We start from the raw sequence: 103,736 nt of genomic DNA, 5'->3' as shown, positions 1-103,736 counted from the left end.
GCTTCAGTCTTCTGTACCTTCAAAGGCTGCTTAATGAACTTCACTTTATTCTTTGTGGAATTGAAAAAAACTGCCAAAGATAACAAGAAGAAGACCTTTTGTGAAATTGAAACAACTATAAAAGATTAAGTTTCTTTTTTTCATCACTATGACGATTATATAAGAAAAGTGCAGAAGAGGAGTAAGCTGTAATCCTCTGGGCAAAATGGTCGCGTCTAGAAAACAAACACACGTTTTTTTTTTCTTCTTCCATGAAGCACTGATGTAACCTAGTGGTAAAATGCATGTTTTGGTGGTTAAGGGTATGAATTCAAGCCTGATCCTTCTTCAAAAGTGATATGTAGATTTCTTTTTCTGTTACTTTCAATACACTTTGTGTCGCTTTCTGAAAATACTAAAATAGAGCTCCAAACAAAAAAAAATCTAAGATGGTAATACATAAAGCATTTTCAGAACCACATTGCTGTAGCTTAACCTACAAATTAATGCCATTATCGAGTACCATTACTTCATAATTATCGGCCACTCAAGAGATAAAGTCCATGGCATATTGGATTTAGAAGGAAAGGTACAAGCAATTAACACACTAGTACATCATGTTGTTTGGTTCATGTCACATTACTAAAAGCTGAGTACGTGTCCCTGAGCCATATTAAGGACAGCATGAGCACTAATGCAGCTTGACCTACAAATTAACCTTCCAGTGGGTTATCACTTTTTAATCTCTACAATAAAATTAATGCACATAGGTTCAAAGGAATGAAAGGGAAACGCACTGAGACACTCCGAACATCAATACATCATGCGGGGTTAGGTCTGCGTCCCAGTTCAGAAAAATCATGTTCATGATCCAAATTATTGACTCTAGACAAGCATGATTAGTGGGTTAATCTTGATCTGACTATTAACAACTAGCACTGACGTTGTGATATCCTGAGTCCTGACCTCCATATGTTTCCAACAACCAATTCATGCATCATCATTAGCTCAATAGGTGCTAATAATTCAAGTATTCCTGGCTAGTTCTATCAGCTTCATCTGCGTTGAAGTGAAGTAACCAGTTTTATTTTAACTGAGCATCAACATTACGGTACACCTACTGGAGATCGAGCTAAAGGAGTCCTTGTAGGGGTTAGCACCGCGAACCTAGTGCTGCTTTTTAGCTACAAGTAAGAAGGTCATGGTGGAACAAGATTCTTTCTCCTTTTTATCCTTGCAAAAGAGAGGTGTGTGGGTTATAAACTTATAAAGGAAGAGTACTTTTGTGCTAGCGCCACAAATATCTCCTCAAGAAATGAGGGAAAAGGCTATCATGAGTTATATTTTCTCAGTCTGACCTGACAAATCATTTAGCACCAAGCTTGCAAATATGATAATGCTTACAGCTATGGTTTTTTTAGGGAAATAATTGCTTACAGCTATGTTGATCAGACTAGTCAAGAGACTCCAGTTTCTAACTTCTTTACTAATACTGGTTGCTGGAGAAGTCCAAAACCACAAGGAAATATCCACAGTTCCACACGTTTTTATTTGCATACATCTTATCCAGAGGTTTCATAGTTGTTCAACTAATTAGTAAAGCCGGTATTACCGTAATAGTTGGAAAATGTTATAACAATGAAATATGCACATAATTTACTAACTGCGGGGTTAACTCAAAAGCCATGGTCCCATGGGAGATATAAATAAGTTATTGGAAAAGGGCAGAGACCACAAGAACAGGTCCACGCGTTCTGAACACCAACAATAGTTGATTTGCCTAGATTTCACCTACAGTTCCAAACTATTTTGACTTCCCTGCATAAGGTAGTTACTAACTTTATCTTGGAAAATATCTGCGGAGGAGATGTACTCATGAACTCTCTTAATAAAAAAAGATATTTCATGACTTTGAAATCACCGATAGTTACAATCCTTATCTCGGAAAATGATTTTAACTGCAAAATATGCACACGGACTACCCCCCCCCCCCCCTCCTCAAAATAAAATATGTGCATGGCCTACTGACTGATAGGTTTATAGATTAAGAGTAATCACAAGAGGGGTAGGTTAGCACTTTGTTGGCAAGATCCACCTTGCTAAGAGTTTTTTTAGTGTCCTGAAAGTGCCAAAAAATTTTATAAGAGAAGCAAAGCCTCCTCTTCTTACCTTAAAAGTCTCTATGCCCTCAAATCCGCAATGCTTCTCCCCTCTGCCATTTGGAACCTTGGAGTTTATCCAATGAGTAATTCTGTGGCGACACAGACGACAAAGGGAAGGCTCCTTCCCTAGTCAACATCAGCAATGGGGCATTACACGCTTCAGTGTGCATCAATATATCTGTGGTTCCTCAGTGACGGTTACGATGCACAGCTGCTTTTGGTTTCTGACGGGGTGCAGTGCATTGTACCTTAAAAGCGATCCTTTTGTGCTCAGCTAATTATTAACAATATCCATTGCTCAATCAACGTTGCATTTAACACATTGTCCTGTCACGCTGTGTTCACAGAGAAGATTGATCCTCTTTCGATTAATCATATTCAGTTTTTAACAGCTCGAGACCTTTTTGAAATATCTAACCACTGCCACGTTACTGCCGTACTCATGTGAATTCTAGCAGTAAAAGATGAATATTGAAAGTATGGAAATTGCATAAATTGGTATATATACCAAACCAGCGTATAAAAATGTCCCATTTCAGCAGCTCATCATCTGCTGATTATGCTTGCTTGGATCAGATGTTTGTTTTGCAGTGTAACTCGGTTCCAAGAAAAGGTCACCAAAATCGGCGTCACTCTCATGCCAGCTCTGTGCTACACGGGTGACTTTGGGACACGGCTCCATTTGTCACCGCGGCCCGGCCGCCGTGCCTTCTCTTCAAGCGCACTCATCCGGCCTCCACTCCTCAGGTCAATTTCCCCGCGTAAGCTGAATGGCGACAATGGGGTGCTCCTGAAGAAACCTGCAGCGCATATAATCCCAACCACACCGACTCGTTTGGATGTGCAGCTCTTCTTCCCATCATTAGGTGAGAACAGCAGAAACTGCTAGCGCTATAGCAGCCAGAGCTATAGCTAGCTTGTGGCCAAGCCTTCCTTATTAGCATTGTGGGGGGAGAAAGAGATGGGTAGCTTGGGAGAGGTTGATCATGGCAAGGAGATGTTCCATGGCCATTGCCACTCTGATCCCGTAGTCGACGAGCTCAATCGGCTGGAGAATCTCCTCAGAGGTTTGTTTTTCTACGTAGCACATATGCATGCATATGATCGTAGTAGTTAGATACTTAGATTGATAAGTGCACCATCATCGTCTTTTGTTATGCTACACTTTGCTTCCATAACTCCACAGTGACGGTGCATTGTGCAACATGAATCATGGATAAATTTATCATGATCGTGCTATTATGTAGTATATATGAATCATGAATGAACTTTGAGGAATTTGCATACTTCGTCTTCCTGGTTCCAGTATCAATTCCCTATGAGCTCCAAATTGATGCCCCAGTTTGTGACCAGGAGAGAGGGCCTAGAAGCCCCAGAGGAACCTGTACCATGCTGCTATGCACGTTTCTAGATCCCTTTTCTTTTGAAGTAATTTACATTTGCACGGTTATGACTAAGTCTGACAGTAAGGTTGGAATCTGAGAAGGAGGTTTTCATATAGTTAAAAACTGCAGAGTCTAATTAAATAAGTGCACCATTTTACCCGAGTGCATGACTGTCTTGGAAAGATATGTCAGTAGAAACTTCTGACAACCTTGCTGCTGCAACCTGCAAGGTTGATTAAACTGCCTGATCAATCAGTATGAGTGAATTCACCTTATTTAATTCCATGAAAAAAGTAATAGTGAGTCAGTAAAAAATCATAAGTCGTTTCAGTTCCCTCCATATTTAAAATTTACTGGAATTTACTTGGCAGACTTGTGACGCAGTAAGCAGCATGCTGAAAATAACTGCAGAAGGACGATGCATGAATATTGGCTATTATGTAAAGCAAACAAATTTACTTTAGAAATACCATTTTATTCAATTAAAAAAGTTAAGCATGCTCGCTTTGGATGGCTGCGATTCTAGACTCTAAATAAAAAGCTTTAGTCAGATAAAACAACCTTTTCTACTGTACAAAAGGAAACACAGTGGTACAAGTAACCCTATTCCTTTAGTTGGTGGAGAGAATTGCTCAAATTCTAAGTTACAGGTGTGACAAAACCTTGGAAAATTTCAGTGTATGCGTGGTTGGTAGGATGTCAAGGAATTGAATGGAGAATAAGCATGCATAGTTGGTAGGATGTCTATCGGCACCCATTCTAATTGATTCATGATTTTCAATTAAATGTAACCCAAACAATAGTTGTAGCCTAGTTATCATCAAGAATTAAGGACAGTTATTTGTGTCTGTTGACAGTGCAGGGCCCTTGTGGTGTTGTGACCTATGAGTTACACAGTTGATTCGTATGCAAATACTCCCTCTGTTTTAAATATATGACGTTTAGGACAAGCTAATTAGTTCATAAAACAGAGGTCGTAGTTTTACATGTTTTTTAATTGCTATCGACTTTTAACCCTTTTGCAATTGTGGATTCACCCAATCTGTTTTATTAATTATTGTACTGCAAGGTAGAATAATCATATCTAACTTTAATGTTTTATAATATCCGTACTCTGAGCTTTTCAGTGCAGAAACTTCTGCCAAATCGTTTGTTGTCACATGTCTTATTCAACCACTCCACACCTATCAAATTACTTCTCAGTGACTCAGAAGGGTAGGTGAAATAAAATTTGTAAAACTTAATAATCTAACCAGAGCCAGTTATTTATTTATTTGGCTATGCTTTCCAAAAGGTAAGCGTCAAGTAGAACCACGTCAGTTTTCAAAGAATATATTTTTAAAAAAAGTTATTTCTATAAATATAAAAAAGGTTTATCATGTCTATTTGAAACTAATTTTTGGAGTTCCATGCAGAAAAGGAGCGAGAGCTGGGACATGCATACAGTGAAATCAAAGGCTTGAAGGTGACCGAAGCTCTGAAGGACAAGGCTATTGCTGAAGTAATTTGCTGAACGAGTTAAATTCCAGCTTGAGTTTATTTTCCTTTTTCTTAAAGGGTTGCAGGAACTCTTATCATTCATTAAAAGAGAGCTATATTGTTTAAAAATTACATCACCCCACAAGGTTGACACTCCAGGAGGAGAAATACCAGACACCTATGCACCAACACATCAAACAAATCTTGGGCCTCACCGAGGAGGCATGGACCAAGAAATCACCTAGCTACTCAATTACTTGCAATCCCTTTTGCTTGACTTGCTTTGCATTGCCCATTGCAAGCAAACTTCCACTTTCCACAGCAAAGTTATTGATGACTAGTCCTTTACTGTATTGACATTCCTTCGTATTTTGTAGCTGAGCAAGGAACTAAAGAAACAGGACGAGAAGATGAGAAGTTTGGAAAAACAGCTTGAGCAAAAGGTTGATCAATTAGTTTGGTTTTTGCTGCTTATTATTTTGCATAGAAACCGAAGTCTGCTTTACTATTTCTCGTTGTTGTAACAAGTTTACTTGATCTGGCAGAATTTGGATGTGAAACGACTAAGCAATGAGCGTAAAGAAGCACTTTCTGCACAGTTCGCTGCAGAGGCAACACTAAGAAGGATCCACTCTTCCCAAAAAGACGAGGAATCAGTTCCCTTCGACGCCATCATCGCACCCTTGGAGTCAGACATAAGAAAGTACAGACATGAGGTAATCTGAAACTCTGGATACATACTTTCACCATCAAAACCACTTACAAATGTCCATAGTTACTTAAATTCTTGTGCATGGACGCTTTTCTGGTCGCTAGATTGCAGTTCTCCAGGACGACAAGAAGGCGCTAGAACGGCATGTAAAGTTGAAGGAGGTGGCGCTTGTCGAAGCAGGGAATATTTTGCGTAGCGCACTTGAGAGGGCACTGATTGTAGAGGATGTTCAGAACCAGAACATCGAACTGAAGAAACAGATGGAGATATACCATGTACCTACATTAGCCCTCGTTTAATTGCATAGGAATTAACTTGTGGTACTAATCCTTCTTTCTTGTATGCACCTGTAGGAAGAGAACAAATTGTTAGAAAAGGCTAACAGACAGAAGGTATTGGAGGTTGAGAAGCTCACGCATACCATTAGTGAGCTTGAGGAGTCAATTCTTGAGACTGGTGAGGTTGCCAATGCAGTGCACTTCTATCAGAATCAGGCTGCCAAGTTGAATGTAAGTGCGGAACTAGAGAGCAAGTAATTTAGATGTTGGGTTCCATCAGTTCCTTGATTATTCAGATGATATTATAATTGTAGGAGGAAAAGAAAACTCTTGAGAGGGAGCTAGCACGAGCCAAGGTTTATGTCAATCGTGTTGCATCGACAGCGGCGAACGAATGGAAAGACGACTCTGATAAGTTGATGCCTGTCAAGAGATGGCTTGAAGAACGAAGGCTCTTGCAGGTACCCTATGCTGTGTCATATTTTGAAGCGATGTCATGATACAAAAAGATGCTGTTGAAACTGTACATGGAGAACTAACCATTTAACAATCATGCAGGGAGAGATACAACGACTGCGTGACAAGATAACAATAGCAGAGAAATCTGCAAAGATTGAAGCCCAACTTAATGTAAGCAATCCTAAATAGCTAGTATTTTTTGTACTAGATGACTATTTCAATCAATTTAAACCATCCAATCCTTAAAGCAATTTCTTTAATTTCGGTTTGTTTATAGGACAAACTCAAAAGGAGGCTGAAGTCACTCGAACAAGACATGAGAAATGAAATATCCAACTCATCTACAAAGGATATTAACAAAAAAGTCACTACCAAGAGATCAACATCTCAACCAAGACAACCCAACACAGCCAGAGTGTCACCTCAACCATCCTCACCTGAAGCCATTGATAGGAGAAGGCCAATATCTCAACCAAGGCCGTCAATAGCAGGGAAAGTGTTGAAGCAACCTAATTCAGAAGCAGAATCTGCAGAGAAGACTAGGGTTGCTAAGAGATTCGATAGCCCCAGAGCAAGAACGGTCATTGCCAAGGGTGAACGTCCCACGAAAAATCATCTGTGGGCACCAAGAATCAAAATGCCCTCTGATGCTGGGAAAGAGAACAAAGAACAAAACCCAAATCCTAAGGCACATCTGAATGTTTCACATTCACAAGGGCAGAGCGACACAAAAGTATTTGATGGAAATGATGAATGTGGAGTTCAATGTAGCGAACATCAAGAAGCTATGGAAAATGAGAGGAACGCAAACAGCTCCAGTGCTGAACGTAGCCCTTAGGACAACAGCGCAAGCTCCGTCCTTGGGGACTTCCTTTTGCAACAGGCTGCGTAATAGAAGTGCAAATAACATATTGTCATGTACAGGTATGCGTTCTCAATTCACCACCATGTGATTAATAACCTGAATATTTATTTTTCTCTTTTGAGACAATGGAAGGTGAACAGTTGCTTCCAAACATTTTGCACTAAACCTAATTACACCTACATTATTTTCAGCTGACATCGTTCGTTTTTCTTTGTTTCTTACAGATGCAACATGTGACTTATTTTAAAAAGCGTGTGCCAGCTGTGGTGTAATTTATTCCATTTGGGAGGTTGTTTGAACAACAAAGCCAGCAGTTGTGTCGCCACCTTATCTTGTTTCTTTGTAATCCTCTGTACACATAAGCTATACCTCAAAGTTTACAAATGTAATTTTGTGTGACTGCTGAAAAGAAAGAAATCAATTTGTGCCCTTTTTTGAGGAATTGTTTATTTTGTCGAATAAGAGTTGTTACTAATGTAATGGAACCGTAAAAAAGAAGTGAAGAGTGTGACAATGAATCTTGGTTTTTCGTTAGCTCCTCTCGTTTGCTATTTCCATATGTTATGAAACACATATTCAAATATATTAATATATTAAAATTTTCGTCTAATAAATTGAGATAAATAGAATTACAAACGATAGAAAGTATATTACCATCCAAAATCTCACTATTTTTTTGGTAAAAAAATTATTTCCATGTTTTAAGAAGAGCATGTGTTCATTTTTTTTTGTTGGTTGACGAAAATGATACTTTTTTTTAAGAAAACAGGAGGGGCTTTGCCTAATTATATAAAGCGTTACTTTTATATAGTAAGAAAAGAGGTTAAATTTTTATTCCTAGGCAGCCGACAGTGCATCCATCATTGGGTCCGCTGATTTTACCACAACTTCCATATTTGGATTTGCTTTCAAGTTGTGTTTTACCTGTTAGAGCATCTCCAAAAGTGTCTAAAAAATAAAATCCTAAAAACAATTGGTTTTGGATCTTGCCAAAAACTTTTGGGAAGAAAAAGAAACTCATCACCCAACAGTTCCCAAAAACTAGATAAAAAAATCAACAATATGTGGACAAAAAAAAACTGACGGCACTTTTCCCATGGGCGTTGCACGGATTGGGAGTGAGCGGGAGGGGTGCAAAAATAGCTCATGTTGATGCTCGGATTGGATGTGCGAAAAAATTGGACAGTGGTTTAGACAACTGTTGGAGTAATGTTTTTCCTTCCCAAAATCGAGTTTTAGTAATATATTTTGAATATTCTTGGAGATGCTCTTAGAAGATAAAAGAAAATGGTTATGAGTTCATTATCATTCCTAAAAGTAGAATCCCCCCATCCTAAAGACACTCCCTTGTCCGATCCCTTCCACCTAACACAGATGCTCCACTTCAGTACTTCACTTCCTATAATCCTATGTTACTGGTCCCACAAAAAATAATTCCCTGTTGCTCGATCTCAGGCTTAAAAAATTTCTAGCGAAAGGTTTTTTTAGAGGACGATTGAAATAACTGAACCAACCGTCATAGCGCGATGGGCCTCATCGCTCTTGGGCTCATGGCCCCATCTCTCGCATGAATAATACGAACCGAGTCCGTTGTTCCCCCTCTGGCCCATTATACCGCAGCTCTCAAGACGCCCGTTCTCTTCTCTCGCTTGCTCGCTCGCTCGCCATGGCGGCGGCGACGGCGGCCGGAGCAGCCGCCGCGGCCGCCGCCGTATCCCTGATAGCCTGCTATATCCTCTTCCGCAGTAGCACCCCCAAGGTCCCGTGGGCTCGAACAGCTAGGCCCTCTCGCACGAGCGGCCGGCGGACGCGACGGAGGGGTCTCGTGGAGGCCATCGGCAACACGCCCCTCATCCGCATCAACAGCCTCTCTGATGCCACAGGGTGCGAGGTAGGCATGTAGATGTTTTATATGTTTTTTTCTGCGCTCTGCTGCCCGAGCAAGTTTTGGAGGTGGCGAATTGCAACTGTTCTTCCTTGGGCTGCAGATTCTGGGGAAGGCCGAGTTCCTGAACCCGGGAGGCAGCGTGAAGGACCGCGTTGCGGTGAAGATCATCGAGGAGGTAATTTCCGCAATTCTATTTCGATCGAAAAAATGATTTGGTAGGAGAGGAATAATTGCAGAGTTCCTAGCGAGAAGTCGTAGAATTGGTACTTAGCATGCATAGATTCGTTGGTAGATTGAGGACGTCTTTTAATTCTGGAGAAAGCATGAAGCTTTTAATTTCGACCTCATGTATCCAATTGAAATTGTTCTCTAAGCACAGTCATGTTCTACTTCACCTTTTTAGTTGATGGGTCATAGGATCCTAGTTATATCCACTCATTGTTCTGCTACTTGTTCCTTTAACTTAACGACACTAGAGCTTTTATCATTCTCAGGCTTTAGAATCTGGAGATCTCAGCTACGGTGGTACTGTAACAGAGGGGAGTGCTGGAAGCACAGCTATTAGCCTGGCTACTGTTGCTCCTGCTTATGGCTGTAGGTGTCATGTTGTTATTCCTGATGATGCTGCCATTGAGAAGGTAGGGAAGTTATACAATTTCTGAGATTTTTTTGTTTTGCTTCTTACAACATTCTACCTTGTAGCATCTGTTACTGCTACTTGATTTGTCTTTCAATATGACCAGTTCAAGTGCTGAACTGTGTTAGATGCTTCATTGAGCATTTATGCTAAGACTGTCATAGGCTAGTCGCTGTAATTCTGCACGAGGTTATACATCTTGGCAGTCAGCAGTTCTCTGTTTGAGTGTTCGTTGCTTTGCTCCTGTTCATGTAATTTACTTATGCTACTGTTTTCCAGTCTCAAATAATTGAGGCGCTTGGAGCTACAGTTGAACGAGTGCGCCCTGTTTCAATCACTCACAGAGACCATTTTGTCAATATTGCCAGAAGAAGGGCATTAGAAGCAAACAAATTAGCAGCAGCGCAGAGAGAATCAAACGAGACACAAACTAATGGTTTAGCACATGTCAATTCGCGTGACAAGTTAGAAACTATGCAGAGAGAGTCAAAAAAGACACAAAATAATGATCCAGCACATGGCAGTACGGGAATGCCGCACAGAGGGAAATATGATCCAAGCTCTGATTCAAAAGGAGGTTTCTTCGCTGACCAGTTTGAGAATATGGCAAATTACCGAGCACATTATGAATGGACTGGTCCTGAGATATGGGAACAGACTAAGGGATCCCTGCATGCCTTCGTTGCTGCAGCTGGTACTGGTGGCACCATTGCTGGAGTCTCACGCTATCTTAAGGTTATATGCTTATTGATTTATTTATTATGTATTTTCCTCTCTGGTAAACATCTTTCTATAACTATGATACCCCTTGCTTAGGAAAAGAACAGGAACATTAAATGCTTTTTAATGGACCCGCCCGGATCTGGTCTGTTCAACAAGGTTACTAGAGGGGTAATGTACACAAAAGAGGAGGCCGAGGGAAAAAGGCTGAAGAACCCTTTTGATACTATTACTGAAGGAATAGGAATCAACAGGGTCACTAGAAATTTCATGATGGCAGAACTGGATGGAGCTTATCGAGGAACAGATAGGGAAGCTGTTGAGATGTCAAGGTAACACAGTTGCAGGGTTGAAACTTTTTGTCAATGGTTAGAAGTTCTGGGCATGCATAAAGTTAAGCATTGCAATTTTTGCTTAGTATAACCTGTTAATATATTCAACTAGAGTGTTTTTTTATTCTTTTATGCCATTCCACGTATCTTCACCTGTTGCATTCTGCCTTTATTTTACCACAACAATGCCTTTTGATATCTGTTTTGGACCTACGAGTTCTCATCATGCCTTATGTGGGACACCCCAACTTCAATGGAAGCAATGTCAACTGTTGGATTAAGCATTTTTTAGAAGTATTAATCAGTGTATCCACATCTCACTTGGTGCAATAAATGGAAGTCTTGTGTTTTTGTTAGACGGTTTAGTATTTAATCTTACAGAATTGGATGAAAAAAATACAGATTATCTGACCTCAGTTACTTGGAAACTTAGGTTCCTGCTGAAAAATGATGGACTATTTGTTGGGAGTTCTTCAGCCATGAATTGCGTTGGAGCTGTAAGAGTTGCTCGAGATTTGGGTCCAGGGCATACAATTGTGACAATTCTCTGTGACAGTGGGATGAGGCATCTAAGCAAGTTCTTCAATGACCAATATTTGGCTGATCATGGATTGACACCGACAGCCACTGGTCTGGAATTTCTCGATAAATGAGCAAATTTCACGGGGAATTATCAAATTCAGCAATGTTGCCATGCTCCGTGCAACTGGGATGATGCCTTGACAGAGGGTGAACTCTGAATGGCTCACAGCATGAGGATGCATAAGCGAACCCTAATGGATGAAGGATTGATGTATGTTAAGGGCTAATAGTAGACTAATAGGCACTGCCATTTGATAGTGCCATTTGATAGACCTCTGATAGCTAGTTTTCTTTTATTCTTGTTGTTTTGATATATTTATTGAGGCTGTATTCAGTAAAGAATGCTGCATTGGGCATCTTTACTGCAAACAACTGCAATATAATATTCACGTTTCCTTTCTTAAATGGTTTCATCAAGGAGCTATTCACCAATTTTACACTTACATGATATCACTCCGCTTCAACACTCTACTTTTCATTTTTACTCGCTTGGTGTTGATCAAGTTTTGCTTCCCAATACCTAAGTGGCTAAGCATTTGTGTTCTGAAAACACCGTAGGTCTCGTTTGCATGCAGATATGTATAACATGCTAATGTTAAAAGAACAGTTGTTAATATCTCAATTGAATGATGAGCTGAAGCTGGTATTCCTTGGTCTGTGACCATCTGGATGAAAGCAGTAGAAATGGACCTTTAGAAGCTACAATGAAGCAATCGAGCATCTACCTGCAGAAATCTGTCGAGGTCGAGGAGGTATCGGATGGGAGAACACCTGCAGATTACACAGACAAATCCTATGTATCCCTAAATTAACCAGTTTACACAGCTACTAATTCAGACGCCTTCTTGATCTCCAGCCAGTGCTTGGCAGCAACGCTCGTCGTCAAGAACCAGCCGGCCTTGTCGGGTGCCTCGTGGAACGGCGCGTCGAGCTCCTTGAGATGCGCCTCGAACATGGCGGCCAGCCCTCTGTCCGAGTACGTGTTCTTCCCCTGCCCCGTATGGATGCCCAACAACGGCGGCAGGCCCTCGCCGCCGCTCTGCAGCGCCGTGTACAGGTCGTTCATCCAGACGTGCAGCGTGGTCAGTGCCGCGCCGACGGAGAGGCCCCTGAGGTGCAGCGACCACTGCGTCTGGGTCCGCGTCTGGATGTTGGCGTAGATGCCGAGCTGCTGCGCGGCGTCGAGGAGCGCGCAGGCCTTCTCCATCTGGTTCAGGTTCACGCACAGATCCATCAGGCTGTTGCAGTAAGGCATCTTCACCAGGCCCCGGGCGCTGCCCAGCAGCTCACTGGCAGCTTCCCTGAAAGATCCAGAGGAGGCGCTCCTATCCACCAGGAGCTTTACCACGGCGCCAAGCTGAGCATTGCTCCTCTCGATGCAGTCGATCACCTTGCCCAGTTCTTCATCCGGCGTGTTCCCCGCCACGCTGAGAAGGCAGCCGCAGAATCTGTCGTCGGGGCTGATACCGAGCTCCTCGAGCATGCCAAAGGATCTGACGACATCGTCGGTGCGTCCAGCTTTGCCGTAGCACCGGATGAGTGAGGTGAGGACGAAGATGTTCGGCTTGAAGCCAGCCTCCACCATCTCGTTCAGTACGCCCTCCGCGCCTAGGACGTTGGCAGTGGAAGAATACAGAGTCACCATTGATGAGTAGCTCCAGCTATCAGGCTTGGACCGGGCATCCATGGACGCTTTCATGTCCCTGAAGATCTCCTCAGCCTCGTCGACGTAGCCAATGTCTGCGCACATAGATAGGAGCATGTTGTACAGCACCACGTCGATGTCCATCACCTCGTCCTTCATCAGCCGGTACACGGCCATGGCGTCCTCACCATAACGCGCCCTGGTGTAAGCGTGCAGGAGACAGCAGTATGTTGCCTTGCTGGGCTGCACCTGCTGGTCAACCATCTCCCTGTGGATGGTCTTCACCACCCATGGCCGCATTGCGCGGCCCATGGCGTCCAACATTGTGTTGTACACAACCTGGTTTGGCTTCACCCCGGCCGCCTTCGTTTCCTCGAACACGTTGAGTGCACCGTCGAAGTTGCCGGTGGTCGAGTGTATCTTGATCACCGTCGAGCAGATCACAGGGTCGAGCTGCCATTTCTCCGCGCGAGCGCGGTCGTACAAGCGGAGGGCCGCCTCGGCTTTCCCGGCGCGGCCGTACGCATCGATCACCGCGGAGTAGGTGAGCATGTCCGGCGAGCACCCGAACTCCGGCATCTTCTCGAACCACACCACGGCCTTGCTGGGCAGGCCGCAGGCGCGCGCGCAGCTGATGACGGTCGAGAAGGTGGCGTTGTCGGGCTGCACGCCGTCCCGCAGCATCTCGCCCCAGAGCTCCTCGGTCTCGCTCCAGCGCCGCTTCTTGCGCAGCAGCTTGAGCACCACGTTGTAGAGGATGACCTTCTTCCGGATCTCGGCGTTCCTCAGGAACCAGCGGAGAGCGAGCACGGCGGTCTCCGGCCTGGCGGCGGCGGCCGTGTTGAGCACGATAACGGCGTCCTGCTCGGAGGGCGGCTCGGGGAAGGCGGCCTCAAGCGCGGCCGCCACGGCCGCCTCGGCGGGCTCGCACGCGCCGAGCGCCGCGGCGGCGGAGGCGAGACGCGAGCGGCGGCCGGACCCAGCGCGCGCGCGGACGACGTCGGCGGCGCGCGGGCTGTTGGGGTTGACCCAGAGGTACCTCGTGTTGCTGCTGGGCCTGCTGCCATTCGGGCTGGAATCAGAGGGAGGCCCCGGGTCTTGTTGGGGAGGCGGGTCCTGGACGGAGACGTGAGCGGCGACAGGGGAGGAGGGGTTCTTGGGGTGGAAGGAGGCGGAGATTGGCCGGTGAGGCCATGAGGGGAGGAGGGAGGACGGCGAGCGGCACAGAGGCAGGGAAGCCATGGGTTGCTGCCTGCAGGCGCCCCCTGCCCTGCGGAGTGGATTGGGGTGGGGATGGGGAGGGGCCGGGAGCGTGACGAGTGATGACGCAGCTGGGCCTTTCTGTTTGTCAGTTCTTGGGACCCACGTGTCAGTGGGCGTGGGGGATGGGAGAGGTTTGTAACAGAGGACGGCGTGCGAGAGAGGCGGTGGCTCTTCCTTCCCGCCGCTCCCCTGAGACTCTGAAACTGCAAGTCGCGCCGCCCGCCTGAATTCGCAAGCCAATCCACGGGACTGCGCTGCCGCCGATCCCACCTCCGTCCTCCTCCCGCCCGCTTAGTCCCCCCGCCGTGCGTTTGCCTGTCCGCACCTAACCAGGCGACGCTTAGTCTCCACCGCCGCGGCGGCGAGATCAGCGCCCGCTTTGCGCAATCGCGCATGCCCTACCGCCGCTTGCCGTGCGATTCGTCCGCGTGCCTCCCTCTTCTGCGCGCGTGCGCCGATGCAGGGAGGTGGTGGAGGGTGCATTGTGCGATCTAGATTATGGAGGATGGGGTTTGAATTTGGTGGCGCGTGTGCAATTGATCGCTAGATAGAAGAGGCACATCTCTTTGTCCAAGGAGAGATACAGTAGGAGGGAGTGCGGCATGGGATATTCTTCGGGCAAGGGGGAGCGGGGAGCCGGAAGAGGCGCGCGGGCGCGTTCGTGAAGACGAGGCGGCCGTCGCCGGAGCCGGACGGGAAGGGCTGAGTTTAAGAACAGTTTTCCTTCTAGGGGGTTTTATGAAAATAATTGGATCGCGATTATTAATCGCGATCCGATTTAGGGGCTTTTGTGCAAACATTTTGATCGCGATTAATAATCGCGATCCAATTTAGGGGTTTTATGAAAATTGTCGGATCGCGATTAATAATCGCGATTCGATTTGGGGGGCTTTCTGAAAAAATGTATCGCCGCCGCTGCCGCCGCTACGGCCGGCTCGGAGCCGCCCGAATCAGCGTCAGTGCTCAGGCCGCCTCCACTACATGACGCGACGGCTATCTCACTGGTTTCTCCATCCCCCGAACCCTAGTCCGCATCCTGCTGAGAAGGGGGGAGGCCGCATCGTCGGCGGCCTGCGGCTGCGGCCATGGAGTTACGCGCCACAAGCTGCAGGCCAGAGGCAAAGCATCCGTGCCAGCGCAGCCAACTACGCCGTAGCTGAGGCCCTCCAGCTCCTCCGATGGCTCACCTCGGTGGAGGTCTGGTGATTGATGGGTGTTCTGGATTGTGATCGAGTTCGGAAGCCTCATCCCTTCGCCGTAGCGTAATCATTCGTGGCAGAGGATCCCAACACCTGCAAGGGAAGTATGGCCAATCACCATAAGGAGAAATTTTCCTGTGTCCTCGGTAAATTCGCTGCTGAAATTTTCCATGCCTTACAAAATTATGCAACGTTCTGAAAATGCTTCCTTAATCTGCCGGCCAAGGTCCCAGCATCTGAACATCTTTGATTTGCACGTTTCTATGATGAGTTGTGTGGTTCTTCGTTAGTCACAACTCACAAATCACACGACCCGTGGGACATTGTAGTAAACCATGACAGAAATTTAGCATTCACATCGAGTTGTTTAAGGACTGAGATGGGCTGATTGGACAAAGAGATGGTGCCTCTTCGATCTAGTGATCAATTGCTGTGAGATCGCACAATTGCACACGATTGCGATTATTACCATCAGCTCCCTCGAGGGTGCGCGCCAGGTATTCGATGAAATAGGCCCGCCCCGGAATGGCTCATCGGTGTTTCGCGAGTTCTGTTGATACTATGATCAAATTCAGCGTAAGGTGATGATTTTCTAGCACACCATCGCCCATTTTCCTGCCACAGGTAATTTAATAGACTCCATCTTCTAATTTTTGTTGTGGGTACAATGCAGTCACGTACTCATGTAGGAAGATTAACCACCTTTTCCTTTTTCGATAATATAAACTGCAATCGTCTAAATAAAATCCTGATATAGTACGCTTCCTTTGGAATACAATAGATGATCTGTTTTAAGTTCACAATCAACTTTCTTCGTTTATTGTCGTGCACCTTTTACTTTCCTGAAATTTGGGCACACAGCAATCAGGCAAACTGTGCCTACATGTAGAATTACCTACAGTCAGCACCCAAGGACGGTTATTTGACATTGTAATTTCCAAATAGTTGAAGTTCCACTTGTTGCGCTGATTGCTGAGGTTCTGTCAAATTGATTTACCTACAAGTTATGACTTCTGAATTCTGATCTTTTTTTGTAGGTTCATAGAATCATTGAGGTTAATCTATTGGTTAATGGAAAGCGGAAACATGTAGTTAAATTCCCAATGCACTCCATCTAGAATATCCATTTTCTCTTTTAGATTTAAGCACAGCATATACCCACATGCTGTGATATTGCAATGGCAAATAATGATAGAAATATACTGCACTTACTGCTCCATCTTGCTCTTGAGCATTGCTAGAAAGCAACCTTAGTGGATTATTGGTTACAGAAATTCTTTTTGCTGGGTCAGCCATGAAGTTAGAGTATATCACCTACCTTGGTATCTGTTTTTTTTACGAAACATTGTACTTGTACACACAGAACCTGTGTTGAGTCAAAGACTCAACAAGGGTAACCTTGGTATCTTAGAGGTTACTGTTGCAGGATGCCCTAATCATACACACACCTTCCAGCATCAAAGTTTCATTCGACTGTGAGCCTCTTATGATTGATCTTCTCACATCCATATAAAATAAAAACAAAGCAAAGAGAAAAAAAAATCAGAATGTGTACACAAACTTCTTGCATTGTATCTATAGATTTTCTGGCAAATATCGCATCTGGTGATTTATCTTGCATTTTGGTTACTTTTTTTGTTCATTCTAATAGGCTCAATATACCTAAAGGAACAGAATGCAATAGGAAAAAAATGCTTGTAAACCATGTCAATGAAGACATAAAAGTATTGAGGCAGAAATTCCTGATTTTATTTTGAAGTACTTGCAATGTGCAGTATTGTGTAAGAACACTAACCTATCATAGAGGCAGTCCGTTAACAGCTTCATTGCTCAAGCATTATCTGATTTTCGCTGCTGCTAGAGAACCAAAAGCAAGATTCATGGAAGGGTAATTCATAAGAGATCATGAGCTTGGCAACTTCAATAACAAGCAGACAAGCAAAATTCGCATGGAGATCTAGTGATCGGTCAGACTTATGAAGTGACTTGCTTCCAGGCATGGTACTTGGAAGGTGTTTACTATCTATTGTTGCTTGCTAGGCAGCAGACCACTAATGAGTAGAAGCACCTAAATTAGTAAGTGGATATTGTCTGTACAGTTTCAAATACTGATTTGGAGTTTGAATAACATAATATCACGACAAGGATCAGTACTGTGAGTACGAACAGGTAAGATGGGAAAAGGAAAGCTATGGGCCTTGTGGAACATGTAACTCATGGTTATGGGCCATAGTCTAGGTCCATTCTTCAACGAGGCTTCTAGTGATTTCCTTCAATGATGATTGGCATCCCAAGGAGGTAGAGTTTCGGAACTTCTGGTTCAATTGCATATTTCAGTTTCCAAGTGGTTAATAGTTTTTCTTGTATTGGTAGTGGAGGAATGCAGCTAAATGATGAAAAAGCACACCTGCTTGAAACTGGAAGCCTGTATAAGTATGTGGTAAGCATCCTACTAATGGAGTTGCATAGGAAATAAAGCATGGATCATGGCAAGAAGGTGTGCTCCGTATTCCTTCTCTAATGATGCAGACCCATTTTTTTTAAACTGCTCAGTTTCTTTTTTGGAAAATCACATCTGCCTCTTGTATTTTGCATACCAAATAGCTTCCGTTCCAATTCTTCCTGCTGCTATGTAGTACTGAGAGCTGAAATAACACAAAGCCAGTAGCACTATTCTCTATGCAATCTTGCATATAATCATTTCAGTCACATCCAAGAATGAACTCATGTTTATCATGAATATTGATTGTTGCAAAGAGTGGGAAACATCATCACAAGTTCCGTACGTCTTTAACTGCTCTGCTGAGAACAGAATGTCAACTCATTCAATCAGTGAAGTTCCCTTTTTCTTTGTTACATCAGTGATAATAACTGCATAGCAGTATGATACAATGAAGCATTCAATCATGTTGCTGAATAGTGTGTTCCATTCATATCATTCTTAATCTTGGTGCTGGTGAACTCATTATTCATTAGCATCTAAAAAATATTCCATCAAGTTGATATATTTTTTAGTCCATTTATAGTAGTATCAAACACTGAAATCTGGTTTAGTTTGGCTCCCGTATTCAGAACATATTTATCACCATAATGCTCTGTGATTGATATTAATCAGCTTTGCTCAAATGTGTCTGTCTGCTTAATAAATCACAAAAATTAGAACTAGGTACTTTGTAAGGATCGATGGCCCAAGAAGGGGGGTTGAATTGGAACTTTTTTTAATTTCTAGAAGAGAAAAACAAACCTTAACCTAGATAACTAGTGATGCCCAAACTACAAGGTTCAAACCTATAAACTAAGCACACTATCAAGGATAAAACCTAGCAATGAGCACACTAACATATATATTGCAACCTAGGCAAGATATGAGCAAAACAAACACAACAAGAACAAGAGCAAAACAACAAGTAAATTGCAGGAAGTAAATGCTCAAAAGAAGTGCTGAAACATAAAGAGAGAGGACACGAGACAACCAGATTTTTTTCCCGTGGTATCGAGGAGTTGACACTCCCCCCTAATCCATGTTGGAGCACCCACTAAGGGCTTTGCTCCCCCTCAAGCCACCAACACTTGAGTGCTCACTAAGAATGTCCCTTCTCCATCTCCGGAACGGTGGACTTCAAACCGTGTACAAGATCTTCCTCTTGGAGCTCCCACAATCTCCAAGAGCTCACCAAGAACCTCCGAATCACCAAGACGACGTCAACAACCAAGAGTAATAAGCCTCAATGCTTCACTTGACCAGCACTAAGCTCAGCAAGGAACTAGATGAACACTTATCACTCTCAAGCACTAAGAGAAGTCCTTAATTTTGCAAATCACAAATCACTTTTGGCTCTAGCACACTCTCACTTGATCATGGGCTGCTTGAAGTCTTCAGGGTGTCAAGAGCAGCTTAAATAACCCACGAGAGGGGTATAAATCGGCTAGAGAACACCAGCTAGCCGTTAGAAAAGTGCTACAAAAAAACACACCATCGGATGTTCCGATGGTTTCCATCCCTGGGGCGTCGGAACATCCGGTCACTCACAAGTTCAAATTCTAGCCGTTAGAAAAGTAACAGTGAAAAGTTCATCCGATGGTTGCTCCGACAATCTTGAGTTGGGCATCGAATCATCCGATGGTGAAGAGGGTTTGGCCAAAAACCTTCTGTAAATTTCAATTGAAAATATACTTGCTCCGACGCATTCATCTGATGGTTATACGCAGGGCGTCGAATCAACCGGTGCTGAAGGCCCAAAACCCAGAAACCTTATGTAAGTTTCAATTGAAAATATGCTTTGTCCGATGGTCTGTAGCAATTTGTCCCATGGTAGCATCGGAACAAGTGATGCCTCCCTCCAGAGATTCCAGCCTTGGATAATTCATCCGATGCAACTAAAAAATAGGGCGTCGGAACATCCGACGGTCCCCTTATCTTTATAACTCATCCAATTCAATCTCCTTTGAGTTTTTCATCGATTTCTTCGCTTATTAAGTTCTTCCATGAGTTATTTGAGCTACCAAGTATCAGAGAGTACTGAGTGTGCATCATTTTCATGGCTAGCTTCACATGATCAAGCTACTACCATCGAAACCCCTCTTAATAGTATGGTCCATGAGCTACAAACTAGTAAAACCTATATTCACAAGTGTCCTTCATCTCCTTGTGACACTTAGTTCTAGAAAGGTCCTTAGCCTTGTCGCATTAGCTCCATGTCCATTTTTTCCATTCAAATTAAGGGCCACATTCCAATATACTCATGACGAGATAACCAAGATATATCCGCTTCAAAGCACACGGGTTAGTCACAAGCATAAGGTTGTCATTTATCATCGAAACACACCCTTACCAAAGGTGCGAAAGGGCCTAGATGACATTTAGGTGCTCCATACTTTCTCGCACAACTGGAGGTACCATGGCCATCTTCAATCTTGTGTATGCAAGCACTAAGCTATGCTAGTACAGTTGTACTAATTTCCTTGCTCTATATTACCTGTGAACAATATTGTCTAACTTTTTGCAACCATTGAGCAAATACTCTCTACTATCTATTGCAATGGAGACATTTAAAATACTTTTCATTATTTATCCTTTGCAAGCTTCCATCTTTAGTGTTGCAAGAGGTCCTAGGACCGAGGGCGAGCTTAAAAAAAGTGTGAATTACCTATGTTTTTGCAAACTTCATTTTCAACTCCACCATCTGCAAGCAGGGTTTATCATCGAAATAAAAGTTGTAAAAGGTTTATTTAGTTTAAAAATTTTACAGAAACTTAAAATGCTTGAAGACTTAGCATAATGGTGATTGCAGATATATGCGTGGCTTGCACATTGGATTCCTGTCAGTTGAGGGAATAAGGAACAAGGGTCCAAGGTTTTTGGCGTCTTGCTATGAGGATACATGATGCCTTCACCTTCACTGTACCATTGGTGTATATCCACACACTCCATATATGTATGCCTGACTGAGCAAAAACATTTGTCTGCGGCTGCTTTAGCATGCCTGTGAAGTCACGGTCGTTGACCTCTACTCAATTTGGACTGTCTCTACTTCTGTAATTCAAAATATATGCAGTCAACTTAGGAGGATGCTTGCTATGGTGATATGACCTTAAGCAGTCATATGAGCCCACAAGCTTAGCCCCAGAAGCTTTTTAAGCTCAACATGACTGCAGCACTAGAAACTTGATTCAAAGATGTGTAGCTACTAAGAATTGCATACCATGAAATCTGAAGCTTAAAGTACTCATTGTCTCAGGGAAGTTATTAGTGTAGTGGGTTACCGTGACTTTGAATTGACAGAAACATTTCTTGTCACTGTACTCTCTTACACGGGACATGTTGCTTCAGTTTCCCTTTACTGATGTTGGTTGGAACTTAACTAGCCAGTTACTATTTGGTTTTCTCGTGTGTATCCAGAACAGAACACCAGTCGCTGTAGGAGAGCTGCACTCGCATCACATCGGTCATACTGGACAGCACAGCTGCACAGGGCCCCTGCCCTGACAGGGGATGGTGACCAGTATAGATTTGTGTTTCTACTATGGTAAGCACCTGTTAACTCTGACCTTAAAACACATACTTCATCTGCTTTGTTGCGAGATGGAGCTAGAACATGAGTTTTGGTGCCAGGAATTCGTATGGGTTACTTCTCTGCTGCTACCTGCTGTTTACATGTCCAGCTTTTTGTGCGTGTGCCCGATCAGAAGAACCAGGATTTAACCGGTGCACCCTGTGCCAAAGTCTTCCATCTAGTATACAAGCGATGTACAATCTGTACTGCCATCTTCTACTGCATTAAATTTGTGAAACCCTTTTTGATGCTGGCGTGATGCATGGCTCTTGCCTTCAAATTTCAATGTCCCAGGCCTACATATACTCACTTTCAAATAATTAACTAGGTTGAACATGACTTTTCAACTCTCATTGCAACTAAGATTAAAGTTTGGACTTATCTGTCCATAGGCAGGGATAGGTGGTTGCAATATTGAGCTATACATGCAGCATGATACAAATCTTTGTGGTTGCAATATTGGAGAAAATAAAGGTGCGCTGTCCAGGCAAGGACCTATCTATGGTATAGGAGTAAAAGTCTAGCTGTAGTATAACATGGAGGTAGTACAGTTGCAGCATAGGTAGAAGCAATATATTGGGCTAGCTAGGGCTGCAATTTCGATCTTGTCTTAGCAAAATGCTGGTGATGTCCTGATGGGAGGTCTGTGCCTTAGGTATTTCTTTTTTTTTTCTTGGCTTTGTTATCAACCTTCACAATTGTACCTGCTTTGGATTTTTCATCTCATGGCATTGGTTGCATGTTTAACCGAAGTAGCGACTCTTGGCATTTGGCAGTGGAATATTCAAGGTGTTCATTGCGTTGATGATTTACTTTACTTAATTAATAACATGCTGCATGTCCAAGCTCCAAAGGATAGTACAAAGGTTTCCCTGCATGAAAGATAGAAGTGCTGGATTCTGTCTCCAGCATTTTTGAATATTGTAGGCAGTTCGTATTTGCATGCAGGAGGGAGAAAACGACACATCCTGAAGTTGCTTTGGATCTATCACCAACAATAGTGACAGGAACGACAGTAGGGGTCTCCCCTTAGCCCCCTACTGTTTTCGCTCAAAAACAATATATATGACAGGAACGGCAGTGCAGCAGAAACAGGAGCAGCAACATCAAAAACGATAGCATTGGACATTAAAAGCTCCAAAGCAGGATATTCATATGATACCCTACTCTGAGACCACTTGCTTAAGGCAGGCAGGGTGCCAGCCACCTGTTGCATAGTTGGTAAACATTCATTTACTCCATAGCCATTTTCGTCATACATGTACATGTACAGTTAAATAACCAACTGCTTCATGGGTTCAAGTACCAGGTTATTAGTTATACTAGTCCAGCTGATAAGTAACAGTCATTCTATGTGTTTGCTGGTTGAAAATCTGTTTTATTTTCTGTGGAGCGTTATTTATGTTCCTGGCATTCAGTGTGTTTTTCAGGTTTTACCCTTATTTTTCCTGGATGTGAATGTGTTGTAGTTGTACTGTTGCTTTCCTTCTTTATGGTTTATGCAATATAATGGCATGTACTTCTCCTGCATGTTCAAGAATAAAACAACAGTTGTTTGGCCAGAACTGCTAGCGGATCAAGCAGTGCTCTCAGTACAGAAACGAGATCAGTGGCAATGATTCTTTTCTGACCACAACTCAACAATTCTAAACATCGAGGTAAACACTTCAATGTATCTACTTCTTCTACTCTAATGTTGAAGTTATTAAGGTGAATTAATCTTCTGTGCTGTATCTCTAGCTTCCATCTTAACTAAAGAAAACTCACACCAAACAGGAACTCTCTAGTCTTATATCATCACTAGACATGGGTTATCCTTTCATCCCGATGGTCTAGAGCTTCATCAAGGGTGAAACTACTCTAGCTCTAGGACATCGTCAGGCTTCAGGTGCTAAGAGGCCGTGATCCTAGTTATATGGCACCATTTTCATATACCAACAGTACAAACCCAATCTTTGATGGAATTAGTGTGTGGGAGTAACCAGGGGGCTGCCTTTTCAGATCAGGTCATTTTTTATGACCAGCTTGATCTGTCATTTCTCATGTGCCCTAGTCTTTCTGCACTCCTTATCCCTTCTGCTCCCTCTTCTCATACTTGTACTTTCCTTTGCCTTTCCTGGTTGCAAGTGTGTAGGTACTTTACTCCTTTTGTATATAATATGAATTGATCCTTTTGTAGGACTGATGAATTTAAAATTCTATAGTTGAACTTTTTAGATATAGTCAACACTGCATATCTTCAACTTTTCATAAGTCGCCATCTTAAGAAACCTTTCCAGTAGTCAACTGATAAGAGTATATATCTTTTTTTATGATCTCTCTCTGTTCAGTTCTCTTTAATATCTGTGTATATATTAGCTGCGGAAATTCTTACCATATATTATTATAAAGCACAGCCTTATATATTGCCCATCCAAGAGCAGTAGACCGCACACATACGATACGCACACTTAAAAGATAAAACTTGTGGGCCTTCAATTTCTCTTTTACCAATTTCATCTTTTATTTATGCATCTGTTTTGGCATGCACAGTATGCACACACCTGCAGACTGTCAGCAAAGCAAAACAAAAGGTAAAAAAAACGATGTATGCTCTCATCTGAGATATATTGTTTTGCATCTATGTGGTATGTTAATTCACTCGGAATTTGTGAAAGATGCTTTAGCCTGCAATCTGTTTTGCCTAGGACGCTTCTACAAATTAAAAATAGGCTAACATCAAACAAGAAACTCTTTCTGATGTTAGCCTTTTTTTTGGAGCCTAGAACATTTCAATTTTCAAGTTCCATGACATCTACAGTTGAGTACAAGTTGAAATGCATTGATTTCTTGTATTGAATGATAAAACCCGAAACCCTAATTATATAATCCGAATCTCTATACATGCAGGCCAAAGGTTAAAAACTTTGATAAATGGGATTCTTTTGCACTGTGTCAGAAAATAAAGGCATGATCTGAATTCAGTGAAGAGTAATCGAAATATATGGAAAAGGTAAGGAAATCAGTTATTTGATTTATCTGCTAAAAGCAGCAGAAAAAAATGAAACAATTATAGATGCAAATCTAAGCTGACGCCCTCAGCTGCGGTGGTCGCCGGCTGCTCACAAACAAACTGACCTTGTGGCGACAGCAGCAAAGAGGAAGAAGACGAGGGCGACGGCAAAAGACGAGTTGAAGCCCTCGGCTCGTCTCCGCGGAACACGGACAGCGCAACCGGCCGCCGCTCTCCACCCGGCGGCATGCTCGTGCTCCCGTGCCCGGCAGGCGGCCCCCTCCATAGCCCAGCCGTCAGGGGGTTCCCGTTGATCGGCTGGGTGATCGACCCGATCCCGCTGTAGAACTGCGGGCCGATGGCGACGGCGCCGCCTGGAGCCCTCATCGTGGGCCACGAGGGGTACAATGTCGCCACCGTGGGGCCTGCCACGCCGAAGCGATGCTGCGGGTAGCCGAGGAGGTGGTGGTGGTGCGCGCCGCCAGCCGCGGCCGCCGCGGCGGCGGCCATCGCCGACTGCATCTGCACCCGCTTGGCGTGCTGCCGCTCGCGCTTGTGCGCGTTCTGGTGGCCTCCGAGCGCCTGCGACGTCGGGAAGTGCCTGCAGCAGTAGTGGCACTCGAACTTGCGGCTGCTGTCGGTGGGAGCGGCGACGGCGCCGCCGCCGCCGCTGCTGCTTTGCGTGGCGGCAGCCGTGGTGGCGGTGGTTTCTTTAGCCGCTGCCTTGCCCTCCGGTGATGAATGCGGGACGTCGATGCCGAAGATGCGGATGCCGGAGTTGGGGCTCTCACGGGGCGGAGCGGAGCGGAGGAACGGCAGCTCGGAGAAGGACGCGACGTTGCTGAAGTCGTGAGGCTCCCGAACGCTCGCCGCGCCGCCGCTGCTGCCTTCGCCGCCGCTGCCCATGCAGCCAGGTGGAGAAAGGTACAGAATTTCTCGTGTCTCTGCGGAATAATTTGCTGCACGTACGAAGTAACCGGCGTCTGAGCTGGTCTAGCTCGCTAGCAATGAGGTTGGGGAACCCTCTCAGCTAGCACTCTTCCTTGGCGATGCAAGGAGAGAGCATCAACGGGAGGAGGGGAGGGGAGGGGAGGAGAGACAAGGGAGGGAGAGCTAGGGAATAGAAAGGGCAGCAGGGAGGCCTGTGCTCGTGTTGCTCAAAGGAGTGCCAACTGCCAAATGTATACGAGTGATAGGTTTTGCATGGCTACTGTGGAGCAGGCCGGGTAATTGTCACCTTACTATATTGTGGTTAGTTAGGAGGAGGGGTGGGCCTGCCGGGAGGGTAGAGGGAAAGGAGATGTGGATACATCGTCCACGGTGGTGTTGTAGTAAATTCTCGAGCAGGGGTCGGGGTGGCCATAGTACACAGTAAGCTCTGGCAAGTACTACTGCACTCGGAGGCTTTGGAGTAGCTCCCATAACAAACAAGTACCTGTCACTGAGAGAGGAAAGGCCATGGCCATCTCTCTCTCTCTCTCCCCCTCGCTGTCTCTCTCTGCAGACGCACAGGCGCAGCACAAGCACATAGACGCTGCGCAGCAGCCTCTCTCTATCTCTCTCCTCTCTTTTTCTTTGCTTTCCTCATTTCTCTGGCTTTCATGCATGTGTAAGCATCAGTGAATACGTGACAAGCTCTGATCGTGGGCCTGTCGCGCTATATAGCTATATGTGGGGGTGGTACTGGCTGTTTTATGGAGGCTCTTTATAGCTGTTGGCTTCTTTACATCTGGAGCTGCAGGCTTGTGTTTGGAAGTGGTCCTGCGTACAGATCTAGTTGTAGCCTTGTGCCTTACTGCCTTGGCTCGGCTAGCTGCGCCTGTGTGTGACTGATTTCTCTCTACCTCCTCCAAGAAGAGAATACTCTGTGCCTTAGTCGTTTCTTATCCTGTTTGTTTTCCCCTTTTCTCAAGTCATACCCCATATGGGAACGTCCTAAAATATCTCTCCCTATTACTACCTACCACTCATCAAAGTAATACAACTTGGTAACCTAATGACTGGAGATCAGAATGAGAGGCCTACGTGTAGGCGGCACTCAGATCGATATGATCAATGGCAGCGGGATGTTATGCTCTGACTAGGTTCATCATCCTATGTTTTGCTTTGCCCTTTTGCTATAATCAAGCTTCTCCACTCGCTTTGGTTTTTTTGTCGATATGATTAAAGCGAGGCTCACCTGATGTAGCGGACACATGCATGCTTTGCAGGTGCCCGCGCTGGTTGGAGACGAAGAAAGGAATGTTCGAGTTAACCCACTATTCTCAAGCATCCATCATCCATGCGTGAGTTGAAACAAAAATAGCGGAGTGCTGCTCCCATTTCGGTGTCCTTCAACCTGTGGTTCGGTCTCATTATCTGAAGGGAACCGAACCATCATTCGCCACTTGCAAAATCAATGATAGATAGATACCCCAGCTGCCCAGCCACAGCTACAGATCAAAAAAGGATCATGGAATCGATCTCTCATTTTTCCAGAATATGTTATTGTTTCAGGTGAGAAAGGCAGGTCGCTGTTTCTCCTCTGGCCGTCTAATCAGTTCCTGGGCGAAGGGGATTCTGCTGATCTGCATCAACGTGTATGCTGCTTGCTCTGCTATATCAAAAGGTGCGCTCCTCCACGACCTTTGATTTTGTGAAGCATAACAGCCTTTGTTAAAAGAGATCAACTCCTGGATACTTTTCTCATCTTGTCCACCCGTATTCTGCCTTTGGTGATTGTTATATAGCTTCCCAAGAAAAGGGGAATAGTCGGCAGCAGCTGAGGATCGTGATGTAGACATGGCCCCGGAATGATTAGTTAGTTATCAGCACTGTCACTGCTGCTGCTGTCGCCCAAATCATTTCGCAAGCACTGTCACTGCTGCTGTCGTCCAAATCATTTCGCAAGCATATCATAATAACTATATGGTTCTGAACCCAAGAGCTAGAGCTCTCGCTTGCAGAGAAATCACCCATGACTATTTTAAGAAGGTTGCTACGTACGCTAAGTATGTGTGTGGTGAATGTACGTGTGGCGTATAACATATATGCCTTCTTGTTCCTGTGAAAGTATTAAATCTGTCCACAGCATAGGGGTAAACTTAAACCTGCATATCTGTGCATGTAGAAGCTCTCTCTAGATCCAGCAGCTGGGGTTGCTATCCAGGAGTCTGTGGACTAAATCATGCTAGGTGCGTTGTACTACTAGCTAACCAGTCGTACTAAATGATCTGGACAGAAAGAATAGTTGCTAATTGATTGATCAAGGAGTTGCTTGACCAGAGCCAAAAACATACAAATCGTTGTGGTTGGTTGCAGGTCTAGATCTCACCAGCATTCCCCAGCACTTGATCAACAGCTACTTGTGCTAATCAGAAAGGGACATCCCTGCCGTTCCCAGGGAAAATGCCACCACCCTTGTCCTCCAGAGGAACTTGCTCTTCTTGGTGGCGGGACCATATGGAAAGAGAGAAAAATGAACCTTGTCAGTTTCTGTCAGCAACCCAATGGAGCAAGGTTATTAAAGGACTGCTGCTTGCGCAATTTGCTCGTTCCTCTCTCATTTTCTTTTGGGAGAAACTGCCAGCTGCTCGTCTTTCCTATGGATTCTCATCGATCATATGCGCGCGGTATGCCTGGGTACTGACTTTTTTCAACTGTGGGTTACATATGTTCCTACCAAAGCAGCAACTTGATCATTAAGGCATGGGGTCTCCCACATTACGTATCTTTTGTCCATACTATATCGATAAAGTGGGAGTGTCCATAATCATCTGTGTGCATTTTGATTGTTCCTCTGAGCTATTTACAGTAAAGCTTGTAAAAGTTAGGACTGTTTCTGCACATTCAAATGTCACTCGGCAGAGTACAACCCTGTGAGGAAATGGAACACAAAGATACTTACCAGTCAAAAAAAATTTGAGACTAATGCATTTTACACTGGGAAGTTTATTGTAAACCCAGAATTAGTTTTTTTAGATAAAGTGTAAATCCAGAATTAGTTGTAACAATCACGGCCATTTTGGCACGAACATCATGTCGATATGAAAAGTTTCCAAAAATACACAGAGCTTGGTAGTGCTAGATGCTTCCATGATGAAACCTATGTTACTGACCACTACTGACCAGTGCCCAAACTTTCACGCAGGACTGATGATCACATAAACTGTGAACGCGGTGGCTGCTTTACTCATGCAATTCCTGACTCATATGCAATTATTCCTCCTAGCATAAAGGCTCATCCACCATCCTGGACATCAGACACGGACACCAGCCTGCCTCTAGCTACTGGCTCGTCCGCGCGCTCAGGCTCAGCAGTCAGCTCAGCACACAGGTGCGCAACCACTCCCCATCTCTGCTGCCCTGCTAGTCTGCTAGACGGTGGAACAAGGTACTCCCTCCGTTTCGCGAATACATGTCGTTTCAGACATGTTAGCAGAAACTAAGGAGAGTGCGTTTTTACAATTTCGCCCTCGTCTTATCCATTCGCAGCTTGCAAATCTGTCTCATCTTCCTCGGTGGCTCGATGAGAATCACACAGCTGCGCCCGGCGGCGGCGCTGTTGCCGTTGCTCGTGTTGGCCTGCCTTCTCCTCCCTCTATGGCCTTTGCTGATTGCCAGTCCCCACCTGCCGTACCCGCACCCAAATCATCCACCGCTCGCCTCGCAGCCATGCGCTTGAACAAAGGAACCGTCTGATGAAGGTGATCTCGCTGCAGTAATCGGCGCCAGGGCCGGGACCAGCGGCGCCATTCTCCATGAGGACTCCCCCGCCATGCACCTTCGGTCGGTCCCTGCTCCTCTCGCGAGCTATTCGATGGGGGATTGATCGATCTGCACGAGGTTTGACCCGGAGCAAGGCTAGCTGCTCTCGGACAGGGATCTGAACATACAGACACAGGCGCGTGGTATGGCCATGTGGGGGCAGATGGGGAGCCCAAGATCTCGCTGAGGAGGCGGTGCAGTGTGATCCCCTCCGGGAGCCGCTTATGAGCCAGGATGCGGTGACGGCGGCGGCGGCGGCGGAGGCCGAGCCTCCCCGTTGGAGACAGGGGTAAAAGCGGCAGGTCACATTTGAGTTGAACTGCAACGTCAAATATTTTGACACCTTTCGAAGTTGAACTGCAGCGTCGAATAAATACGAACGGAGGGAGTACTTGCCTGCAGCCTCGCATCAATAGATTGGCCATCCACCTGTTTCTGTTAGCTTACGTGGTGTATCTTTTTTTTTTCTTCTTATAAGGCGTAATGCCCTCAAGGTGCTGGACTCTATGTTCGTCATTAGGAAACCGAGTGCGACCCATTTTACACAAGGAAGCTTAAACAAAATATAAATCACAAACAAGTCCTTTCCAATGACTTGAGGTGCGTGGACGACACATGCTGCACTGCTGATTTCGTTGGTCTCCGGACTCCGGCACATCACTGACGACGGGCAGGCTGACGAGAGCTGCACTGCAACGTTTTGGGGATGAGAGGGATCCAGAACTGCCTCCACCTCGTCACTGATACTCAAGCAGCTCACCTAACATGACATTTGACCTAACATTATTTTGAGGTTTCTTGAGGCTTCAGAGCAATGCCAAATCTAGAATCGACAAGGGTATTCTAGGGCTATCTGCTACCCGGTATTACTATGTAGGGATGGGATCCTCATCAACCAACCAGACATCAACAACTAGATGGATTGTATATGGACCATGGACCCTGTACGTACAAGGGGAAGGCCATATAGGCTATAGCGAACAAGATCGCGGATGCTGTATGGTGGAAGAGTTGGTTGTGCATGCATCTTCTTCAAATTGTTACTATACAAGTATACATATTGATTTCTCAGATAACATTGTTAGATGATATATTCGCACGGAGAATGTGCGAGCCCTTCGATCAAGATGGAGAAGTTTTTGTTGACCTTGTCACGTGCAGGTAAAGAGAACTTCTATTACTCCCTCCGTCCCAAATTACTATTTGTTTGGTTTTTCTAGATACGTAGTTTTTGCTGTGCACCGTACGTAGCAAAAGCTATGTACCTAGAGAAGTCAAAACAAATAGTAATTTGAGACGGAGGGAGTACCAGCTATATCAGCAGCTACCAATTGGACCAATATTAAAGAAGCTGAGTACAAACAACATTAGGTGTGCAGCTATTATATGCATCAATGCAACCCTTTGTCCACGGACGAACACTTAATTGATCGTCAGATTTAAATAGCTACTACATGCAAGGACCGCATGCTCCATTTCACTATTTCGGCTGCATTATCATATCATTGTAAATTGGGTCTGCCTGACCAGCAGCTACAAGCAATTTAGTTAGAGAAATTGCGTGAACATCCATCAGTGCCTACTTTGCAACTATGCTGTAAGTTCAGAGCACCAGCTGGTGTGTCTAATCTTTTTGGAAACTCACAGCTTAAACTTAGTTTAGATAGAGATTAATTATATATATGTATTGGGAGGGATTGGTAGGGAAACTAGTTTATTTTCCACTCCAATTCATTTGTTAGAGGAGGAAATAGATCTATCCAAATGAACCCCCTTGAAAGTACGAATTCATCTGTTTACTAGGTTTTTTAAATATATATCCTTGTCGCATGTACATTTTTACTATAAATATAAATATAAGTTATTGTTTGCTAGATTTTCTGTGAATATAAATTTTTATTTACTAGCTACTCCCTCTATCCAAAAACAAGTTATTCTGTGATTCAAAATTTATCAAAAAATAATTCATTATACTTAATTTGGCATGTGTGCATGTGCATGTAGGCATGCAGCAATCAATTAGCACCAAATGTGAGTTTTGGGGAGACCGAGAGAGTAGGTTTCTTGAAAACATGTGTCCAGTGGCAGGTGCATCTATACTAGTAAAGAGAAACCAGGAGAAGAGGAGGCGAGTAAAAGTAAATCCAGCAGGGTCCATCGCCTCCCGATTCATCATGGCAAATTTATGTAGTAAAACGCACAGATTTCCACATGAGGCTCCCTACTAAGTTGTGAATTTGCAAAAAGATAGGACACTTAACAACTAAATTTCAACTGTTTGATTTAATTAGTCATGGGACGTTTCTTTTATAATTCAAGTTTGCTTGTAATGGAGGAACTCATCATTACTTAGGATATTTGGGAGTGGGTCCAATATCGCCGGACGTACTTGTAAATTAGCCATTAAAACCACGTACTGCACCACACCGTGCACACAGCTAGCCCATGCTCATGCTGGCGCTCCAACACCAACGAAGCTCACAACATAGTCCCCACCTTCATTTCTCTAGGCATGTCCTAACACTTGGAACCATTAGGTCGCTTAACACGCATGCGGCCAAACAAACACTCTCTTCCAACTTGCTTAGCGTACGTGGTCCGGCGCGGCCGCACCGTCCCTCGCGCGCGCCGGTCCATGCAGCAGCATGCACGGGCAAGAGACGACGGCGTCGTACACGTACTGCGCGCGTCGCGGCCGCGAGTACTGAGTACTCGCTCGTCGCCGTCGTCCACAGCTCGGCGATGATGGCGGGGCACGTAGCTTTCGTTTGCTAGGATGCAGCGCGTACGGCGTGCATGCGACACCGTGACTGTGCCCTATGCCGCAGCGCGCGCAAGGGGGTGGGTGCATCTCTGCACGCAGTTGCATGGGGACCCTGCTTGCCGGCTCTCGGCTCCCGTCCATCAATGTGTGTGTACGTCGGAATTGATCCCCGTCACAGGCTCGCTCTGGCGCTGCGGCCGGCCGATGGGCACGGCGTTATAGGCCTGTGACCTTGTCGGGGTAGAGATCTCGAGACCTCCCTCCCCCTCAGCTCGCCCCCGGCCGCGCGCGCAGGCAGGGCGCAGGACCACCGGCCACTTATACCACCCAGCCGCGACCAAAGCCAACCTCTCTGGCCAGACCGGGCATGCACGCGGCAGGCTAGCTACCTGACTAGCGTGTCCGACGAACTGTTCAATCAACCCCCCAACTGCGTGCGTGCGTATGTGCACAGTGGCAGTATCATATCGGCCGGCCAGGATTGGATCCGCGTGCTTATGCATATGCATGCATGCCGGAATGCGTGTACCAATGTACCATCGGTACGTGCATTCGGGACCGGCCGGTGTGCAGCGTGTGGGTCCCGTAAAACAGAGAGAGGTGCTATACATACGCGCGGAGATTGGGTCACTACTGTACCTGCGTCTTCTGCTCTAGCGTACCTATACATGTGTGTGCAGGTGTCTTGTGTTCATGTCTTTGGTCAGTCCATCAGATGGGTCTCTAGCTACTAGCTAGGTGTGGGTGTGTACGTATGGTTACAGTCTTATTACAGACTTGCAGCTGCTACACGTACGCGTACAGGCCGGGGCTCTGGCAAGTACACACACGTACACAGTACGCAGCAGCTGGGCGCTCGACATGCTACGAGCCCTGGCTCCGGCCTCCGGCGCGGCAGGCCATGGACAGCGATAAAAAAACCCCTCACTCACCTACACCTAGTCACCTTGCGATCGATAAGACGATAACTAACGACTGTAGAACCATGCTGCCGGCGCACATGCGTCTGCATGCATGAAGCAGGCCAACCACACCAACCCATATCTGTGCTCGGCATGACACATCGACACGACAGGTTTACGTTGACCTGGCCTGGCCTCCTTTTCTCCTCGATGGATCACTGGCGGCTAACCGAGCTTGTCGGGGATAGGAATGATGGGTGCCTAGACACAAACGGGGAGCCGATCGATCGCCGTCCATTCGCCGATAATAATTCAGGTAGCTGCATTCGTTTTCCTCCTCTCTCTCTCTCTCGGAGGAATAATAATTCAGCTAACTGCTAACCTAGCAGTGAGACTGCGAGAGGCTGAGCGCTAGCGCCGGCACCGCCAGCACACATGCATGTACGTGTACGGCCCCACCTCCAGGTGTGGGCTCTGGCCGGCCCGATAGATGATGTACGTGACGAAGCTGACACGACATGATCGGTGGTGTGCGCGCCCTGCCCCCAAAAGCTAGCTGTATCTCCCAGCGCCGCCGTACGGCCGGTCTGCTGCCTGCGCCTGCCATGCCATTGCCAACGGCGTGATAGCTCGCTGTTTGGTGTGGTGCCGACCAATCCCGATGCGCCCGGCACCGGCAGGCAGCCTCCCGCTCTCCAGATCCAGTGCACTGGCGGTTTATGTAGCTCTGCCACCCGCTCTCTGCGCCCCCCTTTGTACGTTGCTGCTGGATCCGAGGCTTGCGCGCGTTGGCTGTATTGATCACTTCCTCGCGGCGTGCACGCCGGGGGAGGGGTTCTATTCGGGCACGGGTAGGCTAGCGGGGCCTGGACCTAGCTAGCTTGCTAGGCGCGTGCATGCGAGCTCCGATCGGGCCGGCCGCGGCAGCGCCCTCGCGGCCGCCGATTGGCCGGAGAAGGGCGTGCCGTGGCATGGGGCGGAGGGCCACGGCGCGCACATGCACGCGCCGCGTGAGCGTACATGGTGGCGTGGGCTCGCCCCCGGCGACGGTCCGCCGCTGTTGTTGGCCGGAAATTCCCTGGACCATGGGAGCGCATGGCCATGTCCGGTCTACTCCTTCTGTTTTTGACTTTTCTAAATATATAGATATTACTATACATTTAGATATATACTATATTTATATACATAGTAAAAAATATATACTTGAAAATGCTAAAACAATCTACGATTTTGAACGGAGGGAGTAATAAGCCAGGGAAGGAGAAGAGACAACAACGGGCGGCGTGCACGCGCTGCAGTACCGTGTACGGGGATGATAAGGCGCGGCCGGCGTGGCCGCCGCGCCATTGGCGCGCCTGCCGTGGGCAACAGTTGCGGTTGGCGTTTAGCTGTCGCGCGCGCGATGGGGGGGTGCAGCGTCGTCAGAGCGCTCATTGATTGTGTCATTCCGCAACGTGGCTGTTTGATTGATGAATCGGGGCGCCCCGTACGGTGCCGCTGCTTTCTTTCCGGGCACTGTTGACCAACAGCGCCCCCCAAATCATCGAGAGGCTGTAGGCAGGAGTACTGCATTTTTTTCTCTTTTGCGAAAGAGGCAGGAGTACTAGCACTGTAGTACTAGTATTGCCTTTTCCATGCACGAGTTTAAGGTAGGTAACCCGTCCCGTGAAAAATCGGAAGTGCTATAATAATGCAGCTACGTACTTCCGTCCATGCGCCGCCTGCTAGCTCCACATTCCACAACCGGCCGGCGTCCAACCTTGCCGCCCGCCAGCATACTGTTAATTACACGAGAGAGTTGTTTATGTTACGGTGACTCTGCAGTGGGTTAATAGCCGTTTTGGTCCCTAACTTGCTAGGGTCATTTTAGTCACTAAATAAACTATCATAAATAAAATATTAAAAGGGACAATTCAATCCTTGAACTATTGTTTTTGTCCAATTTAGTCCCTGATATTACAGGTGGCATGCCACGTCTTTTCTAAACGTGGTGGTGCGCCACGTTGGATATGCTACGTCACAATGAGCACGACAAAGCCATGAGGTGTAGGCGCTGCAACTCAGTTCTCAGCCAATAAACTCAACTGAGAATTGGAGATTAATTTCGTAAAACTATATGTCACTACTAGAAAATTGGAAATTCCAATCAAAGTAACATCTATCAATCAAAGGTCACATGATTTAATTTGAATCGAGAATAATGTCGCCTTATATAGAAAAGAAATTTAGGGAGTAACCATTCTCGACTCCGCTGTAATAACTTATTAGATGTCATCCTAATCATGTGTGCAAATTAAATCAACAAGCTCCATCGCAGCGTGTTGAAATAGGTTCGAAGCAAGATAGCTCCATAGTTTCCTAATTAACGCTATTTATCTTAGATACTGTACTTCTTTGAGCATCGACGACAACGTTTCATTGATCTATTCCACCACCTAGTAGGATAAAAAATTGATTCCATCATCTAAAAAGAATCCTTCATTGAACTTTAACTCTGCGAGAAATAATGTAGCACCATCAAAAAAGAATTCGGAAGGTTCTCTTTTGAGAGAGGATCAAGTATGCTTCTTTTTCTAGGGAACAAGTACGGTTTTAGGTTTTATAGAGATCAAGTACAGTCCTAATTTTACGAACTAAGTATAGTTTAGTTGGCTAGATTTTTTATGGTGAAACATATCCACCCATTCAAAATCTCAACCTAATACTCACTCTGTTCCTATTTATAAGGTACGATGTGACATGACACGGTCCCTCAAATTAGATTTTGACCATTTATTTATCTTATCTTATATTATCCAAATTAGATTTTGACCATTTATTTATTTTATATTATATTATTGATGATTATAAATTTATAATCATTAGAAAGTAAATTTGATTACAAATCTAACCATGTCAAATTTATATTAAAAAATAAAAATTTTTGGGTAAATTATTGGTCAAAAATTGTAAAGTTTGAATCTTGACATGATGCGTGTGCGCCTTGTAAACAGGAAAGGAGGGAGTACATTTTAAGATTTGTCAATCTAGTCTCTCATAGTATATATGTGTTTGTAGCAGCAAGTGCGCGTACAAGTATGTGAGGATATACATCTGTAATGCGTTTTTTAAAAAAATATTTTTTTTCTAATACAAACAGCTGTGTTTTTTTAAGAGGAAAATGTAGTTCTGGTAAAAGGGGAAATGTAAACTACTCGCAAAAAAGGAAATGTAAACGTGGATCAGAAGCCAATAGAGGCCGAAAGCCGACTGGACACCCCGGCCCAACTATCCAATAGCCCCTACCTAGTTCGACGAGACGGAAGAGCCTCAAAACGACCCAAAACGGCAAAACCCCAGCAAAAAGCCCTGCCGACTGCCGTTGCCCCCCGGCCGCCCCCCTCGCTGGCCGCCGCCGCCGCCTCCGCCTCCTATGCCCTTCCGCCCCACGCTCCCGCGCCGCTGTCCCCACGACCGCAAGCTTACCTCCTTCCTATCAGCCGTCGCCTCCCTCGCGAACGCACCCTCGCGCTCGCCGCCCGCCGGCGCAGTGCCTGCAGCCGCCACACCCTCCGCTTACAACGCCCTCATGTCCGCCTACTCCCGCGCTGGCCGCCCCGACGAGGTCCTCCGCCTCTTCCGCTCCCTCCCCTTCCCGCCCACCGCCCCGCTCTTCACTACCCTCATCTCCTCCCTCGCGGACTCCGGCCACTACCGCGCCGCGCGCGCCGCCTTCTCCTCTCTCCTCGTCTCCGGCCACCCGCCTACGGTTTCCACCTTCACCGCGATGCTCAAGGCCCACGGTCCGGTCTCAGCCAACGGCGTGTACCACATATTCGGCGCTATGATCGCCGTGGGCTGCGCCCCCGACGCTGCCGCGTACAATTGCCTCATTTCGATACTATGCGACAACCAGCGGGTGGAGGAGGCCTTGGGCATCCTTGAATTCATGGCAGACAATGAAATCCGCCCCACCATCCGCTCGTACACCGCTGTCCTGCGCGGGTACTGTGAGCAGGGCATGGTTCTCGAGGCGGAGAGGTTTGTTGATACCATGATCCAAGTCGGGTGCCCGCCGGATGTCATCTCATACAGCGTTCTCATTGAGGGGCTTTGTCGTGTAGGGGAATTCAGCAAGGTGGAAAGAATCTTAGGGGAGAGTGAGGAGAAGGGGTGGACGCCAAATGCTGTTACCTATAATATATACATGTCTGCCCTGTGCAGAATGGGGTTCTCGGATGAGGCATTCCGGCAAGTAGATATTATGTGCAGCAGAGGAGTGTTCATGACAATTGAGACAGTTAATATTCTCTTTGATTGCTTGTGCCGAGACACTAGGTTTTCAGAAGCTGTGTGCTTGCTTGAATGCAGTGGAAAGCTCGGCTGGGAGGTTGATGTGTTTTGTTATAACACTCTGATGAGTAGGCTATGTGAGGTTGGTGATTTTGCTAGGGTCTTGAAGCTGTTGGTTGATCTTATAAAGAAGGGCATTGGACCAGATATGTTCAGTTTTACTATTGCAATCCGGAGCCTCTGTGGGGCTGGGAAGTTTCAGGTGGCAAAGTACCTTCTGGATAATGAGAGAATGGCATATGATGTTGTGGCATTCAATACCTTAATTCATGGATTATGTGTGGTTGGGAATTTACATGAAGTGATACAAATTTATATGGACATGATCAGTAGGAATGTTGCTCCAAATAACTTTACCATTGCTATGGTAATTGACAGTTTATGCAAACAGGAAAAGTTTCTTACAGCGATCAATTTTCTTGTTGAACCTTCGGTAAAATATTTGGTTCCTGATCATGAATCTTTGGGAAAATGTTTGGTTCCTGATTATGAATCTTCGGGCAAACATTTGGTTCTTGATCTTGAATCTTTTGGAAAACGTTTGGTTCCTGATCATTTTGTCCGCATGACTAATTGGTTGGTGAAAGCAAAAGGATTGGGATATGTACTGATCCTTCTCCGTAAGATACGTTCTAAAGGTCTTGCACTAGATGTCTGTGTATTTAATTCATTGGTTAGGATATTTTGCTGGGAAGGGTACTGTAAGCATGAGAACTTCTACGAAGTTTCTCTTATACTTGACAGTATGCTGGACTGCCTCTCCAGCCAGCAAACAACATAAGTCAGCCAGGATGCAAATTGTGCAAAATCTGGTTTGCTGTCCCATCCTCCCTAAGCTATTCAACTAGCTGTCCATTCATATATTGAACTACGAGGTCAGTTGGCACCTATAACAGCAAAATTTCCTGTTGCTATGCTTCATTAATCCTATACGTGATATCAATTCGTCTAACTTTTCAGGCAAGGAGCTGAGTTGTGGCTAGCAAACCACTTTAATGCGACACAGATTCAAGGAGTCTGAACAAGATTATAAAGATGTACATAAAGGTATACTCTTTTGCTTATTACTATGTTTTTCTTCCCTTATGGACAATACAGTTGCTGAATCCATCATTACTTTTTCTCATACCATTTTGCTTTTGCTAAAGAAACTTTTAATCATGTTATTGTTATATGCTGTTGGAGATTAGTTTTCTCATGGTCAAATTTATGCTGTATAACATAGAGATTTGGGTAATGTTTCCACAGCTCCTCTAACCTCTAAACTGACATTATGCTGTAAATTAGTTTCACTGTCAACTAAAAGGGTTCAGCATGCCTCTTCATTGTATTGATAATGCTTAGAAGAACATGTCAATGCACTTGTGGCTTTTCAACTATGTATTGATCTTCAGTCAGTAGTTGAGCATATTGCTTGCCTGATCATTATATGTCATAATATTTAACCAAATAGACAAGAATATCTCAATCAGCTCTAATGTATTATATTGACAAATAGTACTGTACATTTATATACTTTATCCAATTGATACTTAAGGAAAATAAAGATGATGTGTTTATTAGTCTTGTGGTATGAATCATATTATGTTTACGATCTGTCTTCTACATGCATGTACTATGAATTATTTGATGAATTTCATCTTTAATATTGAATCAACTCAAGAGCCAAATATAAAAGGACTTGCACTGTTCTCAATGTGTGCTTATTTTATCAAATATTCAATATGGGATATTGGATGATGACAGTGTCAGCTTAACTTGCATATTTTCCCATGGTGTAATTGGTGCAGGTTGAACAATGGGAAAATTTCTCTTTGAAATTAACTTCTGACTTCAGTGGAAAACAAGTTTGCAATTATTGAAAATTTTTACATGAATATCATCAGAATATGTTTTGAAGCATTGGATACAATCTAGTGGGACAGATATGCTTCATCATCTTCTGTGCGTGCTTCCTAACCTTTTTCTATTTTCCTCATCCAAATAATTTCATTATTTGTTAGGCTTATTGTTCGTGCTGTTTGGTTCCAGCTGTTAAATTTTAGGAAGACATTGGTGATTGCAAGGAGCAAGGTTAAGCTTTGTTGGGAAGAAACCTTCATTATTGGTAGGTAATTGATCGGTGGGTGCTTATATTGAGATCTACCATTTTTGTAGTGCTCTTATGCTTTGGAATTTATGGCTACAAAATATTATTGATCGTTACATGACATCGCAATATAATAGGTTTCTAGTTATTGGTTCTGCAACTAATTGATGTGTAGGTTTTTTTAAAACAATCCAATAGTTATACTTCAGAAATAGGTTCTGGGCAACTATTATGAAGGATGTGTCACAAATTATTGGCAATTTTTTCATTGTAAATCAATTCAATATTGCAATAATTCTTGATCCTGTTTCAATTTTTAGGATCTGGGAACTCACTCGTTTTGATGGTGCTGCAATCATGCTTTCAGAGGTGTATACGCTAGGTACTTGTTTACTACTTGGATCTGACCTGGCGTATCGACTGTATGGTAGATTTGATATGGCCTTAGTTTCAATAAGGATATACTGCTGTAACATGGACCTCATGAGATTGACGTTGTAAAAGCATTGATGGATGCTTTATATATGGAGCTATACACGAATAAAAGATGAACATTAAATTTAATTTACAGAATTCTTTGCAGAACGTATCGATCTTGAAGTGGCTGTGGAACTTCGAATGTTTTCTTATCTGGCTTCATCAGGCAAATTGTGTTTTTGATGGTCATCTGAACATTTGTTTTTTGGACAAGTCATCCGAACATTGGTGCTATGGTAGTGATAGTTCCTAACCAGGCTAGGACTAACCCAGGCCAAGCTTCACCAGGCTAACTCAATGCAACCAATCAGTGGCTTAAGATAGCTTGCATCGACGAAGCTCGTGTTTGGTTGGGTGCGCAGTGTGATATGGTGACCTTGTATTAGTTGGAGGCCACTCATTCATCTGGTCCCTTCTTTACCATCGACTGCTGCAGCATCTACGGCCTACTGATTTTCTGGTCCGAGACCTCGCCGGTGGCTGGCGACAGCACTCTATACTTCAATCCAAGTACAAGCAACATCCTTCTCTATACTTCTTGCAGCCATCCTCTCCCTGACAGCACATGCATCCTCCCATCTCCCCGCATCAGCCAGCGACTTGGACACGAGCGCGTACATGCCACCGCCGGCGTCCACCTCTCCTTCAAGAAATCTTCCCCAGAGCTGCTCACCTCCGACGCCGGCAACGCCTCTGGCCCTCCACTCACTTGCAGAGGCGTAACAGACTCCAAGCACCTGCTGATCGAATTCCACCGGCATCTGCCTGACAATTTCCTCAAACTTGTCAAGCCGCCCAGCTCGGCCGCACGCGTCGAGCGCGCACGTGTAGTGCTGTTTCCTCGGCGCGATCCCGTACACTCGCCTCATGGCGTCCAGGACCTCCAGCGCCCGGTCCGCCAGCCCGGCGTGGCAGCAAGCAGAGAGCAGCGCCAGGAACACCGCGCCGTCCGGCCGAACCCCGCGGCGCAGCATCAGGGAGAGCAGCAGCAGCGCCGCCCTGCACCGGCCGTTCACGGCCATTGCCATCGTGACGGTGCCCCAGGATACCATGTCTTTCTCCGGGAGCTCGTCGAACGCCCTGAGCGCCATCCGGGCGTCCCCGCACTTGGCGTAGGCGTTGATCAGCGCGTTGCCGACGACCTGCTCGCCGGCGAGGCCCCGCTTGAGCGCGTACGAGTGCAGCGCCTCGCCGCAGGCCAGAGCGCCCGTGGACGCCGCGGCGTGCAGGACGCTGACGACGGTGGCCTCGTTCGGCTTGGCCCCGCCGCCGCCGTCGTCCGAGAGCATCGCCCGGAACATCCCCACGGCGTCGCGGGGGGTGCCGCTCCGCGCGAGCCCCCACACCATCGCGGTCCAGGAGCTCACGTCCCTCTCCGGCATTCCGTCGAACAGGCGGCGCGCGGTGCCCAGCGCCCCGCACTTGGCGTACACGTCCAGCACGGCGTTGTCCACGATCAGGTTCGCGCCGGGAACGCCCCCGCACCGGAGCCAGAACCCGTGGATGGCCCGACCCGCGCGGAGGCTCCGCAGGGCGGCGCAAGCCGGGAGCACGCTCGCCAGCGTCAGCGCGTTCGGCGCCGCGTCCATCCGGGAGAACGCCGCGACCGCCTCCGCCGATCGGCCGCTCCGCGCCAGCGCCGAGACGCGCTTCGTCCACGACACCACGTCCCCGCGCGAGCGGATCATTCATCCCACCCGCCACCCCACCATCAAAATCACTAACCACACTTGACGTGCGACGGCGCGCGCCCAAGGAGCCAGACGTGGTCTACTTCACGAGCGACCTCGGCTACGTGGATGGCCGCCACATCGGGACCAGAGGCGACTAGGCGAGTACGTGCTTGTCCTGAATCTGCAGAGTAAGAAGATCCAGTCGTGGACCAAGTGCCCTCCGGGAAGAAGCTTTGAGCTCATCCCATCCCTTATTGCTGCTGATTTTTGTGCCTTCCTTCAATCGTCGAATCCGGATGAACAGGTACAAGCTGCTTGTAGCTAGATATACGAACTGCTAAGTTTTTATGCCTGAGGTCACATTTGTTCGGAAACTGGATTGTTAAGGGGGAAACCCCACTTATGTGCGAACAACCCATCACAGTTACAGCCCCGCGGTTATGCCTGTTTAAACGGCACATCTAGAAATTCCTGCTGCTCCCAAGGTATTGGACAAACATAGGGGAAGGGAATGAGTATATAGGGAACCAAGAAAAAGGCAAGTGGCACGCACCGCTATGCACCGTCGCTTCATGAGCAAAATACACACCACTATGCACGCACAACACACCAATCACACCCGCGATTACATCTCTTACGGTACGTCAAGAAATTCTGGTTGCTCCTATACTTCAACCTGGTTAAGGAATCCGGCGAAAAAAATGCGAAAGGCGCAAGAGACAGCGGCAAATGTATACGAGGCACACGCTAACTTGCGGCGGAGCAGGTCGCCCTCCCTGCGGCGGCGATGCCATTGCTCCTGTTGGGCGTCCTCCTGAGGAGCACGACGCACTCGGACTCGTGGCGGTACGTGAGCCTGACCAGGCTCCCCACCACTCGGTACCGGGACCGCGCCCTGACCGTGACGGTCAGCGGCAGGCCGCGGCTGGAGTCGAGCAGGTCCTGCATGCCGCGCCCCGCCGCGTACATGGGCTTCTCCTGCGCCGCCACGAACAGCCTCACCGTCGACGTGCCGCGCGGCCCGACGTCGTGCGACCCGCCGTCTCCCTGCAGCAGATGAACCGGCTTTATTTGCCATTGTTGCCTGTACATGCTTGCTCGATGGAGACCAGGGTTTGTGGAACGAGACGTGCCTGTGCGGTTGCGAAGACGAAGCGGCCGAAGGACATCTCGAGCAGGGGCGGGTGCACGCGCAGGGTGAAGACCTTGGAGTGGTTCTCGACCACCATGTCGACGGAGGAGTTGCAGTTGAGGAAGCTGGTCTCGACGCCCGACGCGTCCAGCCCTTCGCCCAGCGCGAACCGCTGGACCCTGCCGACCCTGAAGGACACCCCGGGGTGCCGCGGCCTGGTGGCCAGCACGAACACGAGAAGGGCCAGCGCCGCGCTCGCCGCCACCCTCCACGCCACCTGGAACGCGATGCAGCAGCAGGGGGCCTCCGGGTCCAGCTTCACGTAGCTCCACGCCCCGCTCCTCTCGGCCTCGCCGTCCGCGTCGTCGTCGCCGTCGCCGTCGCCGCCGCCTGACGACCGCCCCGACAGCACCCTCAGCACCTGCCGGCGGCGGCCGGGCTTCTTGCTGTCGGCGCCGGCGGGGAAGGAGCTGTTGGAGCCGCGGGAGGAGGAGTAGCGGGACAGGGTGAGGCGGGAGGCCTCCTCGTGGTCGTTGTCGCGGGAGTGGCGGGCGTCGTCGGCGTCGCGATGGAGGTTCGGGAACGGGGAGAGGATGAGCGCCATGGACTCGGACGCCGGGTGGCTGAGCGTGTGCGACGCTGCGGAGGGGCTCTGCACGTAGTAGTGCGCGCACGGAGGGGACGGGTGGAAGAGCGGCAGCTCGTGGTCATCCGCGCCATTGGCCGCAGCTGCCATGGCGACAATTCTTTTAGTGCTGTCTGAGGCTCTGAGCTGCGCGCGCCTCACTTGCCAAGGCGCCAATTGGTTGTGCTGTGCGCTTGCCTTGCTATTCCAAACAAACTGTGATCGCTTATGTAGGAGCAAATGGTTGCTTGGAACTGGATGCCAATGATTCTAGGTAGAACTATCCTTCTTTCATTTTTTTATGAACACAGAAGTGCACCACGACCTCACCATACTTAATTGGATGCAGAGCTCCGGCCAATTTCTTTAACAGTTAAACAAGTAAAAGTATCTGTGATTTCCTGAATTCATAGGCATGATATAGACTTGTTGCGGTAGGGGATATAATGACTTCAGAAACAGTTAAGATTACCTTCAGCTTCACAAATGACAGGCAAGATTTCATCGAGTAGCCCGGTTGGCGTGGTGGCAAATGCCCATGATGGCATGATGCTACGCTCTTAGCAGTGAAACGGAGGCGAGTGATGAGTACACATGCCGCAATTCATGGGCCTCTGCCCTCTCAATACCTCCACGGCTCAACACACCATCTCACTCTAATTATGACGGCTAAACCTCCTGCCTTCCACTTCGAGCAGGAATAATTAAGGAGGAACGTGCCGGCGAGGGACTCCAGGGTCAGCCCGGAATGATGGATAACCAAGCATGGCAATCGATTTTCATGGATAATTTAAGTATTTACGGTAATACTACAGAACACGACGAAAATCTTAAAAAAATCGGACGTTCTGATATATGTTGCAATATTTAAGCATTTATATTGTAACTATTGTTTCTACATATTTCACAGCGAATGTTGCATGAAATATAGTGTTCATGTTGCGGCGAAAATTTTCTATCCCAGAATCGAACGATGTAGTTATTTTTACACATTATTTTTCATGTTGCAAAACAGTGACCGCTGATGTTGCATTAGGTAATTTTTAATGTTTCATCGGAGTGTTCGATGAAATTAACGTCCGCACGCTAGCAACGTGAAGTATTTAAGTGAAAAGCATGGATATGTTAGACTTCCTCGGGTACGAAACACACATCTCCATTTGAATACCGCTTCTACTCCACCCTGTCCTGCAAATCGATGGGGTTTGGTGGGTTCTCCGCAGTTATCTGCTCCGGGGATCTTTGCGCTTTTGGCAAGCCTGACGATTAACAACGCAGATGAGGTGCCCCCGGGCCGGCGCCACGCCATCATGCGTCATCATGGACGACAACTCTGGTGCATGTGCTTTGGCTCCGATCCGGCGACGAGTGACTTAGATGGCAAGGCAGCAGATGCAAAGAGTGTGCATGCAGAACGGATGATGGCTGAAGAAAATAAGGGCTTTCACTTGCCTCATGAAGTCACGAGCCATCATCTTACATGATGAAACACGAACCGGGCCTTCGCAATCACGGGCTAAAAACTCCCTCGCTGGATTTGTTGGCCCGGCGCCGTGAACACAAATGTAATCCCGCAGCGCGGCCCGCTGGCAGCTAACAAACTCAGCCCAGCCTGCTCTCGCGCGTTGCTGACCCCTCCCTTCCAGGACTCCGGCCGAGGAAAAGGCTCCACAGGGCAGTCTACTACTGTCTCCAGTCCCAGATCCACCCATCCGCCACCGGCCCCGCCGCGCGCACCATGGATCCCCCGCCGCGGCGGCTAGCCGCCCCGCTCCTCCTCCTCCTGCTCGTCGCCGCGGCCTCCCCCGCCGCGCGCGCGTGGAAGAAGGACGAGTTCCGCAACTGCAACCAGACGCCCTTCTGCAAGCGCGCGCGGACTCGCGCCCCGCACTCGCTCGACGCGCCGCTCTCCCTCGCCGCCGGCTCCCTCGCGGTCTCCCCCGACGGCTCCATCTCCGCCGAGCTCTCCCACCCGTCCCGCCCGCGGCCCCTCGTGCTCCGCCTCTCCGCGCTGCCCCCGCACGCGCTGCGGCTCCAGATCGACGAGGACTACTCCACCGCCACGCCCCCGCACCGGCGGTTCCAGGTCCCCGACGTCCTCCTCCCGGACCTCGAGGCCCGCACGCTCCACCTCCCCGAACCCAAGACCGCGGCCGGCGTCTCCACCGTCGCGCTCTCTTCCGACCTCGACGTCGTCGTCAAGCACGATCCGTTCGAGCTGACCGTCCGCCGCGCCGGGTCGGGCGATCCCGTGCTCTCCTTCAACTCCCACGGCCTCTTCGACTTCGAGCCGCTGCAGGTGTCGAAACCGGAGGAGGAGACGTGGGAGGAGCACTTCCGAAGCCACACCGACAAGCGCCCCCGCGGCCCGCAGTCGATCACCTTCGACGTCTCCTTCTATGGCGCCGATTTCGTCTACGGTCTCCCCGAGCACGGCTCCACCTCGCTCGCCCTCCGCCCTACTCGCGGCCCGGGGGTCGAGGAGTCCGAGCCGTACCGCCTCTTCAACCTCGATGTGTTTGAGTACCTCCACGAATCGCCCTTCGGATTGTATGGCTCGATCCCCTTCATGATTGGGCATGGTGCTCGGGCGTCGTCAGGTTTCTTCTGGCTCAACGCTGCGGAGATGCAGATCGATGTGCTTGCACCAGGATGGGATGGGGCCACTACCCTGGAGACCGGGCGGATCGACACTCTGTGGATGGCTGAGGCTGGTGTCATTGATGCGTTCTTCTTTGTTGGTTCTGAGCCCAAGGATGTCGTCAAGCAGTACATAAGTGTGACAGGCACACCCGCAATGCCACAGCAGTTTGCTACAGCGTATCACCAATGCCGGTGGAACTACCGTGATGAGGCAGATGTTGATGGAGTGGATGCTGGATTTGATGAGCATGATATTCCATATGATGTGCTCTGGCTTGACATTGAGCATACTGATGGCAAGCGGTATTTTACATGGGACCATTCAGCATTCCCCAACCCAGAGGAGATGCAGCGAAAGATAGCAGGTAAGGGGAGGAAGATGGTCACCATCGTGGATCCCCATATCAAACGGGACAATTCGTTTCATCTCCACCAGGAGGCAACAGAGAAGGGGTACTATGTGAAAGATGCGGATGGGAATGACTATGATGGTTGGTGTTGGCCTGGATCATCATCCTACCCTGACATGTTGAACCCTGAGATACGTGAGTGGTGGGCTGACAAGTTCTCCTATGAAAACTACAAGGGATCAACTCCAACACTGTACATTTGGAATGATATGAATGAACCATCCGTCTTCAATGGCCCTGAGGTATGTTGTGTCATTGATTTATGATGCCTTGCATCCTCTTTTAAGTTCTGATGATGAAGTATATAGAAAAACATGAAATCTGTGCATGGATAAATCTTGGTAAAACATTTTTGTCCTTAAATAGGTCACCATGCCTAGGGATGTGATACACTATGGAGATGTTGAACACCGAGAATTGCACAATGCATATGGGTACTACTTCCATATGGCTACGGCAGATGGGCTTCTCAAGCGAGGCGAAGGGAAAGACAGACCCTTCGTTTTGTCAAGGGCTTTCTTTGCTGGAAGTCAACGGTATGGTGCAGTTTGGACAGGCGATAACTCTGCAGACTGGGATCACCTGAAATCTTCTATTCCAATGGTCTTAACTCTTGGTCTTACTGGCTTGCCCTTTTCTGGTGGGTCGAACTACCTTGCATCTTCACTTCAGTATTCTTGATGCTAGAAGCTTTGCTAACATTTGAAGCTTTAACAGGTGCTGATGTTGGTGGATTCTTTGGAAATCCAGAACCTGACCTATTGGTGCGTTGGTACCAAGTAGGAGCCTTCTATCCTTTCTTTAGGGGCCATGCTCATCATGACACCAAGAGACGCGAACCATGGTTATTCGGGTAATTCTTCAGATACTGAACTTTGTGAAAGTTTGATCTTTGAAGTTTTGTAACTTCTCATCGACATTTGTGATATTTGAGAGGAAGAAATCACATGATGAGACTTCATGATTGTGATTTAGACCTTTTTTAGATGATTAGTTGGGAAACATAAATTTCATTCTTTTTCAGTACTAACACAATCTTCTTACTTACTTTAGAGAGCGAAGAACTGCCATCATAAGGGAGGCAATACATGTGCGATATTCATTGTTGCCCTACTTCTACACGCTGTTCAGAGAGGCTAGTGTAACTGGAATTCCTGTCATGCGTCCTTTGTGGTTAGAATTCCCTGATGACAAAGAAACATATAACAATGGTGAGGCTTTTATGGTTGGGCCAAGCCTTTTAGCTCAAGGAATATATGAAGAGGCAAGTAAAGCTGCGATGCTTTTCATGGTTAATGAATGTTTGCTGAATGATGTCATAATTTATTTGTTAATATGACAATCTTCATGCAGGGCCAGAAATCAGTGTCGGTGTACCTTCCTGGGAAGGAATCATGGTATGACTTGCGAAACGGATCTCCATACAAGGGAAGCGTGTCACACAAGCTACAAGTTCTTGAAGATAGTATTCCCAGCTTCCAAAGGGGCGGTACAATTGTTCCAAGAAAGGATAGATTCAGGCGCAGTTCTACTCAGATGGTGAACGATCCATACACCCTGGTATGCCGAACATGCTTTCCTGTGTTAAAAAAACATCTAATCTATTCAACACATATGTTCTTCTGTGATTTTATTTGGTATTATCGTGGTTCTATAATTCCATCGACTTGTTTATTCCACTGATGTGCAAATATTTGTTAAAGATGAACCCTGTGGCTCATAATTTTTTTATAGTACTGTTTGTCCTAGAGGCAAGTTGCATGTGAACCTTAGATAGCTACCTTCCTGCTAGTTATTCAGATGCTCAACTAATAGATCAATTTCCAATGTTTGTTTAAATACCAGATTCATTGGTTTGTTAGACAAGGGCATATGCAAGTTCTTGCTTTGAAGTAGAACATTGATATACACATAATTTCCTCAAATTGTATACTGGCTACATATTTGAGACTGCAAGCCTGTTTGGTTGAAGTAGCACGCTACTGGTACAGTTTATTTTCGAGTATGTATATCAAAAGAAACTAATTAACTTGTGTTACATTGCTTTGATCAGGTGATAGCCCTCAATAGCTCAAATGCTGCCGAAGGCGAACTTTATGTGGATGATGGGAAAAGTTATGATTACCAGCATGGGGCATTCATCCATCGCCGTTTTGTATTTGCCGACAATAAGCTAACTTCATTGAACATTGCACCTGATAATTTGGGCAAGAAGAAATTTACAAGTGAATGTGTGATTGAAAGAATTATAATCCTTGGCTTACGATCGGGAGCAAAGAAGGCTATTATTGAGCCTGAAAACCAAGAAGTGGAAATTGAATCAGGGCCAGTTAGTTTAAGGAGTGGTTCCAGCCCGGCTGCACCAACAATTCGGAGGCCCAACGTTCGCATTGCGAACGATTGGACAATAAGGATAGCATAAGAGGTAGGTCATTCACATCTGGAGCCTGATGTCTCTTTTGGTCGTCGTCAGGTTGCAAAATTAGGCCAACCTTAGAAGTTTAGTTGTGGCCCCAAGCGTTGTCTGTGGTAGCGCAAATCAATATGCTTTTGTGGTCTCCAAATTTCTGCATGTAACTGGTACTCAAGCTCCGACTGCCAATTTTGACATAAATCGAGACAGAAATTGCTGATGTATATTTGTAGCTTTGGTACATTACTACTTTGAGTTTTTGATCTTGCAAAAGAGATATACAATTCACTGAGAACATTACAATCGGATTGTTTTATCTTAACATTTCTTTATCTGATACTATAATGTTATTGGCCACACTGTTATATCATATTATTTACTTATTTTTGCAACACGTAAACAACTAGAACAATCTCATGTTGTTTGCACCTCTTCTATATTCCTGGAACTAGTAAAAGTTGCTATGATTTGACTATATAGCACAATGTGGTGCAATACAGTTTATCTGCAAATTGGCCCTAAGTTGGCCATACTCAATTAGCCAGTAGGATTCGGAATTCCAGAACTTGACGTGCTTGGCATTCCATTCCTAAACTGCAGGGAGTTTCCAGTTTATTCATTACCAGGTTCCTGTTCCTTTGAAGATTCAATTATGTATTGTCTGGTTACCGCTTAATAAATCATTCTGAACTGGCACTATAGTTTTTGCATGATCTCAAATAAGAAAAAAAACATATATCTTGCAACAAAAAAGAAGAGTGGAATTGCTGGACAGAGCAATGTACCAATGTAGATATTAAACTGCCATCAGTGGCGTACTACAACATCATGAATCACAGGGGCAAGCGTAAACTCTCCCCTCACGTCAACGATCAGGAAGCAATGGCTCCATCTAACTTCGATGTCCGAAGCTTGAACACCAACACGACACATACTATACTATGCTGATTTTACACGAGGCGCGCATGCGCAGCCTATCTATCAGCATCGTGCCGCAGATCATCTCTGAAGCCAATCCACCATCACTTCCTGAGGAAAGTCCATGGTCCCCTCGCTGCCCCCATCCTGAAGATAAAAGCAACAGCATAGATGAGCCCTAGTGCATCCTAAATTCCTGATGGCCAGAGCTAGCAGCTACTGAAGAAATGGAGGCCCTGTAGTCTGTAGAGCGAGGAGGATAAGGCAGTAGTATCATACCTCCAGGTGCTAGCTATGGTCCTCAGGCTCATGTAGATCGTCAATGCGATCCATATACCGATGAATCCGTTATGCGCAGAAAGGTACACCAGGCACGGTATGGACACAGAAGCAACGGCAACCTGAAGATGTCCATTGGGTTCATTGTCGTGAAGAGTTTCAGGGCTGAAACGTGACGTGATGTTTTTTTATCAGATGTGAAGAGAGTTTACCATGGAGTAGGCAGAGTATGTGTAGTCTGATGCTCCAAAGTTGATGCCATCGAACACGAATGCCAGGGAATTGATCGTCTGCGTGCCGGCGACAAACTGAACCGAAGTAACATTTTCTTTCAGCGCCTGAATCTTAAGAATTGCTCACGGACGGTGCTCACTTTTAACAGCCAGGCTAGGTTCTTACCGGGATGCCTTTGTGAATGACTTCAATCACGGGCAGGTCCTTTGTGAAAATGCCAGCTCCAAACTTCATGGCAAGTCCCAGCACAACAGTGAGACACATGCCCAGAACGATGCTCAGCTGCAAGGTGAAGAGGACCATTAGCATGAACCCAATTTGTAGTAGAAGGAAAACAACTGACAAGAATCTTGTAAATGCTACTGCAGTACTGCTCCATCAGTTGTGAATTACCTGCAGCACACGAGATGTCGCCGCGACCACCTTCTTGTTATCATTTTTGGCAAACGCACTTGCCAGCACAGCCTGCAATCAGTCATTGACAAAACAGTTCGGTTGGTAATCCACTTTCAATTCTGCGGTTTTCTCCACGAACAGTCTACATAACACCGGAAAGGTAATCTGACTGACCTGTCCTGCCACGGCCAATCCATCGGCAAGAAGAGACGTGGCGAGCCAGAGCTGGCAGCAGATTTGGAAGCCGGCCATGATGGTTGGTCCTTGGCGGGCAGCCAGCGACGCCGCCAGGGTGACGCAGAACGTCACTGCCACAACCCTTGCGAGCAATAGGAATCCTGAAACAGAACGAAAGTTCAGAGTCCTTTTTCGAGGATCCTTTAGAGATGTTATCTTGTTTCAGGATTCCAACGGTATCTCACCACATCCAAGAAATCGCCCAAACTTCAGAGATTTAATGCTAGGCGGGATAACATCAACTTGCTGGACGAGCCGGCACAGCAGTATCAATGTTATCAGGTACCTGCAATAAGGAGAAAGAAGTCAGGATAAGCTTATATCATCAAAATACAGAAGCTGTTGCTTTCCTCTCGGAAAAAACAAGGAGTTAGCTGTACATGTGACTGGTGTCTGAAACTTACTGAGAAGCAACATGAGCAACAGCTGCGCCGGTGACACCCATATGGCAAACAAACATCAAAATCGGGTCTAGTATGATGTTCGTCGCATCACCAACCACTGTAACGAAAAGGTTACTATGTAAGCTATGATTTATACTGCACTTTAAAGCTCAACTTCGAAAAGAAAAACTGCATTTGAATGCTTGCTACTGTGAATTTTGTCGGATGAATGAACAGTTCCTCAGTTTCATTTGTACTGCAGGTGAGGGACACTGTTTTTGTTCTTACCAGTAGCGTACAACGGTGTCTTTGTGTCCTTGAAACCCCGGAAAACCCCTTGCATGGCCAGGGACAGTAGCACAGCAGGTGCACCAAGTGATCTTATTGTTAGATAGCGAACTGCGGGTCCTTGCATTGGCGAACCCTATAATAATAACGCAATATAAACAAAATAAAATATTATGATGCATGAAACTACACCGGTAAATCAAGTTTGAGCAGAAAAGGCAAGAAAATAGCACTCACAGACTTTACACCCATGATACTTAGTACAAATTTCGCTGAGAAAACCAGGAATATGGCCTGAAGCAGCCCAAGAATTGAACCAACTATCAGTGCTGACGTGACTGAAGGAATGTACTTCTTCTTGCTCCCATGGTTGGAGAGCTCTGTACACTCTGTGGGGATACATGTGTTGACACATTCTGCAATATCAGGACCTGGAAACAAAGCTTGACATTAGATATATGCAGAGGTGAATTAAGTTATGACTCAAAATCTGAAACCATATTGTGTTCCAAGAACTAGGTACCAGATACAGGCGAATTGTTGGTTTCTGAATCCACATGGGAAGCTTTCTCCAGGTCATGGCTGCTGTTTTCTTCGACAGCTTTACTAATGATAGCATCTTCCTCCGCGACAAATGATGTTGTTACGCTAACAAGAGGGTAGATGCAGACTTTTGACACTTGGTTAAATATGGCAATTGAGACGCCAACAGCAGCAATCTCCACCGAACCTGATCATCAATCAATTGTACACACGTTAATTTCGCAGCATTAAGTTTCAGGCTACTAATATTGATGTTATCGGCTATATTTCTCAAAAAAGGTTTAAGTGCTTCCACTTATGGCTTTGCATCTAACACAAATTTTTGGTGGCAATCTAAAGTTATTGATCTGACAAAATAAAAGAGTATAAAAGTGCAAAAGTGGAAAAAATAGCGAAATAGGCTTATCTAACAAAAAGGAAACGATAACCATCTTATAAAAAAAGAGAGTACTAAAACAGAAAGGATGCTCTTGGGGCACATGACTAGGTCCTAGTCTCTGCGGCAACCAATTGTGACGAGAAAACGGCAGCACACGTGGAGGAAGATTCAGAAGGACGCTATTGTGATATGTAGGTTAGGTAGAACGACATATGCTTTCGACGGGGTTCTATATGCGGAAAGAAAAGGGCAGTTATCTGAAGGCACCTGCTGAAAGTACGCATATATAATTGCCTATCTAGATGAAGCTCAAGGAAGAAAGAACAGAAGTGGAATATTGTGGAATCAATAATAGGTCTAGGTGAAGACATTCAGGTCAGATCTCACCAACATTGATAAGAACAGAAAAGGACCTGCCCTGGTGAGCATCATTGGTAAACATGAAACGTTCGAGAGCACGCACACGTCTTGGAAGTTTTTAGCATGTACTCATTCGATTGGCCGGCTATGCATCAAACGGAAAGTGACATTGCAGCATAAATGAACTTTGTTACTTTGCCAGAATCACAAAGTGGAAAGAAGTAGCGAATATTCACAAGAATTGCAAGACTGCCCAGGGAGGTAAATTGGAAATGATGAACTCGGTATTCTCGTCCTCCTTCGTCTTCTTTGCTTCAACGCTTAAGTTGCATAAGGGAGTCATCAAATAATTGGATAAATATCGAAAATATTGTCTATGGAGAGGATCTGATTTAAATTCCAAAAAGCCGGCCAAGGCTGCTTGGCCAATGGTTTGTCTTCCTAAGAAGTAGGGTGGTTTAGGTGTCCTGAATATTTCTTCACATAATGATGCACTCCTACTTTAATACCTTCACAAATTCTTCTCTAAGGCAGACATCCCATGGGTTCATTTAGTTTGGGATAACTATTACTCCAATGGACATCTACCTGGGCAACAGAAAAAAGGCTCCTTTTGGTGAAGAGATATTGTCAAACTTTTGGACATCTACAAGGGAATTGCTTCTATCTCTGTCTCTGATGGCTCCACGGTCCTATTCTGGAGTGATCTATGGAATGGGCGAGTACCCTCACAATCCTTCCCAGAACTGTTCTCCTTTGCAAAGAACAGGCTCATAACTTTCCAATGGGCTGTGATCTCAACAAACTTTTCCTAGAATTTTCATCTGCCTCTCTCCTGCCTCTCTCCATCCAAGCATATGAGCAGCTTTAGGATCTACAAGGAATTATTCAGCAAATACCAGCTTCATCAGACAAAGACCAGTGGTCCTATATCTGGGGAAACAATTCTTTCTTTGCAGCTAAAACCTACAAGACAATAATTGGTCAGAGAAGTGTCCATCTAGCTTTTAGGTGGATTTGGAAATGCAAGTGCCAAATGAAACATAAAGTGTTCTTCTGGCTGCTAATCATACATAGACTAAGCACTAGAGATCTCCTCGGAAGAAGAAACATGCAGCTAGAATCCTACACTTGTGACCTCTGCATCCTCCACAAGCGAGAGACGGTGCCACATTTGTTCCTCAGATGCAACTTTGCCAAGGCATGCTAGGCCTCAATGGGAGTTTCTGTTGTGACTACAAGACCAGTTTTGCAGATTTTTAGGCTTATTAAGGATAAGCTTCAAGTCTCTTTCTACATGGAAATCATCATCGTGATGTCTTGGAGTATTTGGTGCACCAGAAATGATTGGGTATTCAACAACATAGATCCGACAGTTGAAGATTGCAAGCAAAAATTCATGAAAGAATTTTCTCTACTTCTCTTTAGATCCAAACCCAGTATGGCTCCCCAAATGCATGCTGGGCTGCAAGTCTTGTAATTTTCTTGTTTTTCCTCTGGTTTTGTTTCTGTTTTGCTTTTGCTTTGTATGGACCTTTTTATTTGCTTTAACATATAATCAGTAGGGGCCTTGCCCCTCCTGTTTCATAAAAAAAAAAAGAACTGCAAGACTGACATAGGAAAAGGAAATAAGCTAACTGCAAGATCGACAGGCATGTAAATAAAAAGGAAATGAGTGTGTAGGTAATGAGCTTGATTCTGAATGCAGTTACCAAGTGCGGCCATAGCAATGTACAGGCGAATCGATTAATAGGTACGGCAAGATATATCTCCAGCTGGAAGGTTACCTAAACGGCCGATGAACGCCGTGTCGATCAGGGAGGCGAGTGGATCGGCCGCCAGAGCAAGCGACGCGGGCACCGCAATGCGGAGCACCTCCGATCCGAGCTCGTCGAGCTTGAAGACGCTCCTGCGGCAAAGTTTCAATTGGATCGGAGACGTCAGCACAAGCATGATCGGTCGACCACACCAGTAAATAGAAATGCAAGTGTTCTTAACAAGCAGGAAATGCACCGGATGTTCATGATGAACAGATGGAGCCCCGTCTTCCTGGGCCCGCACGGCAATGCCGGCGCCGGCGGCAGCATGTCCTCCTCCGCCTTGCTCTCCTCGGCGGCGCTACCACCGCCGTTCGTCATCGCCGCCACCGCCGCGGCGGGGATGGCGACGTGCTTCTCGGCAGGCACGCTAGTCGTCACCACAGAAGCAGCAGCAGCAGCGCTGTTGTTGTCCTCCATGCTCCAACCAGGTGAACACAGCTCCTTGCTAGAGTGAAGAGCGAGCAAGCAGGAGACGTCGAGGAAGAGGTTGCGGAGGACGCTCCCGTACTTATACACCTGCTGCGTGCCGTGCCGTGCCGCGCTTGGTCTTTGCGTCGATCGTCGATCGATCAGCTGCCACAGCCCACAGGGGAATGAAAAGCGAGGCGCATGTCAGTCCCGTTCTCCTCTCTGACACAGAACTACTACAGTTGTATCGGTTACCGCACCCCGTGGAGCGAGCGAGCGCCGCCGCCCGCGAGCGCATGCGACGGAAGCAAAGTCCGAAACAGAAAGGCGGACGTGACGCACGGCACGCGGCGTGGAGGACAAAGGGCGCTACGCTAGCCACCCCACTCGGCCACCGGGGTGGGGAGACCACTAGGCGCGCGAGAACGGACGCGACCCGAGGCGGGGCGAGGCTGGGCCAGCCGACCAAGAGGCTGCGCGGCCGGGGAGGCGCCGGCGGCGGGCGGCCGGGTCTGACCGGGATCGGGATGTGTGCGTTGTGGCCTTGTGGGTTGCGCGGAACGCGCCAGTGTTGAAGCACTACGGCTGGCTGCTGTTTAGGTTGCGTGCTCGCTGCTCCAGGTGACGCGCCCGACGGTTGGCCGCGGCGCCGGCGGCGTCACCGCTGCACTTGGGCACTGCAAACCACACGCCGCGCCGTCGGGGCCTCTCCAATGTGCAGGAAAATCTGATCCTATACAATTAATGCTTCCAAGGATTCAGGTTTCAGACATTATGCGGCTGGTTTCATGAGGAACTCAACTCCATGTATGGAATCGGGTACCAGCGAATAAATAACTCGAAACTCTCACACCAAAGTCTGACGCAAGCACACAACGTCCAACTCAACAGCCACCGCCGATTCAAGTGGAACCGAGCAGGTGTTTTTTTAATCGAGCGGGTCCCACGCAAAATAGCAGGTAACATCACATCCATGGGGACCCACGACCAGGTGCGGTACCATGCATTTTGCTGGTGAGGATCGCTCGGGCCTTGCCTTTTGTGTTGTGTCATGGTAAGTACGGGTACGGCTCGCCCGCGCCGGCCGTACGGGGCGGCCGGCGACGGCAGCATGGCCTCCGTCTCGGATTACCCCAGGTGGAGAAGTGACAAGGCAGCATGAGATGCTGGTATGTGGCAGATCAGTGGGGTCCTGCGAAAACGCCTGTGCTAATAACAAGCTCTGTTGTGTCCTGTCCTCAGACGGTCAGACCCTGTCCTGCCGTCGGGGAAGCGTTTGCGCACAGTGAATTACGGGCACCGGAGGCGGTGTGGAACTGTGGGTGGAAAGTGCTTCCAACTACTGGCTACAACTCCGAGGACACTGCACTGCCACTGCAGCCTGCAGGCGACGGCGGCGCCGGCGGAGCTAGATTTGATTATGATCGTCAGGTAGCCGCCGCATGCGTAGCCACAAAATCCAGCGACGTCTCTTGCGGCGACCGGATAGAGAGATTCGGATCAACGGCGGCAACGGGGTGTGGGCAACACGAGGCACTAGGCAGGCAAGGATTTGTGGCAAAACTTTTGACCAGATGGCAGGATGCAGCTGGGATGACTGGATGGATTGGTGCCTAGCTTGGTGGTGGCGGCTTAGGCCTTGTCGCCTGGATAAGGCATAAGAGTTCGTTCTCAAGATTCTTGCAGGAGGGGGCCTCCGGATGCTTTGGATGCAAGCTCAACATTTTCAGGTCTGTTCATGGCGTGTTTATGGGTTACAGTATACTGTATACACAAGTAATTTTTCAGGGAAAAGTGTCACTGAGTTATGTATAGCAATCTACAACGAAGATTTTGTTTTTTTCAAAATACTTTTCGTGGTGGCCTCGCCGGTTTGGCCTGTTACGGGACGGTTTTCTGGATCCGTCACCTTGACTGCCTGCCAAAAGTTTCTGCGCTGAACAGAGTAGGGTACTGAGTTTTTCGAGGTGCTACTTCCTTGCAAGTTCTGGTGGCAGTGGTGCGTTGCATTCGATCGGTTCCCCCTTTTCCTTTTCTTCTTTTGGGAGCAACGGAAAGAGGCAAATCCTCTCGGTTCGTCCACTAGAAGTGGAGCTCTTCAATCGCTCACTCCTTCCAAGGAGAAAGATGAAAAGAGGACTATCATTTCCTCCTGTCCTGTTTCGATTTCTTTTTTTAAAAAAAATCCCAACCAAAGAAGAAGACAAAGAAAGGATATCGCCAAGGTAATAAAAAGGAAAATGGGGGTAAACTAAAGTTTGGGTGTGTTTTTTTTTCAATTTATACCGTTCTTCCTTGAGTGTACCTAGAATTCCTTGAGTGCATGATCTGGCTAAAGTTTTCAAGGACTATACTACTTCCGGTATGGAAAATATTTTTTCCAACTTAATCACTTACTGGGTTGTTAGCTACCATCCGAGAATTGATCTTGCAAATACCACGAAATAAAGACATGGTTTTCACCAAATAAAAAGGAAAAATGTTATACTAGTTTTTCTTCATTGGTTCGCTTGCTATTGCATATTTGTACGAAGAAGACAAAACATCACTAGCTCTCGCAGTTACCTTTGCTAAGCAAACTATAATAAAATAAAACGTCAGATGTAAACTATGCAATCCCTCGCAAAGGAAAAGGAAAGAAAAAACAGCATCTATCTGACTCCACTGAATGTCAAATTAGTGCTGGCATGATGTTAATCCACTAGCAGTGGAGTAAGCACAAGGATGTACATTACTGCAATGATAAGAAGGTTAGTGGGTAGCCCTTTCTCAATGTGACTGGCAGTGTTGTACCAGCTTGCTAATCTAGGCCATAATTTGGACATCAAGTGGAATCATTTTTTATATATGTGACAAGTCAAAAAAGAAGCATGAGTACATTCCTAACGTGCACGATAAAACGCGGTCTTGGATGCCTCCGTACAAGTAAGAGCAACCACAAGGCATCATGCAATTATCTCCACTTTGCACTTGATGTATACTCCATTTGGCCTATCAGAAGTGCAAGCATCGAGCACGTTCAGTGTTTGGTCATGGATGAGGATGTCTTGTCAAATAAGTTGTAGCATTTATGTCCCAAAAATCTAAGATATCCGACAGCATGGTTTGAGTGATTGGACAATATATAGATAAGTTTTGAGAAAATCTTTGAACACGTCTACAACTCTAGCTGTCCGATCTCAATTATTTTGCAGGCGCCTTGCCTAACGTCGTGTATGATCTTTGGGCAATTCCGCTCCACGAAAAAATTGAGAGGAATTTCTTGGTTCTTCCTTTTCTTTTTTGCTTTAGTTGTACTGCTAATGGTTTTCTTAAATAATAAAAAAATATGATACCCATTAATAACAACAAAGGAGGCCTACACCAGTATATCTAAAGCATTATATTTTGGTGCAAATGGATGTCCCCAGGGTTATTCACTGTCCATCTTAGTTCGGGAAATAATACTCCCTCGATCAGTAAATATATGACGCTTAGCATAAGCAAATTGGTTCACTATTTTTTTTTCTTCTCGAACACGCGGAAGAACTGTATTTTTTTACTAGGAGGAAAATAGACAGTTGTTTATACAAGGCGGAGCAAGAAGTGCTCACCATAGCTGATCTTGCAATGACTCTAATTACAAAGGAGAAACAGCAACCAGAAGCTAACACCCGCAGCACCTAGGCGTATTAGTGTATTACTCGACGGGTTCACCATTTTGAAATAAACTCCAAACAAATCCACTGATTCGCTTGTGTCAAGAACGGATGTAGTACTACTAGTTTTCCAAAGATGAACCCCCATTTTGAAATTAATTACCAGTATTAATAGTTGAACTATGAGGTGCGATGGATATCCTCGGTCATCAATTAGGCATTATTCCAGACCTTCTTCTCTCTCTCTCTCTTTTTGTGTGTGTGAAAAACTGCACAGAGCGTGCTTCGCGTTCGGTCTAGTACCATACAGAATCGATTGATGTTACCAAGTTAATGTTCTCTCAAAGCCACGTTCAACATTAGTAGTGAGACAGGAAAATTTTAGAAACACCAAATTAAACTAGAATGGAAATTAACTGTCTGGGTTTCAATATACTGACAAGGTGTGATTCGACCATGAGATTTAATCGATCATATCCTCTGCTCCCAACGAGAGTACGTGTCCAAAGATTCGATGACCAAAAGAATGAAAGAAAAAAAAATCTTGATACGGAAATCTTCCTATTTTGTTTTTGAGGTCAGATCAGGGCCGGGGGTGGCTGGCAATAATCTTTTGACTGTTTAGCCACTTCTAGAAGCAAAAGGAGAAAAGAATGTCGACCACGCACGGTTCGTATGCCCAAGAAAAGCTCTCGCTCGCTAAAATGCGAGCTGCGTCATAGCCAAGTTAATCACCTTTAGGAAACTAATACGCTCTATCTGGACGCATCGTGTCTGCCAGCTTTTGGATGTGCGATCGAAATGAACGAGCAAAAGGGCTTTTACAGAGCACAGATCGAGAGCTGTGTATAATGACGTGTGCGTGTGCGGTGTGCGTAGCGCCCTAGCTAGGCCCTAGCCTACTGATCCTTGTTTTCTTCAACAACGACGAGACGTGCTTTCGGTTTGCGCCAGCCATGCATCCCCTGAAACTGAAATGTGCGCCACTTGCTGATTCTTCGTTCCCTCTCAAAGTTGTTGGCTCACTGTTGAGGCCCAACAACACGGACAAGAATGCTAGCCATGATACTATTTCTAATGGAACTTGTGTGTTTCGAAAATGTTCCGAGTAATATTCGTTTCAGAAAAGTTATTCGAATGGAACCTACGTGGTTTTAATTTTCTTTTTCCCCTTTGGAGTGGTAATGAAATGGAGTTTTCAGAGAGCCGGCGACCCCCTGCACTTGCAAGGAAACTTGCTTGCCACTGCAAATGTCCGCGATCACATTTTGTAGCAAGCCCGGCCGGGTCCCTATCGTCGTTCACCTAACTCAAAACGTCACCGGCCGTACGCACAGGCACTGCGCAAACACAGTGGCGTTGGCGTGAGATCACGCCTTGCGTACTTGTGGTGCCGTACGTGCGCGCCATCCATCCGTCATGGATCTCTCTTGCAAGTTACGGCGTACAAGCAAGAACGAACACGGCAGAAAACTGATGCCGATCCCATGGGGTACGGTGAGCACGTACCTTTGGCCTGGCCTGGATTGGCTAAGACACGCACGTCCCGCCGGCGGGTGTCCAGCACCAGAGGCTCTCTGCTCGATCAGCTTCGTCCTTGCTCTTGACGTCCAGCTGCTGCTGCTCACAGCTCACTTGCCTTGCTGGGGCTGGCTGGTGGTGGCCTGTATAAATAGGCGGCATGCAGAGGCAAAAAAGCAACGCAAAGGCGCAGGCGCGTGCGCGGGTGGGTGCGCGTGTACTTGCGCGGCGGTCGCGCGACGGCTCGAGGGCCCGGCGGATTCTCGGGCAGGCTCCCTAGTCCCTTGTCTCTCCCTGACGCCGCCGCAGCTGTTTGGCAGAATTGGATGGAGTCCAGGCCGGAGTCGCAATAGCGAGGAGGGCAAGCAAAAGAAGGCTTGTTTACTCGCGGGACGCGTGGTCTCCACATGCCCCTCCCCCTGTCGCCGCCCGCCCGCGCTCCGGCCGCGGCACCGAGCACCGTGCCCTCTCCGACGTGTCACCGGAGGATTGGGGGATCGCCGGCGGCTCGGCGGGCGGGTGCCAATCGGAGCGCCGCGACGTGCAGCCGTGCAGGATCCGGTAGCGTTCCGGTATAGAAATGGGGGATAATGTCGAGGAGGGCCGGCAATGGAAAGCCTGGCCCACTTATCACAGCCCACGTCGCTCTCGGCCCCCGGTTTCGTTCGGCGGGGTCTGGTGATTGGGCCTGCTAGTGGAGGGGGAAAGCCCCCGTGGGAATGTTAGGTCTACTACACCGCCGGCCGGCCTTTTACGCGGGAGAGAGACGGGAGTGGCAGCGAGCCAGTGTGGTGCACGCGCCCGGGGTATTTTTATTCATCGGCGACGGCGAGCAAGCTAGCGGAAAGCACTTTGAGGGAGCACTGCGCCTCTTTGATAAGCTGATCTGGTGATTTCCTTTTTGGCCTGACTGGCTGCGTGTGTTGGCCCCCGCTTTGGGCAGAGGAGGCGGCACAATTCGTGCTGCCGGGGGTGGCCAGTTTGTTGAACGGCTGCTCTCAACCTCACACTAGCTAGGCAAGCAAATATACAATTGGATGCTAGAGAAGGTTCTATGTGCATGGCCAACCTCCTAGCATTTTCCCAGCTCCTGCATTAACCTCTCTAGTCTCTAATCTAACCAAAGAAAATGTGAGTGCCCATATCAGCTCTTTCCTTTTCGAAAGGGGTTGCTGACAGGCCTTGCTTTACTGGCTAAGTGGCAGAGTTATCTTTCCAAGTTTCAAAGTGCAGTGTCCCTTTGTATTGTTTTTTTTTTTGAAACGTTAAAGGGCAGGAGCACTGCCATATCATATAAGAAGGAAGAGAGTGACAATGTCAAAAGTTACATATAGGAGATTACATGAAAATTATCAGGCTCATTACTCGTGACAACCATTTGAACACTAAGAAAATTAACCCAAGCTAGGCGCTCCACATGCCTTCCTGCACATGCCTACTTCTTCCTTGATCAGGTGGAAAACCTGCAGAGGGGTGCATCTGTTACCCTCAAAAATTCTTCAGTTCCTCTCTCGTTCCACAGATTCCAAGCAGTGTATATTAGGATGCCTGCACCTGTTCTGTTTTCTTTTGTGATCGCCCTTAGGGAAAGTGACCACCATCCATGTATTGTGAGATGGATGAGTTCTTCAAGTGGGCTAGTTTGTTCCAATCACGCTGTGGACTGCCGGACATCCATGTACTCGATTGCTAGTTCATCGAACGAACGCGAAAAAAGAGCGCGATGGGAGGTGACATCTAGCGCATAATCGAACGAGGGAAGCCGGCAAAAATATCGAAGAGGACAGGGGTACGTACACCTTTAGAGGAGAAAAGGGCAATTCCATTGTCGTGTCATGCTGTTCAGGAATTGTTATCAGCTGGTGTCAGTAAATACAGTAACCTTCTTTACATCACAGTCAAAAGTGGTGGCCTCTTTTCACATAGGTGGATTTTTTCATGGATGTCTGCGATTTGCCGAAAGAAAGCATGCAAAAAGAGCGACGCTGGATGGAGGAAATCTCTGCCCCAGTGATTTCCCCGGTGAAATCTTTGCATGCTGAACCTGAAACATTTGATCTGACACCACGTTCTTGTTCCGGTGGCGGTGCCAGGGAGGAAAACTATTGATCGAGCCTTTAGCCAACGGGGTTCGTTGCTGGGCTTCATCTCCGGCGCAGGACGACATGGAAAAGCAGACTGCTCTTCGCAAAGCTCTGAGTCACGACAGCCCAAAGGTTAGGGCACGGCCCGCAGCGAGTTCGAATAATAATGGGCCACCACTTTCCAAATTGCCTAGCCCTAGCTTGTTGGCGACGACGCCGGCCTCAGCAAAATTATAAGTCGAAAGAGGAAAAAAAAAAGTGTTTGCTAGGCGCACGTGTCATGCGCTAGCCACCATCCGAGGGTGGTGAACCTTCAGATGGGGACGTCAAGCCGGTGCTGGCGACGAATTTTGATCCTCAAGTTTGTTTGTTGCTCGAAAGGTGTGCGTGCCGCACACGATCAAACCCACAGCGACACGTCTCCCGCCGTGCGCTAGGTACGGTGTGCCTACGAGGCACGTCGATGTCCGGACGGGACCCATTATGAGGCAGGGCACCTCTGCAAAGACCCCCGATGTGGGACTAAAAGGATGTTATTAGCTTCCTGTTTAAAGAGAAATACAAAAATACATCTAGCGTCGTGTCCGCTTTGTTGGACCCAAGATAAGTTTACAACTGGCGTAGGACGGCCCAGATTTTGGCCCAGGACCATCGACCTCGTGGCCTCCTTTCCCCTCCACAGTCCCCATCCTTCCTTGCTTTGCTTGGGAAACCTTGGCAACAAATCAAACATATTTGGTCGGTAATTAATCCATGCGTTAATGCTTTCCACAAAGACAAGTATCCTCTAAAAAATAGTAAAATTTATTCCAAATAGATGCACTTACGATTACGAGTCACAAAACGGCCTAATTGATCGTATCCCAAAATTCCTCTTGAAAAACTTGTCAACTCCAAATACACACTTGAAACAACGCCTGCACATCAAGCTGAGGTAGTCGGAGGGACAAATGGAACCCAGCAGACAAGCTCTTGGGACCCACATGTCATCGTGAGCTCAAAGTGTAACGAGGCCACTCCGGGATCTGCTGCTCTAGCAAGATCACAATAGCGCCCCCGGCTGTCAGTTGCAGAGCTCGCTAGCAACGAAAGAGTCGTGCTCGTTAAGTTCGTTCTCTCCAAAGAATTTGGATCCTAATGCCCATCCCTTCCTCCCCTCCATAATCGCTGGGTTAATCTCTACGCCCGAGTGCTTCTACTTCACATGGGTCTAGAGAGGCTTCTTCTAGCCTTCGTCGTTGCCATGTGGATCTTTCCTTCCATGCTGCTGACACCTGCCAACTCGGAGGACGTCTTTCCAGAAGCTGACGGCCCGACGGCAGAAAGTTCAGACGAGCTGCGGCTCAGGTCCGGGCCGCCGCCGAGGGTCGTCGACGTCGACGACTACGGAGCGGGATCCAACGGCGGCTGTGACGACACCGAGGTGAAGCTGAGAGCTTTGAATTTCTCGCTGCTGCAATCTTCTTGAGACGCCAAGAGGTTGGCTGCTCCAGCTGTTTTGATCGGTGCTGCAAGCGTTTCAGGCGTTTCTTGCGGCATGGAGGGAGGCCTGCAACTCCACCGATTACCGGTCCATGTTCCTCGTGCCCGAGGGGAAGACCTACCTCCTGATGCCCGTGACCTTCCGTGGCCCCTGCAGAGCTATCTCGATCACTGCAATGGTGAGCTTGCTTGCTACTTACCGTATCAATTTACAAATCGTTCAGCGTTACCCGTGCTGTGAATTGTGATGTCCATTGCTTCATTGCAAATGATCAGATAAAGGGAACGCTCGAGGCTCCGTCCAACCGATCGGTCTGGCTGGATCGCAACCTGCAGGAGTGGATCACGTTCGAGGGCATCGATCGCCTCCATGTACTCGGTGGCGGGACGCTCAATGGGAACGGACAGCAGTGGTGGATCAACTCGTGCAAGCTCAACAAACCAATGGTAATTGTTTTCCCTGACAAAAAAAAAAGGTCCTTGAACTCAACATATGACTTGCACATTTCCAACTTCTCACTCGATAATTAATCTTGTTTTGGGGGGGCGTATCTTTTGCTTCCATCCATCAGCGATGCATCAAGGGCCCGACGGTACCTCCCTGAGCCAGCATTTTTGCGCCTGAAGTAGCGTGCATCCGCGATGAGTTTCGGTTGGCGACTTGCAGGCGCTGTACTTCCGAAGATGCACGCACCTGGTCGTGGAGGATCTGCAGGTGAGGGACAGCATGCAGATGCACGTCGCGATCTCCTACTCGTGGAACGTGCTCGTGTCGAAGCTGTTCATCACCGCGCCGGGATGGAGCCCCAACACTGACGGCATCCATGTATCCAACAGCAAGGAAGTCTCCATAAGCGACTGCACCATCAGCACAGGTACTAATGCAATAGGAAAACATGGAAGTATTCACCTGGCTAACACTCCTGTACTTTGTGATCAGACGTAACATTGGTTAATTTTCTTGTTTTGCTTGTTGCTTCTGAGTTAGTGCAGGTGACGACTGTGTATCCATTGTGTCTGGATCAATGTTTGTACGGGTGACCGGCATATTTTGCGGACCAGGCCATGGAATAAGGTATATCCGTACATAACTGAATTATAAGCTAGCAGAGTGGATGATTTTAGTCTAAAATAAAAAGATTTAGATCATGCTACAGATCCATTGAAATTTGGACTTGCACGTGCTCCTTACGAATACCACATCCAGTGCTAACAGTAGGCATTCCATGTTTCAAGTTTTGGCATTTGTAAGGACATTGAGACAAGCTGCACGAAGGGTTCTGAATTTCTGGTGATTTTCTTGGCGTTGTTTGCTGTTGCAGCATTGGTAGCCTTGGAGCAAGCAACTCGTGGGCCCATGTCTCTGACGTGCTTGTGGAGAAGGCCACACTGCAGGGCACAACCAACGGTGTGCGGATCAAAACTTGGCAGGTAATGCATGGCCTTCTTGCTAAGCGCCATGGAAACTTGGACAGTTCAGCCTTTTTTAAAATTTTGAGGAAAAAAGGATGCTCTCAAAAGGAGCGGTGCAGCTCTACAGCCTTCTATTCCTTAGTTTCACAATCCCCTGTTCCTTTTTTTTTCCTACCAGCTCTGTAGACTGTAGCATGTACAATAGGGGCTACAGGTTACATGCGTCAGTAGTACAATACAACTTTTCTAAAAAATGGGGTACAAATAATGTAAGAGGAAAACAGTGAACGCTTGAGATGTCTAAGTAACTTGCATTTTATATTTTTTAATAGCACCAAACAATATGCGTATAGTCCTTTTAGATAATGATATGCTTATAGTCCTAAAAAGAACATTATGCATACATGTGTATTTCTACAAAAAAAAAGGTGCTACGTTATAGTACTGGAGGACTATTTCTCATTTTCTCTAGAATAATAACTGAAGTCCTCCCGAAAGCAAGATATATAAATTTGCAAACATATATTTGTTTTGTTGTGGTACATATTTTTATTTTACGATGCTTCTTACGGTTTGATTATCAGGGAGGGCATGGTTTTGCTGAAAGAATAACCTTTCAAGATGTATCAATGCATAATGTTACTAACCCGGTAATTATCGATCAAAATTATTGCGACCCCAGGAAACCCTGTCATGAACAGGTAATGACCCCTAAAATGGATCTAAATTTCTTTGCTAATTTAGATATTTAGAAAACCGACATTTTTCTAACAATTTCTACTTTGTACCATGTAGGGATCAGGTGTTGCTGTACGTAATATACATTACAGAAACATATCTGGAACCAGTGCTTCAAAAGTTGCCATCAGTTTCATTTGCAGTGAAGCTGTCCATTGTGATGGAATAGTGATGCAAGATATAAACTTGGTTGGAGAAGGAAGACACACTGCATGCTCTTACAGGAACGCCACAGTAGCACAATTAGGGTATATCTTCCCCTTTTGCAGTGTGGAAATGTAGTACCATAGCCCGTAGGCTAGGACATGTTGCGCATGTTTATTCATTTGGAGCATTTTAAGAAAGCAGTAGGGGAAAACACATGATTCAAATGCCTTGATACTCTCGAGTCCTACATGAATTTAGAACGCGAGATTTTAAAAGAAGCGTTTTGATGTAGCACAACTTTGGAAGAGTTTATTGAACGAGAGAAACACACATCATCATGTATTGTACTTCTCAACATTTTCGAGAATACGCAGGAGAGCTGCGTATCTTTGTATTAAGAAGAAGAGAATAGTTCAAATTACAACGCGGGCCTCCCGGGCACACGCACACGGTTCAGTTTTTATAGGTATTACATTTTGGAAGCAAACAACCGGAGGGCTGTGGCCTTAACACGTTACTGACGTTGAGCTTCCACTGGTGCCGGCCAGCCTATGATGGATAGCTGCTTAGCGCCTGCACAAGACCATAGCAGCGCCTCCTCCAAAATACTCTGCACCAGCTGTGTCGGTTGCTTGAATGAGCCTCTGGTGAACACCCGATCATTTCGTTCCTTCCATAATTTCCAAGAGGTTAGCATAAAGGTAGAGTCCAAGCCTTGCCTCAGCCGAGCATTTGTTGCCTCTCGTTTGTGGATCCACCAGTCCATGATTCCCATTCCATCGTTAGGTGCATGATGTTGCAAATGCAGGAGTGTATCGACGTGTTGCCAGACTTGTTGGGAGTAAGGACAGTGAGTGAAAAGATGATCAACTGTCTCAGATTCCTGATTGCAAAGAGCACATGTTGTGTTGTCCTGTAACCCACGACGGTGCCTTCTATCGGCCGTCCAAAGGCGATCCTTGGAGGCCAACCACATGAACAGCTTCACCTTTAGTGGAGCCCAAGCTTTCCAAATCAATTCTCCCCCGGCAAATGTAGTTGCGCCATAGAAGAGAGCCCTATATGCTGATCTTGTTGAAAATGTGCCAGACGGTTCCCATTTCCAAGTGACCATATCCTCAACGCCGGGGCTCAATTGAATCTGATCCATCGCGTGCCATAACTGAACATATTGGTGCAGTGCGGTTACTGTAGCCGGTCCAAGTGGATCTTATATTGTACTTCTCAACATGAGGTTAAGGTTCTGGCTTATAATCCTATATAAGTGGATCTTATTCTTTATTATCAATGACCAGGATCTTACTTTTAAATTTTTTTATTCTTTCACAAGTAGTGCAAGCGTAGAAATTTTCTTGGTTATTTGTTCTTTTTACACGTGGAATGACCGGATGATCGTGTATACCGGTTTGAAAATCGAATGAACATAACATGTACAAACACATATGCCCAAATAATGCAGACTATTCAGATGTAGCAGCGACAAGGCTAGTACGCTGCACTCTGGAGCCTGTACACATTTGCAGATGTGCTTGCTTGCATAGATGTATGCATCGCGCGCGCGGCGAAGGAAGCTGAGCTAATTTTTACATCGGGTTATATCAGATGTTTGGATACTAATTAGAAGGACTAAACGTAAACTAATTATAAAACTAATTGTATAAGCCGTGGCTAATTCGCGAGACAAATCTATTAAGCCTAATTAATCCATGATTAGCACATATTTACTGTAGCATCACATGGTCAAATCATGGACTAATTAAACGATTCATCTCGCAAATTAGCCTTCATTTATGCCAATAATTTTATAATTAATCTATATTTAATACTCCTAATTAGTATCTAAATATTCGATGTGACAGGAACTAAACTTTAGTCCAGTCTCCAAACGGAGCCGGAACAGGCTGGCTGTTATTTGTCTCTTGTGCAGTGTAGTGAGAAGTAAAATCTCCTACTTAAAGAAAACCATATTCTTTTTTTAAAAAAGAAGCCTACTACCCCAAAAGTTTGCAGCAAATGAAGGCGAAGGACTACTACGAGCCACTACAATTTTGCTCCCGATTCCATAGAATCCAGAAGCCAGAAGGCACACATCAGTACATCACAATGCAACTAGGAAGTATTCTGTAGTGGTGGATGACGAAGCTAGGATCTATCGTCCAATACAATCCGCTCTCTGGGCTTGTCGTGGCAGGCAGCAGGCGCCCGGCGAGCCGGGTGACGGCGGCTCGGCGTACGAACAACTTCAAATTTCGGCTTGAACAAACCCCTGCCTGCCTTCTACATGGCTGGGCTGGCTGTATGCTGCCCTGTCGCTGGCGTACAATTAACGGCCCCTGCCTCGCTGCCCTGCGCGTGCAGGGCGGCAGCGGCCAGCAGCCTTGCTGTTGCTGTCAGTGTCATATCTTCCCCCTGGCCGGCAGCCGGCTGGCCGCCAATTCAAAACCGGCCTGCCTGCTGGCCGCCGCCGCTGCGCCACATATGCGTCCAGCTCCCAGACTCCGGCCAACCAACGAACCGGCCCCGTTCCCGGGCCAGGCGGCCCACATGTCACAGGGCGCGCGCACGCACGCGGGTCGGGTAGCGCCGCGCAGCAACCCGACGGAGACCGGAGGCTGGCGGGAGTCGGGACAAGGCCACGTCCGCAGCCGTCGCGGTTTGAAACTGGCCAGCGTTGGGCAATGGGCATGGGCTCGCCGCGCGCGCTGAGACGACACGGTCCCGCATGTCACTCGCGGCGCAGGAGGCAGCGGATCGGCGGAGCCCGAGGCAACGGGGGGCACCGCGGGCGCGGAACGAGGCCGTCGAACGGGGTGTGTGCGCCTGCGCGGCTAACAAAACAAGAACGGCCACGGTTAACTACGACCCGGACCCGGCTCGAGCTAACCGTGGGGGTCTCGGGTTTAAAATTTGTGCGGGGTCCCACCCCCCCACGCCCGAGTAACGCACGCAGAGGCAGGCGCTGCATTGCAGTTGCAGGGGCTCTGCTCGGCTTCTGCTCCTGCGTCCTCCTGCCGCTGCCTGCATGGCGCGCACGGCAGGGAGCGGGCCGTGGGTCACGACTCACGAGGCCCTTGGCCGCCGGCGCCACGTAGTGCGGTGCGGGCAAAGTTACTGCGGGCGGCTGACCCGCGTGGCAGCGTGACATGGCGCGCCCGGCCCCCGCGCGGGGAAGCTGGGTCGCCGGCCGGCTCGCCGCAACGAGTCTCGTGCTGCGCCGGCGGGACGTGAACCCACACCGCACACGCACCGCGTGCGGGCGGGCGCGCAGCTGCGGCGGATCGTGCACGCACGGATGGTAGGCGCCGGCGGGTAGGCTTTCTGTTACAGGCGTCGGGTCATCATCACTCCCGTCACCGGCGACCAGGCCTCAAAGTAGGGTGGGATCAGACGACGTCACGACGGGTAGTGGCGCTGTACGGTGTACCGTACCGGCAGGCCTACCAGGGGGGGTCTACTACTCATCCACCGAGATCTACAGGCCTACCAGCTAGGCTCGCTGGGAGGATGTTCCTTCGGTCCTTCCATCTTGGCCGTGGCACGGACAAATGGTGAATGAATGTGCAGTGCAGTAGTGGCCAGCGGGAGCTGCATGCTTTTGCACGGCGAGCATATGTGATGTTGGCTTACATGAGACCGGTGGAGTAAATAAATGTCCATTCTTGTTTGTACTCTGTCTATAGTAATTTGTTCTTCCCCGCTTCTGTGTGTGTTTGCGCGCCCGCGAGGGGCAAATGCTTCTGCTCTAGCAGCTGCGGGGTTGACTTGCAGATACGTACAATGGCATTTGTAATCGGCAGAATTATACGTACAGGATAGATTTGCAAACAAAAATGTTTCTTATTGTTAGGTTTACTGGATCGCCAAACATTTTGCAATTGGATGCATTGCACAATACTCCCTCCGTTCGGTATTATTTTACGTCTCTAAGTCAATTTAGTTGTCCGAAACGTCAAATAATCAAGGACGGAGGTAGTATAAGTTATCTAGTTACCAGTCTTTTCTAAGACATGGATTCTCACGGGCACATGTTCAGAATGAATTTTGTGAAGGAATCTAGATGGCGGTGATTTTTTTAAAAAAAATATAGAAGGTGGTTAGATGAGATGTTTAGCCAAAGGGGGGTGGGGGGGGGGGGGGTTGCGTCTTCTTTTTGAACGTAAACCAGGTCTTATGCAAAAAGGATACTTATAAGAGGATAATATGCTTAATTTTGTACCAAGTGCTTATAACAGGAATGATTGTAGAGTCTAACTTTCACACATGTTCTTACGCTTGATAATCTACCAATCTGATCTCTTGAAGCACTTATACCTAAAGCACCTTCCTTAGCAAGTCACGGCAAAGGACAAGTGTTGGAATCTTTGAATGAAATAACACAGCTTGGTGCAACGGCACAAGATGCCCCCATGAATAGTATGGCAGGCAAAAACGGGAGAACGCTTGGCTATGAAAATTTAAACGGAACTGACTTCGAACTTTATGCGTTCACTGTTCCCAATTCCCATGATGCACCGTCAGCATTGCCACGATGCTGGAACAGAGCGATACTTTTGGAGCGCAGAGATAGGCTTGTTTCAAAATGGTAAAGATGCTGCACGGCTGGCTGGCTGCTTTCTCGTAGCATGGGCCACTTGCAGTTGCGCCTGCGCCGCAACGCCAAATGTTCTTCACCCGCTTGCAACCCGCAACGCACGTCCCAGTCTATCACTGCATCAGCCTGTCCGCTCGACGCCCATCCCATCACCCCGGTAGTCATTGCTCAATCGTTGCGTTGCTGCCGAATCGGAGGGCGTGGGGCAATCCGGTCATTTTCGCCGCGAAGATACTTTCAAATCGTGGCTTTCCACGGAAAACGAGAAGCACCGCCTGCCTTGCCGCTTGTCGTGCACCCGGGCCTTTTTCCTCCCGACGCCTTCTCCCTCCGACCAACACCTTCCACAGACCCGCAGCACCAAAAGCACCCGACCGTTGCCGCCTCGCCCCGAGGAAAAAGAGAAGCGAACCCACCACCCCGCCCCACCCGACCCACGTCGACATCCATCCGCGCACGCTTCTCCGGCGGCCCCTCTAGTTTCTCCCCGTTCTCGGTTCGGTTCGGAGGGTCAGGCCAATCCGATCTGCCCGGAGCGGAGCGGCCTCGGTCGATGTCGGCGCGGCGGGCGGCCAAGGGCCAGCACGCGGCGGCGACGCCGAGGATCATCAACCTCAACCTGGCGAGGAGGTCGGGCGGCGGCGGGAGGCCCAGCCGGGGCGCGGGGCGCGCGCAGCCACGCCCGGCGCCGCCGCCGAGGCCCGTCAACCTCGGTGCGCTGTTCGAGATGGAGCGGCGCGTGCGCGGGCTGGAGTCCGCGCCGGCCTCACCGCCGCCGCCGACGCGGTCACAGGAGGAGGACGACGACGGGGAGCAGGAGGAGAAGTGGCGGTTCCAGGCGGAGATCCTCCGCGCCGAGTGCAACTTCCTCCGGATGGAGCGGGAGGTCGCGCTCCGCAAGCTCGACCGCCACCGCGGCCAGATGGAGGCCGCGCTCAAGTCCGCCGTCGAGACGCTCGTATCGGTAAATACAAAACGCGCATCATTATTGCAACTAATCATCGTGCCAAAGTTTGTGTTTTTGCACGTTGCACCATGAACCGGTCTGATGATGCTCGTGCATATACATATGCTGGGCGCAACGACAGGGGAGGAAGAAGATCGACGGGAAGGGCGACGTCGGCGTGGCGGCGGCGCTGGACGAGGGGATCGAGGACCTGGAGGAGATGATGGAGGAGTTGCGGGTGGAGAAGGAGAGCGGGAGGCGGGCGATGAGCGGCGGGACGCGGGAGCTGCAGCGGAGCCACGGCCGGAACTTCGATCGGCAGGCGTCCACGCTCCGCCGCCGCCTCGAGAAGATGCCGCCGGCCGACACCGAGCCCTGCGTCAAGGACATCCGCGAGATCGCCCTGCCCATCGCCGCGCCGCCGCCGCCGCCACCCGCCAGTCACAGCGACGACGATGACCGTGTCCACAGCGCCAACACCTCCGATGTAATGCATCGCACCCGGATATTAATACGTAAAGCGCGATGATGCTGTGAGTCGCTGTTTTGATCTCTCCTTCTTGATTGCTAAACGTGCATTGTGTCCCCTGGATACTGAAGGTGGAAATGCTGAGGATGAAGATGGAGGGAATGTCGAAGGGAATGCGCGAGCGGATGGCGGAGTACAGCCGGCGCCTGGAAGCCGTCGCGGCCTCCGGCGAAAACGCCGGCTGCCAGTCCAGGAAATGCGGCAGCCGGCACAGCCGAAAGGCGAGCGCGAGCAGCCAGAGGAGCTGGAGCGGCGGCAGCACCGCGAGCAACGGCAACGCGCCGTCGATCCTCGACGCCGCCGCAGCCCCGCACGGCCGCAGCCGCCACGCCGCGGCGGCGGAGAGTCGTCATCAGCACCAGCACAAGGTACAATTCAAACTCGCCCCATCACTGTTCATAAACACGCAGCTTAGTTTGTTCATTACTCCAGCTTCGATATTCCTCGCTTCCTCGGGAAGCATGATTAGTACCGGGCGATTCGCTGTTAGTCTTGGGCACCCGGATGTCGTTGACCTGGGGGCACTGCTGGTCAGCGACTCCACCACTCCACTTGACGCCATTACCAACCCGCGATTAGGTCGGTCTTGTCTCATCCGGGGGGTGAGCATTGAGCAAGACGAGTTTTGAAATCGCCTACAGCGCCGGGTGCAGGTCGTCGCTGTGGCGTGGGGATCACTCGCACAGGAGGGCTCTGCACTGGGTTCGTAGGGAGATGAGTAATTGGCCGATGATCCCCTGGGGCCACACGGATCTATGGATTGGCACGATGTTATCGGCTGCTCATACATTATGGCCATATGGGGTGCCATCTCGGATTGATAATTTGATGCTACGCTGCTGGTAACAATCGCTGTGGATGGGACCGTCTGTGAGCCTGAGAACCTCTGGCACTTTTAGGCCTTTTATTATTATCTTTGCTTCACCTCGCTGCTGCTACTCGTGTAGTGGAGTTATATAGCATTCAAAAGATATTAGCTTTAGCATGTGTTCCCCTGATTTGAACCGTCAATGATTGCGAGACGGCCCAGACTGTCAGCGACGCTGCCGCCGCCTCGTGCCTGCTCCAGTGGTCCTGCTGGGCCAAAGGGTTGGAGCTTTTCGTTAGTTCTGTTTGTTGTTACTGTTCATGCGAGGCGTGGGCCCGCGAGGAGGCTTTGGTTGCACATCTTCAAATTGTTTTTGTAATCGTTGTGGTTGATGATTTTCTAGACCAGAATCTGAACTTGGCACTGCATGTACGTGTCTTTTCTGCATGGCGCGACTGCATCTCGTCTCGTCCAACAAATGTAGTAGTCACTTGGGTCTTAAGCATGAGGATGCCGTGCCCGATTGTTCTGGGGAGAAATGGTCCAGCTCAGCGCAGATGGGGATGTTTGAATTCATGCAAAGATTCAATATGCAAATTTGAAACTGCAGAGGATGTGAACTTCAGCCAAGACAAAACAAAGCACGTGCCGGAGCAGGAACGCGTGTACCCTCTCTTTGGCAAAGGTGTATACATAGCTTTGAACCCACAAGCCGGCACATGATGTATCTTCCCCAAGTATGACCATAGCATAGGAGATGTTGCCCCCACAACGAGAAAGCAAAGCTTTTTTCCCCCGGCTGGTGCAATAGGTCTGGGCCAGGCTTAAGTTTAGGGACCAGAGCATGTGCTCGTCGAGTTGCTTTCGCATCGGCTGGTTCGTGTATCAACTGGACCATGTCCGGTCATCAGCTAATGTGCATGCATATATAGAACGAAGTTGGTTGGGGTTCCAATTCTGAATGGCAATCCGGTACTGTGCATTGACAGGAAAGCCAGTTGTGGAGGCCTTGCATTCAAATCTGAAGAAACATGTTCTAGGAGTAAGCTGTGTTATTGTAGGCTTCAGTTTGGAGGAATAGCAATGCTTTCAAATTTTGTCGACACATTCTGGGTAAACTTTTATGGCGTTCTCCAGTCTCTGCACCCTGCCCCTCTATGCCCAGAGATGTTTCTTTCATAGATTTGTTGCGTACCAAAACATTTGCTGTGTTCAGGCTAAATTTAAGGCTGGTAAATTTACTCAATGTTGCTCGCAGAAAGTTTTAGTAGTAACTGTTTCCTTTTCCCAGCAGACTATGGCTGAAGAGTGCAAATCGGTGAGCTCGGGAAGCTGCTGCGACTGCAGGGAGATTGTGTGGAAGATAATGGAGCAAGTAAAGGCAGAATCAGAACAATGGACAGAGATGCAAGGTATGTTGGAGCAGGTTAGGTTGGAGATGCAAGAGCTGCAGTCTTCCAGGGATACATGGCAGCATCGTGCTATGGCTTCTGACATCAGTCTACGCTCCTTGAATTCTCAAGTAAGTGAAGGTTATAGCTATGCTTATGCACTAGCGATAGCTATTGAAGTGGTTCATGTCTAATGTAAATGCACCAAAGTACTGTGTGTTGTTAGTAAAACAAATTGCATGGAGTATTTTGGTGTGTTCTCTTTCCATCATGTCAAAGCAGATTACATAGTTGAGGTTGTGTTGAGTGAGAAAACACTTAGTACTTATTCATTCCATTTTTTCACATAGAATTGAACATTGAGTGGAGTACCCCATACTACTGTAAATTAGGTTGCTTTACCAAAAATCTATTTTCGGCACTGAAAATTTTACTGCACTTGGTATCTAGTTACTCCAGAGTTATTGCTGAACTACTCTATTACCTCTTCCTGTTCATTCAAGTGTTCATGAATCTTTTTTTTTCCGAAAGATAGTGTTCATGAATCTGGCCACTTACTTATAAATTTATTAACGGAAAGTAATAAAATTGCAATTTTTGAATATTTGAATCTACTATTAACGACTAGACTAATCTAGTGATACAATTTTCATATGTCAAAATTTGACGGTTTTGTAGTCAAATTTTAGAAAGCTCAACAGCTTTAATTCTAAAGTATCATTTCTTTTAGCTAATAAAATGATGCCTTACTTGCAGTTTATCAAAATTGACATAATAGCACTCGTCTTATGTATTTTTGCTGACAATAAATGTTGACCTGGACTTACGACTGCTTGATTCTGTAGTTTCATAATAAGTTTGTGGCTGAAGTACTGAACACTGAATATTTAGATACTGAGTTCTTTAATATGATGTGAGCCCCAGGATCAATTTTAGAACTATTTCATGCTTTCGTCAAGGTCAATCAGTGAGTTAGTCAATCTAAACGAAATTTCAACTTGTGTCAGATACTTGAGTGGAAAAACCGGGCACAAGTGTCAGAACAGCGCGTGGAAGAGCTGCAGAGGAAGATTTCAGAGCTCCAAAGCAAGCTACACACGTTCAAAGCCCACTTCCCAACCCCAGCTGCTATCTCTAGCCAAGATCAATGGTCAGAAGCGTGCAAGATGGATGATAACACAAGAGCAAAGCCTCAGCACCACCAGCGATCGCAGGAATGCGGCAAGGAGGAGAAGAAGCACGTCCTCATCTGCCGCGTGAAGCACTCGCCCAGCAGCGTGATCCCAAAGCGCACCCCGTTCCAGGAGATCGGCAACATCAGCTTGCTCCGGCAGCGGTGAGGACTCAAGACCGAGGAGCATGGGTGGTGTCTGCTGAGACATGAGTGAGTGATGGCCTGATGGGCTGCTGCACTGAAGCTGCGAAGGATTAATCAGATTCAGGCGTCAGCGGAAGAGAAACTCTTTCAGTTTGGCCTCCCCAGTAGCATCGATCAACATCTAATAAATAAATAATTCATGACTCACTGATGAGTGACCAGGGCCTGACTTCTCGTCAGAAATGGTAGTAATTAAGTAGCCAGTAGGTGAGGCCAGAGTGAGACGGAGTTAATTTGCCCAGGAGTACAGTGCCGAGGAATAGGTCAGATAAAACGCTAATGCTTCTTTTTTGCTTGTACTACGTATATGCAATTTTGTTCCTTCTTTCTGCCAATCTCCCATGTCTGTTCATTGTTTTCTATGGCTGCGTGTTCATCGTGTTCATGTTTCTACCAGCTGTGGAGGTTAAAATTGGCATAGAAACTGTCCAGCACTCCCGCTTGATTTCTTTTTTCCACCAAGAGCCTTGCCCGAATTTCATTACCAGAAGCAACGAAATTACAAAGTTAGGTTCAGGATTACAACTAGGGTTTAAAGTAATAGCTGGAGCTTTATTGGATCAGTAGAATCACGCAAGCAGCAGTAATAGCTGGAGCTTTATTGGAGCTAAATATATTACAATTACAGACTCCATATGCATCTAAAAGAAACAATCATAGGTGACGCTATAGACAACTACACAATCAAGTTAGTGATTGATCATGGAGAGCCAAGCGCAGTACGTGCAGACGAGCTTCTGGGAGATGTACACGTACACGGCGAAGGAGAAGCTCATGAGCGTGACGTCCTTCCAGTCTCCCTTCTGCTTGGGGCTCAGGCTCTCCCGCGCCGCCCTGCCCGCCTTCACCACGTCGCCGCGCAGCCTCTCGGCCGTGGCGGCCCACCACGGGCCCTTCTTCCCGCCTCCACCTTCCCCGCCGCCGCCGCCGCTGGCCGGCGGCTCGGACGGAAGCCGGCTTTGGCAGAGCAAGCAGGATCTCCGCCTGGACACGGCGATGTCAGGTCGTCGTGGCCTGCTGCCCCGGGAGACATGTGGAGTGGCGTTGATGGTAAGCATGGCCAGGGAAGCCATGCATGGGCGATCGATCAGATCTAGCTTGTGGATTGGAGATGGCGTCGTCTGTTGATCTTTCCAAGAAGAGTGGATAAGTAGCTGCAGACTATGAGAGGAGGAGAAGAAATGACAGTGACATGTAGGCGTGCAGTACTCGTAGGCTCGCAGCAGAGCTGGCGGTTGGCCCAAGCAAGCTTACACTTTAGTAATCGTGGTCCAAATATAAAACTTGGTCAGACATACGCAACATTTCGTCGTTAAGTTCTGTTTTTTCTTCAGATCATAACAGTTCAAAACAAACATCTCTCTCTTTCCAGACATTATTTGTTACGAAATGTTGAAAAATAAACACAATATTATAAAGAATATTAGCCCACTTTTTAAGAATGTTGAATCTACTTAAGGTCTAGAATGTACCCGCACCTAGCACCACCCCGCCCCCTCCCGGCTACGACGCCGCCGACCCCGGCGGCACTGCCCAAGCTTCTCCACCGCCCCCAGCCGCCTGCATCCACTCCGCCCCTCTCCAAGCGGTCCGCTCCCTGCGCCTCCACCGCGGCACCGCCCCTCCAACTTCCCCTAGCTCCCTCACCCCCTCCTTCTGGAGGGAGACCCCACCGCCGCCACCGCCTAGATCCGCCGCCCCCAGCCACCTCGATGACCTCATAGTCCCTGAAACTCCACAATCCGTTGTGATCTGCCGTCCTACGCGGAGGTTGTCCGCCGGTCGCACGCCCCTCGCCTCTGCAAGCTCCACCTTGGCGGGCATGCCCCCTCCCCACCCCTGTCAAGCTTCGATCCGCCACTCCCCTTCCAAGATTCGTTTTTAATGCGGCGCCCCACCGCTCCACTGCCAACGCTCTAGCGGGCCGTGCGGATTCGCAGCGTCGCCTCACAAGATCTGCTTCTACTCCCCCCCCGCAACGCCACCATTAACTCGTCGCCCACCCACCCCCCTGGCTGCCTTGTTAATGCTCCACGGGAAGCTACCTTGTGCCGCTCCGGGCCTTCGAGCCCCATGTCTCTGCGCCATGTCCAGATCGCAGCTCAGCAGGGTGACGAGGAACCAGGCTGGACCTAGGTGGTCAAACGCCGCAGGGGCAAATCAAGGAAGGAGACCCCGCCCGAGCGTGTAGTGCATTCATGGCGACGCCCTCCTCCGCCACCTACTCGCTCGCCGCAATAGGATTCACGAAGGAAGCCGGTGCCCCCCCTCTCCAAAGCCGTCTTCCTCCACCACACGCAAGGGCGATGCTTCCGTTGTCTCGCTCGTGACCACCGCGTCAGCTCATGCAGGGACCCCATCCGCTGCCTCAGGTGCCTCCAGTAGGGGCACAAGCTCTACTTTTGTCGCACCATCCTCTCGCCCAACCGCACTCCTGTTTTGCCAGCTATGGCTCCACCGCCTCCGTGACCGTCCTTTACCACGCTGCGCAACAGACACCCCCCTGTTCCTCCTCGACGCCAGTAGCATCTACCATCTCCTACCCACCACAGCATCGAGAGGATGAAGAACTACTCTGTCGGTGACCCGGCACTCCGGCCAGAGGAGGACAAACTCCATGTCCCCACCTCCTTTGAGTTGGAGCGGGAGCTGCGCGATTGGGAGGGGTGCGCTTTGGTCACCTGGGCCATGCGTGTCCCTCCCTATACCACGTCGTGGCACCTCGAGGAGGCCCTCATTGCGGACTTCAGGCTACGACCGGGCGACGTCGACGTCACCAGGCACTAGCCGGAGGCGTTTCTCATACGCTTCCAAAATAGGAGAAGCTGTGAAGAGGTCAACGCTAAAGGCAAGTTCAGGTGTCGTGGAGCGGACGTGTGCGTCTGGCCATGGCGGATCCTCATGGGCGCTCTTGGGCAGCACTCTTCTATAGAGTGCGCATTGTCCTCAACGGCGTTCCAAGGCACGCGTGGCTGCTGGAGCTCGTCGAGAGGATCGTTGGCCGCACCTGCTCGCTCCAATGTGTTGATATGAACCTACTGCACCCAACTGATACCCGCGGCATCGAGTTATGGGCCTGGACAGCTGATCCAAGCCGGATACCTAAGATTATGTGGCTGATATTCACTACTGGAGCTTTGGATTCTTCTTCTTCTGTGCAGGTCACGGAGACACACCTCCGCCCCAGCGGTGGTAGCGGGGAATCAAACACCGTGTCATCATCCACATTTGAGAAATCCATGATTTCTCCAAAGTGACCACGGACTACAAGGACCCGAATGTTGCTGTGGACGAACCGGAGCGACGGCGCCTCCCCTGGTTCTGGGGTGTCCATGATGGCGACCAGGTACCAATGGCTGCTTTTGAGCTGTTTCAGCACCCCCCGCCTCTGCGTGTCCAGGAATGGCGAAACGAGCATGAGGAGGAAGACCGGTGAGATCGGGCGCGCCGAGACCACGTCGACGACTATCCAGCCTTTCACAGCATCCACAATAGCAACAATTTCGACGACGACGAGCGCGACCACTGGCTGCGTGACCACCGCGGCCACGCACGGTGCCCCGACGACTCCTACGGCCGCCGCCATGACGCACCGCGCAGAGATCGCTCGCGCTCCCCGCGTTGTCAGAGCAGGGGCTCTGGCACATACGACGGACGCCGCCGCCACACCCCTAAGGACGACGACAAGCCAATGTCGCCCGAGGAGCTTGAAGCACGATGATAACGAGAACTTAAACTGCTCTTCCCTCTCCAGGTCGCCACCATGGAGGAGGTGGCCAGTAAGATTCTGAACCTGCAGGCCACGCTGCGCTCGGTCCTCTACACGCCAACGCCATGCTCGCTGCACCAACTGATCTGCAAGTCTGCCCAGATGGCGGACCGCCGCGGGGAAGAAGCATGGTTCGACGCCGCGATCGACAAACAATGGCCAAAGGTACCAAACGACAAATCTTCAATTCCTGCACGTCTTGTTTTCTACCGCATCAAAGAGAAGCTACCCCCCTCCTGCCTCGCCAACCATATAGGAGGCCGACGCCGCTCTTGTCCAGTTGGAAGGGACGGACAACACAGTCTGCACACAGCAACATCGCCACCCACCTTCCAATGAGGATGCCCCTGTTCACGAAGGAGCCCGACCTGTAGAGGTGGTTCAGGAGGGACTATCTTTGCCGGTGCCGACCGACGAGGGACTGAACGGCGGGCAACTGACGAGCTGTGCCACACACGACATCAACTACTCTCGTGACACACTATTGGCACCTTTTCAGGAACCGCAGGAGGAGCACCTAGCGCAGGACATGGCCTGCGGGGGGCTAACTGGCAAGCGGCCCCCTGACTGTGCTGTGCGCCACAATGTCTCTCCTCCGTCCCTACGCGGTGTGGGTCCCCTGCGCAACGCGGATGGCCCTAGGATGGACGAAGGTCAGGAAGGCGACGCCCTGAACCATCTGGGCTAGGTAACCACCGCTGTTGAGAATGGCGCCAAGGATGGCTTGCAAGTTGCCGGTGCGGTTGACCTGCAAGCGAACTATATTCTTCAGCAGCCCGCCTCCTCGGGAGCTAACAACGGCGGGCGAGCAGTTGGTGACACCGTCCATATACTTCAGGTTGCTCCTTTGTCCCCTGCCCTAAATTCATCTACATCCCATGATGGCATTGCTGGGCTTTTCTTCACACCGGACCAGGGGATCCTCCATCAGCCACCTGCTATCCCAGGAAGGAGGGGACGTTGCCTCAAGAAGCAAACAGTGGAGGTTGCCACCCTGCGTCGTAGCAAGCGCCAAGCGTGCAGCAAGATCAGGCATCTATCCGTAGAAGAGAGGGCCAACTACGTCCTCTGCCGATGCCTTGGCTACATCAAAGATGACACCATGCTGGCGGAGGAAGCCATCAGAGACTTCGTCGCTACCTTTCAAGGCCCCATGCCGGAGTACATCATCAAGGCACTCACAGCCTTACTCCGTCTCGACGACGATGATATTGACAATGCAACTAACACTCTGATCAAGATTGGGGATGTAGAAGTGATGGGGGTGCACGACGACATCAACTATGCTCCCTAAAAAATTAATCTGCAGAGCTATCTTCCCTTTCATGTTATTTTCTTCGGTCTTTGAGTCCACAAGACAGTGCGGCCCTCTGCGCTGGGCGTTCAATTGCGTTGTTCTGCTGTTACAAACTATGCTACCCTATTCTTCGGTCGCTACTCATGCAAACATGGGCTTTGTAACCTGCACGCTTCCTGTTGGGATAAACTCCCCTGCTTTGTGTCCTGCTACTTTGCTTGCCACCTTCCTAAAGCAACAGTACTACTACTTCCATACAAATGGCAGCAAATGACTTTCAAATTTTATGTTGGAATGTTAGAGGACTGAATTCAGAAGCACGTCGACAAACAGTCCAGCAAATCCTTGCATATGTACCCTGCAATATCATCTGTCTGTAGGAAACGAAATTGTCCCAGATTGATGACCATCTAATTCATTCTGTGGGAGGGTATAGGCTCCGGAGCTACACCTTCTTGCCAGCAGGAGGTGTATCGGGTACAAGGGGTGGCATTCTGGTTCTTTGGAACAGTGACGGGCTTAACGTCGACTCAATTACCAGGCGGGATTTCTCCTTGTCCACCAATGTAACCTTAAAAGCGACTGCGATGTCTTTTCTGATGATGGTAGTTTATGGACCAACGCGAGGGCATGGCAAGTAGCTCTTCCTTCAGGAAAGTAGAAACCTGGCCCGTCAGTAGGGTGTCAAGTGGATAATTTTAGGCGATTTCAACCTGATCTACAAAGCTACTGACAAGAACAACTCCAACTTAAACATCAACAACATGCGAAGCTTCCAAGACACACTAAACAGCTGCAACTTAAAAGAAATACATCTCCAGAACAGAAAGTACACTTGGAGCAATGAACGGCGCAACCTAACGCTCGTTTGACTCGACCGAGTATTCTGTAATGTTGACTGGGACCTCACTTTCTCGTCATACATACTACAAGCACTCTCCTCTTCGCATTCTGATCACTGCCCATTGCTCCTGTCAAACCAAGAAAGCCCGCCACGACCGTGCCACTTCAAATTCGAGAACTTCTGGTTATCAATGCTAGGATTTAAACAGGTGATTCAACAGGCGTGGACATCCTCGAACACCCACACAAACCCTGTGCATCGATTAAACTACAGGCTCGCCACGACGACACTGACACTTAGAAAATGGAGCAAGAACCTATTTTCAGAAGCGAAACTACATTTTCATATGGCACAGTCTGTCATCCTTCAGCTCGTCGTCGCCCAGGAGTCTCCAACTCTATTCGATGACGAGATAGCCCTACGATCCAAGCTGAAGAAAAGGGTTATGGGCATAGCCATCCTTGAACGCCTACAAAAGCGTCAATGTTCCAGAGTAACGAACCTCAAGCTGGGTGACGCAAATACTTGGTTCTTCCATCTGAAGATGAACTCCAGGAGAAGGAAGAATTTCATTACCAGGCGTCGGAAAGATGATGGGTAGGCAATTTCACAGCAAGAAAAAGCTGACGTCGCTTATACCCACTACACCAATGCCCTCAGAAGGCCACAACCAAGACAAATCGACTTCAACTGGGACTTGCTCTCCTGGCCGACCGTTGATCTATCCTCCCTAGACGCTGAATTCTTAGAGGACGAAGTCAGAAAGGCGCTCATACTAATGCCCAAAGACAAGGCTCCGGGACCGGACGGCTTCACGATCAATTTCTTCCATAAATGTTGGGATGTAATCAGAGCGGATCTGATGGCAATGATCCACGCTTTCCACAACCTGCGCCACAATTTCTTTGACATGCTAAACACGGCCAACGTTGTGCTAGTTCCAAAAAAGGAGGAAGGGGACTCCATCACGGATTTCAGGCCAGTAAGTCTCATCCACGCTAGAGCGAAGATCATAACGAAGATGATGGCCCTAAGGCTACAACCGTTTATGAACTCCTTGATATCAGAGAGCCAAAGTGCCTTCATTAAAACAAGAGCGATCCACGACAACTACATGTATGTTAGATACCTAGCTTGTCGTTTTCACACCTCCAGACCCCCCTCCCTTATGCTCAAGCTGGACATTTCCAAAGCTTTTGACTCTGTTCGTTGGGACTATCTGTTAGATCTCATGCAGCGTCGAGGTTTCCCCCCGAGATGGAGAAGCCGGGTCACCACGCTGCTAAGCACCGCCACAACTAAGATCCTCATGAATGGTGCGTCGGGGGAGGACATCCAGCATGGACAAGGACTTTGTCAAGGGGACCCATCGCCTCTGCTATTCGTCTTAGCAATTGACCTACTCCAGAAACTACTGCATCTCGCAACCGAACGGAGGGCGTTATCCAAATTGCAAGGGAAATGTGCCCATCTTTGACTCTCTTTATATGCGGATGACGCAGTCATCTTCATTAACCCAACTACAGCTGACGTTCGTAACACTAGGAGCTACTCGAAAAATTCGGCTGCGTTGCTGAATTAAGAACCAACATTGGCAAAAGTTCGGTGGCGCCCATACGCTGCAACGGGATCGATCTAAATGCCATCCTCGCACCATTCCCGGCGGCCAGAACCAACTTCCCAGTCAAATATCTTGGACTACCATTATCCCTTGGCAGACTTCAGAAGATTAACTTCCAGAGCCTATCCGACAAAGCAAATGCGCGCCTAGCAAACTAGGCCAGCAAGCTACTCACACCAGCGGGAAGAAAAACTCTAGTCCGAGCGGTCCTATATTCGCAGCCGATGTATTACCTCTCTGCATTAAACGCTCCAGCTGTTGTGCTAGAGGAAATTGACAGGCGGAGGAAGCATTTTCTATGGACGGGTATAGACCAAATTGTGGGTGGAAAATGTAAAGTTGCATGGCCCATAGCGTGTAAACCGACAAAACTGGGTGGATTAGGGATCTTGCACCTGAAGAAGTTTGCAAGAGCACTTAGACTATGCTGGCTTTGGAACGAATGAAAGGAGCCATGCAAACCTTGGGTTGGAATGCCAACCCCGTGCACCGAAAAAGACAAGAACCTATTCTCTTCTATAACGACTGTCACGCTTGGAGATAGGGAGAAGGCCAAATTTTGGGAATCGCCGTGGCTTCAGGGAGAGGCGCCGAAACACATTGCCCCATCTGTGTATTCCATCTCAAGAAAGAAGCATTGGATGGTTAAAGACGCCTTACTGAATGATAGATGGATCTCTAACATAAACGTGGCCAATATATCATCGGCAACGCAGCTTGCAGAATCGCCATCCTCTCGGACCGAACGAGAACAGTCCAATTGAATCCAGGCACGCCAGACTCCATTGTATGGAATCTCACCCGACATGGTGAATACATGACGGCATCAGCATATAAGGCTCAATTCTAAAATTCAACACCGTCCGATATGGAACGACTCATCTGGAAGACGTGGGCACCCCCAAAGTGCAAATTCTTCTCCTGGCTAGCTTTCCAAAACCGTTTATGGACAGTGGATCGGCTAATTATAATAGGATGGCCCAACCAAAAGATTTGCATGCTTTGCCATACACATGATGAAACGCTACTACACCTGCTAACAAAATACCGCTACATGACTCGACTTTGGGATAAAATCTTCGACTTGACGGCCATGCACATACCATCCAGAGGGGACTGGTCAGCCTTTTCGTCCGTCAGTGATTGGTGGACGCAGCTAGGTTCTATGCCGGGCATGCCACGGAAGGGGTTCAGACCCCTCATCATTCTTGTGTCATGGGAGATTTGGAAGGAACACAACGAACGAGTTTTCCAGCGAAAGTTTAAAAGTTTGGACCAGCTGCTGTGCAAAATCAAAGACGAAGTACGATGCTGGATTCTAGCAGGTGCAAAGCATCTGGGTGATATCTTCCTGCTTGAGGAGTGATCGTGTTCTTCCGAGTACCTCTGTACAACCTTTGTATATTTTTTTCGGCCTAGGCCTGTAACTCTCTTCTTTATTGATTAATACATGTTCGGCAATCTCCACCAAGCCTGTTTTTTTTAAAAAAAGAATGTTAAATCTTGACTTGGTTCTGCTTCCCCTCTTTTTTTTAAGAATACCGAGTCGGGTTCTTCTTCTTTGGAGACGATTCTGTATTACAATTTGGTGGAGGAACTTTAGCACAATTTCTTGATGTTTCGATGAGTATTTCTTGACTTTCCATATATAGAAAGAGATAGACTATAAATGACATCTCTTATGTCAATATCGATCCAAATGAATTAGTCTTTCCACAGAGGTCAATCTTTGCCTATTAGGCAAGAGGATAGCAAGTTCGAAATTCTGTCTCCTGAGATGAGAAGGATCGACTCTTCCCCAACAAATAAACTATCAACTGACGCAGCAGTTCTTCCATACCAACTTAGCTGCTTGGCGCTGCTATTGGCTTACTCCATTAAGTTCGCCACCATAGAACTCCACCGTTACCCCTACTTGTTCAACACTATATTTGGATTCTGGTCTTCTAAAAGGAACGTCCGCTTTCACAATTCCCTCTTCATCTACCAAAACTACCGGAAATGTTTCAAGAACATATTTGAAGAAATTTTGACCGTAGGTCAGGATAGTTTGTGGATTCCGAATATGAAGAACATAAGCCAGATGACGAAACGCGGAGTCCTAAGATGTAGAAGAAGCTTTTGATAAAAAACGAGGTGTTCTAGCGAGATTTGTAATATGAGTACCTTTACACTTTGCCGAGATGTAAGGGGCCATTTTAGGATTCCATTTCTTAATACCATGACCAAAATAAGCTCCCGCTCCTATCATCTCTTTCAAATTGATGTTCCAATATCTTCTTGTCATTGTTTCTCCAGAAAAGCAAATCTTGATCGAACCTATATTTGCCCAATGGAAGAGTGATCCAATCATCCAAATGATACGATCTTGTTGTTTTCTGAAAGGTAAATCAAAAGGAAACAAACTCGAAAACGATGGCACAAAAATATCAACAGCAGTTTTTGAATGGAAAATATCGATATCAACAATTGCAAGAGTTTCACAAAAAAGAAGCATTTGCAAGAGTGGCCGGGGGATTGCACGAGTAGTATTTTGTAGTGGTCCGGTTGCCGTGGAGCGAAAACATGATTGGGCCGTAATTCGAAATGGTAACCCAAAAGTGGGCTTTTATCCGGCCCATCATGATTGAAGGCCGAACCAAGATTTGGACGCCAACAAAGCCCGGTCCAAGAGGAAGAAAGAGTGCGGATGACGCCAAGACGGGCCCGCATGCGTGGAGGTCAAAAAGGTCCAAGCGCTGATCTGATTCCTCTTCTCTCCGACCTAGGGAAGCAGTGGTCAAAAAGCTGACCCACCCCTCCCCCACCCTCTCCGACTCATCCCACCCACGAGCCATCAACTCACACTCACTTCCCCGCCGCATCGCACCACCGCTCACCAGTCATCCACCACCAACCCCCTCCCGCACCTCGACCACACCCACCACCACCGCCACCTATCCCGCGCGGCCACGCTCCCGTCCCCCCGCCACGCGCCGCGCGGCCACGGCCCCGAATACGCGCCGCCTGTTCGGCCCGCCCGCGCCGGATCCCGCGCCCCGCCCTGCGCTTTGCCAGTCGCGCACCGGCTCTCACGTGGAGTGGACGGGGACTGCACATCTCCACGACTCCACGTCTCGACCCCCACCTCACGCCCTCCGTACCGGGGCCCCCGCTCGTCGATGACGCCGGGCCCCGGCGAGCCGCACGCCCGAAAGTCAGTGGCACGCCGACCGCTTGGCACCGGGACTGAGGAGCCGCGTGTCGTGTCGCTGCTCCTACCACCGTCGGCGGTAGAAACCCGGGGCGTTTCTTTTGTTACCGCGGTGGAAATCTCCGACCCGGGTCCAAATCCAGGCGACGGCCGTTGACTGCGAGGCAGTGGCCGGGAGCGAGCGGAGTGGCTCGGAAGCAAGCGGAGGCGGCTAGAGACGACGAGAGGGACGGCAGCGGATGCGGATGGGAGCGGGGGCGGTAGCCATCTCCTGCACGCCTTCCTTCTCCGTGCGCGCTGCTCCTGGCTTTCCTTATCTCCCCTGAGCCACCACCACACCGCGCCCTGCCCTGCTCGGCGAATCCGAGGGCGGGCGGGGGTTCCGGCGGCGGCATGAAGCGGCAGAGGTCGTACGGCGACGGCCTCGACGACGACCGGCGGAGGTTCTACGACCGCGGCCCCCCGCCGCCACCGCCACCGCCGCGGCGGCCGCCGCGGGAGTACGATGGCGACAGGTTCGAGCGCCGGAAGGGGTTCGGAGGCGGCGGCGGCGGCGGCTTCCACGACGGTCGGTATCGGGAGTACCCCTCGCCGCGGGAGTATGGAGGGGACCGGGCGATGCACCGGTCCGAGAGCTTCTCTGGGTTCCGTCGGGAGTTCCCCAAGGGGTTCCGGTCGGAGCGTGACCGATCGCGGCGGGACGGTGACGGCGGCTCGGCGTGGCGTCGCCCGGGAAACGGGTGGAGGGACGCAGAGTGCTTTGACGAGTACAGGGCACCATCCAGGCTGGGAGCGGCGTCGCTCACTGCGCAGCCGCAGCGATCGCGGTCAAGGTCACGGTCGCCTAGTGTGCCGAGGAGGAGGTTTGAGGTCACGAAGGCAGAAAAGTTGAAGAAGCAGACGGCGGGCGTCAGTGAGATCGAGGAAGGGGAGGTCGCCCCAGATGCGGAGCCCAAGGCCCGGCCTGCTGCTGTGGAGCATCGGAAGCAGGTTGAACCAAGCCGCGCTAAGGAGAAGGGACCGGAGCGAGGGAAGGTGAAGAAACTCGATTCTAGAGTCCCAGCGGATAAGGGAACTCAAGGTAAGGGAGCGACTGGTGCAGCTGATCCTGACAATGCAGGGAAGGAGGAAGTCAGGAGAATCGATGGTATGCTGGCAGAAGCAGGGAAACCAATTGATGAAGGGACTATGCTGGCAGATGCAGGGAAACCAATTGATGAAGGGAGTGAGAAGTCTTCGATGAAGGTTGAAGAGGAAGTCAGTGGAGGACATGAAGTGCAGGCACAAGATGTGGTTACTGGTGACGCAAGTAAGTTTGGGCTAAGCACTTCACCCATGCAACAGGAAGTGCTGCAAAGGGGAGTGCATCGACAAGAAGAGACCACTAATTCTGTTGATGTGGTTGGGCAGAGCACTTCCTCTAGTATCTTGAATGAGGTTATTCAGGAAGAAGCACCTACACAAGAAGAAACTGTCAATGATATTAATGATGCCGAAAAGAGTGCTCCATCCAGTTTTAGTCAAGGAGTGGTGCAGGATGAAGTGATGATGGCACACAAGACTGGCAGTGCTGCCGATGATGTTGGGAAGAGCACTTCACCCGTCATGCGGCAAGAAGTGGTGCAGGAGGAGGCATTGGCGTTAGACAGTACGTCCTATGCTGCTGATGAGGTCGGGAAGCTGTCTGGTATGCCACAGCAGGTTCTTCAGGAAGAAGTTATGAAGCAAGATGGAACTTCCAGTGATGTCCATAGGATTGAAACCGACACTTCTGATGATCTGCTGCGAGAGGCAACACAAGAAAAAATGACGATGCTGGATGAAACTGCCCATAATACTGCTCTGGAACCGGTCAGTTATTCTGGTATGCTGAAGGAAGCAATGCATGAAGGAGAGTCGATGATGGATGCAACTGGCAATACAACTGATGTAGCAGGGCGAAGTAATTCAGCTGATGTGGCGGAGGATGCGATGCCCGAGAAAGCAGCTGTGCAAGAAACCACCAATGCTGTTAATTTAACTGGCGAGAGCAATACGTTCACTGGGCCGCAGAGAGAGGTGATAGCTTCTCTACAGCTACAGGCTCCTGAGATTAAGGAATTTGAAAAATTAACTGTAGAGATGGATAAGCCAACAGAACATGCCGCATTTCAGCCTGCAGAAGAGGAACTTGAAATGGATCAATGCAGAAAAGGAGGTGCGTCAAAGGAATCCATGATAGTTGAAAATGAGGCAGATGTTCTGGATGAAAGTGTCGAGAAACAACTAACAGGATTTGATATCGAGACCGACGCTGATGGTGCCCGTATGTTCCATAGATCAACAAAAGAACATGTTGGGGATAGTAAGGAAGATGCTGCCAGTGCAAATGTGATGACAAGGGAGTCCATGGCTGAAGCTAAAGGAAATGGCATAGCATTTGATGTCCTTAGTAAGAAAGTTAAAGTAGATCATTCAACTTCAGCGGGAAGGAGTCTTGACTCAGCATTGCAGCTTGGCGTGGAACCAACGGAAACATCAAATTCTGCTTCAACTACGCCTGTAAAGCAGGAAAATGACACAGTGAAGCTAGGGAAACTTGATCTTTCGTTGAGCTTGTCAGGTTGTTTACAGAATTCTGAATTTAAGTGTTCGATTCCTCAAACTGCTCGTCTAGTCCATGCAGCATGCTCTCAGCCATTACCATCATCATCTTTCCGCACAGATTCAGATGGTTTCGCAGCTTCCGTATCATTGACCAGTTCACAAACATTTGGTCACAATCCTAGTTGCTCACTCACCCAACAGTCATTAGACAATTATGAGCATTCAGTAGGTAGCAAACCTTTCTTTATGGGAGTTGGTCAGATGAGCAATCGCACAGGAAGGCAAGCTCAGCTGTCTAGTGAATCTACACAGAAGGGGAGTGCTACCCCACTCCTTCAGAGAGTACTCCTAAATGACCATATGCCAGAGACTAACACTTTGGCTGGGATAAAAGGGCATAACAATGTGATGTCCAATGACCTCCGAAGGCATGCAAGCATCCCAGGAGTTTTGTCACCAACACATAGTCGTGGTTCTCATGATTCTGGATCGGAACATAATAGACATAGAAGGCAGCTTACAAGAGAGAGAAGTAGCAGCAGCCTTACAAGGGGTGACCGGCAGGAGGGAGAACAGCTTGTCATTAATGGTGCTGGTGTCATTGAGAGGATTATTTCCAAGGTTGTTTCAGAACCTTTGCATCTTACAGGAAGGATGCTTCAAGAGATGACAGAAAATTCTATAACATATTTGAGGGAGGCCATTTCTGATATCATAGTTGATCCAGGTAAAAGAGAACAAATTATTGCTTTGCAGGAGGCACTTAAGAAAAGATCTGACTTGAATAGTGATATGCTGCGAATGTGTCCGCGGGTGTTGATGGAAATACTTGTTGCTATAAAGACTGGGCATCCATATTTTATAAAGAAAAGTAGCAGCGTTGCTACATCTAATTTGGTTGACATTTTTCTCAACTTGAAATGTTGCAATCTCTCATGCCAAAGCATTCTGCCAGTGGATGATTGTGATTGTAAAGTTTGTCAAAGGAAGACTGGTTTCTGTAGTTCTTGCATGTGCATTGTCTGCTCAAAGTTTGACTCAGCATCTAATACTTGTAGTTGGGTTGGTTGTGATGTATGTCTTCATTGGTGCCACACAGATTGTGGCTTACGCCACTCTCTTATTCGAAAGGGGCAAAGTGCTTCAAGGGCATATGGCACTACTGAGATGCAGTTTCACTGTGCTGCCTGTGGACATCCATCAGAGATGTTTGGTTTTGTGAAGGAAGTATTTCGAACATGTGCACAACATTGGAGGATGGAGACGCTGATTAGAGAGCTACAGTATGTGGAAAGAATTTTTTCTGCAAGTGATGATGTAAGGGGTAAGAGGGTCAGGAACTTTGTGAAGCAGATGCTAATTAAGTCGGAAAACAAGGCTTATCATCCCGAAGTTGTCAAATGTGTCATTGCATTCTTTTCTGGTAAGCTACTCATCATAGTTAATGAAATAGAATAGCATCATATCCATGCTCGTTTAAGTTTCTTACTTTATTGTGTTCCATGCAATGGTATCTTCTCTGGGAGAAATAAGAGCAGTAATTGGGATACTGTCACTTGTTGCTTGATCTACATAGCAGGAGTAGCAGACCAGCTTGTAGGTTTCAGTTTTACATAATGTGGACCACTGAAAGTGACACCATCCAGTTCATACTTCATAGGACCTCTAGCACGGGCTATAAAAACTATTTGTTAAGAGCCTTGGGCCAAAAGTGTCTGTTATCCATGTTCTAAGAACCTTGATGTTGAAATATAAATAGACTTGCTCTCATTTGTCAGAAAACAAAGTCATACTAACTCTTCACTTTCCAATTTCAGATGATGATACTATCTTGGGCATCAATCCATCAGTACCACTGAAAGGCATTCCATGCAGCATTGCTGAAGCTATAGATGGGATTCCTAGTTCAAGTCGGAAGGCAGCATGGACACCATTTACCTTAGAGGGACTTCCAGTTTTAGACAAAACAACCGTGCAGTCTACCACAGGGAGCCCATCTCTGCATAGAAAATCGGGTGAAGCTGAGTTTCAGACAATTGATAATAAGAAGGCTGTCACTGATGAACTGGATAGCCTGATCAGGTTAAAGCAGGCTGAAGCGTATATGTACCAGGAACGTGCAAATGATGCACGTAACGAGGTTGACAATCTGAGGCGTATCATTATGGTAAAAAATGCACGAATTGAGGAAGATTATGCCACTCAAATTGATGATCTTGACATAGACGAGTTACAAGAGCGGCGCAAACGAAAGATTGAAGAACTCCAAGTCATTGAAAGAACGCATCATGAATTTCTCAACATGAAAACTAGGATGGTAGCAAGCATTAGGGAATTATTGTCAAAAATGGAGGCACTGAAACAAAATCGAACCATATGAAGTTATGAACTGAGGTTACTACTTATGGTTCGTTGCAGGAATCAAAGTTTGGTCAACTTGTGTAAGGAAGCCTGCACATATTGTTGTAAGTTTTTTCTTTTATATGTATTCCTGCCTGTCTAGGACTAGCTTCTGGAAGATTATTCTTTTTCTCAACTATTGTGATAGATCCTTCACTTTTCGATCCTTTCAGATAGGCAAAATGATGAGCTGTAAACTCTAGATCTTCCTGTATATAATCTCAACAATTACCTACATGCACGTGTATTGTTTTCCTGGTACGATATTCTTGATTTCTGTGACCTGAACTGCACAGAGCTACTACCACAATTTTTTTCTGTAACCTGAACTACTTGTTTGTGCTAGTATTTTTTAAAAAAACTTTGCACACAAAACTAATAGACCCTACGTAAGGAGAGAGGAGACACGTGCTTATTTAGAACAGCAACATTTGCTACCGTCTTTTTAACCCAAATTTGCTGCCATTTTGCTTTTAAAATGATAGGCCCAAGTTGAATTAGAGGACGTTTATTACGGTTCAGATGTGGAATTATTTTGCATTTTCTTTTCCTATCTCCACTGCAGCGTTGCTAAAAAGATAGGGATTCTGCCTGCTTGAAAATATTGTCTGTGTGTTATTCTTAATGGTAGATGAATGTAGTAATAGATGTAAAAAGACTTCCTGCGGCAACTACTTGTATCAGTACTGCAGTAGCAAATTTAGTTCCGTAAATCCTATATACCATGGTTATGAAGTTGGTGTTGACCAGAATGAGGTTACTCGATTGCCCAAGCTTAATGGAATAATGGATGCTTAAGGTGCTACTGAACAAGTAGCAGAGTCTACTGGACGAACATTCACCAGTAAAATGGCATTGGAGAACATAATATATATGCTTGCACCTTGCATGAACATGAATCACGCATCAGGGCTTTCAATTTTGCTTACACAGTACGCTAAATAGAGGCCAGCACGGAATGGTACTGTTACTTTCACAAGATCTGTTCTGCAAGGTTCTACCAGCTTCCGTGACCAGACTTGGTTGGGATCGATTGCAGGCCCCGATGAAAACTTTGCTTTTCCAAACACGAAGGATAGTAGAAATCAAAGAGACGAAGCCTGGTCTCCGGCCGAAACACTCGCCTCATCCCATCGCATATAACTGAACCGTGCTCTCCCTGAAGTACATTGTTGTCGGCAGTTGGAGACACTACTCAAATCTGAACTCTGAAGCATCAACAGATGGATCTAGTTAATTATTAAACGGAGGCGCCATTGTTGGCGGTGATCTTGCCATTGACGATGTGGTGGTTGTCGTCGTCCATAAATCGCTTCCAGAACCAGTGCTGCTTCCACACCCTCTCCGTCATCTCCTCGATGGGCACGTTCTTGGTCTCCGGCAGGAAGAAGAGCACGAAGAGCGACATGACGACGACCCACGCGGAGAAGAAGACGAAGATGGCGTACTTGAGGTGGCAGAGCATGGAGAGGAAGGCCTGCGCGATGACGAAGGTGAAGAGCAGGTTGACGCAGACGGTGACGCTCTGCCCCGCCGACCGCGTCTCCAGCGGGAAGGTCTCGCTGGGGATGAGCCACCCGAGGGGGCCCCAGGACCAGGCGAAGGAGGAGACGAAGGTGCAGACCATGACCACCACCATGATGGCCCACCCGTGGCCCAGGTTGTCGGAGTGGTCGGTGACCTTGATGCCCAGCACCACGGCGATGGCCACCTGCGACAGGAACATCTGCACGCCGGCCTCCAGCAGCAGCATCCGGCGGCCGACGCGGTCCACCGAGTAGACGGACACCAGCGTGGAGAGCACGTTGACGGCGCCCGTGATCACCGCCGAGTAGAGCGACGCGTCGCTCTTGAACCCCAGCGTGTTGAACAGCACGGGCGCGTAGAACATGATGGCGTTGATCCCCGTGAACTGCTGGAAGATCTGGAGGAGGACGGCGATGACGAGCTGCGGGCGGTTGCGGCGCTGGAGGAGGTTGCGGAAGGGGTGCTTGACCTCCTGGGCGATGCGGCTGGCCTCCACGATCTCGTTGAACTCCGGCTCCACGTTGTCGGTGCCGCGGATCTTCTTGAGCACGGCCTTGCCCTCGTCCAGGCGGCCGCGCTCGATGAGGCTGTTGGGCGTGTCCGTTACGAAGAGCGCGCCAAGGGTGAGCAGCACGGCCGGGATGCCGGCGAGCGACAGCGAAAGCCTCCATCCCCACGGGTGGATCCTGCATAGCATAGACGCACGAGGCTCATCAGTTCCATCGATTACTGCCGGTATAGCGCACGCACAGGCCGATCATGGTTAAGCTGGGACTTACTTGGAGGTGCCGTAGTTGACGAGGTTGGCGAAGAGGATGCCGATAGTGACGTTGAGCTGGAACAGGATGTTGAGCCCGCCGCGGATCCTCGTCGGCGCGATCTCAGACAGGAACAGAGGAACGGCCTGCACAGCAGCAGGAATGTATTGAATTATTGATTATGAAACCAAGTTTGTGATGCAGAATATCACGAGTATGTTGAGTTCTGCAACTAATTTTTTAATACCTTCTAAAATTCGTTTTTTACAGCTTCTGAAAAATAACATTATTCTCCAAATGCATATTTTGAGGAGCTAAATGACAGACAGTGCCCGTTCGTTCAAAAAACTGACAGACAGTGCCGTTGGGCTGAGATTTTTAGAAAAGAAAATGCCTATTGGGCCGTAGTTTTAAAAAGAATACTCCAGTTTTTTCAAATGCCTATTGGGCCATTAGGCCGAGCTTTTCATTAAATGCTCGTTGGGCCCTAATGAACTTGGTGGTTCGATCATGCCAAGCTCTTTTTTTTGACCCAAACTCTCAAAATAGGGGAATGAAACTATATTATCCACTTGGGATCAGCCAAACCATCCAATGGAGATGCACAAGCTATTCAACATTCAGTCCTAGTCTATAGCTTAAAAAAGAACTAGCCTAACGTCGTCCATAGAGAAAAAGATAAAGTCTCAAAATACTAAGATCAGCGCCCATCCCATGTGAACGTCTACAAACGGCGGAAAGGAGCGTCAGAACGGTTGGTGCACCCGTGCGTACATTCTGCACATACGTCCGACCGTAGCAGTTGGTGTTTTGAACCCAAGCATGTATACACTAGAAAGTAGGACAAATGTCCATCCTCCTCCTCCTACTACGCCTGCTGATCGTAGGCCTCCATCGAACTCATTTGTTTTCCCTAAAAGCTGCTCAGTTTAGCAGCTCGATATTGCCCCAAAAAAAAGTTTAGCTGCTCAATAAACTGATCGCGTGGACACTGCCCTAGTCCCGCCTGCCCTCACATAATTGCGCGGTGCGTGTCCTATATGCTGGCATGGACTGGAAACCAGCATGATTTGCAGTCCAGCCGTCGGCGATAAGCATCTTGCCACTACATTTTAGTCCATGCGCGGAAGCTCATTCGGTTCCGTTCTGAGCTTCAGGGAATCTATAGTGGTTGTGGCTGCAGTTTAGAATCCTGACAGGAGCTAGAGCAGAACAGCAGAAGAGTCCAGGCAAGGTTCCTTGCAGCCAGCCAGTCAGGACTCAGGACTCAGGAAGATGGCAGGTAATTTCCTGCAGGACTAGACTACCACAAGTTACTCTATGCACCGCGATTCGTGACCCGTGTGGTCTACACGTAGAGTCAACATGGCTATGGCCCAAAGTTGCAGATTCCTCCGTCGTTCCCGTTGATCGCAACTGGGATAGCTAAAGAACAGGTAGCTAGCAGCCACAAGCCCACAAGAACGGTGAACAATTTTGTAGTAGTATTGCCAGCACCAGTAAAAACAAAAACTTCCCCTATCATAACTTTTTCCCCAAGAGAGAAGAAGCAAAACCAAGTTACAGCGACAGTCACGGTGCACACCTATCACCTGCTCATTGGTCCAAGTTTCTTCAGCAATTTTGTTTAACTGCAAGCGCGGCTGGGGGATCTTGAAACTTGAGAAGGTTATCACCCCGTTGCTGTCAACGGCAGAGGCGCCAAATGAACGTAACGCACTGCAAGTCCTATACGCGAGACCCGGCACCGTCACCGACTGACCGACGCCCAGGTGTCCGCCTGCTGGGGTATAGTAATACTCGGCGTGTACACAGTTTCTACGCGTTTGACCCCAAAATTTCCGGAAAATACGAGGGGCCCAGGCTGTGCACAGTATACTACTGCTGGTAGCTGGTAGACGAGGCATCGAGAGTATAAAAACACACTTTGGGGAGCACTGAACTGGGCTAGGCGGCGTGTACAATTTTAAGACCCGGATGGAGATGCTTGATCTTGATGGACCAAGGACGGTGACCAAAATACACACACGTCCTTGTCACGGATGCAGAAAATAACGCTCGCGCGTGCTACCAATAATCTTGAAACCGGGCACTGGTTTGGCCTGCCAATACTTTTTGACTAAAGAATTATGCTCCTCATCCATCGCACATCGTCACACGTTACTGCGACGAAAACGTAACGTGACAACGAGATAATAAAGGACGAAAGAGAAACCCGTGCAATAATGCAAACATCCAAATTTAACGACGCTTACATACCTGGTTGGCGAAGCCGACGCCGCAGCCGAGCAGGATCCTGCCGACGATGAGCATGGCGAGGTCCTGGGCGGCGCCGTTGAAGATGACGCCGACGATGAAGAAGACGCCGGCGATGAGCATGGTGAGGCGGCGCCCGAGGCGGCGCGTGGTGTAGGAGGCGAAGAAGGTGGCCGTGAGCCCCGCGAGGTAGAGCGACGACGTGAACAGCTGCAGGCCCTGGTTGTCGTACTTGCAGTAGTTGCTCTCCTTGTCCTCGTGCTTCTTCCGCAGCACCGCCGGGAAGAACTTGCCCAGGAAGTCGTCCATCGACGTCACGCCGCCTGCACACAATAAGTTATCATATATATCCATGACATTTTGTACATTTCTCACATCTTTTATTTGACATGACATCGATTCTTTTTACATGTTCGTCGCTCTGGTGATGCAATATTGTCAAAGATACCAACTAGCTTGCTAGTGATGGCTGCTGGTACTTGCAATACTCAGAGCCACTGAAAACGCGCCATGAAAGCGTTGGTTCAAGGTGTTTGACTAAGGCAGCGACCATTAACAATGTACCTAAACTCTTGAAAGGGAGGCATGTATATTACAGTAGTACTATATATAATTTAATTTTCTCTTGTGTTCTTGTGCCATGTGCTATATATTGTGTAGCATGTATATATAAACCTACACCAAGTAATATCACTGGGTGTGTACATTTAGTGATAATAACAAAGACTTCAGATTTTCAAGAAACCTAGGGAGTTACAGCATATATCTTTCTTGCTCAAGGTTTTCTTTGCGGTATCCTGAAAAAAGGAAACGCTGTTGCTATAGTAGACCTAAGCAGTTCACGGTTTCAGACACGAGTGGTTGTTTATTACAGTATTTTCTGGATAATTATCTTCTTTTTAGCAAAGATGTATCGACCATGGAAAAAAATACCACAAATTTTTTTTTGGAAAGAAAGCTGTGTCTCAACAGGCTCCATCCACGGCTTGCACATGCGTTGACTAACCAGCCTGTCAAAGCAGGTGGCTAGCTCACAGCACGATATTTTCTTCCATAGAAATAATAGTGATGGGGATCCTCAAGGATTCATATGTACTTGTAGTTTTGAGAACAAAGCTTGAAAGGAAAATATTCAAAATGGCAAATTTGGAATATCTTCGAATCTGATGTTAATGGGACGCATTGATGGGTATAGTAAAAACTCCATTAACTCTCTTTGAAGTTTGGGCTTATCCATTTGTGTTCACAAAATGAACAAAGCTTGCAAAATTTCCATGGAGTAACCATATCCAATTATCCATTGAAAGAAACCGAACAGATGTGTGTGTGTTTGTGTGTGTATACACATGACGAAGAGGGACGTTTCTCATGTAAGACGATTTTTGCATGATTCTCTGGAGCCAGCTCGGGCGTACCTGAGATGCCGACGTCGTAGCCGAACATGAGACCGCCGGTGGCCGCCATGATGCAGGAAATGATCACGATCGGCGTGATCTTGGCCTCGAACTCGACGCCGGACGGCGCCGACACCGAGAACCCTCCTGCCGGCATCTTGGCTAGCTCCCTGAGGCGACCTCTCTGATGATGCTCTCCCCTCGGATGGAAGTACTTGCAGGTGTTCGTATCCACACACAACCACTCGCTGATGAGGCCGGAGCGGAGGGAGATGACCGCAAGTCTCCCAGCCTCTCCCGGTTTTTATAGAGAGGGAAGCCCAGCTCTTCGGAGAAATTTCAAACCCATCCGACCGGCCAGATGCCGCCACGTCACCGCTGGGGGGAATCGTCCAGTGGGACCCACTGGAGGAGTCCGGCTCACGGGCCTCTGGGGCTAGGCTAGTCAACGACGGCTCCACGGCCCACGGGCCTGGCTGCCCTGAGTTCGTCGTTCTCAGCTTCTGCTGCGCTGCCGGTGTGAGCATAAGCACGGTGACTTTTTGAAGAAAAAAATGGCTTATCCAATTCCAAACTCTTTTGATCTCGCAGCTCCTTTTGGAAAAACAAGAGAACGGTAGGGGTAGCAGTTTGGAAAACTGGATAGGGCGCCGCCCTTTTTGATAATTTCCCATGGGTCCACTCGCCAGCACCAAGTACAAGACATCCTGGTCTCTGAAACTTTTGAGTGGTTTCAGCAGATTGCAAGTTGCAACTGCGGCCGTGCTTGCAACTGTCCTAGTGCTGTTGCTTGATGGATTCATGTCACCATGTGAATGGAGGACCTTGACCTGAAGAGTGATCAAGGAAAATTAGACCCCACGTGGGGATGGGTTCACTTGAAAATTATACTCCCGGCGCAAGAAATTGACTCCTGGTCGGCTGAATTACCTTGGTTAGCGTTTTTCCATCTTCTAGTAGACATGTCGTAGTCTGCAATCTGCATGCATAGACGGCAGCGTTTTGGCAGCACCGGGTACCTGCTTTCTGCAGGGGAGCCGAGGGAGGGCAAGTTCTTCTTGTGCTCTCTTTTGTAATGTTTGTTGGATTAAGCCGTGATTCTGTCAAGATGCTTATACATATGATCACACATTTAAATACTGAGATACGATACACATGCATGTATCATTTGCAGAGCTAACAGAAAGAATATCAGTTGCCGCAGCTGGATTAGATCGACACGCTTATCATTCCATGAGAAAAAGGAGCATATAGCCGTGAAAAATGTGCGCTAATTAACAAACCGGTCAGACTGCGATTAACTAGTTTAATTTGGTTTGTAGTTTGTTCCTTCAATTCGTACAGCAATCCAAGTTTTATATCTGCACGTTCCCTCCTTGATGCCGCGCGCCACCACACGGCCGGATCGACACAGTAGTCAATGAGTCCTATCGGTAGAGCAATCGAAATCCAAAACCAGCTAGCTAGCCCCGTGACAATACGGCCGCACGTCGTCACACAGAGATATGATCTGGCATCTGGCTTAGAACATAAAAGGAATGAAATGATTTGGCAACGTTCACACGCCAAATGAAAAAAAAAATCCGATCCGGACACTTGGTGAGCTCTACGAGTCGCCAGCATCTCGTGGCTGGAAAAAAAAAACTAAAAAATCTTACGCAGAATCTGTGCAGGTCAGCAGTTCCTGCAGAGTAAAATAGGATGCAGTACGTCCATGTGCATCAGTATGTGCAACGACGGTTTTCCGTGTTGGAATTTCCTAATGTTTCTCAAGCTTCCGTTTCCGCGTGCGGTCGGGTCGCGATCGGGCACGTCGCCAACTGCTGCTGCCCCGGCCGCGCGCGGGCGCATCCGGACCTTTGACTTGCCGGCTCTATATCTGCTAACGTAAACGCGCCATTTCTCTCTCTGTCTCGAGTCTTGACACGTCCATCTCATCGACGAGGACCCAGTAAATCTGTCATCTACCGCACAGGTGTGCGCACGGTACCTTCCTGTTATTGTAAATTTCTAGGCACAGCAGCCAGCAGGGATTCACCAAGGCCGGCCGCTTTCGCCAAAGTCCAGGACGAATTGTTTTCGGTAATGCTAAGCATCATACGTCCCATGCTAGACTCCCCCGCCGGACTTCATCCACCATCCACCAGACGAGTCCACTGCACGTAAGCACACAACGATTTGCGATTCTTCTCATGAGCCCGTGACTCAATCTAAACTCACTCGATAGACTTGTTATCCTTATTATCTCTAACTGCTATCCGTCCCCGTGTCTCTCTCCTGTTCGCATCCATGCAGATACGTGCTCTCTCTCTCCTTTCTCTCTCTCTCCCGTTCATGCGCAGGCCGCGGCAAGGCTCCGTGGCCACTGCAGGTCCTCGGGCGCTTTACATCTCTAGCTCCTAGCGTTGAGGTGAGGCGCCTGTGGCTGTAGTTGGCCACCGCCGCCGTCGGGGACGAACTCTAGAGCAGCAGATCGGCTAGAAGCTGTCATTGGAGGTGATTCTGCCTTGGGGGCAGTGGAGCAACGACGAAGAAGGAGAAAGATGTAGCTACTCGCATTCTCATCACCACGGCCCTCTGCCAGCGAGGGTGCCATGCCCTCTCCTTCCTCCCGTCTTCCCCATCTCTCTCTCCAAGAATATTGCATTTTTTTTCAATGTTGCAATGGATGATTTGAGATGTTGGGATTAGTATTCGCAAATGTTGCATGTGATGATCTTTGACGTTGCGAGGTTGATTTTTAATTTGTTTCATTTCCATGTTCGAATTTTTGATGCTATAGTAGTTAGTCTGAGATGTTGCATTGGAGATACTTTGATGTTGCATGGCTGATAGACAGTGATTTTGTTCTGGAATCGAAACGATGACATAGTAAAACTAGCGATGTTGCATCAGATGATCTTTGATGTTTCGCATGGTGATTTAAGATATTACAATAGTTGGTTTGGGATGTTGCACCTTACAATGCTGCAACAGATAGCATAGCTGAATGTTGCACGAAATATGCTATGCGGTGGGGGGTTTTTTTCTATCTAGAATCGGATAGCAAAGATATGAGAGCAATGAGGTATTTTGATGTTGCAAACGCTATTTTTTTTTTTTGTAAATGTCCTTTTCCCGTGTCGTAGAAGTTGTTCATTCGTGTTGCAAGGCAGTGATTGTGCGATTTTTACGGGGAAACCACCATCCGATGCTAGCTCCGGACGTCGGACGTCCAGACGCTAGCAAGTTCAAATTGTTTTTGATGAGCAGCTCGAGACATGCAGGGTTCGTTGAATTCCTGGTGCCGAGCGGTGGTCGTCAGCAACGAAGCGAACTTGCTGACTTGCAGCAGTAACAATCCCTCTAACACGACTCACCGGTAGGTACAACGTCTGATAGTCAAAAAGGCAGCAAGACTCCGCTGAAGTAGCTGCACCTGTACGTACATCTAGAATGGGAGACTTCAGATTAAGTGGCGTACGACTAGAATGGTTCGCTCTCGATTAGGATTTAGGAGCGTGCGATCAGGACGCGCGAGCGTGCACTCAGCGATCGATGATGCGTAAGCCCATGATCCTTACGCGCACTGAGGTGAGTGAGATGCCGCGTGAGTGTGTGTAGCCCGTGCGAGATAGGCTAGGCTGCCCATTGGCCGTTGGAAATGTCGTGGCCGTTACACGTCACCTCGGAGCTGAGTGATCGCACGATCTACAGATCGAGAAATAACGGGACGACGTGCATGTCGACCAATAACAACATTCTTCCCGCCACAGCATTTTACAGCAAAGATAGGGAGAGCCAGTACGTACATGCTCGTCGTGGTGAAGTCACGGTCACTACATGGCATCCCAATATCCCCGAGATCTGGAGGGCACAGCACACACACGTATGGACGAGGACGGCACGTGCGGAAGACTTGGCGGTCTCAACTCTCAAGCATCGAGCTGATAGTGTGTGGTGCGACCGTGCGAGTGCAAAATGATGAGAGAGAGGCAATGCGCTACGGCCCATTGGGCTTGTAGCTGGGTTGGGCCGATACGTGGTCCAAGTCTGAACACCGTTCCTCTCGCCGCCACAACTCCCGGCTCCCGCTCACCAAACCAGCAAACCCCGTGCCGGCGGAAGATCTACTTGCTCAAGCTTGTATACCTGGATCGCTCAGGCGCCTTCGACCCCTCCCTGTTTCCACTGCCCACCAAACCTACTTGCTCACACCTGTATTAGATGAGAGATCACCTGTCGCTGCGCCGGGGCCATGCTGATCCCTCCAATGGCCACAGATCTGAAGGGATGATGACGAGCGTGGTGGTGGCGCCTCCTTGCAGAATTTTCGGAGCGATCTGGGAGGTGTCAGGCTCAGGAGCGCGGCAGCCCTGGCGCGTCCGGTGGCGATGTACCTGTACGTAACAGGAAGAAGACGGAAGCGCTTGTCCACTACAGTCCGCACGAATGGAGGGATTGGGCCAACCTCCTTCCTGAACTCGTCGGGGAGATCTCCGGCCAGCTGCTCTCCCACGACGTGGCGGAGCACCTCTGCTTCCGTGCCGTGTGCAAGCCGTGGCGCGAGCTCACCGCCGACCCGCGCGCGAGGCTCCGACAGCCGGTTCCGCCCACGCAACTTGATGGTGCCGGTTGCAGGGGGAGACTCAAATTTTACTCGGATCAGGACTCAATAGGAGTGTGCTATTAGAACTTGAGCATTGAATCCTACTAGGTGCAGGACTCCTACTTACATGTATAGGAGACCTGGAGGGGACTATATAAATAAGGGGTGCAGTCTCTTGAATTAATTAAGCTGAAGACAAACACCAAGGTCTCATCCAAGGCTTGTAAGATGCAATTAGGAGCACTTAGAGGGATAGGCTAGACAGTTCTGTAGCACTAGATTTTTGTATAGAGTAAGAATTAAAGGGTCCTAAGGGTCGAGTAGGGTTGTGAGGGAGTGACAATCACTTGTACAGTTGTGCTTAAAAAATTTGAGATCAGCTTCGCCAAAATCCTATTCTCTTGTCGAGGTTGCCTCAACGCCGTCATTTAGGATTTTCTACAAGATTCAACACAATCTTGATACGGTGCAAACTCGTGTCGTACTCACAATATCATTTAAGATCCGGGAGCTGCGTACAACGACGGGTATCAGATTCTAACACCGTCCATCGTCCGCGACGCCGGGCCCTGCCGCAGCCTCCTCAACCTGGCCACCGCGGCCTCCCTAGGCGTCGACCTCCCGGCACTCTCCACCCACTGCCACATCTGCGCCGCCGACGGCCTCCTCCTCCTCCACAAGCTCACCAAGGTCATCCGCCTCCTCGACCCTCTCAGCAACGTCGTCACCGATTTCCCGGCCATCTCCAGCATCGTTGACGCCGAGCCGCCGTCGAGCTGGGATACATTTCCGCGGTGTTCAGGATTCCCTGGCCGTTCTTCCGCAAGTGGTCAATGGCGCAGGTTTTGACGACTCCACCTCCCCGCCCACACTAGTGCTCTGCCTGAAGGAAGGGGTGACCAACATCATCTTCGCCAGACCCGGCGATGCGCATTGGACGCTGGTGAGCTCGGGCCAGGCATCCCACCCGACGTACGACATTCATGGCAGGCTCCTATACTACACGTTGCTGTCCCTAGGAGGGCGCTGCTACGTCAGCTCACCGGAGGATTCGGTCTACCAGGTGGAGCTGCGGCCACTGCCTCGGCTGGTGGAAGTGGTCGACCAGCGCCGCTTCGCCGAATACGATAACATTTGCTACAAGCGCATAATCTCCTTCCTGGTTGCCAGCACCGGTGGAAGGATGCTAATGGTTCGGTACTGGAGAGGTATTGAGCTCTTCGGTGGCGTGGGGACTTACAAGAGGAGGCCTCACCAGCCGCATCGAGGTGTTGGAGGTGGACATCGCCAACAGGAGGCTGGTCCCTGTGAGGAGCCTTGGCCGGTGGGCGGTGTTCGTCGGCAAGACGCACTGCTTGCACATCTCTACGGAAACATTCCCCTCGATCGCTGCTGACGCGATATACCTGGGCTGCCTTCATCAGCAAACCCGACAGTTCAGCATCTACCATATCAGCAACAAGAAGAACCACAGGAGGACCGAACCGCCGCACAAGTTTGTCTTCAGTTTAGACCGAGGTTTAGCTCCCGCTGCCAGCCCCTGCAACCTTGACCAGTATCTCGTATGCTATGTTGACCGCAGCCATGCCCGTAACAATGTATGTATCAATCATGCCGAGCGAAGGCTTCTTTCGATAATCTACCAACCTCTTCCTGATTGTTTATGCTAAGTTAATGCTGCTCCCTTTGTTGAATGCTACAGATCTTGGCATCTTGCTATCTTACAAGTTAGAACCGAGATCATGCTCTTTTGTCC

The 103,736-nt window shown here is 48.3% G+C and overlaps 14 protein-coding genes across 14 annotated transcripts; 7 read left to right on the top strand and 7 right to left on the bottom strand.

Annotated features, from left to right (window-relative positions):
- Positions 1–2,903: 2,903 nt before the first annotated feature.
- Positions 2,904–7,853, top strand: LOC117838413 (microtubule-associated protein 70-4). Its single transcript, XM_034718434.2, has 10 exons — positions 2,904–3,208; positions 4,942–5,027; positions 5,383–5,448; positions 5,551–5,721; positions 5,822–5,992; positions 6,071–6,226; positions 6,310–6,456; positions 6,554–6,625; positions 6,732–7,378; positions 7,544–7,853. The coding sequence occupies exons 1-9, from the start codon at positions 3,103–3,105 to the stop codon at positions 7,290–7,292; spliced, it is 1,536 nt and encodes a 511-aa protein (XP_034574325.1). The 5' UTR covers positions 2,904–3,102; the 3' UTR covers positions 7,293–7,378; positions 7,544–7,853.
- A 1,063-nt stretch (positions 7,854–8,916) lies between these two features.
- LOC117838242 (cysteine synthase 2) lies at positions 8,917–11,883 on the top strand. The gene is made up of 6 exons (XM_034718193.2): positions 8,917–9,210; positions 9,308–9,382; positions 9,702–9,845; positions 10,124–10,579; positions 10,661–10,896; positions 11,330–11,883. The coding sequence occupies exons 1-6, from the start codon at positions 8,986–8,988 to the stop codon at positions 11,547–11,549; spliced, it is 1,356 nt and encodes a 451-aa protein (XP_034574084.1). The 5' UTR covers positions 8,917–8,985; the 3' UTR covers positions 11,550–11,883.
- A 190-nt stretch (positions 11,884–12,073) lies between these two features.
- On the bottom strand, positions 12,074–14,422 carry LOC117838241 (pentatricopeptide repeat-containing protein ATP4, chloroplastic). Its single transcript, XM_034718192.2, has one exon. The coding sequence runs from the start codon at positions 14,363–14,365 to the stop codon at positions 12,296–12,298; it is 2,070 nt and encodes a 689-aa protein (XP_034574083.1). The 5' UTR covers positions 14,366–14,422; the 3' UTR covers positions 12,074–12,295.
- A 10,146-nt stretch (positions 14,423–24,568) lies between these two features.
- Positions 24,569–26,283, bottom strand: LOC117836501 (uncharacterized). The gene has a single exon (XM_034715940.2). It carries the CDS (start codon positions 25,534–25,536, stop codon positions 24,688–24,690), a length of 849 nt encoding a protein of 282 aa, XP_034571831.1. The 5' UTR covers positions 25,537–26,283; the 3' UTR covers positions 24,569–24,687.
- Positions 26,284–36,405: 10,122 nt separating this feature from the next.
- On the top strand, positions 36,406–40,048 carry LOC117840833 (uncharacterized). The gene is made up of 5 exons (XM_034721368.2): positions 36,406–38,249; positions 38,335–38,421; positions 39,165–39,318; positions 39,406–39,481; positions 39,784–40,048. Exon 1 carries the CDS (start codon positions 36,455–36,457, stop codon positions 38,153–38,155), a length of 1,701 nt encoding a protein of 566 aa, XP_034577259.1. The 5' UTR covers positions 36,406–36,454; the 3' UTR covers positions 38,156–38,249; positions 38,335–38,421; positions 39,165–39,318; positions 39,406–39,481; positions 39,784–40,048.
- A 16-nt stretch (positions 40,049–40,064) lies between these two features.
- On the bottom strand, positions 40,065–42,017 carry LOC117840834 (putative pentatricopeptide repeat-containing protein At3g05240). Its single transcript, XM_034721369.2, has one exon. It carries the CDS (start codon positions 41,626–41,628, stop codon positions 40,435–40,437), a length of 1,194 nt encoding a protein of 397 aa, XP_034577260.1. The 5' UTR covers positions 41,629–42,017; the 3' UTR covers positions 40,065–40,434.
- A 116-nt stretch (positions 42,018–42,133) lies between these two features.
- Positions 42,134–44,030, bottom strand: LOC117840835 (uncharacterized). The gene is made up of 2 exons (XM_072291011.1): positions 42,743–44,030; positions 42,134–42,656 (listed from the first exon to the last, which is right to left on the bottom strand). Exons 1-2 carry the CDS (start codon positions 43,479–43,481, stop codon positions 42,361–42,363), a joined length of 1,035 nt encoding a protein of 344 aa, XP_072147112.1. The 5' UTR covers positions 43,482–44,030; the 3' UTR covers positions 42,134–42,360.
- A 1,017-nt stretch (positions 44,031–45,047) lies between these two features.
- On the top strand, positions 45,048–49,060 carry LOC117837422 (probable glucan 1,3-alpha-glucosidase). The gene is made up of 6 exons (XM_034717041.2): positions 45,048–46,665; positions 46,790–47,063; positions 47,141–47,276; positions 47,477–47,687; positions 47,777–47,983; positions 48,477–49,060. Exons 1-6 carry the CDS (start codon positions 45,109–45,111, stop codon positions 48,843–48,845), a joined length of 2,754 nt encoding a protein of 917 aa, XP_034572932.1. The 5' UTR covers positions 45,048–45,108; the 3' UTR covers positions 48,846–49,060.
- A 540-nt stretch (positions 49,061–49,600) lies between these two features.
- Positions 49,601–60,388, bottom strand: LOC117837423 (protein DETOXIFICATION 42). Its single transcript, XM_034717042.2, has 14 exons — positions 60,229–60,388; positions 54,867–55,246; positions 54,641–54,762; positions 52,095–52,301; positions 51,809–52,002; positions 51,572–51,707; positions 51,305–51,401; positions 51,086–51,186; positions 50,838–51,001; positions 50,661–50,732; positions 50,433–50,549; positions 50,246–50,341; positions 50,034–50,155; positions 49,601–49,901 (listed from the first exon to the last, which is right to left on the bottom strand). Exons 2-14 carry the CDS (start codon positions 55,088–55,090, stop codon positions 49,859–49,861), a joined length of 1,695 nt encoding a protein of 564 aa, XP_034572933.1. The 5' UTR covers positions 55,091–55,246; positions 60,229–60,388; the 3' UTR covers positions 49,601–49,858.
- Positions 60,389–63,328: 2,940 nt separating this feature from the next.
- Positions 63,329–66,239, top strand: LOC117835588 (polygalacturonase). Its single transcript, XM_034714946.2, has 9 exons — positions 63,329–63,747; positions 63,848–63,985; positions 64,083–64,253; positions 64,379–64,399; positions 64,474–64,681; positions 64,800–64,881; positions 65,129–65,237; positions 65,804–65,920; positions 66,015–66,239. The coding sequence occupies exons 1-9, from the start codon at positions 63,529–63,531 to the stop codon at positions 66,237–66,239; spliced, it is 1,290 nt and encodes a 429-aa protein (XP_034570837.2). The 5' UTR covers positions 63,329–63,528.
- Positions 66,240–70,896: 4,657 nt separating this feature from the next.
- On the top strand, positions 70,897–76,082 carry LOC117840836 (uncharacterized). Its single transcript, XM_034721373.2, has 5 exons — positions 70,897–71,659; positions 71,784–72,128; positions 72,242–72,538; positions 74,273–74,500; positions 75,377–76,082. The coding sequence occupies exons 1-5, from the start codon at positions 71,249–71,251 to the stop codon at positions 75,707–75,709; spliced, it is 1,614 nt and encodes a 537-aa protein (XP_034577264.1). The 5' UTR covers positions 70,897–71,248; the 3' UTR covers positions 75,710–76,082.
- A 234-nt stretch (positions 76,083–76,316) lies between these two features.
- On the bottom strand, positions 76,317–76,979 carry LOC117840837 (uncharacterized). The gene has a single exon (XM_034721374.2). The coding sequence runs from the start codon at positions 76,818–76,820 to the stop codon at positions 76,437–76,439; it is 384 nt and encodes a 127-aa protein (XP_034577265.1). The 5' UTR covers positions 76,821–76,979; the 3' UTR covers positions 76,317–76,436.
- A 9,634-nt stretch (positions 76,980–86,613) lies between these two features.
- On the top strand, positions 86,614–91,692 carry LOC117839412 (uncharacterized). The gene is made up of 2 exons (XM_034719739.2): positions 86,614–90,480; positions 90,875–91,692. Exons 1-2 carry the CDS (start codon positions 86,865–86,867, stop codon positions 91,435–91,437), a joined length of 4,179 nt encoding a protein of 1,392 aa, XP_034575630.1. The 5' UTR covers positions 86,614–86,864; the 3' UTR covers positions 91,438–91,692.
- Positions 91,693–92,294: 602 nt separating this feature from the next.
- On the bottom strand, positions 92,295–97,684 carry LOC117839413 (sugar transport protein MST4). The gene is made up of 4 exons (XM_034719740.2): positions 97,414–97,684; positions 96,002–96,321; positions 93,764–93,888; positions 92,295–93,670 (listed from the first exon to the last, which is right to left on the bottom strand). Exons 1-4 carry the CDS (start codon positions 97,547–97,549, stop codon positions 92,698–92,700), a joined length of 1,554 nt encoding a protein of 517 aa, XP_034575631.1. The 5' UTR covers positions 97,550–97,684; the 3' UTR covers positions 92,295–92,697.
- Between the last annotated feature and the right edge of the window lie 6,052 nt (positions 97,685–103,736).

The sequence above is a fragment of the Setaria viridis genome, chromosome 9 (assembly GCF_005286985.2).
Source record: "Setaria viridis chromosome 9, Setaria_viridis_v4.0, whole genome shotgun sequence".
Classification (NCBI taxonomy): domain Eukaryota; kingdom Viridiplantae; phylum Streptophyta; class Magnoliopsida; order Poales; family Poaceae; genus Setaria; species Setaria viridis.
This window is presented reverse-complemented; position numbering and strand designations above follow the sequence as displayed.

Coding starts and splice junctions, on each gene's coding strand:
- LOC117837422 (XM_034717041.2), top strand. CDS start 45,109: ATGGATCCCCCGCCGCGGCGGCTAGCCGCCCCGCTCCTCCTCCTCCTG. Junction 47,064..47,140: donor TACTGGCTTGCCCTTTTCTG/GTGGGTCGAACT, acceptor AAGCTTTAACAG/GTGCTGATGTTGGTGGATTC. Junction 47,984..48,476: donor TGAACGATCCATACACCCTG/GTATGCCGAACA, acceptor TGCTTTGATCAG/GTGATAGCCCTCAATAGCTC.
- LOC117840834 (XM_034721369.2), bottom strand. CDS start 41,628: ATGATCCGCTCGCGCGGGGACGTGGTGTCGTGGACGAAGCGCGTCTCG.
- LOC117839412 (XM_034719739.2), top strand. CDS start 86,865: ATGAAGCGGCAGAGGTCGTACGGCGACGGCCTCGACGACGACCGGCGG. Junction 90,481..90,874: donor TGTCATTGCATTCTTTTCTG/GTAAGCTACTCA, acceptor TTCCAATTTCAG/ATGATGATACTATCTTGGGC.
- LOC117840833 (XM_034721368.2), top strand. CDS start 36,455: ATGCCCTTCCGCCCCACGCTCCCGCGCCGCTGTCCCCACGACCGCAAG.
- LOC117837423 (XM_034717042.2), bottom strand. CDS start 55,090: ATGGAGGACAACAACAGCGCTGCTGCTGCTGCTTCTGTGGTGACGACT. Junction 52,302..54,640: donor GGCGTTCATCGGCCGTTTAG/GTAACCTTCCAG, acceptor ATTGATGATCAG/GTTCGGTGGAGATTGCTGCT. Junction 51,187..51,304: donor GTTGCTCATGTTGCTTCTCA/GTAAGTTTCAGA, acceptor TCCTTATTGCAG/GTACCTGATAACATTGATAC.
- LOC117836501 (XM_034715940.2), bottom strand. CDS start 25,536: ATGGGCAGCGGCGGCGAAGGCAGCAGCGGCGGCGCGGCGAGCGTTCGG.
- LOC117839413 (XM_034719740.2), bottom strand. CDS start 97,549: ATGCCGGCAGGAGGGTTCTCGGTGTCGGCGCCGTCCGGCGTCGAGTTC. Junction 93,889..96,001: donor GCGTCGGCTTCGCCAACCAG/GTATGTAAGCGT, acceptor GCTGCTGTGCAG/GCCGTTCCTCTGTTCCTGTC. Junction 93,671..93,763: donor GTCAACTACGGCACCTCCAA/GTAAGTCCCAGC, acceptor TATGCTATGCAG/GATCCACCCGTGGGGATGGA.
- LOC117838241 (XM_034718192.2), bottom strand. CDS start 14,365: ATGGCTTCCCTGCCTCTGTGCCGCTCGCCGTCCTCCCTCCTCCCCTCA.
- LOC117838413 (XM_034718434.2), top strand. CDS start 3,103: ATGGGTAGCTTGGGAGAGGTTGATCATGGCAAGGAGATGTTCCATGGC. Junction 6,227..6,309: donor ATCAGGCTGCCAAGTTGAAT/GTAAGTGCGGAA, acceptor TTATAATTGTAG/GAGGAAAAGAAAACTCTTGA. Junction 6,457..6,553: donor AAGAACGAAGGCTCTTGCAG/GTACCCTATGCT, acceptor ACAATCATGCAG/GGAGAGATACAACGACTGCG.
- LOC117835588 (XM_034714946.2), top strand. CDS start 63,529: ATGGGTCTAGAGAGGCTTCTTCTAGCCTTCGTCGTTGCCATGTGGATC. Junction 63,986..64,082: donor CTATCTCGATCACTGCAATG/GTGAGCTTGCTT, acceptor GCAAATGATCAG/ATAAAGGGAACGCTCGAGGC. Junction 64,682..64,799: donor CGACTGCACCATCAGCACAG/GTACTAATGCAA, acceptor GAGTTAGTGCAG/GTGACGACTGTGTATCCATT.
- LOC117838242 (XM_034718193.2), top strand. CDS start 8,986: ATGGCGGCGGCGACGGCGGCCGGAGCAGCCGCCGCGGCCGCCGCCGTA. Junction 9,383..9,701: donor CGGTGAAGATCATCGAGGAG/GTAATTTCCGCA, acceptor TATCATTCTCAG/GCTTTAGAATCTGGAGATCT. Junction 9,846..10,123: donor ATGATGCTGCCATTGAGAAG/GTAGGGAAGTTA, acceptor ACTGTTTTCCAG/TCTCAAATAATTGAGGCGCT.
- LOC117840835 (XM_072291011.1), bottom strand. CDS start 43,481: ATGGCAGCTGCGGCCAATGGCGCGGATGACCACGAGCTGCCGCTCTTC. Junction 42,657..42,742: donor CTTCGCAACCGCACAGGCAC/GTCTCGTTCCAC, acceptor TGCTGCAGGGAG/ACGGCGGGTCGCACGACGTC.
- LOC117840836 (XM_034721373.2), top strand. CDS start 71,249: ATGTCGGCGCGGCGGGCGGCCAAGGGCCAGCACGCGGCGGCGACGCCG. Junction 72,129..72,241: donor ACAGCGCCAACACCTCCGAT/GTAATGCATCGC, acceptor TGGATACTGAAG/GTGGAAATGCTGAGGATGAA. Junction 72,539..74,272: donor GTCATCAGCACCAGCACAAG/GTACAATTCAAA, acceptor TTTTCCCAGCAG/ACTATGGCTGAAGAGTGCAA.
- LOC117840837 (XM_034721374.2), bottom strand. CDS start 76,820: ATGGCTTCCCTGGCCATGCTTACCATCAACGCCACTCCACATGTCTCC.